At 36.3% G+C, this 143,658-nt stretch overlaps 10 protein-coding genes and 1 long non-coding RNA gene across 17 annotated transcripts; 6 read left to right on the top strand and 5 right to left on the bottom strand.

Annotated features, from left to right (window-relative positions):
* The first annotated feature begins 4,667 nt into the window (after positions 1 to 4,667).
* On the top strand, positions 4,668 to 7,411 carry LOC135674260 (myb family transcription factor MOF1-like). Its single transcript, XM_065183942.1, has 6 exons — positions 4,668 to 5,058; positions 5,139 to 5,215; positions 5,290 to 5,326; positions 5,464 to 5,605; positions 5,731 to 6,112; positions 7,039 to 7,411. The coding sequence occupies exons 1-6, from the start codon at positions 4,929 to 4,931 to the stop codon at positions 7,318 to 7,320; spliced, it is 1,050 nt and encodes a 349-aa protein (XP_065040014.1). The 5' UTR covers positions 4,668 to 4,928; the 3' UTR covers positions 7,321 to 7,411.
* An 846-nt stretch (positions 7,412 to 8,257) lies between these two features.
* On the bottom strand, positions 8,258 to 10,624 carry LOC103985769 (uncharacterized). Its single transcript, XR_671757.3, has 3 exons — positions 10,416 to 10,624; positions 10,262 to 10,322; positions 8,258 to 8,663 (listed from the first exon to the last, which is right to left on the bottom strand). It is a non-coding gene; the product is annotated as an uncharacterized LOC103985769 (long non-coding RNA).
* A 5,597-nt stretch (positions 10,625 to 16,221) lies between these two features.
* Positions 16,222 to 24,009, top strand: LOC135584295 (glutamate receptor 3.1-like). 3 transcript variants are annotated; one of them, XM_065183934.1, is made up of 8 exons: positions 16,222 to 16,361; positions 16,464 to 16,631; positions 17,332 to 17,739; positions 17,829 to 19,177; positions 19,275 to 19,552; positions 20,597 to 20,628; positions 20,720 to 21,126; positions 22,429 to 24,009. In XM_065183934.1, the coding sequence occupies exons 3-8, from the start codon at positions 17,475 to 17,477 to the stop codon at positions 22,861 to 22,863; spliced, it is 2,766 nt and encodes a 921-aa protein (XP_065040006.1). In that variant the 5' UTR covers positions 16,222 to 16,361; positions 16,464 to 16,631; positions 17,332 to 17,474; the 3' UTR covers positions 22,864 to 24,009. The 3 variants fall into 3 exon arrangements, with proteins under 3 accessions (XP_065040006.1, XP_065040005.1, XP_065040007.1); XM_065183933.1 differs by having other exon boundaries at positions 16,464 to 17,169; XM_065183935.1 differs by lacking the exons at positions 16,222 to 16,361; positions 16,464 to 16,631 and having other exon boundaries at positions 17,506 to 17,739; positions 17,837 to 19,177.
* A 12,489-nt stretch (positions 24,010 to 36,498) lies between these two features.
* LOC135674261 (uncharacterized) lies at positions 36,499 to 38,026 on the top strand. Its single transcript, XM_065183943.1, has 2 exons — positions 36,499 to 37,276; positions 37,695 to 38,026. The coding sequence occupies exons 1-2, from the start codon at positions 36,902 to 36,904 to the stop codon at positions 37,782 to 37,784; spliced, it is 465 nt and encodes a 154-aa protein (XP_065040015.1). The 5' UTR covers positions 36,499 to 36,901; the 3' UTR covers positions 37,785 to 38,026.
* Positions 38,027 to 39,665: 1,639 nt separating this feature from the next.
* On the bottom strand, positions 39,666 to 41,372 carry LOC103985967 (F-box protein SKIP23-like). Its single transcript, XM_065183356.1, has 2 exons — positions 41,250 to 41,372; positions 39,666 to 41,141 (listed from the first exon to the last, which is right to left on the bottom strand). Exon 2 carries the CDS (start codon positions 40,818 to 40,820, stop codon positions 39,666 to 39,668), a length of 1,155 nt encoding a protein of 384 aa, XP_065039428.1. The 5' UTR covers positions 40,821 to 41,141; positions 41,250 to 41,372.
* A 22-nt stretch (positions 41,373 to 41,394) lies between these two features.
* On the bottom strand, positions 41,395 to 58,755 carry LOC135584285 (uncharacterized). Of its 2 annotated transcripts, none has more exons than XM_065183932.1 (13): positions 58,373 to 58,755; positions 52,671 to 53,853; positions 51,724 to 51,936; positions 51,413 to 51,636; positions 48,201 to 48,275; positions 47,470 to 47,541; positions 44,985 to 45,083; positions 44,791 to 44,862; positions 44,603 to 44,717; positions 43,639 to 43,707; positions 43,161 to 43,479; positions 42,293 to 42,380; positions 41,395 to 42,189 (listed from the first exon to the last, which is right to left on the bottom strand). In XM_065183932.1, exons 1-13 carry the CDS (start codon positions 58,490 to 58,492, stop codon positions 41,725 to 41,727), a joined length of 3,114 nt encoding a protein of 1,037 aa, XP_065040004.1. In that variant the 5' UTR covers positions 58,493 to 58,755; the 3' UTR covers positions 41,395 to 41,724. The 2 variants fall into 2 exon arrangements, with proteins under 2 accessions (XP_065040004.1, XP_009401872.2); XM_009403597.3 differs by having other exon boundaries at positions 51,485 to 51,636.
* A 2,850-nt stretch (positions 58,756 to 61,605) lies between these two features.
* On the bottom strand, positions 61,606 to 67,514 carry LOC103985774 (protein NLP1). Of its 2 annotated transcripts, XM_009403599.3 has the most exons (6): positions 67,367 to 67,514; positions 66,219 to 67,073; positions 65,716 to 65,763; positions 64,709 to 65,645; positions 63,129 to 63,631; positions 61,606 to 63,038 (listed from the first exon to the last, which is right to left on the bottom strand). In XM_009403599.3, the coding sequence occupies exons 2-6, from the start codon at positions 67,032 to 67,034 to the stop codon at positions 62,748 to 62,750; spliced, it is 2,595 nt and encodes an 864-aa protein (XP_009401874.2). In that variant the 5' UTR covers positions 67,035 to 67,073; positions 67,367 to 67,514; the 3' UTR covers positions 61,606 to 62,747. The 2 variants fall into 2 exon arrangements, with proteins under 2 accessions (XP_009401874.2, XP_009401873.2); XM_009403598.3 differs by having other exon boundaries at positions 61,606 to 63,631.
* A 5,939-nt stretch (positions 67,515 to 73,453) lies between these two features.
* LOC135674258 (phosphoinositide phosphatase SAC6-like) lies at positions 73,454 to 106,590 on the bottom strand. 3 transcript variants are annotated; one of them, XM_065183929.1, is made up of 23 exons: positions 106,480 to 106,590; positions 106,047 to 106,180; positions 105,887 to 105,976; positions 102,493 to 102,657; positions 100,594 to 100,677; positions 97,010 to 97,137; positions 96,842 to 96,933; positions 93,504 to 93,561; positions 91,445 to 91,501; positions 91,323 to 91,356; positions 91,143 to 91,223; positions 90,846 to 90,952; positions 88,971 to 89,057; positions 88,771 to 88,848; positions 86,180 to 86,250; positions 86,010 to 86,108; positions 82,640 to 82,739; positions 80,542 to 80,650; positions 80,288 to 80,360; positions 77,993 to 78,086; positions 76,953 to 77,045; positions 75,731 to 75,797; positions 73,454 to 73,784 (listed from the first exon to the last, which is right to left on the bottom strand). In XM_065183929.1, exons 4-23 carry the CDS (start codon positions 102,644 to 102,646, stop codon positions 73,654 to 73,656), a joined length of 1,797 nt encoding a protein of 598 aa, XP_065040001.1. In that variant the 5' UTR covers positions 102,647 to 102,657; positions 105,887 to 105,976; positions 106,047 to 106,180; positions 106,480 to 106,590; the 3' UTR covers positions 73,454 to 73,653. The 3 variants fall into 3 exon arrangements, with proteins under 3 accessions (XP_065040001.1, XP_065040000.1, XP_065040003.1); XM_065183928.1 differs by lacking the exons at positions 105,887 to 105,976; positions 106,047 to 106,180; positions 106,480 to 106,590 and adding an exon at positions 105,124 to 105,385; XM_065183931.1 differs by lacking the exons at positions 102,493 to 102,657; positions 105,887 to 105,976; positions 106,047 to 106,180; positions 106,480 to 106,590 and adding an exon at positions 105,124 to 105,384.
* A 3,029-nt stretch (positions 106,591 to 109,619) lies between these two features.
* LOC135675086 (G2/mitotic-specific cyclin-2-like) lies at positions 109,620 to 112,528 on the top strand. Its single transcript, XM_065185357.1, has 12 exons — positions 109,620 to 109,866; positions 109,978 to 110,041; positions 110,136 to 110,226; positions 110,312 to 110,368; positions 110,456 to 110,501; positions 110,580 to 110,732; positions 110,842 to 110,982; positions 111,173 to 111,262; positions 111,366 to 111,587; positions 111,691 to 111,789; positions 111,870 to 112,048; positions 112,157 to 112,528. Exons 2-12 carry the CDS (start codon positions 109,987 to 109,989, stop codon positions 112,305 to 112,307), a joined length of 1,284 nt encoding a protein of 427 aa, XP_065041429.1. The 5' UTR covers positions 109,620 to 109,866; positions 109,978 to 109,986; the 3' UTR covers positions 112,308 to 112,528.
* A 1,171-nt stretch (positions 112,529 to 113,699) lies between these two features.
* Positions 113,700 to 126,163, top strand: LOC135674257 (uncharacterized). Its single transcript, XM_065183927.1, has 10 exons — positions 113,700 to 113,854; positions 113,959 to 114,017; positions 114,087 to 114,127; positions 115,136 to 115,167; positions 116,299 to 116,327; positions 121,846 to 121,882; positions 123,101 to 123,157; positions 123,489 to 123,565; positions 125,549 to 125,622; positions 125,866 to 126,163. Exons 1-10 carry the CDS (start codon positions 113,771 to 113,773, stop codon positions 125,883 to 125,885), a joined length of 510 nt encoding a protein of 169 aa, XP_065039999.1. The 5' UTR covers positions 113,700 to 113,770; the 3' UTR covers positions 125,886 to 126,163.
* Positions 126,164 to 126,891: 728 nt separating this feature from the next.
* LOC135674255 (probable serine acetyltransferase 2) lies at positions 126,892 to 138,875 on the top strand. The gene is made up of 10 exons (XM_065183926.1): positions 126,892 to 127,366; positions 127,968 to 128,165; positions 128,274 to 128,333; positions 128,588 to 128,683; positions 128,796 to 128,820; positions 133,205 to 133,299; positions 135,083 to 135,249; positions 136,933 to 137,006; positions 137,096 to 137,155; positions 138,533 to 138,875. Exons 1-10 carry the CDS (start codon positions 127,157 to 127,159, stop codon positions 138,559 to 138,561), a joined length of 1,014 nt encoding a protein of 337 aa, XP_065039998.1. The 5' UTR covers positions 126,892 to 127,156; the 3' UTR covers positions 138,562 to 138,875.
* The last annotated feature ends 4,783 nt before the right edge of the window (positions 138,876 to 143,658 follow it).

Raw genomic sequence — 143,658 nt, 5'->3', positions numbered from 1 at the left:
CCTAGGAGAAAAAGAAAAGATAATATTAATTATACCTATTATACATATCTGGTTGTTTGTTGCCCAGTATAAGCCGACAATAACTCAGATCATCGATTGCCAAGTCAAATCACCATTATTGATATGAGATCAGTCAAATTGGTAAGTAAGCACCATAAAGGAAGTCATGTGATGATGAATTTTTTCTCATACACCTGTTGTGAAATAAATTGACAGACATTTCTGAAAGTATAACTCAATTAAAGAAATTTGTGCCATATTAGGTGTAGGTTTACTCCTGTCAATGGTTTTCTCCTTTATTATAGACACCATGATCACTCTATTGTTCTCATGTAAAACTGGAAAACTATAGTTTCTTATTCTATTTTCTCCATTGTTAAACTGTCACCTTCTCTTTTACCAACTCTGGCTTTATATATGATGACAGCTATTTTAACTGCTTTGCTGATATTGAAAGCTAATGATGTTTGTGTTCAATAATGAAAGTCAGCAGAGCTCATGGAATAATCATGATTTGCAACACCAAATAAATGTCTGCTATTTTAAGAAACATTTATATTTCATTGACCATCTTTTTTCTGAGATAGTTGTGTATAACTACTGTGGTTTAGATTACTAATTATTAGTTGTTGTCTCATACAAGTTAAAATGAAACGACCACCCCTCATTTGTTTTGCAAGATCTTTTCTTATCCTTTTTTTTTTTTTGTGAACTTAGGAGTCTGGATTTCAAATTTCAAGGACACCATCTACAAGGACCAAAGAAGGGTTTGTCTCACCAGATAACCTTGACTCAGATAAAGCTGACTTAATGTTGTTATTTGGAGCATTGAGCAATCCAGTTTCACTTCAGACACATATGAGTAACTTATGACTTGAAGAAAATCAATCAAAAAATTAATGTAGTTAAGGAACAAGATGCAAAAGATTAATGTGGTTGAGATGGGAATGTTGAGGTAGATATATGTGATTAATAGAAAATATATTAATAAAAACTATTGTCATCAGTGAATAATTAGGTGCGATGATGAGATGAAATGATTCAAATTAATGGTGTCATAGGAGGTAGAGGAAGACCTAAGAAAACTTAGTTAGAAATGATAAAGAGATATTACCTCAAATGGAGCCAACACCAGAAGAAGATTCATGCACTCAACACTAAATAGTTGCGGATTACTGCTTATTGTTGTTGTTTGTAATACAAAGAAAGAAATGTTTCAATTGCATTAAGCCAAATTTTATGGTTTACATGACAGTTGCTATTGAGCTTTGTACGAATTTCTCTTGGCAGTTTTGAGAGATACAATCTGAAAATATGAATGACTCCAAAAAAGTCTCGGCAGCATTGCAAATGTCTATCTGCACCTACTGAATTTCTGATTAGTGTGGTTTACTGCCTGCAGAAATCCATTGGCCCCATTTCCAGCAGCATCTAAAAGATGGTCAGAATCATTAACAATATGCGTCGTCATGTGTACATCTGACGATGCCCATGGAAGGTGATGGGTGGTCCTGAGAACTTGTGGCTCTGATCCTGCTTTGTGGTCCACATGTTGTTGCTTGTGTTGTTTATGAAACAACAAATCAGTACATCAGTTGCTCAGAAGGACATGTAATTTTATGTAGTCGTTCTTGCCTTTCAGAACTGTCCTATGGCAATTTTTGATCTCAACAAAGAGTCTATACCCTTCTCATCTTCCTCGTTATCCAACTAATTCCTCCAAACAGAGAAAAGTCATTGATCCTCTTTGAACGTTAGATGGTAGTTCCTTGGTTTAATCACTTGAACACAATCTTTTGTAACCTTGAACATTGTCTGAACATGTTATTTCTTTTGAAGTTATAGTGGTTGGATATTCTGTGAACTGCCAAATAGTGTCTTACTAATTGATGAATTAGCATGCAATATAGGGAATTTACCATGATTGAAGTCAACTCAATAGAATTTGCCATGGTCAGACATCATGTAGCCATTCTGAAGTAACAATAGAATGTTATCAGACTACTTACTTGTCTTTAAGTCGATTCGATAAAGAAGTGGTGCTTCTATCTGTTGCTCTGCGATTGAATAGCTTTTCTCTTAGATGTGTCTTTGCCTGGATGTTAAGCATACCATTGATGGTTGTTGATGGCTGGGAACAGCAACCTGTATACTGTTTCATGTCTCACTGATGTTTTCTGTGGTTGTTTAGATTCAAACAAGAACAGCCAAAGACAAAGCAGATAAAGGTTGATATCAAGTGTCGTGATTTCACCAAATGGGTTATGCCAGAGGACAAAGCAGAAAGGCCAACAAGTAATTACTGTTAAACCAGTTTTATTAGGTTATATTTGATTTAGGAAGCTTCCCTTTAGAACCACAGTTTGCTCATTTCCTTGTATGCTTTTTGACTGATTCCATGAAGATTGGCTACAGGGGGAAGAGGACAGCAGCATGAATGCACAATGGAGGACAGTCTTCTGAGCTGAGCTGAGCTGAGGCGAAGTCATGATGGCATTGTGGCGGTGGGGAGGAGCGGATTGCAGTGGCGTTCCTTTCGTTCCCACTCCGGGCAAAAAGCTTTGAGCCTTTGCTGTCGGTCTGTGAAAGCAGAATCGCAGAGAAGACACGAAGATGAAGGCAAACTGGTTTCCCGCTGCATGCACTCGACGATTTGTCGTCGTGGGGTCTCCTCGAGCCTCAGTGCCATGCAACGTGCTCTTCCATGTCTCTCGCCGGCCAACCTCTGAGAACTCTCTCTCTCTCTCTCTCTCTCTCTCTCTCTCTCTCTCTCTCTCCCACATTGCCATCTAATTGCTATCATAGCACCAAATCAGAATGATAAGTAGCCTTGTAGAATATTTCCCCAAACTGCATATGATTAAGGTCTTCCTACTATAAACAATTGTCGCTTCAAATACTATCTTGATTTTGGATATTTGTCGTTTTACTTTTTCTCTTTATACATTTATTTACTTGAGCATGAAAAGGAACATTGGCTGATGATCAATTTGACGTTAACAACATCATCGGATGGATTGGCAGCAGCTGCGACAATTCTCCTTTTGATTTGTTTTCCCAGCAATAGCCTGCATCCGTCCTGCCCACCATCACTCCCGTCTGCAGCAACTCCCATCATTCCTTCTGCTGCTGACCCCTCTTTAATGCCGACAAAAAGAACTATGCTCTGCACAGATTTAGGTTCATGGAAAGAACACCCAGCTTTCCTTTTTTCCCTCTCTTTTCTCTTTTCTCTTTCTCTCCTTCGTTTTAATTAATATGTCGAGATTCCCAGCTCAGTTTACTTGTTTCTCATGGCTCCCTTTAATGTCATTTAACACCTCTTTGATACATTTATGTATGTATATACACGCATATATCTATCTATCTATCAGTAATTTGAGCCTCTTGGCAGAAACTATTTGTCCAGGGCAGTTCAAGGGCTAATGTCAGGGTTGGGTTGCGAAACCAGAGAAGGCATCTTCTTCTTCCCTTGTTTCAGAAAAGGAGGTTGGAGTACAGTCCTATCAACCTATCTGTAATGGATTCAACATGGTTGGCAATCAACAGTGATGCAGTTGCTGCTCTAATCCACCATGTGAGACTGCCCATTCAACGGATAAGATAATGAGTTGATGAGCTAGATTTTGCTGTGGTTCACCCTTGGTTTCGGTCTCCTGCATGCATGCATGCATGCAGTTCATGTTGCCCGGTGCTCCTCCCATACCTATCATGAACTTACAAGATGATGGATAGAGAGACATCCAAACTAAAGCTGTTCCATCTCATTATTATTATTATTCCAGTTTGCTTTCTTTTACCTCTCTCCTAACATTTTGCTTTCTCAGTGAACAAGCTATAGGCCATAAAGAGAAGACCTCACAGCTCCGAAGTCCACAAAGTCCAAAGACCTTGGCACCAACCCTACCATCCCTTTCTTTATTAGGTCTGCCCAATTCTGCAAGGAGGCAGGAAGAATTTTCAGAAGTAGCCAGCGACTGACTAGGCTTTGAAGTACTCAACTGAAAAGAAACCAATGAATACTTTTTGCCTCTTTGTTCGGTTCTATTCTTTCACACAATGTCTCATGTGACTGTGCTACAGCAGCATCCACCCACCAATCCATCCCTATGTTACAACACAACACCTGTGTGAACTCAGCTTGGTTTCCAAAAAGTTATTGCTGGTTGTGATTGATTTCAAAAGGCCAAGACACCAATTTAACTGTGTAACAATGTTGTGCTCCCAGGCCTGCCTTGTAGGGTTTCAGGACTTGGTGGTGAAGTCAGTTCATAGTTTATCCCAACAATGGATAGGCACCCACACAGTTGACTTTGTGACAAGAAAGATATGAGGTTTGACACATTCAAAGCATTAGTAGTATAATGAATCTGATAGAAAAATCCTCTCACTCAAAACCAGAAAGGGATAGAAAAGGGCAGTTCACAACACAAAAAGAGGCTTGAAACCAGAGTGGTAAAGAAATCCTGTGTTCAGAGATTCTATAGCTGTTCTCTTGGCTGCACAAATCTCTCTCTCTCTCTCTCTCTCTCTCTCTGTCCTGCCATTGCCCTATCCCTGTCCCTTGTGTGGTGAGTCAAAAGTTCTGCCCGGGTGCAATAATCATGTTTATTTGGAGGAAAGTGTAGTGAAACCCTCTCTTTTCAGGTGGAGGAATAGAAAGCATATCATAGACAGCCCAGCAGAAATTTTTTTGTCTTCTCTCTCTCTCTTTACTCATTAAATCTTCCTAATAATGTCTGCTCGTGATCTTAGTAATCCTCGACAGTCCCAACGATGTTTAGATGCCCGATGTTGTCAATGCTTATGTTTTATGCACATGGTTTCGTCATGATCTTGAATTGTGCATGCTTTTTCCCTGTTAATTCTTCTATTACAAGCTATAAATATGTTCCAAACCTGCGAGGAAGAGAAGACAAGTGAGCGAGATGGGAGACTTTGGGAGAAATAGTGGTGCGGTGAGACAGTACACAAGATCTAAGGTTCCTCGGTTGAGATGGACTCCTGACCTGCACCACTGCTTCGTTAACGCCATTGAAAGGCTTGGAGGCCAAGAGAGTATGGCTTCCGCTTCAATCATCGATGAGTTCTTCCTGTGGTCTGCCTGCCTTCCTCATTGCTTTCCTCCTTGTCTGCAGAGGCCACACCGAAGCTCGTGCTTCAGATGATGGATGTCAGAGGTTTGACTATATCACATGTGAAGAGTCATCTCCAGGTAGGATTCGATCTTCCAATGCATCTTTTGATCTCTTCATGGTTTCTGATATAGAAGGGTATGGTTCTGTTCAGATGTATAGAAGCTTGAGGAATGACATGGGCAGGCAAGGTAAGATGATGTGCCTTCTTCTATCTTCTTCTTGCCATAAACATTTGTGTCCCACTGTAATTTCTTCTTCCTTCCCTTCACTGCTGGTATGAGGTGGGAAGAAGCCTAACACACTATCTCAACTTGCTTGCCATTAGAATTGCAAGCGAGAAAGCACCTGTGCTTTGACAATGATGGCAACGGTGATGAGCCAAGTGATGATGCTTCATGCACCGACTCAAAGCCCACTACGGAGTTCCAGTCTCGGTTCCTGTACGCTACTCTCCCTCCTGTGAAAAGGTTGGCAAGCTATCGTCGAGCTTTTTGATCTCCACTTCCAACAGTGACCGTCACATTGTGAACAGATTACCGAGTCATCTTCTCAGCACACTTTGCCCTAATCTTTGCTCATCCCTTACTAATAGACAATGTAGCCAAGGCGTGGTGGAGAGAGTCACCTCCTGGTCCTGCTATGACACTTGCATGCAAGCCTTGGGTGTCGAGGGTGGAGCACAGGAGCAAGGCCTCTGGTGGCAGAAAGATGCTGCTCCCACCAAGGCCTTTCATCATCCAGCTCCCAAGCTCAAAGTTCCAGGATCTAACAGACAATGCAACCAAGGCGTGGTGGAGAGAGTGTCCTCCTGGTCCTGCTATGACACTTGCATGCAAGCCTTGGGTATCGAGGGCGGAGCACAGGAGGAAGGCCTCTGGTGGCATAAAGATGCTGTTCCCGCCATGGCCTTTCATCATCCAGCTCCCAAGCTCAAAGTTCCAGGATCTAGGGCAGAAGAACCCATCCCTTTTCAGGTAAATCAAAAGGCGAGGAACAACCCTGCAATCCCAGTGTTCTTCACACTGTAAAGCTTTTCTTCCTGATCCTCGTAGTGTTCTTTAGCTTTATCATCTCCTGCAGTGACTCTTTCTTGACCATCTTGCTTAAGTTTCCTTTGTTGATCTCTTGACATGACCATGACCTGCAGTGGAACTTGGCTTTTCACTGTTCTTTTAGAGGGAGACTGTTGCCCCTACATGTACTATATACCCTTTATGACCACAATATTCTTCCTGATTTCATTCTTGGTTTCTAAATCTAAATGCTAATACCAACTTCCTGCATTGCATTTCTGTTAGTATGTTGGATCATTATTATACTTATGCAAAGGCATCCACATATCTGTAATCCAAAAGGATAAAGACACACAAACACAACAAGCTATGTAAGTGAACTACAGTGAATGTGCTGCTTAAAAGATGTACATTGGAGTCCCACCTATGGTAGATTTGTCATGTATAATTATGATAGACAAGTCAGTCTATGGTTATACTATAATGATTGAGTAATAGAAAGAAATCTTATTGGTAGTCACAGCATGATAATTTAATTCTGTCATAATTTCACTTAATTCAACTTTTAACCTATCTAAATCTTTAGTAGTAGTAGTCATACCTATGAATATGATGGATGACCACAAAGGAAGTGATATGACTATGTTCTGCTCCTCGTGACTTCCCAGCTCTGAGTAAAGCAAAGAGGACTAACTGTAATCAGTAAAATCTAAGCAAATCGATTACCTCCAATCTCCCATTTCCTTTTTCTTCTTCTTCTTCTTCTTCTTCTTCTTCTTCTCTTTGTAAGAGTTCATTGAAGCATGATTGAACATTGAGTGAAAGGCTTATCATTCTTGGAAGTGTTATTCAACCAGTTTATTTGACTTTTGAAAAGCTGATGACAGGCCAACATTCTAAATCACAAGCAGCATTGCCAAAAGAGCTTCAAAGATGGATTCTACAAGTGCCCAGCAATCAACGAGGAGACATTGGAAGGTGAAGAACCCCACGACTGTTCGTTGTCGCTGTCCTTATCGTTGTGTTCCACTCCAAGGAGCGCCGTGGCGAGCAAAGCAAGTCTTGGCTTCTTTTCTTCCTCAGGTAGAAGCATTACTGAATGCTCAGGTTGCTGTGATGGTGGCCAGAGAGTTAATTTGGAGCTCTCCATGTCTATCTGCGGCTCTTAAAGAGAGCTACTTGTAGATCTGTATCTTCACCTCAGGCTCACCCTGTTGTTTGTGAAATTGCGAGACAATGGTTGTATTGGAACACATAGATGGATCAATTGGAGCTACTGAGCTATTAGAACAGCATACTTGCCAAAAAGCTACTGCTGTGAATGGTGGCTGCATTTTTACTGTGTAGTGTTTTGCTACATTTTGGTTGTATTATCTCTTTCTCTAAGAAATAAAACATTATATTTCTGTATAACAACACAACCTCACCATCATGCCAGTCTTTTCTCACTAATTATAGTTTCTACACTGTTTTGTTAGTCCCTACCAAAAGTGTTTTGAGTAGGTTCAGATCCTTTCTTTACTACATAGTAGCACTCATTTCAATGTGTGATCCACATCTATCCCACTTTGAGAAACTTTGAGATGAGTGCACGCAATTGATCACTCATAAATTCACTATGTGAGGTAGGATGTATGCCTAGTATTCACATGTATTACAAGGCAATTAAGACAAGCAGGAAACAAAAAAAATGAAGAGTTGAAATACTTCAAAAGCACTTCAGAAAACATGGATAAAGGTGTCAACACAGTTTAGGTTTTAGGGTTTCTTGGCACTGTGCCAAGAGCTCTGATCATGTCATTAATCATTGGAAACCATAAAGAGGGTTTTCAATCATTCTACATTGCCCTACTCAGAAGTAGTGTTATGTTCTGAACCAGAATAGAATCATTGGTCAATTGCTGATACTGTTCTACCACGGAAGGTACACGAAGGTGCTCAAGAAAAGCACTCCCATCTTCCACATCAACCTTGCTGTCTTCCAAGTATTCAAATTCTATAGTCAGTGCGAGCTATAATGGCACATCCTAAATGCCAAGAGAAAATTTACATTTATAGTGTGATAATCACATAAAACCCACTTTATGGTTTAGAGGAGATGATGAGTGTCATCATTGCTGTTCTTTATTTGATCCCATCCATGATCATTGCTAACAAATAAAGATTGACATAGGACTAACAAATACAAGATTTAGTATCCTCCATCTCTTCTTGATACAGAATATTAATGGAATAAGAAGGAAACAGTGAACTCTATAAACATGTCATCAAATGGCAAAAAATGAAGCCCTGGAGGAAAAAACAGTGACCTTGCGTCATCTTAATTATTCACCTCAGCTAATCTAAGATGTCAAGAATTTAAATGCCTCCTTGTGACCTTTATATCAGCAACAAGGATCATGCGCAGAGCTGAGGCTTGGTAGTGATAAGTTCAACTGGAAGAACAGATACTGCAGACACTAATGATCCATGTGATACACCTGAAACCGGTTGCCGTTCTACCAGCAGACACCTGAAGATCATAAATGGCAACATAAATATATAAACTGCACAACTACGAAATATGATGGTACAATGACAAATCATGCATAACAAACTTATGTACTCCTGCTGATATAAAGGTAGTAGCTTCTATTTTGTAAAAACAGAGGCCGAGAAGTACCCATTAGGCTGGTGATAATGACCTTTGAATTTCTAAGATTCTAGGAAGGTAGGTCTTAAAAGCTTGTAGGCTTCCCATTAATGACCAGCCATCAGATTATTCCTAGACACATGGACTCCTGCTGGCTCATAAGGCTTACTTTTGAGAGATGTAACATCACTAGGAAAGGGAAGGAGTTGAATCAGCATAACAAGCTAATATAGCTCATATTTATTTTTCAGGTCAACAGTACAAATAGACAGAAGGATCAATTACACAAGGGACTCTTATCCTTAGTAAATCTCATACACTCCTTTGTGACATGACTTCTTTGCATGAAAAAGATTGTCAACCAATAAGTATCGGTACAAATTCAAGGTAAAGAGAGTAGAAGAGAAACTAAACATAGGATTTGAATTAGTACTTGAAATATATATTTAAGACATGGGCAAACATCAAAGGCATATCTCACTGAATCAAATGCAAAAGCGAATCATTTTCAATCAAACATCACATTGTATTCACCACTATGATGGATGAGCATAAGAATATAGAGTAGAGACTATGATAAACAGATAATGCAAAGCGGGGCAAAGAATTCTCACTGGCCATGACAAGAGAAAGACGTGATTGGAGAGTAGAGATGATAACAAAGTATAAGACAACATAGGGTACAAGCAAAATTTTGTGGTTTCTGCCAATACATACATGATATGCCGCTCTTTTGGCCATGGCTCGTCTTACCGATCTATACCGATATACCGATTAGTCATCAGTGTGGTATGTACCGATATACTAACACACGGTATGGTAAGGTATCGATAGAATGATATGTACTGCTTATACTGGTCCCCTATTGGATCGGTATGTACTGCTCGTACCGAGCGGTCCACCGTGGTATGGTGGACCTTGCTTTTCGCAAACAATCTATCTACTCGAATATTTGCAATATGTCAATCTCAATAAGGTACCATGTACAATTACAATCTCTGTAGTTATATGTGTAGGTAAACCATTTTTAGATAACAAAACACAAACAAAAAACCACAAAAAGGCTTCACTGAAGCAGGAGAGAACTACTTATGATACAAGGGAACTCCAAATATAGACTAAGTAGCCTTAATTACTTTGTTGGAAGATATTAATACAAAGACCAAAATTTTATCTCTAGCTCCTTTCTTCGCATATTGTCTCCGTTTTTCCTTCAACAAGTAGTTGCCAGTAGTGTATATTGTTGCTCTGTATACTCCTTTTAATTCCTCAAAGTTCAATTTACTTTACTAATCTATTAGGAAGCAGAGAACAGCCAGCAGAGTGGGATAAAAGTCTTATTGGACAGTGATCTATAGTTCATCAACAACTTGTCAAAGAACAACTATATTCAAAGATACTCATATGATGTTAAGAGACAATTCCGCACTTATCTACCGATCCAAATCAAAACTGGAATTTGAGGTGAAAGAAGTTACCTTTCTTTTATACCAACTCTATAAGAATGGATATTTTGCGGCTAGCATCCAGTGGCAATGTCTGACAATCATGCAACAAATTGAGCGACTTAGATTCAACTTCCTGCCACCAATAATCTTAAACTAGAAGATACCAGCATAAGGGATTCGATACCAGAACACGAATCTGAGTTGAACAACGGGAAGCAGAAGGTGATGAGGCACGAGATTAGGGTTCCAAAGAATAGGGCTTATGATGGAATTAGGGTCATTCAGGGACGCCAGAGACTAGTTGGAAAGAGACGTCGTTCCGGAAGCGAGCTATGGATCCGCGGGGGAGGAAGGCGGGGCGAGGATGCCGCGACCGCCTTCCCGTCGGCCAGAGCCATGAGTCGAGTTCGACTTCGACCGTTGGTTTCCTTATGACAAGTTGAGCTGCCCGGAACCACACAGCAAACACCGAAACATGGGAAACATCGACGTGGCCTCCACATATATTGACGTGTATTCGACGATGACGTCACGTCGATATAATCCCGCTCTTTCGTATCATCTCTAGTCGGCATCAAAGTCGTGACCAAGAAAGATTACATTTTAATGCTCCGAAGGTTAAAAATAAATAAAAATAATAAGTAATTTCCGAGATGTCACTCAAAAATTACGTGGATAAGATATAATTTGTAATTTTCTCATTTTTCTTAATTTTTTTATCACTATCATTACATCTAAAAAATTTAAACTCATAAATAGGATATAAATTGATTTGGATAAATTCTCAAAAGAAATTTAATTTAATTATTATTTTTAGAGAGCTCCTAACTTATTTCATTCATTATTTTTCTAAAAGATCAAATAATTTCTGTCATTCGCCCCATCAATCGCGGCCCCAATATGGTCGTCTCCACGCTTCGCCTCCGGCGTTGCTTCGGCCTCGGGCCATGTCGTCTCCGCCCCTCGCCTTCGACGTCGTCTCAGTAACCATCTAAAAGTTTGTGTTGGCACCATCTTCCTCTCACCTCGAATGCTAACATGACATATGCGTCGATCAAATGACAAATATCCAATAGCACTTTTTGGCCTTTTCTTCTCTCCATGATTTCCTAATCATACCATTTGATATCATATTGTTTTTTTTTTTTAATAATATAAAATGATTTATTTTACGCGATATTTTTGTTCCATACTGATTCCACAGATTATTCAAAGATTCCACCTTTTAAGCTCTAATCTGCAAGTAAAAGAGGTTGGAATTAAACTTGTTCAAGTATCATAAAGAGGTTCATTTCAAAGGTTCATTGCATCAAGTGCGAGAATCATTACATCAAGAAGAAAAAATAGATTAAAAGTCTATAGAAGGATAAGTCAAATTAGTTATTGGTTCTTGAAAGGATTTCTTGAAAGAGAATGATTCATCTTGAATATAATTAATATAATATATTTTTGGGAACTATATAAACCCCATATGTTGGGTCATGAGTGTAAGACAGTTTCTGAAATTGTAAAAGTATCTTTCTTGAGAGAAATATAGAAGATTGAAGCTTGTCATACTCTTCCTCTATTTGATAACTCCATCCCCTCTTTCTATCAAGTTCAACATTTGGTATCAGAGCATAGGTTAAGCTATGTCTTCTTCCTCAAGTGTCATCCAACTCCAGATCCCCAGATTGACAAAAGAAAATTATGACATATGGTGCATCCAAATGAAGGTTCTTCTAGGCCCCTAAGATGTATAAGAGTTTGTAGAAGATGGATTTGCTGAACCAAGTCCAGCAGAAGGAGCAATGAATGCAAAAGGAAGAAAACAACTCAAAAAAAGAAGGAAGAAGGAGAAAAAATCTTTGTTCACGATCTACCAAGGGCTTGATGATACAATGTTCGAGATTATCGCTCTAGCAAATACTTCAAAGGAGGCTTGGGAAATGCTTCAAAAAGCATTCGGTGGTGTTGATAAGGTAAAAAAACTTCGTCTACAAGTTTTACGAGCTGAGTTTGAGAAATTACAATAATGTACTTCTGAAACTATTTCTGATTACTTCTAAAAAATCATTTCTATTGTTCATCAAATGAGACGAAATGGTGAACAAGTAAATGATCAGAGAGTAATAGAAAAAATATTGAGATCTCTAGATCCGAAATTTGATTTTATTGCTATTGCGATCGAAGAATCTAAAGATTTGGAAAAAATGTCTTTAGAAGAACTTATGGGTTCCCTTCAAGTTCATGAACAAAGGATTACAAAAAGAGAAGAAGACAAAACTATGGAGCAAGCATTACAAACGAAGCTTACTCTTGAAAATAAACGATAATCAAATTCTCAAAGAGGAAGAGGACGAGGACAAAGAGGAAGAGGAGGCAGAAATCAGACCAATCAAGAATCTCCAAACAATGAAGGTGGTGGAGAAAATTATAGCCAAAGAGGCCGAGGTTATGGTCGAGGACGTGGCCGAGGCCATGGACGTGGCAGAAACTCTAAAAGGTCTGAAATACAATGTTATATTTGCAAAAGGTATGGACATTATTCTTATGAATGTTATTATAATCCTAACAATCAAGGTGATAAGACAAATTTTGTTGAGAAAGAAAAGAACGTAAATCAAGTTTTATTAATGAGTTATGATAATTTGAAAGAGGATCAATCTATGACATGGTATCTAGATACAGGAGCTTCAAATCACATATGTGGCATCAAAAAGTTATTTTCAGAAATGGATACAAGTTATTCCGGGAACATTACATTTGGTGATTTGTCTCAAAGACCAGTAAGAGGCAAAGATAAAATTCTCCTTGAACTTAATAATGGCAAGGAAGTATGCATATGTTTATTATGTTCCTGATATGAAAAATAATATTTTAAGCTTGGTACAATTACTTGAAAAAGGTTATGAAATTGAGATGAAAGATATGGCTCTCTCAATTCGTGATAAGAATAAAACACTGATATCACATGTGAAAATGACAAAGAATAGAATGTTTCCTATACATTTAACTATTTTTGATCAATCAAATTGTTTTAAAGCTGATATTGAGGATATTTCTATACTTTGGCATCTTAGATATGCTCACTTAAATTTTGAGGCTTTGAAACTTCTAGAGAAGTATAATATGGTATCAGGAATGCCAAAAATTGATCGCCCAGCAAAATTGTGTGAAGTATGTGTCATGGGTAAGTAAGAAAAAAAGCCTTTCAAAGTGAGAAGGACAAAAAGAGCATGGAATCGACTTGATCTGGTACACTCAGATGTTTGTGGCCCTATCAATCCAGTATCACTTGGAGGAAGCATGTATTTTCTTACCTTCACTGATGATCATAGTGGAAAAACTTGGGTTTATATGTTAAAAGAAAAGAAAAAAGTTTTAAGAAAATTCAAAGAACTTAAGGATTTGGTTGAAAGACAAAGTTGTTGTAAGATTAAATGTTTAAGAATAGATAAGGGTGGTGAATATATATCAAATGAATTTGAAAGTTTTCGTAGAAATAATGGAATTCTACATCAATTCACCATGTCATACACACCTCAACAGAATAGTGTCTCAGAAAGAAAAAATAGGACTATCCTTAATATGGTCCGATGTATGTTAAAGGAAAGAAAAATTCCGAAAGAATTTTGGGGTGATGCTATTGCTTGTGCAGTTTATTTGCTTAACAGGTTTTCGACAAAGCGAATTGGTAATGTTACACCAGAAGAAGCATGGAACTTACAAAAACCAAGAGTTGATCATTTGAGGATTTTTGGAAGTATTGCATTTGCCAAGATACCAGAAGAGAAGAGAATAAAATTGGAGGATAAAAGTCAAAAATGTATTTTTCTAGGTTCTCCAGAGAATTCCAGTGGTTACAAACTCTACAATCCTATTACAAATAAAGTTGTGATGTCAAGAGATGTTGAGTTTGATGAACAACAGATTTGGAATTGGAAAAGTGATGAGCAACATAAGAAAGCTATAGCTTCAGAAGAAGATGATATAATACAAGCAAGCACCGAAGTGGCTTTGCCAGAATCATCACCTAGATCAGCTAGGTCACATGATTCAAGAAGTCCAATTATAAGAAGGACAAGACCGATTCAGGACCTATATGATGTGACTCGAAGGATTGATACTAACAATGATGAACTTTCTTTATTTTGTCTTTTTGCAAGATATGATCCATTAACCTTTGAAGAAGCTTATAGGGATGAAAAATGACGACAAGCTATGAATGAAGAGATTCATGCCATTAACAAAAATAATACATGGGAGCTTACTACACTTCTAGAAGACCACCAAGCTATCGGTGTTAAGTGGATCTTCAAAACAAAAAGAAATGCAAAAGGAGAGGTGGAGAAATACAAGGCCAGATTGGTTGCAAAGGGATATAAACAACAATATGGGATTGACTATAAAGAAGTTTTTGCGCCAGTTGCTCGATTGGAGACAGTAAGATTACTTATCTCTTTAGCAGCTCAAATGAAATGAAAGATTTTACAAATGAATGTCAAATCAGTATTTCTTAATGGAGTTCTTGAAGAAGAGGTATATATTCAACAACCCCCTGGTTTTATTATTCAAGAATAAGAAGACAAAGTATACAAGTTAAAGAGAGCTATTTATGGGCTTAAACAAGCCCCACGAGCATGGAATTCTCGAATAGATACTTATTTTATTCAAAATGGTTTTTCTAAATGTCCACGTGAACATGCTCTCTATATGAAATCTAATTCTAATGGAGATATCTTGTTTATATGCTTGTACGTAGATGATTTAATATTTACAGGCAATAGTAGCTCCATGATTAAATATTTTAAGCACTCTATGAAAAAGGAGTTTGAGATGATCGATTTGGGCTTAATGACTTATTTCCTTGGTATCGAAATTATACAAGATAATGGAGGAATATTTATCTCACAAGAAAATTATGCAAATGAGGTTTTAAAGAAGTTTTCTATGGAAGATTGTCATCCTACAGATACACCTGTTGAATATGGCACCAAGTTGACCAAGGAAAGTGAAGGTAAATACATTAATCCAACTTATTATAAAAGTCTAGTTGGATGTTTAAGATATTTGACATGCACTCGACGTGATATACTATTTGGAGTTGGTTTAATAAGTAGATTTATAGAAGTTCCAAAGACATCTCATTTAAATGTCACTAAAAGAATTTTACGATATATCAAAGGAACAATTGAGTATGGAATGTTCTATTCATCATCTAAAAAGTTGGAGCTCATTGGATATAGTGACAATGATTGGGCCAGAAGCTACGATGATGATCGGAAGAGTACAACTGGATTTGTATTTTATTTTGGTGAAGCTACATTCACTTGGTCTTAAAAAAAGCAACGGATCATTGCTCTATCAAGTTGTGAAGCAGAATATATAGCAGCTTCTTCTAGTGTTTGTCATACAATATGGCTAAGAAGATTACTCCAAGAACTTCATATGCCACAGGAGAAGTCAACCAAGATTTATGTTGATAACAAATCAGCTATTGCCTTAGCCAAGAATCCAGTCTATCATGAAAGATCGAAGCATATCGATACAATATTTCATTTCATAAGAGATCATATCAAAAATAAAGAAGTGGAGATACATCATGTCAAGACAAGTGAACAAGTGGCTGATATACTTACAAAACCTCTTAAATTTGAAATATTTCAACAACTTCGGAAGAAACTTGGCATGCTGGATGGAACAAGTTTAAGAGGGGAGAATGTTGGAATTAAACTTGTTCAAATATCATAAAGAGGTTCATTTCATCAAAAGAAAAGTTCATTGCATCAAGTGGGAGAATCATTACATCAAGAAGAAAAAATAGATTAAAGGTCTATAGAAGGATAAGTCAAATTGGTTATTGGTTCTTGAAAGGGTTTCTTGAAAGAGAATGATTCATCTTGAATATAATTAATATAATGTATCTTTGGGGATTATATAAACCCCATATGTTGGGTCATGAGTGTAAGACAGTTTCTGAAATTGTAAAAGTATCTTTCTTGAGAGAAATATAGAAGATTGAAGCTTGTCATACTCTTCCTCTATTTGATAACTTCATCTCCTCTTCCTATCAAGTTCAACAAAAGGATCCATTAGCATCGAAGACAATAATGTCGAGGTGGAGGATGTCACGCAGGAGAAGAAGAAGGTGAGTCATAGGATATGTAGGACAACTTGGGACAGTAGGCTATCAACTTCATGCAGTGATTTGCCTGCTGAGAGAAGATGACCTTGAATGCATATGATGCAGGTTGTGCGGGCCTTCTCTCCCACACAACACAGGAATTCTGCGACATCTTATCAAATGTCAGTTCAGCTGCCACTGGATCCTCATCCATCAACAATCAAAGAACACAAGGCAGCTCTTCCAACCTTGAAATTGAGTTACTCATGGTGACCAACAGCAAATACGGTGAAAGTAGGTGTCTGTCGGTCCGAGAACTGTTCTCCTCTTACTGTGCATTCAGTTTCAGCTTCAGCAGGACAATCTGCAAGTGGAACAGCCCATACTCTACTTGGTGCCCTTTATGTGTTTGTTGATATTCTTCTTACATTTTGTGATAGTTGTTGCCAGTCCCTGTCACCATTAATTCCCTCCTGTGCAGAGTTCAGTACGACATATGAGCTCCTGGTTCCATCTTCACCTGTTCATTTGTGCTTCGTAATTTTGTGCTGACCCCCTTTTTCCCCTTTTCTTTGTTCAGCTATTGTTCCCTCACTTCCTCTTCTTGGCTAACAGCATAGATTTCACAGCTCAAGGCATCTGAATTGTCTAATTCCTTTTCATTTTCCTGTTTCAGGGAACTCCTACAGATAATTTCTTCTGTTTTCCTCCAGCGCACCACTCCTATTGTACTCCTTCTATTTCAAGTACCTTTTCTCTAGTTAGGTCTAGGGTTTAGCTAGCATAATATTCTGTGCTTCTCACTTCTCTTGCTAGAGAGAGATAGCTCTTGGTAGTTTCCGTTTCTTGGTCTTTCGTTTGCTTTTCTTTTCTAATATTTCTTTTTTGACCTTTCTTTATGATCATAATTGGCTCTTACTCTTTCTTGTTTTTTCATTTTCTTACTTTCTAGTGACGCATTGCATATTTGTTAATCATGGTTTATGTTCTTCAGCCTCCTGGTTACGCTGATACGTGAGAAGGTTATTATTGGTTTGGTCCTGGTAATGATGCTAGCGGTTTTGGTTTTGTTTCGGAGACTATGATGCAATTCTGAAATCAACGAACAATCTAGGATCCTTAATTATAGATCCTACCATGAAGCATGTTTTGCTTCTATTTTTGGCACTCTGTTTTAGTCTCCTTCGGAGTGACCTCGGTAGGAATGTCTCTGCTATAAGACCTCCTACAGTGCACATTGGAGCTCTTTTTTCCCACAATTCCACCATTGGAAGAGTTGCCAAGGTTGCCATTGATGCTGCAGTGAGCGATGTCAATGCAGACCCGAGTGTTCTCCAAGGCACGAAGCTGGTTGCTGAAATGCAAGACTCCAATTGCAACAGTTTCATTGGTATTGTTCAAGGTACCACCACAATAAGTTTCTATTTTGTGAAAAGCCTTCATCTATTATAACAAAATGAACTTATTATTTGTTACTAATTCCTCACACAGCATTGCAGTTCATGGAGACAGACATTGTCGCAATCATTGGTCCGCAATCTTCCGTAATTGCACATGTCATTTCACATGTTGCAAACGATCTGCAAGTCCCTCTTCTTTCCTTTGCGGCGACAGATCCTACACTTTCTTCATTGCAATATCCCTTTTTTGTCCGAACAACCCATAGCGATCTCTTTCAAATGGCTGCTGTAGCTGAACTAGTTGACTATTACCAGTGGAGCCAGGTGATAGCCATATTCGTCGATGATGATTATGGTAGAAATGGAATAAATTCTCTAGGTGATAAGCTTTCAGAGAAGCGCTACCAGATATCCTACAAGGCTGCATTGCAACCCGGGGCTACAAGGGGTGACATCATGGATTTGTTGGTTAAAGTTGCGCTGATGGCTTCACGGATTATTGTCGTACATGTGAATCCAAGCATCGGTATTGAAGTTTTCGCCACAGCAAGATATCTAGGTATGGTGTCAAATGGGTATGTTTGGATAGCAACAGATTGGCTTTCTTCAATTTTAGATTCTTCAACTCCACTGGATACAGCAATTTTGGACACAATGCAAGGAGTTCTTGTATTGCGACAGCACACTGTAGATTCAAAACTCAAGAACACTCTAACTTCAAGATGGAGCCAGTTGACCAAGAACGGCACAACTGAGAACTTCCATCTTAACTCTTATGGTCTATATGCTTATGACACAGTGTGGCTGGTTTCTCATGCATTGGATGCCTTTTTCAATGATGGTGGATCGATTTCATTTTCAAATTTCTCAAATCTGCATGATGCTGAGGGAAGGAATTTACACCTCGAAGCAATGAGTGTGTTTGATGGGGGCCAGATATTGCTGAACAAGATTCATAATGTGAATTTTGATGGTGTTACTGGGAAAGTCCAGTTCGACTCTGAAGCGAACCTCATTCACCCTGCTTATGATATCCTCAATATGCTAGGAACTGGATGGCGAACAATCGGTTACTGGACAAACTACTCTGGATTGTCAATTATGTCACCTGAAGAACTGTATATGAATCCAGCAAATAGTTCCAGTGCAAATCAACAACTGTATAGTGTCATTTGGCCTGGGGAGGTGATAACAAAGCCTCGTGGTTGGGTTTTCCCTAATAATGGGAAAGAGTTAAGAATTGTTGTTCCTAACAGAGTAAGTTACCGGGAATTTGTTTCAGTAGAGCCAGATAACGATGGCGTGAAGGGATACTGCATAGATGTCTTTACTGCTGCCATAAACTTGCTTCCATACCCTGTCCCATACAAATTCATACCTTTTGGAAATGGCCATGAGAATCCCAATTATGCTATGCTTGCTGAGATGGTTGCGTCAGGTGTAAGTATTAAGCAGAAAATAATTTGGTAACTTAATGTGAATTTCCTGCAGAGTTTGAATTTTGTGATTACTGATCCTGTAACTTCGCCTGTTGTAGGACTTTGATGCTGCTATAGGCGATATAGCCATAGTTACAAATCGAACAAAGATTGTTGATTTTACCCAGCCATATATCGAATCGGGGCTTGTCATATTGGCTCCTATAGAAAAGCTCAACTCAGATGCTTGGGCTTTCTTGCAGCCATTCACAGTGGCGATGTGGTGTGTCACTGGGTTATCCTTACTCATAATAGGAATAGCCGTTTGGATCCTTGAGCACAGGATCAACGATGAATTCCGTGGGCCTCCAAAAAAACAGCTAGTTACAGTCTTTTGGTGAGTTTAGACAAGAAACTGCAATCACAGCTATCTTAACTTTTTCTTTACACATCCTGCTGCATTGATCATCAAGTGAAACTATCTGGCCATTTGGTTGTTTATTTTGTGGAAGATTTTTGTATTCATATCACCACTGGATTTTTAATCTTTGTCACCCAAAGGCTTATGCAGTAATCATCTCATCAGATTAGTCAATGGTCTTTTAGGAATATACTAGTACATGTATTATGAGTTATCAAATATTTAGCATATTGAACTTGGAAGTATATTTCTTAGCATAATATTCATATGGTGCTGCCCTATATGTCATACAGAGTACTATCAAAGGCTGAGCAAACTTGGTAATATATCAGTTATCATGTTGCATGATTACAAAAGAATTGTCTGAAATACATGTACCAGCAAATATGTACATTGCTATCATTGGTAGCATAACAATGATTGGTCGTTAGACTATCTTTATTTTCTTTATGCCAAAAGGTTTGTTGTTATGTAAAGAATACTAGCTAATTAACTCAGTGTACAAACTTAATCTTCTAAGATCATTTGTAATGAATTCTGCAGAATAGTCAAAGAAATTGCCCTAGATGATGCTTGATTAATGACATGATTCAGTAAAGTAGTTATTGGTTTGTTTGCTAGATGTAGTGCACTAACTATAGGATGTGCAAGGTAACTCCTAAGAAGTGGACATTGTGACATGTTATACATCTTATTTTGCAAATGGTGAAATTGTGGCTATCGATTTTATTGTTTGTTATATCTAACGAAGTGGGCCTTTTTTGTTTTTTAATAGCCATTTCGAACTGTATGATTAATTGGATAATTCTCTTGGTCATTCTTGTCTTTTGGTATCCATCAACCTTTGCAGTTACAATGTACAATTTGTTTCAATCAAGTCTGTTAATGTGCATATGAACTTACTGTGTTACGTGGAGCTGAAACATTATGACAAGAAATTCATTCTAAGTCCAGTTTAACAATCATTGGTTCTAGCAGGGCAATTGAAGCTAACTGATGTGATCTTCAATGTCTTTGCAGGTTCAGCTTCTCGACACTGTTTTTCGCTCATAGTGAGTGAAGTCTACTCACTTTTTAGTTACTTTTATAAGCCAAAAGATATATTTTTGACTTCATAGATTAATGTTGTCTTTCTCTTCACAGGAGAAAATACTATGAGTACTCTTGGGCGTGTAGTTCTGATAATATGGCTTTTTCTGGTTTTAATTCTTCAATCCAGTTACACAGCTAGTCTGACGTCAATTCTCACTGTGCAACAACTATCATCACCTGTAAAAAGCATTGACAGTTTAATTGCTAGTAATGAGCCTATTGGGTTTCAAGTTGGCTCATTTACTGAGAACTATCTTGTTGAGGAGCTTGGCATTTCAAGATCCAGATTGAAAGCACTTGGTACCCCAAATGATTATGTTAGAGCCCTTGAGCTAGGCCCCAAAAAAGGAGGTGTTGCCGCTGTGGTGGATGAACGCCCCTATATCGAACTATTTCTCTCAATCCAATGCGAGTTTGCCATAGTAGGCTCAGAATTTACCAAAAATGGCTGGGGGTTTGTAAGTATCTTCAGACGTCAAGTTTCATAGATATCTCTTTTTGCTGTGCTCTCTCTTGGTTTTGAAGTGCTTGTGATATTAATTTCCGCTGCTCATAGTTTATGAATGTCATGTGGTACATCGAAAGCAAAGTTTGTAGGGAACACATATGCATGATCCATTTGGGCAACATATAAGTTAGTTCCTGATACTGATTCAAAACTTTCATGAATTATCATTCACATTTGTGAAAGTTTTGCTTTAAAACCCCTGTTAAATTAGTGGTGAATCTTATATGCCTAGGCTATTAGGCTCATGCACATTTTGTCAAAGAAAGATTAGTGATCAACACTTAGATGAAGATGAAGATTTATGTGAGACACAAAGCTTTAATGCTAAAAGGGCAACAAATTACTTTTTTTTTTCTCCTGGTACTGTGTTGTGAACAATTTGTAAGTATAAACAGTTAAATCTTGACTTCTATAATATGGATATTAGAATCCCATTGAAGTGCTGACAGGAAGAAGAGGTTGCAAAAAACTTTTCTCTTGGAAACATAAGTACATCTATCTTATATAACAAACTTGCTCAATATACTTTTTGTGTACTTAGATCTTGATTCCTACTGGTTCATGATATTTTGATTGCTGGATTACTATATTCAGTTCGTAGGATCCATACTAGTTATTATCTCATAAACTAGTTGATTGGCATCTATCATCCTTTTCGATAAAAATGGTGATTTTTGTGCTAAAAAATTATTATAAATGTTATATAACTTCTGTTAGCACAACAAGGACATCACTATTCATTGGTTTTCTGCAATTTGGAATTTGTTTAAGTATTGTGGCCTTTTTGGGTTTTTTTTTTCCCTTCCTTTTAGCTAGTCGGAGAACTTTGGCTGATGCAAGAATCAAATATTGTCTTGCCTGAATTGACCTTTAGATTCAACATGTCAATTTTAGCAGTTCTAGCTGAATCAAAGAAAAAAATGGTTTTATTGTCTCCATGGCTTCCAAGAAAATTTCTGTGGCACAGCTGAAGGCTGAAGGTGAAGCACACTAGTTTCAGTTTACATGTATGCAAGACAATCTTTTGTTCAAATGCATGTCATCATAATTATACTGAATACATTATTAGATGCACAACTGCACCCTATTCTCCTAATGATACAAGAAATAAATATGCTTGCCTTAATCCTGGGTGATCATTTATCATGTTTGTCCAAGTTTTGTGCAGTATTTTCTTTCCTAATGGCTCTTAGCAACTCTCTGCCACTTCAGTTTGTATGACTCTTAGCTGATGCCTATCATCTCAACCCAGGCATTCCCCAGGGACTCCCCTTTAGCTGTGGATTTGTCCACTAATATCCTTACACTATCAGAAAATGGCGATCTCCAAAGAATTCATGACAAGTGGCTTACTGGAAGAAGTTTGTGCAGCTCCCAAACGAGCGAGCTTGAGTCTGACCGCCTCCAACTTAATAGCTTCTGGGGATTGTTTCTGATATGTGGAATGACATGTACTGTTGCAATGTTCATATACTTTGCGATCATGGTGCACCAGTACATTCGCCACTACCCCTTGGAGGAAAGTGACTCTTCCGACCATGGAAGCTCAAAATCTGGGTGCAGCCTGCAGAGATTCTTCTCCTTCATCGATGAGAAGGAAGAAGATGTGAAGAGCAGGTCAAAGAGCAGGAAGATGTTGCAGGCAGGAAACACTAGTCTTGATAGTGAAAGCCATAACATTTTTTAGCTCAAACAAGAGTTTTTTGGGTTTGAATGCTACAAGAACTCCATAACTGTGAATTGCTGTGGCAATATACGAGAGGCCAAATCAAGATTTTCTTCAGAAAGTTTGAGAATCAAGATATTATTTTCTATGACAGTTTAGACCGAAAGAGGAGTGTCAAGGTAAAGATGAGATCCATTATACTGCATGTGTGATTCAGTTCATGCCTGACTGGTTCTGGATTAGATTTCACTGGGATGTTTCCAATGCATGTGAACAAAGATGTGTGATTCAGTTCATGCCTGACTGGTTCCATTAGATTCAGTTCATGTCCTTCCTATGCTCATAGCAGGTGGAGTGAATTGTATCAGCAGCACAAACTGATACAATGGTGATTGTGGCAGGAAGCCCAGTTGAGCTGCTCCCCTCACAACAGCAATTCCAAAGAGTGGAAGGATCACATATCACACAGATGATTGATATGGTCAGTCATGGCTTCACCGCCAACTTGCGAAGCCCTGCTTGTGCTCATGAAACATGCATCAGAAACTTAGGCCATTTCACTGCTTCAGATTTGAGCTTGAATGGAGAAGTGTTTCTACCTTGTGTTAGGTTCACTCATAGAATAAGAGTAACACATTATAGTGCCATCACTGCATCCATTTCTTGTCATCAGACAAGAAAGTGCATGCTTCCTGTCTTTGGAAGATGATCACATACCCTAACAATATCATGGAATCTTGGATGAGATTTTAACTGAGCAGTACCACCCGCAACTAAGCCAACAGTCTGTAATCCTCCATGAACTATAAACCATTCAACGTCCATGTTAAAGAAATATACTGAAGCAGTGGTTGGTGGTGTGAGCAATTCCTCTGCAATTGGGTGAAGGATCTGAGTTGTTGTCAGCCACCGTTGCTGAAACATTGTCATCAAGGATTTTTCCGTTCACTACTGAAGACACCTTCATAAGACTGCAGGCCAGTATCCATATGAAGACACCTCCAAGCTTCATGGAGACAGAGAAGAATGTCAAGAGCACAGATTTTGATCTGTGTGAGAGAGATGTGTTTACATAAAAAGCTCCATCCTTAACTTTCAGTTGATGTTATTATTATTATTATTATCTAAGAACTCAAAAGAGCAAAACTACTTAAAGATCTCTTTACAGCCATCGAGAAAGATGCATAGGAGAGTCCATCTTGATTGCCATCCTGATTACAGATTGCCCAAGTTCCCTGCATTTTGATGTCTTAGGAAAATATCATGTCAGGGTAGAAGAGAGTACCACTGAAATGATCATCATCATCATCATGTCTCTTCACAGCTATCCACCCAGGGATTCCTTCCACCAATTAAGAACGTCATCGCAATTTTGAGTGGGCATAAATCACCTTGGAAGTTTGTAGAGATATCATGTTATTCGGAGAACAATGATCAGTTTCAGAAGTGGAGAATTGGAGACTTATCATGATAGTTTTTTCTGGGAGCCATTTATAGATACAGGACATACTACAGTTCGTCAAAAAGAGTCGTATGTCAGAAATGATGGCTTGCAGCTGCCATGGTCAATGGTTGTTGCTGGGAGCCATTGACCATCTGAACAATGGCCTGTGCATTAGTTTGGAGCCGAAAGCTCCTTCATTTATGTGCTTCAGCAGTCTTGAGTGCTTCCACCATGGATAGGTTGTGAGTTTGGCAGACACAATAGCCAGCTGCCATCAAAGTATTGCTAGGAGAAAAGAAGGCGAAGCCGATACCTGCAGGAGAGTCGGGTGAAAGAAAGGATTCATCACATTTTAATGTAAAAGACAGAACACCCATCCCGAGAAGAGGAATTATGAGGATTCATGATCCTTATCCCCTCAGGCAGTAAATATGGTTCCATGGTTTTATTCATGAGAGCTAAAGCTCTAACTATTTAAATCACAAGGACTAGTAGTACAACGGTTGCAAAACTTGGCCTCGTTCCTATTGAGCCGAAAGAGCCCAAAGAGAATAGAAAAGAAGACTGAGAATACAACTAGAAATAGATTTTGAATACCCTTCACCTTTAGCCAGGGAAGGCCAAGAATCAAAGTGCTTGAATCTGATTCTGATCCCAGTTTTATTCTGATGTCCAAAATGAAAAGAGGAAGGGCAGCTAAGGAAGATGTAGGCATAAGAGGTTTTCAAATAGATGTCAGATGTTGCAGCTTTCGCTTTCAATTGGATGTTTGTGGATGTGTGCAGAGAGATAAAGAGGTTGGGAGATCATTCCAACAAGATTTCTCTAACAAGTTTTACCTTGCGCGAAATCGAAAGGTACGAAATCTCATCTTTGTCAATCCTTATCCTTAAATTTAGCTTTGATCAATTGATAGGCATCACTTGAAGAGAGAGTCAAAAGGGTTGGACTCTTATATTCATAAATCATCGCAAGGAAGCCTAGAAACATAAAACCTCGTAATTCTATCAACTAGAAAATAATAAAACAATATTAGAGTTCAAAAGATCTAAAATACAAGAACAACATGTCATATCTCCTGTATTTACCATGGCAGGCTAGAAAGTGATAGAAAGGTTATTAATCAAAGGACTAGTAGTTGTCAATTTTTTTTTAAATCTAGATTTAATATCTTTTATGAGAGAGTTAATGTTCCTCTCGGACCTAGAAAGATTGGTGAATTGATAATCAATCCAAGGATGAAAATCTTCTTTGGCTTTTAAGATACATACCCGGTGTCAATTTTGTTAAGGATTAGAAAGATACGTTTAACACAAATAAATCTTTTAATTATAAAGAGGTCCCTCAACCCAAGACCCCTCAATCCTTGGGTTTGATGAAAGTATCTTGATTAATGAGTTCATCCTAGAGGAAGAGTCAATATTCTAAAAGAAGTTATAAGCAACTCATATGAGAAAGAATTGAATCCAAAATATTACAATTAAAGAGGAGATATGTTGGAATAGAGTTAGTTAATCACCCAATTGATAAGAATTATTATTTTTTTACCTAAGAAATAAGACATTGGATGGGGCATTATCAATTAAGATATTACGATGACTTTAGGAAAAACAACTAAGGGACAAGAAGACATCCAAATATTTGAAGGACTAGACACCTTCCTTAATTCCCATCCATCATATGGTAGAGTGTCTTGTAGAGGAAAAACAATACTCTAAAAAATAGATGTTGGATTTGTGATGATTGACCGTAAGATTGGTAAGTTGTTAAAAGATTTTGAGAGTTTTCAGGATATTATAACAATATTTATTATTAGCACAAAATACTAATAGTAAGTTATCCATGAATATTAGATAGGTTAGGTTGACACCTTTGAGGTTAAGGGGGTGATTTGGTTCCTATTAACAAACATCGAAATAAGAAAAGAAAGAATTGATTGAGCTAAGATAAATAAGGAGAAAGTGGATCTCCTTGCCTAATACTCTTCTTGGCTGAAAACCAATGAGAAGTTAAACCATTTATAAAACAAGTGAAGGATGAAAAAGTAAGTCTATATCTATTTGATGAAAGTAGAGAAAAAATTCATAAAGAAAAAAACATTAAGAATAACTTTTATGATATCCAAATTAAGAATGACTAGGGGGTAACCTACTCCAAGATTTAGACAAAGTGTAAACCAGTTCGTTAGCTATCCGAATATTATTATAAATATTTTTGCCATGTATAAAAGATGTTTATTCTGATAAGTCATAAAGGAAAGGCTTAATATGGTTGGTTAGAATTTTAGATTAAAGTTTATAGATTGCATTACATAAAGCAATAAGCCAAAAGTCCTTTATCACAGAGGAATTATCCTTTTTTTAAATGAAAACTAGCTTAGTTCTTCCCCCACTATTGGGAATAAAATAAGTGAATTGAAAAATAGAGAAGGAACGAAGGATGAAATTCTTAAGTAAGTCCTAATTAGCCTTATAAAATTTAATATTTAGTAGAGAGTTATCTTAATTTTAGAAATGATGAAGCCTTTGAAGAGAGTATAGTGACTTGTATTAGGAATTTTGGGTATGGTAGAGCATAAGATCGAGTCGGTAGAAAGTCCCAAGGTGTGAAAGGTTCAAAGTTTAGCATTCTAACAGGAGAAAAGGTTAAGGATATGAGAAGTATTAGAGATAACAAGCCCACTTTCATCCTTAATGTGGATGATGATATTCCTTTTATATCTAAAAGAAGTCATCCTATATAAAAAAAACTTAATATTTTTATAACTATACTCAAGCCTAAGGATTTTAACACGGGACCACTATTTAAAATCAAATAAGTGATTGAGAGCCAATCAAAATCAAATAAACAATCAAAATTCTCTTTCCTCCCTGGATCAAGTAGCTCAACTTGGATAAATTTGATTGAAGCTTTCAGATTGGGAGCATGTCCCCTCCTCCACTAAGAAAGGGAGACATTAAGAGAAAAGAGATAATGGTACAGAGAAAGCACAGTGTTGAATGACCTATAATCAAGTTGCCAAAGACATGGGCCACAATAATATAGACCTTATCCTTAGACCAGTAGTTTTCAAAATAAAAACGCCAAGAAGTTGTGGGATAAAGAGAGGTATACCTAATGACAATAAAAATAGGAAAATAGTCAGAGTGAAAAGACATTGAGACATTATTGATAAGAATTTAATTAAAGGGAGTAGCAATTCTAGCTTAACCAAAATGATTGTTACTTTAAGTAAATGATTACTAGAGAAATTCAGATCGATCAAACCACTATGGAAAAAAAAAATTAAACTTCAAAAGAAATCGTTTAAGAAGAAAAGGATAATCACCTAATTTCTCTTCACGAGAGAAAATAAAATTCAGATCTTCTCACAAAAACCATGGCACATACGAGAGAAAATCAATAGTACGAAATAAATCTCCTAATAAGTTAGGGTAAGTTACTTGCATAAACTATGGATATAAGTCAAAGAGATGTATTTTCATATTGCATAATCATATTTAGAGCTTGGCGTTTCTTACGAGTGTCGCTTTATACATGGTATGCTTCCATAAGACCAAGATATTTACGGACCTTCTAAAGGTAGTAGTAAATTCACTTTGCTAGTGTCTTCTCATTTATCAATAACAGACTTTGAGGAGTCCCCTTGCAAGTGAGTTTCTATCTATACTACCAAATATAAGTTATAGGAGCAAATCAAATTAAATAAGATTTTCTAATAGTCCTTTTTGTGGGCTTGGATATAGTTCTAAGATAAAAGTATTATGAAGATATCTTATAAGAGTAGAGAGATGCAAAGAGGTCCATCACATATGGGAATACTTGAGATTTAAAAATCTATTTTTTTTTCTTCTTGTTATGATGTTTTAAAGAGAGGAGAAAGTAATTGAGACTTTCCTGAATATGCCATGCCTACTTCAGATCTTAGAGTTCTCCATAATTGATTGAGTAGTCCACTTGTCCTCTATCTTATCATCAAATAGGTCAACAACTTTAGCAAGAGCATCAACCTCTACGGCTTGCCAAAAGGTTATAGTCAACTGTTGAGGGCCAAGGAGAGGGATGCTTGTTCTCGATAGAGGCTTTGTCAGAAGCTTATGCCAACAAGTGAAAAGAATCCTCATTGAAAGCAAGAATATGTGAGGAGGGGGTGAGGATGTTAAGGGAGGCGAAGAAGGATTGGTTAGGGAGAGGGAGAGATTAGAGTTTGCAAGGGATCTTCCAAAGGATGATGATACCAGATTACTTTGACACGATCATTCCCAAGAGCAAGTGGCATGCCTTAGGCCTAACAATGACGACAACTTCAAAAAAAACTAGCTTGATCTTTGTCGAAGAACAAACTTATTAACATTGTAAAAGGAGGCTACGGAAGAAGGCAGCTAGTTGGCAGGTCAAAATGGATAGATACATTGGAGATATGCATTGGAGTAAGAGAGGCACTAATTGAGGGATTACGACTCTGACTCATCTCAGGATGATCTAATGGTACCATCATAGGGCTTGAGAGCCTTAATTGAACCAGGCACATAAAGTCTGGTATAGACATAGGGTTCAAATGAGATGAATCAAAGATAGACCTCTTACCTTTATCGAAATGGATTGGATTAAACTTAGGTTTCATATGAGAGATGATGAAAGACGACTTCTTCTTCGGCTCAAAACGAGGTGATTCCCTAAGGTCGAAGGAAATTATCAAAAACAATATAAACTCACATCTCTTTTTTTTTATTCTTAATTTTTTAGAAAATATTAAACTAGCTTACAAACCTAAATAATTATTTTTTCTATTTTTAAACCTTAAAAATATTTTTTAATTTATTTTAACGCTTTAAAATGATAAAATTAATTTATTTTTTAATTTATTCAATTTAAGATGAATTATCTTCATTATAGGATAAAAACTATCTAAGTTTTCTAAGATATGGATATAATTTTGTTTTTACGAGTTGGATTATATTATTTTTTAATGAGCCTATCTTTAAATAGGACCCCAAAAATAATATAACTTATATCTCATATTTTTAATAATAATTAAATTATGAAGAAACCTTATAAATAACTTACAAATGTTTTAATGATCATTTTTTCTATTTTTAAACCTTTAAAATATTTTTTATATTTATCTCAATCCTTTAAAAGTATAAAATTATATTATGTTAAAATTTTATCTAATTTAATATGAAATTATCCCTTTGGGACAAAAGTCACTTGAATAATACTATAAAATTATTTTTAAGTTTTTAATAATATAACAATAACAACAAAGTCATAAATTTTAATTATTTGGGATTGACTACATTGATTTTTTATTATCGTGGAGATATATAAAAAGGTCATATGTTTAGTTAAGCTTAAAGTACCTAAATTTTTATTTATAATTTCTATTAAAATCTTTTTAGGTCTTAACACTAATATTAATTATTTTATCTCTTTTAACTATTTAGAGATCTCCTAAACAAATGTTCATACTATCTTAAATAATTTATTCTCATCTTATTCTATATCAAAATGATATATGTTCACAAATAAAAATATTTATTTTCTTATCTTTACTAGTAACTTCAAATATCCATATCAAAATTTCAATCTTAGTAATACAAGCTTTTTGTATATATTATTTATTCATTTCCCAACACTCAAAATCCATAAAAGTGTTATTGGACTCACAACTATCTTATAAATTTTTTTCTTTTAATATCAAATGTTTCTAATGATCACACAACTCCTAATGCCCCTCTTCATTTTAATCATCTTATTTTTAATTTATAAATAATCTCTTCATTTTATTGAATAATTGATCTAAGATATCTAAGAGTTTTACTTAAAAGACTTCTCGTCTATCTAATTTAATTATATTCTTATATCTATTTCTGGAATCACTAAAATTATATTTTATATAATTAGTTTTAGTCTTACTCAATCTAAAATATTTAGTTTCTAAGGCTTCTCCATAAGTCAAGTTTATCATTAATTCTACTTAGATTCTTATCAATTAAAATTATATCATCAATGAATAATAATTACATAGGTTTATAATATATGTGACTAGTAAATTTATCCATTATCAACGTAAAAAGGTCGGGACTTAATACAGATCCTTAATGTAATCTTATATTAATAAAAAAATTATTAAGCATATTCCCTATAGTTATAAGACTAGTAACTATATTATCATACATATCTTTAATAACATCAATATAATTAGTAGATACGTCTTTTTTTTCTAAAACCCACCATAATAAGTTTATAGGAATCCTATAATAAACTTTCTCTAAGTAAATAAAAATCATATATAAATCTTTCTTTATCTTTCTATACTTTTTCATTAGTTGTCTTGATGAATACAAAGCTTATGTGATTGATCTTCCTAGCATAAAATCAAATTAATTATTAAAAATATTTGCTTTAAACCTTTGGCTACTTTCAATAACTTTTATCCAAACTTTCATAGTATGACTCATGATTTTAATTTTTTTATAATTTAAATAATTTTATATGTCATTCTTATTTTTCTAAATTAATACTAAAAAACTCTTTCTTCGTTCATTAGTTTTTTTTTTTTTTTTTGAGTTTCATAATTTTGTTAAATAAGTTAGTTAACCAAACTACTCTCTTGTGCCTAAACTTTTTTAGATCTCACTAGGATACCATCAAGCCTCAGACACTTTAGCTATTTTCATATTCTTTAAAATATTTACTCAGCCTTTAGCTATTTTCATTAGCTCTAATTTTATAAATAAATATATAATTATTAAATCTATCATAATTATTTATCATTAAATCTAAGTCTTGTATGAAATATTTATTAAATAATTTATAAGAAATATTTTATCTTTCCTTAATCTTATTATCATTAATAAGTATTCTTTCATCTTCGTCTTTGATATATGTAATACTACCTAAGTTCTTACATTTTCTTTTTCGCTTTAACAATTTGACATATATCTTTTTCATTATTTTTAGTATTCAATTTATTATAAAAAATATAATAAGCTTTATACCTTATCATATTACCTATTTTTATCTTTTTAATTATTTATATATTTTAATTTTTTTCTCTTTTTTATAATTTTGTTGATCTTTAAAACATTATCTTTTAGTAAATTTTTTTTGAACTTCCTTGCACCAACACCGACACTCTTTTAAGTTTACACTTCTATCTTTAATTTTGTCAAGAATCTCTTTTATTAAGTTCCTAAACTTATTAGCCATCGTAGTCTAAATAATATCAATATTATCCTAATCTAAGTTCCAAGTCATTTTCATTTCTATCTTATTTCTAAAAGTGTTTACATTATTATCTTTAAAAATTTACTATTGGACTATAAAAAAAATTATAGTATTTACATTATCATCTTCAAGATTTTAAGAATATAAACAAATTTTTAATGTTTAAGTTATATTATTTTTGAGTTCTATACAAACAATAGTATGTCTTCATTCAACAAAAGTGTAACACAAATATATTTTTATTTAAAAATATTAAAATTTTTATGAAGCTTTGAAAATATATAATTAACAAACTTTTCAATTTTTAGTAATTAAGAAACCTATTTTCGACTAATTCAAGGTTAAAATTTTTATTTTGTTTTGTCTTTGATCAATTTATTCTGAAATTACAATATTATAATTGTGTTATTATTTTTATAATATATATTTATAATTTTAAGATTAATTTATCTTCTCGTGCTTTCCATATTATTTATAATAGTAATAGTAATATTAAACGACACTATATTAATAACAGTAATAAATTTATATTCTTTACTTTATTTCGTATTAATTTACTTTATCGTGGTGTCACTCCTCGCTCCTCCCGTCTCCTACTCGTATCACTCCCCCGACTCCGTCCCTCCATGGCTATCACCGTCGTCTCTTCCATCGCTTTTGCCCTCCCAATCAGATGCCATGTTCGCCAGACCAAAATCTTCGGCGCGTCGCTTTCCCGTCCCGTTCCTCGCGCCGCCGCCCGCCCCGCTCGCCTCGGTTTCAGGTAGATCCTCATCTCGTTTCTACGCTCCGCGTGCGTAGATCCCCGAGACGGGGTTCTTGATTCGATTGCTTCTCGTCCTGGGACTGATTGGTCACTACATTCTCCTATTTCTTGTTCTATTTAACCCTACTTTTTCCTTTTCTCTTGTCTCTTGTGATTCGTATGGCGTGGGCACTTGATTCGCATGGAGATGCCGCAAAGAAAGCCCCTTTTATGAGGGTTTTTACTGATACAGAGCTTGTTTAGGCCCTTTTTAGTGTTCCGATGATTGTGAACTTCTAACTTCGCAAGAACATGACCCTTTCGAGGTGTTTGTTATATTCTTTTTTGCCTTGGGAGATTTTTCTCATGGCAACTAAATTCCTTAACCATACCGTGAAAATCCCATTTGCCCCTCCCTCCCCTATTCATTTCAGCACTTCCACCGTTGACTTCCTTCCTAGAAAGAAAAAAAAATCTTTTATATATTTTTTTTCTAGAAAGTCAATGGATTTGCATACTTCAAGCTTTAGGTTTAAGGTTAAAGGTAGCAAGGACCCTGTCTCGTGCCAACCTGTGGTGCTGGTCCTCGTGGAGATTGGTATGTCAGATATATCAATATGGACCGATTTTAAAAAAAAATAGCTAGAAAATAATTTTAAAAATAAGATTTTTTATCCTAATTTAATGATATTTTTATTTCAATAAGAATAATGACTAGAAAGACACTAATCACTATTAATTTGTTGTATTAGTTAAAATTAATCCTGACTTTGGCTTGAAAGTATGATAATGGACGTATTTGAGCCTAATATTAAGAAAAATACACTAATCAATCTTAATTATTCATAATTTTAAGTTATAACTATCTAATTGTGTCAAATGATAATTAAAATGTGGAAAGAACATAAACACCTTTAATTGAAGAGAATGTCTATCAAATCTCATATTTGAATCCCTCCAATTGAATCTTTCCAAGTTTTGATGAGCTCTAATCACCTATTAGGATGCTTAATGGAGAAAGACAGTGAGAAAGAGTGAATGAGTGAGTGAGACAGACAAGGAGGAAGAGTGTGAGTGAGGGGGAGTGAGAGCGGAGGGAGGGGGTCTTAAAAGAGGGAAACCAGGGGTCCACCCTTGATTTGACCCGATTGAACCGGTTCAATGAAAATCAGACCATTACCGATTGATACCGGTTGGTAATGGCTGAGTTTCGACCATATCAGGCGATATAGGGGACGTACCAGGCGAGACAGCCCCTGCTTTTTGTGTACAACCTGAAACCGGCTGGTCGGCGTACTGATCATCGACCAGACCGGTATGTACCCACCCATTTCATGCCATTTCGGGTAGTACCACAGTCATTAACAGATACTGTGGAAATTCCGATAGTTTCACATTAAAAGAATAACTGGTATGAATGGCATGAATAGTCTATTAATAAACTGTATCTAAAGACTTTGCTCCATGTTACATATGTTCTTTTAGCTAGTAGGTTTTTTGACCCTTGTAATTGACCCAATAGCACCTTCACTTGCCTTTCTCTGTGCCCTATGATACATCATACATGTCAAATGTTTCTTCTGTCATTATTCAACATTTTTTAAATGTACTTAGTTTTTTCTTTCTGTTGTTGTGTATTTTTTAATACTTCATCTGACATTTACCATTATGAGGTATTATGTCTCGACATCTATGCATTTATTTGCATGGAGAAATCATGTGTACACAAAAATTATTCATAACACTCCTAAGGCATTCTGTTAGTAATCCTAGTATAAGTAAGATTAATCGAGTAAACAAACAGCTTCTGAGTGATCCAATTTCTGTCCTAAGAGCATCTCATTCTATTCCTTCTAGAAGTAAGTCTTGAGGCCTCCAAATCACTAGAGAAGCCGATGGCTCCGGTTCGAGGCTAATTTGATTTGATGAAGAGATAAGCCAGTGGCTCTTATGAAAGTCCGCAACAAGCTTTGAATAGAAAAGGAATATTTAGAAGTGCACATATTATATAAGAAAAAGTAAAGTAAACAAACTCCTTTATCTAAACTTTAAGAAACATATGATTTAAACTCCTATATCTAAACTTTAAGATTTAAAGTAAACAAACTCCTGTTTGTTTAGTTTAACATTCTTGGATAACACTGGTGTTGTTAGGGTCGTATAATCCACAATTTCGATTTTATGATCTGGATAAAAATTAATCTTTTTCGAACTTGACCATATGGCCCATATCAAAATTAATCTTTCTAACCCGGATATTATGAGAAAATCTAGATCTTGAAGGATCAGATGATCCTTTGGTGGATTGTGCTACTCGAATCATAGATTGCCCAGTCCAAACCCTCTCGTGTTGTAGAGGTAGGAGAGGGGGAAGAGATGGAGGGGAGCATAGTGCCACTAGATTTTGCTGCTTGTTGCTTGCTGCTGTGTCCAATCTCGAGAGAGAAAGGGAAACAGGAAAGCTGCTGGATTTTGTAAGATCGACATCCCTTTATATTTCATCCCATCTAATAGGTAATTTAAACAGAGCCTCGGAATACTTGCATGAGAACCATCACCTGCATTGGATCCTACCCAGTAGGTGCTTTCAATAGGATCTTAGATTAGCTGCATGAGCAATGTTCAATTGAAGAAGAGAAGAATAGAAGCGAGGAGAAGAGGAGATGAGAATCCAGCACTTATGGCATCTATAGGCAGATTTGTTTACACCTTTTTAGAGGTGAAACCATCAAGTTTGATCAACCATTCACATTGTAATTTTATGAAAACTGCCATCAAATTTCAAAATAGCTCAATCTGCCTCAAAACTTTTACCTAATTGAGCACATCTAGCATATTCTTTCAACACCGAGAGGCAAAGGGAATATATTTGCATAGGGATCAAAGTATACAGGATGTTCATGCATCTTTTCCTTGCTCATATTCATACATATCTGGATAAATATGTATTTTTCATTCTTGTAAATATCTTTTTAAAATATCTTACAGTTGACAATCCAAATCTACTTGTATCCTACAACAATTTTCGATCCAATCCCAATCTTTTCAACATTGGTTGGTACAGGTCAGCATATATTTTTTATACATGTCAGGATGTGACGATGATTAGAGGATTCCATAACATCTCTTTGTTTGAGCATTGATCCTTAGATGAACTTTAGCCTAATGGAAACATGCATTTAGTTGTATTTTCTGTCGGTAATACAGGCAGATGGTTGTTTATTAGCTTGCTACACACTTTGCTAGCAGAACTTTTAGATTCAATAAAGAGAACATTTTTCTAGACCAAATGATACTCATTTTCATGTACATATCAGTAGTACTTTCTATAGAAACATTACCTCTTCATCAACTATGATAGATAATAACAAGGCTTTTCACTCTCCAGACCGGGAAATGCTCCAAACTTTGATATGAACCGCTGGGTGGCAATAGTGTTTGCTTCAGATAGTTCTAATACAGAACCTACTGCCAATGAGAAAGTTGATAGCAGCTCAAATGTTGGAGATGGCCCTCCACTGCCTACCATCTTGGCTGGTGTGGTTGTCTTCCTGCTCTTCTGTTGGGCTGTTGGTTCCATTGTCCTGTGGCTCGTTGGTCTAATTGTGAATCCGCCTTCCTCCTAAGATAAGTTCTCATTTCTCTCTCTCCAACTTTATGTAACATGTATTACTTATGGATCTTGTATTATTACTTCACTAGGTGAGACACCATATCCTGAGCCAGGAGCACCGTTTTTAAATAAGAGGGCATTTCTAGTAAATGAGAAGGATATAATTGTGATGATAATACATATTTGGGTTGGTTGAATCTAATCTTATTAAGATATTCTAAGATTTTAGGATCAAAATCTGTCATGATGTCATAACTTAGATCCCAAATTAACTAGTGACAGGCAGATGAGTGCCACACCACATCCCTCTACATGGTTTGGTTCAAATCAAAACCGAATAATTAGAGTCAAATCAGGTTTGCAGTTCAATGGCTATGAATCGAATCAGAATTGGTGCCATATGATTCGATTTCGGCTCCAAAAAAATTAGAATCAGGAATTGACGATTTCAAATCGGTTAAATAAGAACAAATAAAAAAATATAAGTTTATAAGTTAAAATCAATTATTCAAATCCAAATTAATGATTCAAATTGGAATCGAAATTAAATCGATGATTTTTTTTTGTTCAGAATCAAAATAGTCTTAAATGGGTTCGATTTCGGATCTAAATTCGTAGAATCATCTGAACCAACTCGTTTCCTTCGGTTCGGGTTCTAAATCTGACCAAACCGAAATAAGTCGTCACCCCGAACCCTCCACTGGCCCCTCGCTGGTCGCTACGTAAGTCTGTCCACGAAACAGCCTTTCGAGCCAAGGGAAATTACGCTACGATTCAACACACGAGTGGAGCCCCGCCGCGCCCAACGGCTATATTCCTCCAGTCTAATAACTACAATCAACACCACTGTCTCCGCCACAGGAGCACACGCTCCTGTAACGGTCACCTCGCGCTGCCTCCTCCCCCCTTCCCCGCCGCATTAAACACCGTGTACACACTCTCTTGCCCTCTCCTGCTCGCTGATCTCTCTCGCTCCTTTTGTCCCTCTTTGCTTGATTCGCGAAACCTGAAAGAGAAATCAGAGATGGAAGCGGCGAAGGTGCAGCACGTGAGCAAGGCGTCGTCCGACGAGCTCCTCCGCAAGTTCGCCGAGATCGACGCCGATCCCCCGGCGCGCGCCCCCGCCCACCTCCTCCGCGGGCCGATCGTCGTCCGGAAGAAGTCCCGGCGCGCCGTCTCGGCCCTCTCCGCTCGGGAACTCTCCTCCCCCAGCGACGAGGCGATCAGGGCGACGAGGAGGAGGAGGAGGAGGAGCAGCGGCGGGTTGGGGGAGTGGAAGTCCCTCCTTCCCATCTCCAACCGCAGGCCCGCGTCCCTGCTCCGTAGGATGGGGATCCGACGGTCGGAGGATGGCGGCGCCTCCGGTATCGCGCTCTTTCTCGCCGCCGCCCTCGAAAAGGTGAAGTGCCGGCCGTTTGCATCTCCATACATTTTGTATTTGCCCTAAATATATATATGTATATGTATATATATATATATATATATGTATATGTATATATATATATATATATGTATATGTATATATATATATATATATGTATATGTATATATAAATGTACATGTATATATATATATGTATGTATATATAAATGTACATGTATATATATATATGTATGTATATATATATATATATGTATATATATATATATATATGTGTGTGTATGTATATATATGAAAAATTACATTATAACCCCTGCAAATTAAGGACGTAAATGTAATTTACCAGCTTTCTGCTGAATATTCTCTTTAATTTCTTATAAATAATCTGCTAAAAAGTTCCTCCGCTAATCAATCCTTGTGTCCTTTTGCTCTCGTAGACTTGGCGAAAGACTGTGGAAGGTGCATCGAAGATGTTCGTAGAAAAGCAGCGCCAGAATCACGTTCGTCTTATCAGCGACATGGTCTAGATCGGATCACAGTATAAACCCTCTAAATCCCTATTCTTTTCCTCTCAATTCCATATCTTGATCCAAGTAAAGGCCTTGTTTCTGCAATGTTGCCCTAGAAGGAGTCATTTCATTTACTGCAGATGAAATTTGTGTTCCTAGCTTCTATTCTCGTACATCATGATGTAGGATAATGTAGAAATTATGAAACTTGTGCACTAGATTTGACTAATGCATATATATTTGGAACAATTTTTATTGAACTGACTACTAGTTTCATAATCTCCTACCATCTCTAACTGTTCCAAGGAACACAGAAATGGAGTTGGGATGGATCATACATCTTATGATCCCTCTTAGAAAGCTTGTAGGAAAGGGGAATCCATAATATGTCACTATACTTGAAACATTCCATCATTCCCCTCTTTCTATAATCCCCTTTAGAAAGACAACCGAGTCCAAAAAATGCCTTAAGGTTGAGAGATGTTTTAGTGACTTTCACTTCTTGAACTCAGCATAATGTGTCTATAAGCTGCACTTAAATGTTACCATCATGATGTCATCAATACCCTTCTCCATTCCTTTTGATCCACAGTTGTATGCATACAGAGGTATTCTCCTCCTTCAGCAACTCCCTAACTTCATCAATACCATCAAGATGTACATCTTTCTCCCTCCTCATTTTGTTTGCTGCTTTTCCCATTTTCCCAAAATTCTTTAAATCTTACAGACAGATAACTTAAAGATTGAAATGGTGGATGCATTGGCATCAATATAAAATATTTGTGTTTTCTTTCAGGAAATAGAGTTACTATGAACTCAAGACAGTAAAACACCATCCAGTATGCTCTGAAATCTTCAGCAAGCATCAAACATAGTTCTTGAGAGGTTAGAACTAAGTTTCTCAAAGAACATCTTCCACAAAAAAGAGCCAATAGGATCAACACAGTTCCAGTTGGAAGCTGGAATTAGGCAGACCCATATCATCAAAAACACCATCTAGGAACACAAAACTATGTAGTTACAAAAACATAGAATTGAAGAACACCAAAATGTATAATGTTACCATGTTTATGATGTCTGCATTGAATCTTTTGCCTTTGGCAATTAGGATTTATTACATAGGAAACCTGAGAGGTCGGAATTGTTACATAGGAAAACTTGAGCAGAACACTGAGAGAAGCCAATAGAAGCATATAGCAATTCACTGGTTGTAATATGAGAATGGAATACTAATAGCAGAGATAAGTTGATTCATTCATTCAATCAAATAAATCAAAAGCTAAAAGAACAGAAGAAAACCAAGAGCACTGCTGTCTGTCTATAAACTACAATCTCAGCTTCTGTAGATTGGCATCTTAGTCAACCCCATCATGGATTATTACACTTATAGGAGTCCCTCCTGTACATATGCATCTAAAAGAACACAAGATTCTTGCAATATATAACTAAACCAGATTATTAAATACATATCAAGCAATACACAAAGGTCATCTTAAAATCCTCTGTGATCTCTCAATTCATGAGGTTGGTGATTGGTATTAGTAGTGTTTTTTAAGCTTCTCTTGCACTCGATTCATCTTCTTTGTCGAAATATCACTTCTAGGCATACTGATATTAATGGAGTTCTAACATAAGATTTCGAGCTCTGAAAGATGGTATTCTATTTCTAGATTTCGAGTTCTAACACATCAACAAGTTCATTTTTTTCTAAAGATAAAAGAGCACAACTAAACAAGATGAGAATTTTCCATTCATGTATATCCACTACTAATAGCTCTTAATAATTGCTTCTACAAGTATCATATATATGCATATACATATATATAATAATAATAATATTAATAATAATAATAATAATATTATTATTATTATTATTATTATTATTATTATTATTAATCTCTAACTTAGAGTTGGCGTAAACCAAGCCGGTCCCAACGCGTCCGTAGTCGTCACCCAGTGGCAAGGCAACAACCTGCATCTCCCTTCCTCCATCTGCACCACCTCCGTCCTGTGATGCAGCGCGTCCACCTCGCCGCGAACTGCACGAAAGCAAGCGTACCTTCCCTCGCACTCGATCGCGGCCGACGCAACCTGGTTTTCCGTCAGCAACAGCGGGCACTCGCCGTCGTCCTCCAGCTTCGCCCACCTCATCCTCCGCCCATCCGAGTCCAGCTTGAAGAAATCCATGCTCGCCTTCTCCCCAATCCCACCGCCCTCCTCCACCCGCCGCATGCAGTTCGTCACCAGCAGCAGCTCCCCTCCCACCACTCCGAAGGAGCAGTAATGGAAGTCCCCGGGCACCCGTAGCGAGGGGACGAGCTCAGCCCGCAGCCGAGGGTGGTCCATGGCGCAGACCACCACGCTCCCATCGATCCCGACGAGGTACAGCTTGTCACGGTACATGGTGAGGGAGTCGATGCCGCAGGTCAACGTGGAGTCGACCAACGTCCACGCCTCGTCCGCCCACCTGCAGCACAGGAACCGCGGCGACAAGTAGCTGGTGACGGTCACGATGCAGTCGCCGGCGCCTTCGCCCGGCGCAGCGAAGGCGGAGCAGAGCAGTATGTGCTGTATCATGTCGTAGTTGACCTTCCCGCTGACGCCGACGTGCCTGCGGTAGATGTACTCGCCGTCCTCGTGGCGTTCGAAGTGGAAGGTGGTGAAGTCGGGGAGGCGAGTTATAGCGGGGAGGCGGACGAAGGCGTTGGTGACCGGGTTGAGGAGGGAGACGGAGAAGGATCGGTCCATCGTGAGGAGCCAACCATGGGAAGACCCGTAGGTGACTCGTCCTCGGAGTTGCGGCGAGCTGAGGCTGTAGATTTGGTGGGTGGAGAGGCTGAAGAACGAGCGAGCGCCACTGTCGGGGTTGTAAGGAAGCAGCAGCCACGGTATGCGTTGAGTGAAGCTCGATGGCGGCGCCGCAGACCGCCACGACTTGCAGACGGCACGAAGGCGGACGTAATCGGAGATGTCGATCATCTTGTCGGAGACCATCTTGATGAGCTCCTGTGGCAGCTCGGTCCAGGCCGGCCTCGTTGCTTGGGAAGAAGCCATTCCCGAAGTTGTTCCGTTCCAAGTGTTGGTAGTGATGGTTCTGTTTTAATGATGTATGCTCTCTCTCTCTCTCTCTCTCTCTCTCTCTCACTCTCACTATAAACCAAGAAACATTGTTGAGCAGAAGGAGCTAATTAGACAAGCGAGAAGCCATACATGTAGAAGAAGGCAGGTTGCAGAGGGAGGAGGGATGGTTTGCCGAGTACGGGGAGGATAACTTCCAGCTTCGTAATGCCACCAAATGGTGTAGTATCAGTTAGCGTGGAGGCATCTGTCTCCGCGCTCCGCTCCACGTCTCGGCCGACCATAAAAGCCGCCATCCTCCATCAGGAGAGACGCATGCAATGAACGTGAACCGAGTTAATCCACACCACGATCATGGCAGACATAGATAGATAGATAGCTCCATGAAATCAATAAATACATTACTTGAAGCTAGAAGAGTCGACCTCGATCATGCATCTGAAGAGCACGAGTGGGTGGGAATGGGCTTCTAATAATCTCGTCATCTTTATCCTGATGAGATCAACAAGTTTGTGCTCGAAACATGACAACCATAAAGGCGGCAGGCACATCGATAAACCCCTCTCTGGGACTCGAATTACAAAGGAGAGACCACATAATATATAAAGAATGTCGAGTAGGTAAAGTTTGGAAAGAAGAAGACTTGTCCGACAAGGGTGGGGGGAAAGGAATTATAATCTTCCAACCTTCAGTCCAAAGAAAATTGGCAAAAAAAGGACAACAAATTATACTCGTATACTGCACACAAATAGAATTAAGAACCTGACCTGAACGATCTACCCAATCTATGCCTTGAATCTACAGCACATACAACCAACACTTTTTTATGAAAATTTCCAAATGTTTGCACTTCGAAAGAAAGCCTGCTTTGGGATACCATCTAGAAGGCCCTCCAGTTATCAGAACCTTGCTTTGGGGAATGGCCTCCAGAGGGCTTGAAAGGGCCGGTTGTGCCGAAGGGATCGGCATCATCAAAAGATTCAAAACCCCTTCCGCGGCCGAATTCCCGGCTGCTGCTAACTGAGTCAAACCTCGCAAGTGTTTCAGGGCGAGAGCTGCTGATGGAGTCAAACCTAGAGAAGGTCTCATGCGCAGGGAAAGGACCACTGTTGTTTGTAGCAAAGGAGTCGAATCTGCCAAAGCTGCTGAAACCATAGTCGTCTCGTCCATCATTAAACCTTGATGGTGAAGCAGAGTTGAACAACGGAGAACTTGGAACGGAATCCTCAAAAAACAAGTTCTTCTTCCCCTTTTCAAAAACACTACTAGCACTTGGAGAGTCTGCTTTCATTGAATCAAAGTGGGACATGAAGGCATTCCGAGTGCTGCTCTCATAATCAGTCTCCTGCATGGTTAACAACTTAATGAAACACATAAAACGACAAAACTGTTTTCTGTTTTGCAAGGGGCGACTCACATAAGACAAAGATAAAAAAATCATTGTTTACCTTCCATACTGAATCAGTATCATCGAAAGTCCATGGCTCATCATTATACTTGTCTCCGGAAATAGTGGATTCGGAACCGACTTGATCGCTGCACAAGTAATTATTTTAAGATTCTCTTGATCAAGAATAACAACAGATGAATTTGTCAACGAAATTTGAAGAAATTTTATTTGTTGAAGCTATGAAGCTACATTTTGCCCGGACCAATATGTACCGCACGATGCAGTATGTACTGGTCCAATTGCCTGTCTGGTTGGTGGCACGGACCATAGCACGCACCTCCCAACTTATGCAGAAAGATGCTAAAAAAGATCATATGTGGAAACAAGAGTCTGTCCTTTAGCATGTATATTTCAGTTTAGCTTAGATTATGCACTCCAAATGTATCATACACAGACAATGAAGTTAGAACATCAACAAGCAACAAAGCATAAGATCACACAATTTCATTGTTAGAGCATGGGGGACACTTCAAATTTTCTGAAATCAAAGGTGAATATATGTCAAGGGGAATGCAGATAAATATACAGCACTAGTTGACAGGATTCGATACTGCTAAATATAAAGCTACAAAATCAGAACTAGCAGTTCTCTGATAACCAATAACTGATGAACAAAATGATAACCCTAGACATTTACAACTTGTGTATTACATGTCAACCATAAAGAGAAACATTGAATAATGAACTAGAAAATACACAGAGATCGATGTGTGCGCTTAACAATGAAATTTATACAGAGAGATAAACCATGCTGAAGCAACTAAATATTGAATATCTTACCAACTGCTGAAAATCTGTAGTTCCTTCACAACAGATTCAATATCAAATAAAGAATAAAAATTGAAGAGAAAAGAGGATACAAGTACCTATGACTTTCTTTTGTGCGTGGTGAAACATCATGTATTCCAAAATGGGTCGAGTTAAATGGACTTTCTATGGTACTTCTTCCAGGACTACTAGTGGGGCTTCTTGTTGATCCTTCTTCACCGTTATCATAGGCCAACCCATTCATATGTTCATTAATACCATCAAGCTTTTCATTCCTGCCACCAACATTCTGAGAAGATGCAATGGGGGAATTATCATCTATAGAGGATTTATCATCCCAGATTGATGGGGATTTAGGTTCTCCAGTTGAAACAGTATTGACAACTCCAGAAGTAAGATCCTTTATAATTGAAAATCCTGGACAATCAAATAATTACAACATTATATTAGTCAAAGAAGTTCCTCAAATATCAAACAAAAGTGACAAAATCCATAAGCCAATAAACCATGCATCCCAGTCATATTCCAGAAAATTGCAAATCAATGGGCTTTTACTTAAAAGGCAAGCAAAGATACCTTCATCATCAAATTTATCCCAATCTTCATCCCATTCAGCCACCATATCTAGTGGTCCAGATTCCCAGCCTTTAAATAATTAAAAAAGAAACAAAATTAGCATTGATCAGAACATAATGGAGAAAAAAAGCTTTACTAGGGAAAAGAAAGTTTCTCCAAGTGCACAAGTTGGAAACAAATAATACTTCAAACAGAAAAAAACTATGAGTTGCTTTGCATGTTCAGATTCAATACTGAGAACTACTAGAACTGATTTTTCTCCTTTTATCACTTTATTGATTGTGTGCTATGGATAACAAACCAATCTGATCTATCATTGCAACAGTATCATTATGAGCAAAGTAAACCATCTGTCAGGATGCCTCTTAACATTGCTGGGATTCTCAACTATGTATGTAAGAAATTTTTTACTTATTTTTTAATTAGGAGAATATCACTAGTCAAATTAAAAACAGTCAATTTTTTTAAAACTCCAAATAAAATCGTTTTAGGTCTCCCACTACCTGCCCTCATGCTAATCCTTAATCGCTTCACCTCATTTGAACAGGCCAGCATCTATATGCCTCCTGATTCTTAGGCTCCCTGTATTCTCCTCACAGCAGTGTTTTCAATCAATTTACCTTGTCTACGTAGGGTATCTTTTAGTCTTTGGATACATAATAGCATCTTACATGTTTTCCCACATCTTCTATTCATTTGAAGTTACACAGTTAATCATGACTATTAATTTTTTATTCTATATTTTCTAGCAACACCTGACATTCATTTCAACATCCACATTTTAACAACATCATAGAAGAATTTTGAAGAGGAGAAGACTTGTGAATTCATAAATACATATGGAGACCAGGTAGACAACACTCTGAACAACAAGGACTCGCAGTATGCAGTTCAGATTTCCCAAATGTCCACATCAAGATTAAACAACACCACAAGCAACATGTGCAAAGAGAATGATAGGTACCAAAGGGGAGCTCAATTGATGTAGTTGATTTAACATGAACACCATATTGCTTGCAACGTTCGTTAAGTCCTTTCTCTAACTCCTCAAGATCCGATTGTATTCTATCAACACGAACCTGTAAATGAATGTTTAAATTTAATAATCATGGTCAGGTGTGTGTAAAATAATTAAGCAAACACAAAGCCTGCCTGAAGCAATCCATCAGCACTGCCACCTTGTTCCATCTTAATTGTGGCATTATGCAGCTCCATCTTTCTTTCCTATAAAATAAATTGCAAAAGCTCAAGGACATAGATAAATAAAAATCCAGAATAGAATACCACAGAGATAGGCAAAAAGCTTTGCTTTCTATGTCTTTTCTAACATATCTTGAGGTGTATACCTGAATGTCACGATACTTGGCCTCTTCAATTGCCAGCTTTGAAGCTATCTCTCCAACTTGTTTGTACTTCTCTTCATACTTCTTTGCTAATAACTCAACCTGGATAAAGTACATCCAATACAAAACAATTCAAAGAAAGGGGAATGCCATCTAAAGGACATACTGAGGTCGTAGATGATGGATAAAGTGTTTTCTGAATGAAAGAAATTGACTAAAAAAATGTAATAGTGAAGAAAATGAAAACCTGCTAGATGACCAACATATCAAATGTAAATGAAAGTTTACCATTATATTACAATAAATTACAAAATGTTGTCCAAATATCACTACCTGTATCACAATCACAATCATTTACCCTATTGTAACATCTATCAATTTTATCTGCCTAAGCCAAGTATGCTCACCAGCATATCATAAGCCAGACATAACTTCTATGATGATATCTTGATTTACGAGTAAATTTGTTTCAAGAATGCAAGGCATGCCAAGAGGCTATGAAACAGAATACTTCGAATTGCTTGTCATATCCATATTGGTACGTACCAAATAAGTTATTTCTAGGTTATTTCTCGGACATGCATATGATATCTTGGGGAAGTAGAATATTTTAATGATACTTAGGAGATACTTCATGGATACTTTCTGCAAAAACTTGATTTTTATATTATAGAGTTCAATGTACGATTAAATACATTAGTTGTTTATACCAAACATCTGTGATTAAATACATTAGTTACTTGTTTATACTAAACATCAATGATTAATAAAAAGAGAGAATGATCTTAATTTATTATATATTCTTACTATCTTTTACATGTTTTTTTAATCCTATATGACAAAAATATATATCCTTCAAGATGAACAAATAAGAGAGCCAGTTAATTGCTTATTATCTACTCTTATTGATGATATATGACTGTCTATTCTAATGATATAAACATAAGCCAAATTTTGTCATATATAATATTTATGATAAAATATTTTTTGTTGATGTACTTGCTGTGTTTTATCATAGTTCTTAAAGTTTGATTTATAAGCATCTGCATATCATGATGTGTTAGTACCCTATATCCATACTGATCCTCCATAGCCACGCCAAAAAATAACTATGTTCAAAATATAAGTATGATGGCATACTGAATGCTTTGTTCATAAAACACCATTGTGGAGAATCTTACTCTGACTTCTTGTGACAACCAGAAAATTAATCCATGATCATGTGAACTATTCTTTGCCTCCTTCAATGGAAGAGGCATTAGTCATAGTTTGTGAGCGAGCCTCAGTGCTACGATAAGGATGCACTTTAAGAACTTGGGTGACGATGGTTTGAATCATAAAAACAACCTCCTTACTTTCAAGGAAAAAGACTGCATATATCAAACCTTCCCAAACCCTACATTGGCAAGAACCTCATGCATTGGATTATCTGTTTGCCAATGGTCACAGTTCGCATGGTCAAATATATCCTTCTAGTAGAGTCTAATTGTTTAGAGATAAATATACTAGTAATACGGACAATAGAATTGGCAACTGATTTTGAAGTCACTTTATGATTGAACAAAATTTGAGATCAGAAAAGGGTAGAAGCTTCCTTTTGCCTCTTATTTATCCTTTTCTCTGACAGTTTTGAATTAACATGTTTGGCACAATTCAAATACTAAACAACACAAACACTCTGAATCTTCATTATGGTCTATTAGAAAATTGCAATTTCAAGATAAGAAAATTGCAATTACATAGAACATGGTACAGTTGCGCACAGCATATGCTGAAAATCCTAATTCACATGCATAGGGGACAACGTTAGTTGGTTCATTATTTTAGGACTTGGTACATGTACACTTGGTTGTAAAATTAGATAAGACATCTTGGATAGACTTACTAATTAACCACGCACCTAAAAGGGTCAATAAAAATTAATAATTTATTTTCCTAAAACAACTGTAGTATAGGGCTTCAAAGCCACAAACTTATTGTTTTTTTTCTTTATTATTCTGAGATATCCTTGAAGGGTTAAAAATGCAAGAATGTGTAAGAATTTCATTTATCTATAATTGGTTTATATCTACAGGAACAAATAACATCAATGAGATTTAATTCCAATTTCAGTGTTTTGGATTGCATATGACTCAGTAAGCAAAAAAATCATGACTTGAGACAAGGAACCTGAACCGGGTTCCAAGGTGACAGGGATACCAGTAAGTATGATTTCCAGCAATCAACTATGCCATAGAAGCATTATAAAAGAACCAGACTGGACTCCACAGGCAACAGTGGGAAAACAACATTAAGCTAAAACCAACATATAGGGCTACTAAGAACATTTTTGTGACAATGCTTCTCCTAAAACAATTTTCAGAGGAAAAACGGAATATTGTGAAAAAATATAAAACACAGAAGATAAGACAAAAAGGCATGGTAAGACATTTTTTCTCCTTCAATTACAAGCACCAAAAATTAACCATGTTGGTGAAAATTGTAATACCTCACGCCTATCAGCAGATGCCCTTTCTGTGATCTCATTTAATCGATTATCACATCTACTCTTGTAAAGAACCTAAAACACAAATAACAAAACACTAACAGATGAATATTAAATGGAGAGGAAGATCTCTATCAGGTAGCTAGACAATAGAGCAAAAGGTAATGTTAGAGACCATAACATTCAATTAGCAAAAAACTACTGAAAATGTAAGAAGGTAAAAACAGTATACTGAGGTAAGGTCATCGAGTATTGAGCTATACAAAGATCATAATGTAGCTCTACTTTTTACATTTTTTGTTTAATCTCATACATTTAGGGAAACCACATAATCGTGACTTTTTCGAGCACAATTCACATGTCACTGTTCACTTCCTTCAAAGGCTTGGTTAAACTTTCCATGCTATATAAGCTCTATCATGAACCAGTTTCTTTCTGGTTCCCCATCTATAAGTAACCATAGATATTAAACTGTACTCGAAACTCATCATTGATAAAAAGATATCTTTTATTCTCATATAGTAACTTTTTACATCCATCACAATGTCATTAACCAAACAAGTTTATTCAATTAGTAAAAAAGTGAAATAACACTTACATATTACCAGTTACCAAATCTAAATATAAATTGTCACTATTACTAAATGAACTTTTTTTCCATACCTTAGACTAGTCAATGCAAAATGTAACTTATTGTTAAAAAAGCACATGCAGACAATGATCAGAAGACTCACAAGTTCTTGCATCTTGGTGCGATAAAATTCAATCTTCTCCTTTGAATCCAGGATCTGTTTTTCCACTTCTTGAACCTGAAACAAAGAAATTTCTGAAAATCAATTCCATGTCTCAGACAGAACTTGGAAATTTATAAATATTCGAAAATACAATACAGGAACATGTTACATGAGTACATTGAATTAATAATGAAAAATACTTCCATGAACAAGAAGTTTAACAGACATTACCAAGCATATCATGTGAGGTATCAAACAGAATATGACATCTGATTTCTAAACAGCATTAAGTTATTAATTGTGAGCACTGTATTTGAAGCCCATGCCTGCAAAGTACTGCACCATTTTGTATGGTGGTTTATGTATAATGATGGGTACAAATTTGTCAAATGGACCTACCAGAAATGGCCACCACTCGAATCTAATACAAACACCAGCTAACCCTAAAAGAGTGAGAGTTGTGCATGATGATGTTGCTCTGTTGCACCCAAATGTCAGAGCATCAATCATTTTGAAACAGCACTTTACTTGCAGAGGTGGGAACAAGGACCATCGTACCATGCAGACCAGTGGTCTTGGTACATGGATGGACCAGTATGAACCAGTCAGTTTCAACATACTGTATGTTGGTATGCTGGTACATACAGGCTTTCGGAAAAAGGCTTAAAAATGGCAAAAAATTCACAAAAAATCCTTTTAAGGTTTCTTACCCATATTTAATGATAATTTTACTGTATTTAATTAAGAATAGACTGCATATGAGGCATAAATAAATGCATAAAGTTATGACTAACCCTAAATACCCCAATTTGGGCCTAAATGTAAGTCAATAGACTAATTGGGACTAATGCAAGAAAATAATCTTAATCATGTTTAATCTTTGTAAATATGCATTAATACACCTTTCATTATTTTAAATGATAAATAAAATATATAAATAAGCTAAATACCTTCAAATTGCAGAGAAATTCCACTAATCCCAAGTTCTAATCCCTTTTTCATCCAAATCAATAGCTTGATTACCACTGATCACCAATTAGGAACTTTAATCAAAAGCAAGAGTGAGAGAAAGAGTAAGAAAGAGAGTGAAGAAAAGAAAAAGGGGATTTAAACCTCAAAAGAGAGTCCAATGGTCAAACTTGACCTGATTTGGATCGGTATCGGTCAATTTTTGATTGGTATGGCCCCTATCAACCAATACAGCATGAGTTTCGACCATATCTGTTGTTACATCACCCGTACTGATCGATATCTAACCCTTTTCTGAGCCCGAAATGGGATGGTCCACGTCCTAATCAACTGGCAGACCAATACATATTCCTCGTTTCATAACATTTCAAGCAGTACATCAAACATTATGTGAGAATACCCGTATTGACCCTCCCAAACTCGTGTATAGTTTTGCGGCTTTTGCCTTTTATAGGGTGTGAAGTTAGCATATCATGGTGATTGCTTTATGACATGGGCGACCAAGTTCGACTCATGGAAGTCGTTTCTACTTGCATAGGCAATACAACATACATTTATCACCCAATGCACTAAGTGACGCCTTCTTTAACAACAATATGATTCTATATTGTACATGTAAAGATTATTTGAAAGAAAAGATCACTTCTAAGGATTTTATCATATGATTCTATATTGTACATGTAGATTATTTCCTCTCTACATGAATGTCTTGCAAGGGTACTTGAGAACAAGAAGAATGCAACTTTAACATCTCAAGCAAGAAAGAAAAAGTCACATAAAAAAAGATAGAGAACATGTCGTAACATATGAATCTGATAATTCCACTCAATGAAGCAAGCAAAACATAAACAACAGATCCAAATAATAGATATGGAAAACAAAATAAGGAGAACAAGGGGTATCCACTAAAACATGATCGATAGAAATAAAAGTGATAAGGATGAGTTAATGCTATCCGAATGGAGATTCGATTTATAATCCAGGATAACTTTAAAACAATAATCAATACACTAAAAAGAGAATGGAGAAAAGAAAGCTAGCAAAATTATGAATATATATATAAATATTATAACTGATTGTAACTTTTATGTTATTGCTTGTGGAAAAGCTAAGTGTTCTCTCCATGGCTCGAATTCAACTTTGTTCCATGTTGAAGCTTAAGAATCGGCACGAGATCACTACATAAGTAATAATATAATGGAAGACACTACGAACAGTGAAACATCAAGCGTTGGAGTTGGCTTGGGAAATGAATCTCGAGTATGCCTCACTTAAATTAAAAATCAGACTGTTGTGTGAGCAAAGGTTGTACTTACTGTCAGTGATTTAAAAAGCGCTAGGCGCCAAAAGCCGCTAAGGTCCAAAAACGTCCGAGGCGCTAGGTGCTCGCCCGAACGAAGCGAGGCATTAAAATATAAAAATATATAATATAATTATTTAAAATTTAAAATTAAAATATTCTATTAAATTAAGAAAATCTATTAACGGTATTGAAAATTAATAATTTCAAATAAACCTAACAATATTAACAGTATACTGTATACTGTTAACAGAAGGAGAAGAAGGAAGTGTAAGGGGGTGCTGAGCCTGCTAATTGAGAAAAGAGGAAGCGGCAGCGACAGCAGAGTGTAAGGAGGCAGCAGCAACGGCGAGCGGCGACAGCGGCAGCGGTAAGCGACGACAGCGGGAGCGGGAACAGGAGTAGGAGCGACGAGCAGCGGGAGGCGCGAGCGACGACAGCGATAGCGTTTGCGAGCAGCGGCAGCAGGAGAGACGAGCAGCGGGAGGCGCGAGCGGCAACAGCGGCAGCGTTTGCGAGCAGTGACAGTGGCGAGTAGTGGGATCGGGATCAGGATCGAGAGCGGCAGCGGCAACGAGGGTTAGGGTTGGGTTGTCACTGATATCAGTTTTAGTTGGTTCGATTGAACCAACTAACCACCAGAGACCGAACCAGGACCGAACCAGACCTAAAATCCTGGTTCGATCGCCTTGGTTAACCCAAGCGCTGGCCCGAAGCACCCAACGCCTGGTCTCAAGCGAGCGCCCAGGCGGCGCCTCTTTGAAGCGCGCCGCCTAGAAGATTGGCGAGGCGCTCGGGCCTCGCCTCGCCTCGCTCGAGCGCCTAGGCGAGCGCCCGAGCGCCTTTTTAAAACGCTGCTTACTGCTTTAAATACGATGCTAAACATAAACATAATAATGTGAAATTCCTAATCAGTATCTTCAATTAAAAAGAGGGAAATTACTTTATTGTCAGCATTTGACCATTCCTGGTACTTTGGAGTTGTAAGTTGTTCATCCTTGCCAAAGTTGTTTACCATGTGATTATCTAGCCCAGGTTTTCCCAAGTTTTGCTGCGCTGAATGCATGGCACCAGGAATCTGTGATGGGACAGGAGTTTGCATTGGAGGCCTTGGTCCAGCTGCTGGCATTACAGGACGATATCCAGGGAGACCTTGGTGTGGTAATCCTAACCAGAATTATCATTAGCTTAGCACAAGAATGATGGAAATGAATCTGAAAAACCAAAGAAAATATTGCCAAAATATGTCAGTACCTGGTTGCCAAGTTGGAACACCATAAGCAGCTGAAGGCATACCCGCAGCTCGTAGTAACGTTTCATCATACATAATGGCACTTGGAAGCACTGATGGCAAGGGACGCCCTTCTCGGTATCTTTCCATTAGATAGAGAGCAATACAGAACTCTCTCAAAGAAAGCATGCTGTCATTATCTTGGTCAGATAAGTCCCACACCTGCTTTAAGACCTCTGACAAACCAAAAGAACAAATGGTATAACCAATAAGGCAAGGGTAAAAGATGTAACTTATAATGCAGTCTTTATCCTTGGCCCAACAGCCTGACATCACCTAAGTGGCCTAACCATAAGTTAGCATGCCTACATCCTGCGTGAGACTATACATGTAAATGCAACTTCTGACATTTTCCTACCAATCAAGGTCTGGTGTGGGCTAATCATCATGAGCCGGCTTGTAAAGAACTCAATAAAGGGCCCATTCTGTGATGTTCTTATTCACACAGGCACAAGACCAATTTGCAATGTTATCATTTCTAAAGGTCATGATCAATCTAGGAATGGATACAATCTTTCCTCTGTTGGCACGCTCGACATTGAGTATTGACTTGCATAACTTAAGGAATTAGTAACCCTTGTAGATCTTGGGTGTTGTAAGAAACCTTTCTGTCCCTTAAGGAAATTATTAAGTTGCCTGGATAAATGCAGAAAAACGATAAAAACACAAAAAGCAAGAGACAAGCAGTAGTTGAGTACTGTTAAAATTAAATCAAATAACATGATATGATCGATTCAGTAAAATTAAAATGCAAAGCATAGCCACCATGAGTTTAGAAATGAGGACTGCAACAAGTCACTTTTACGCTTTGCTTTAAGGAAAACATATTGACAACTTCTATAAGTAACTTCATTCACTCTTTGTAATAGAAATCTTATAAAGAAACATTTAACTGCAATTTGATGGCTACCTCTAGGGAGCTTCCAACTCAAGAACAAGGTCCGTGTCTGTTCACCCGAAATTTTTCCATCTCTGTCCTTGTCTACTGTGACAAATACATTAGTGTACTTCTTAATGTCAGCTTGAGTTATCTTTGGCCATTGAGTCTGCGACTGATTTGAAGCTGGATTCACAGATCCAGCTGTAACATTAGGTGCAGCCATTGCTGAGTTCATCTTTAAATTATCAAGTTGATTTTGCTTAACATTAGACTGAGTCTGTTGAAGCTGACTACCAGCAGAAGGAAGTGACCGAGTAATCTGAGTAGGATCAAGCTGTCCAGGCCTAATCGAACTTTGAGTTCCAACAATCACTGAGGCAGTACTGGATGAATTAGAGATGCTGTTTACCGAGAAGCCAAGTGTATTAGAACTTAACTTTGGCTGAGAAGTAACAGAAAAAACATCACCTCCAAAGAAAGGTTCAGAAGAATGATCATTTCCAGATGCCAGAGCCTTTGACTCATTGGGTTTAGATGATGGTAAGATCTGATCAGGAGGCTTTGCCACAAATTGTGTTTGTGGTCTAGAAGGTGCCCCACTCATGCCTAAGAGTCCTAAACTAACGCCTCCCTGGTTTTGAGAAGGGATAGTGCCCCTGATAGGAGTCTGAGATGCCCCCCCAACTGATACTACATTCAAATTACCACCACGCCAATTGTTTGACAGGTTTGAGTTATTTGAGTTTGGCAAAGGTGGCCCTGCAACACTACCTCCTCCAACCAATCCTGAATTACCACCCTGCACTGGAGTTGAAGCAGCAGGATGTGTCGCTTGAGGTGGCCTCATGACATTGCTATTTGCAGTTGGGAAGAACTGTTGATTCATAAATGAATTTTGAGGTGCTTGTGTTGGCCTGAAACCAAGATTTTGAGGTGAATTTGCTGCTATCGAACCAAACTGATTAGTAGGTGGTCGCAAAGAATTAGTTGGAACTGTAGGAGTAGTTGTATAATTTGACTGAGGTGCAGGGGAAGATGCAAGATTTATCTTTGGAGCAGGAATCTTAGCTGCAGCTGGGCCAAATAATGCTGACTTTACAATTTCTGGTGTTAGCTGACGACCACTTTGAGCCACAGTGACCAGTTTCAGGGCATTAAAGAAATCTGAACGTCCAAGGAAACCAGTTCGGTTCTGATCAGCATACATCCAAACCTACATAAACACAGGAAGATACTCCATCCATGAGTAAACTATGTCAAAATATAATTGCCAGAAGATTTTGAAGCAAACATGGTGAATTCACATTCAACTCTGTTATTATACACCAAAAGTTCTCATACCCACATGCAAAACCAGAGAATAATAATAAGAGAGACTTGGTATACTCAAACTAAAGAAACAGAGCATATTTTGCCCAAGATTTTAGCTAAATGGACATTGTCACTTATCAAGTATAATCAACCTATGTTTGAAACTTTGAATGAGGAATGAAGCCATTCCTAGACAATAAGTGAAGTGAAACTTCTTGAGGTGAGTAGTCCAAGGTAATGCTCCATACCCCTAACCCCTAGCATAAAGTGAAACTAGCCTATCCAGATCTGTCTCAAGACCTAGAATCAGGTGCCAGTACAGTTGGATTGAGCCAATATATGAGCATCATACAAGCCCATTTTACCTCAAACAGAACCAATCCAATCCAAGGCCATTTTATATAAGGGTTTTTGCTTTTTGAGAATCCGTCTCAAAGACTCGCCAATTGCCAACACCTTACCTTTTTGCCAGAGAAAAGGAAGATAGGTCAAAGATAATGAGAAGACATGAGAGCATCAGGAGGATCATCTAAAGTAAGCATTTCATTTTTTTGTGGAAGGCTTTCATCACTTGGTGTTTCTCTTTCTTTATTTACTTTATTTTATTTTTCATTTTTTTGGTTTCTTCCCTGCCTTGGCTAGCCGGGACAACATGGCATCCAACATTTATGGTGGCCGGATGGTACCCCTGATTGCTAGAACTAGAATAGTTGGCATAAAATGCCTCATTGGCTGTTTTTCTAAAAGCAGTGTCTATTGACTGGTGAAAGATTCAGCATAGATAAAGGCATAAGAACTGGATTTAAGATTATCATTATTGACCAATAAATATTTTGAACATCTACGATCAAGTCTACTACAATGGAAAAACAATTAAATTGACAGAACGTTATGAACAAATCCTGAAGGCATCTCAAGTGTGAATTTATCATCTTAGCACGGTATCATCAGTTATTCCATGATTAGCTCTAAAAGCAACTAAAATAGTCACTAATTAATAGTTTAGGCTTCGATGACAATTAACAACTCAAAAAGGTGATCAATTATTGTCAAATAAAGTACCACAAGCAACATCCACACCACTTAGCTGATTTGTTACAAATCATAGCCAATTGAGCCAAGTCAGCATGTGCCAGATCACATGCATGCAAGCTAGAAATAGGCTGTAGGAATGTTCTCTACTTCACTGTCATGGTACATCCTACACCATAGAACACAGTGGCACAGGATTGAAACATTATTTCAAATCCTACTACATTATAATCATTCACATGTCCATATGAACAAAATTCCAATTCGAAGAGCACAACTGCTTGCCAAGCCACACCATTCAAGAATGTTATCCATTCAATAAAAAACGTCACCTAGCAAATAAGAGACAATTCGTAGAAGTCTTTTCTTGATATTCTCTCTCTCCAATGCTTTTGATGGAGAAAGACAAAACACTAAAGAATCTTCATCTTTTAACATGTAAAACTCAATCAAATTAAAAAGTATAGAAATATGATTGCCCATATTGCCCATTCTCATAAGTTGGAACTTTGAAACATTATCATATTGTTTCTCTTTTATTTGTTCTTCTCTATATGTTGTTGTACCTTCATATTTTTATCCTTGCCAAAATGAATACTTGGACAGGTGTTTATATCAGAGTTTCTATGGCAATGGCCATACAGTGCTATCAACGGATGCACCTTTCCCCCAAGGTATGAGGGACATGTTTTCAAGAAAAAAAAATAAACAAATCTAAAGAAGATTCTATCTTTTCTCTTGTACTATAGTGGAGAAAAGAGATAAAAGACCTCACTCTATTTCTTTTTTCAACACTATGACAGAAGCTTTCCTTACCCTTTTTACCTCTGTGAACATCTACATCTGGTTCTTCTCTTCCTCTATTCTTTCTTCCCTTTGTTACATTCTTCTGATCTTATTTCAGTTAGGGTTGCTAGCAGGGTTTTGAATACCGGTCCGTATCGACATACCGAGCTCTACTCGGTATGGTGCGTACCGATATATATCATTGGTCCGCTAGGACGTACCGATGGTACACCCTAAAACCTTAAAAATACCTTCACCTACTACGCCAGGGCATATCGATCGGTATGCCTCGATAACGATCAAAATACAAAGTAGTAATGGTCGAAATCCGGGGCGGTACCGGTCAGTACACCTCGGTACCGATCAAAACACTAGTACTACCCTGTAGAGGACGGTTTGCGTACCGGTATCCTCTCGGACCAATACATACCACCTGTACCGAGTAGTACACATAGAAATTGAGAACCCTGGTTGCTAGTAATAACCTAAACCATAATTTTTTCTAGTTTCTACCATTATACTTAAGGTGACATTGGTTTATAATGATTTTCCCATTATACCTAAACCACATAGTCACATTCAGAACATTGTGCAACCCTTTCTTTTTGAAAACCTTAGAGCTTGGAGGTGCTAGCTTGCCTACACAACCAAAGGCTATCACCATTTCCCTCAGGTTTTGGGTGAGACCAAATTGTAAAAACACATTGCGACTACTGCAGCAAACCAACAAAATGCATGATAAATTCATTAACTTGGAAGTAATCCTTGGATCTTAGACCTCTGGGTAATACACTTGTGGTTGTTCAAACTTCAAAGTGTTTATATAGAATGATTTCTAACGAAACATCCCTAGATCCCTCATAGGCAAAGCCTTGTGCACATCTTTTTTTTCAACTAAACAGAACATAGTATATGCATCACCAGTAACTATAATATTTGAATAAATAAGTTTGACTCAGATGTTCATTTACTGTTTCAACTTGTCCCCGTTTGTTCCACACCATATTTGTTCCAGATTGTCTCAAAAAGTGTCCAACATTAGCTAAATGGTAGGACTCGATTTATGGACTTCAGGAGAGGTTTTATCACATTTTCTTATGTTTATTAGTCAAGTAAAATGTTGAGCTTTTTTTTTGGTTAATTGGTTTGTCTGAATGGTTAGAAAGAACATTGTTTAAATCAGAAAGCATGTCACCACCTTCAGCTAGAATCTTCTAAGATCATATAAACCTTGAAGTGCTAACCAAATTGAACCATTTTCTTGCATGTTGTCCTCGATCAGTCATATCCACAACTTATCATAACTACAAATACTTTATGTTGTATCCTTCCTATGACACTCTAAGCTCATACTAAACCACTACCTACCAATTGATAATACCCTTACCACAGTGAGCAAAAACCCAAAGAAAGAAGGCAATTTGTATGGATACCTGACAGCCAATGTAAAGCTTCCATCAGACAATTTGTCTATAGGGTTTTACCAAAAAAGAAACAATTAGGGCAGATGGGAATTATCGAAACAAAAGAAAAGGCATATCAGAAGAGGAGAAAACAACAATGACAACACAAGAAAAAGTAGCAAACCAAGAAGAATATAACCAATTGAAGATTATAGCATTCATCCACAGGATGATCAAATGTGTAAGTTAAGAAACTAGGAGATCCTGGAAAAACTTGATTTCAAATAATATGCAACATAAGTTAACAGAACCTTCCATGAGCATAGAAAATAAAACACAAAATGAATAAAATCGAAAAGAAATATCAACAACGTAGGCAACTCTTAGCTACATGCCATATAAATTCCAAAGGAAAGCCAACAACACAAATAGAATCAAACATAAAAACAAACAAAGACATATGCACATCTTAGATACATGGATAAAAACAGGACAAAAATTTAACTTTCCAACAATGCAACAAAAAGCACTAATATGATGTCTACCTCATGAAAATCTGATAACAATTTTACTGGTAATACTTCTTTAAGGAACTGACTGAAAACCTTAGTATAAACATAGATAGTTTAGGCATTCAAAATTTTGAACTTATAACTAGACACTAGAAAACTTAGATACAACCATACAGCATAATGGTTAAGGAGCAATTATTCTTAAATCATTTTAAACTGCATAAAAAATAAAAGCTTTCAACTAGTGATACAGTGGAAAAGCTCATGTACTTGAAGGAATTCTGAATTTGAATACCGAACCAAACAAATTGAAGACCGAACTCAAAGAAACTCCTGCTGGACAAAGAAATGTTTTCGAAAATATTGGGTAGGGCAAGCGAGCAGTTCGATCGTCCAAGCCATATATTCTCACAGGCCCTCCGTGTAGGTGGTTCAACGGTTTTCCACCCAGAAAAACGATTTTCGTGAAAAACTTGGAACACATTTGCAATATTTTTGACAAAAAAAGTAAGTTCAAATTCTATAGAAGTAAAAGATGAATTCCATTCAAATAGAGACCCTGAACCAAGACCGCGATCACAGAGCCCATCCAAAAAGAAGCCTCGTGCGAATCCCACCAGAACCAACAGAACCCTAGCAAGATCTTCCAAGAAACAACAAATATTCAAATAAAGAGACAGAATCCAACCTGAGCTAAGACGTTCCTGGGAAGATTGGAACCCTGAAGGAATGCAACCGCCTCGTCGCCGCTAACCTTTCCATCCCGATCCAAATCTGCACGCTTGAAGTACTCTTCAAACACGTCCATCGCCGCCGCCGCCGCCAAGGACACTTCCCGACCGAGAATTCCCGGATCAGAGATCCGTCCCGAAGCAACCCAGGAAAATGGATTTAAGCGAGGGACCAATCGCCGGACCGGCGGAAGGGGTCGATCGAGAGCAGGGCTTGGAAGGAGACCAGAAAGGACGCCCAGGCGATGGATCGGAGATTAGGGCTCTTGGATTGGAGGGGGTTTAATCCTCGGGATGGGTGGAGGATCGCTTTGGCTCTCGATCTGGATGTGTTCTTTTTTATTTCGGGGCCGCCTTATAAAGACGAACATGATAATTATTAGCAGTAATAATTATATGGCAAAATTGCATATCGATCCCTCTGAATCGTACAATAAAAAGTGGATTTTTCTATATCCATCCTCAAAGATTCTAAAAATAATGTATATAATCCCTATAAATTTTGATATAGCATATTTTATATATATATATATATATATATATATATATATATATATATATATATATATCCTCCACTTATGTCCCATAATTTAACAAATTACTAAACAAGGGAAAGGTGTTCAAAGGATTCATGTGGATTTTGCAAAGAAAAATTTTTACGTGAAACATATATATTTTTAGAGGTAGTTTGTCAAGGAAAAATAATTATTTTAAAAAATTCTCAATTAATATTTATAAATAAATTTTCATAAAAGTTTCCTTCACTTACTGTTGTTCTCATTACTCACATCCGCTTCTTTTGCATCGCACCAATGCCCTCCCTCTCCTCCTCTTTCTCTCTCTACTATTGTCGTCGTCCTCACTTGTAATTTTTATTGTCAAGGTTTACGATCGAAAGTGAAAGTAAATATAGGAACAATAGGGTAGAAGCATAGACGACCAAGGATAGAATAAATGATTAAGACAAAGGATAAGGGTAAAATCATGAAAAAAGAAATTAATTATTTTTAAAAACAATAGAAATTTTTTTAAAAAAATATCCTATTCTTAGTTTGATGCCTCTTCTTTGTTAATGTTCTTATCTCACATGTATATAGTGAGAGGAATGAGCTATGAGAGATGAATTTTGTATCCAATTTAGGGTGCACCACATGTTCTTTTATAAATAAAACTACTAACCAAAATTACAAGTAACTAAGTGAAAGTTAATATTAGTATTACAAATGATCATTAATATACATCATGATATTTTTATTGAGATATCTAAATTAATTAGTATAATGTTGTATGAGTAATAAATATCATGTTCGAATTCATGTATGACATTTGATGTAATAATTTTTTTTAATTTAAAAAATATATATTATGCTGAAACCAATCTGATTCATATTTGGAGAGTTGTTACAATTTATAATATGAGTTTATATTTGAGAATTGGAATAAAAGTTTCTAAACATATTTCAAAAGAATATTCATCCTTATATATTTTAATATAGCTCAAAAATAATAAATTTCATCCCCATAATTTTTCTGCTCATTAATATTATTATTATTATTATTATTATTATTATTATTATTATTATTATTATTATTATTATTATATACCATCCTTCCCATATTTCCTTTCATTTAACAAAATACTAAGGCTTTAAGAGGATTAATGTGGAAGCTAATTCAAAGGTCTTAGTCTGTGAATATTCTCCTCCATGGAACATGAACATGAACGTGATTCGATATATTTTTAGTTCGATAAATATATTTGTCAATGTTTATACCATACATGTATATAGAACTAGAAGAATAGGGTTATTAACTTGCTTGTAAACTATGTCAGAATTTGTAAAGATGTTATTGAAGAGGAGACTTACTCTGAATAAATTCTGATGTAAGTGATGAACTTTGTACCAGATTTAGGAAACAATATATTTCTTTTAAGTAAAAGAATTAAACTGCTAGCCAGATGACAAACCTAATAATTATCTACAATGGCCATGTAATTTGTTGTGCACTGCTATTCACTAGCACATTTAGATGTAATCTAAATCATTCAATAAGGATGTTGAAGTTAGTCATGAGAAAAATTCTTAGGCTTCAATGCTTTTAATTTTTTTTTTCTTTATTATTTTGGTTTTCTAGACAGTTGGGGATGGAGGATCTCAAACCATGGTTGCTTCTGTGTGGGTAGGCTCATTTGCCTTCTTGTCTCCTTTATTGTATGGTAGTTGTCATCCATGGGTAGGAAATAGTGACGCAAGTGTTGTGTCATTCCATTCCTTGACTGAAGCTAATTGAGCACTAAAACAAGAATTCAAATCATTCCTTGCATGCCATTGATTGTGGAGTTGTCAGCTGACTTTGATTAAAGACCATTTATTATTTTTATCTTACACTAGCAAGTTCTTACTGAAGATCTGATAACATATGTTATCTATTCCAGAGGAATTACACTCACAAAGCTATTGGAGTTATTGTCTTACAATTCTCAAGATCAGAAAATTTTGTGGTCTCTGATAAAATCATGGTCATATGTCTGGTAATAATATCTTAGGGGTTTAATGGTTTCATATGTCTTGGGCATTGACCTTTATTGGATTCTTGCATGCATTGGTGTGTTTCTGCCCCTGAGACTGAAATGTGCCCCCATTAATCTTTTGATAACTTCATTGAAGATTTTGGTGGCAGCTTCTTCTAATTGAAAGGTGATCTTATGTGTTCTTGTTCTTCCTCCAAGATCAATATCAGCCTGCATGTCAGTTATGACACTTCCTGATCTTAATCCTGTATCCTATTAGAATTAGAATTGGACAAAATTTTGAATTGACTTATAAGGATTTAATGTGCATATTATTATTAATATGCTAATGAGTCAGTTATCTCATCCAACCAAATTAGTCTCAAAATTAATGGAGTCTTGATTTGCTAGATGAGAAATTCTTTCTACTTTTTGCCTTTAATTACCACCTCATACTGTATAATTATGATTCTAGTCTTTGTTTGTTCCTGTTTATCTGAAGAAGCTTGTCACCATGTATATTTGAAACACAAAAAAAAATCATAAAGTAAAAACAAAAGGATTCAGCTGCATGTTAGGCTTCAAAATTTTGTTTGTAAAAAAGCTGCATGACTAAACTGTGGTATTCTTTTAATGTGATAGTATCTCTTCATGAGATCAAATAGAGGCAAACAAGTCTCCAATCCAAGAAAACAGCAGCAATCAAGTTCTTTTGTTTGGACAACTAAACACAAGAGGGTTTGCAATGGAAGCTTCTTAACTTGGTCTTAATGAATGTAAGCTTAAGTTTTATACACACATATGATGGTATTTTTTGCTCAAAACACAGACCCATCCATAAAGAACAAAAGATAAAAATGACATGTATCTATTGTATATTCTACATATTGCACAGGGACTAACTGGATAAGCATATATATTTTTTGAAGCATCAAATGACTTCTGATTTGTCTGGTTCACCCGAAATCTTCAGACTAACCCTTTTTTTCCATTGCTTAAATCTTCTGTAGAAACATAAGCATCACTATAAATATTTGCACGCAAGCCCACTGTGGTAAATTTTCAATGAAATCCATATCACAAACCAATAAGAAAGTCATTGGATCTGCCCAAAGGTCGACAAATGACAGCTTCTCGTATCTCAAAAGTACTACACATGATCACAAACTTCAAACACAATGCAAAGGTGGTTGTCCAAAACACACAGATCATACCTCCTTATGCAAAGCCTTTGTGCTCAACCAGTGAAAACAACCAAGTGCTGTTTCTTTGCAGCATGTCGTCATGGGTCAGTTGAAGTGCTAAGTTGTGTGCTGACAGAAAAAGGTTTTAGCATCACCGATTTGATAGGCATCACAGCAGTATGACACCTAGATTCTACTTTATAGAAAGATTTAATTGGTAGAGGACCATCATGGAAGCGCTAGCCATCACTGCTGCACAAACAAACACCCTTCTTCCTTGGTCTACAGACAAAGAACTCACTGCTGACCAGTTTTGCACCTTTGGATTGGTGCAGCTACGGAAATCATTAGTTCAAATACTCCTTCCATAAGCACCTTAATCGTCAGATCTTCATTTCCTCGGATAAAATGATAAAACACACAGATGTAACAAATTCAGGTCATTCTTTTCAAGATGATGTGAGGCTGCTTACGATGCTTTGCAGATTTGCTTCTTGTTTTTTTGGTCCTCACTGTAAGCATTTCCACATGCTCTGGAGATCAGTCCCTACTATGAGTTTGCAATGCATGAACAAACTTCGGATCAATAAGCACAGCAATATCATGTTGTTGTTTCAAAAGAATTTCCTGAAATGGTCAAGATAGTGCGGTGCTGCTCCATGAGGACTTGGTGTTTGGTTGAGCAACAGGATGAACAGAAAGTCTGATTGTATGAGCATCTGTTGATTTGTGCACATCAATGCATTCCTTCAGGTCTTCCTCACATGTTAACAGGACCCACTCCGAGTCATCATCCAGATACTTGATGCCTACTAAAGCAGTATCACCTATGTTAAACCGCCTCTGGATCTCTTGCTTTAACTCTTGGAAGCCCCAAGTTGGCTGTACTCTGAATATAACTTTTTCTTCCCCAAAAATTGCTTTGACCTTAAGAAAATCACATCTATTCATCAGCGGAAAAGACATAGTTCCTGAAGAATGATGATCAATATGAAACTTCTGATTCAGGGTTCTAACCACAGATTTTGGTGCCACCTCAGGTTGGGAATGGAATTCAATGTGGCTTTGAACTTTCTCAAGCATGTTACTCTGATTCTCTTCCACTGAAGTATTTTGTCTGAATGAAAATTCATGAGCATCAATGCACTTCCTTTGCTCACTGGAATAGCCCTGACTTGAATTAGAGTTTTGACTACATGAGGAAGAGGAAAGGGAATTTGATCCAGATGTCCGTGAGATTAATCTACTTTCTAGCTGTTGGTTTGCATTCGAGAAGTCTGGAAGATCATTTTGCTTTGACAATGAAAATGTGGTACCAGTTGCTAAGTTGTTTTCTGACCAAGTGGCTTTTATGAAGTTTTCATAGAGGGAACTGAACTGGACGGCTCCTCCAGGACCATGGACGGAGTCTATAACCACTTGCAGTTTCCTTAAGGAGTGACCAACCTTCTTGATCTTCCGTGAAGGCCAACGAGTAATTCCATGTTGCCTACATATTCTTTTAAGTGTAGTAGGGCACACTGAAAAGAAGCAAAAAATATTGATCTTAACAACAATAGATGTGTCAACATTCAAGGCAGGTCATCCTATTAGGTGGCAAAGCAGTAATGATGTCGAACTATTTTTATTAACTTATGCAGGCACGTAAGCTAACCAATCCACGTTATGACGGATGAACCTGACAGCAGTAGTAACATTTTTCATATAAATGCAAAAAATGTTTCGTCATTTACCTCTATATTTAACCACAAGTGGAAGTAGAATGAAATCTGAAATGATGAACTCAATGCAGTTATTTTAATCAGAGATGCAAGGTTCATTATGGAACATTACATGAAGTATACTAAAAAAGTATGTAACGTTAGAGCTAAAACAATAGCAAACCTATCAGGTTAAGCAACTAAAACATACAATAGCATTATTAATTCACTGACTGATAGTAAAATGCAAACTTTCTAAGAATATATTGTAGGATTGGAAATCTGTTTTTTGTGCTTTCAGTGATAAAGAGAAGATGGGTTTAAAACATGATCAAACAAGTACTACACAATTTCATGTGAACAAACACACACATGGTATTCATAAATGGCAAATTCATCTTGTTTCAACTTTCTGTGTATGCTTATTTAACCAAAATTCAGAGTAAAGAATATATTTCACTTCTTGTGATTACTTGTCTCTAGATATTATTCACTCATCTGGGAATATGGAACAAGCACAAATTCGTTATTCTAATAATATTAGTACCTACATGTCCAGGCTCTTTTGGAGCTTAGCTTGGTCTCCATCTAATGATACCATGGGCAGTTTAGCTAATTATCTAATTTTGCTATCTAAAACTTCTGTCTCATTTACTTAAATCTTAGTTTGGTCTTAGAATGGAATCAATCAAGATCGTTTTGCTAGTCATGGTTGCAGCTTCTTGTTAAGATATAGTTCTACAAGTGTCTTTGGTGTTAATTTTGGATTTTCCTTTTGAACAAAATCAAGGTTCATATGGTTTAGTTTTCCAAAACCCACCATCTTGTCATGTGGAACATAGTGACTTACTCGCTATAGAAGGATAAAACAGGAATTTTTAGTAATACGATGCTTACCTCCTAGGCTTTTCGCAGCATCTTTCAGGCTACCAGCAAAATACTTCTGAAGCTCTTGCAGACTGACAATCTTTTCAGTTTTTGTATGCCTCTTTTCAGTTTCACTATCCATATTTGAAACATTAATTTCAGCAGAAAATGAAACTTGATTATCATAATTGGACTCGCCATAGTGCTGCTTGAACTCGGAAAACATATCTCCAGTAGGTAGTATTATATCCGAGGGATCCCAATGTGCTAAAATGCTGAATCCCTCCTCAGTAATATCTACATCAGGTGTTCCTACTGGGAGAATTTCATTGACAGTTGATCTTTGACCAATCTCAGAAACAGATTTATCAGAGAATGTACCTGAAGGGATTTGATCATCATTTTCTAACACTGTCTCATGTTCTAGCTCCTTGGTCGTCACAACTCGTAGGGTCTGACATACTTCTTGTATCGTAGTAGACAAAGAATTCAGCATCAGTTTCTGTTTTTCACTTTCTATGCAATTGATAGGTAAGAAGAACTCCAAAACAAAGTCTACTTTTCTGGTATGAATACATCGCAGTCGAATAGCCACAGCAGCTCTCAAGCGGAACAACTTAGCATGGTGCGAGAGGGGATATTCTATCTTGCTGAAGTCCGTTATATCTGATGAGAAGCATGGTTGATTTGTCATAAATGCTTTACCGGCAACACCCTGGCCTCTCAACAAATGATGCTCAGAGCACGCTTGGTGAAAACCTGACATGCTAGGATCTCGCACATAACAGGCAGCATCGACAGTTGAAACACAGTCCTTGAAGTTTTCATCAGAATGTCGGGTGCCCTTCTTGCCTTGTCGAATGCATGAAATCCATGTTTGAGCTAATGGCAATCTATGGCTCTCACAGGCAGCTTTCAACACCATTTGGATCTCTGGCAAGGCATCATGGTAAGAGTCACCAGACATCTGACAAAGGAGAAAAATGTGTCAGTATGATGTCACATTGAATTTGTTTTCAGGAATCTCTACAGCTCACCTTTATGCGGGGAACACTTGAAACTTCAGAACTCCTTAGATCGACTGCCTGCAACAAGAAGTCAGGTATCATAAGCAAAGATCTCTAGAGAAAAAGAAAGAATATTTTTTCCATTTCGATGATGAGAATCATATTTTTGTGTGACTTTAATGGCTTTATCAATATTTATTTCAAATACGAAAAACAAAATTGTGCAGCAATGTAGTCAACCGAATGATTGCAAACAAACAGAAATCTTGAAGCGACTTAAAATCCAAACTTCAGTAGATTAGCATCACAGTGAAGAATTGGACTTTGTCATGCAACTTTATAGAAAATTAACTCAATTCACTAGTACAAGGAATCTTGGATCTTAAAAGGATACAAGGAACTTATAAGCATGTCAGGACAATCATGAAAATTCAATAAACCTCTATGAGATCAAGAAAAATAAAGCTATCAAGAAGAGATAAAAAAGGTTTGAGGTTTCAGAGCATGCTGCAAAGATGGTGATCAGGACTCACCTGAAGAGCATTGCAGATGATCTCAAAATCAGAACTGTAATTAACCTTTTGTGTCATCATCACGACCTCGACAACCCCTAAACAAGATCGACTATCCATCTCAAAAATCGGTAGGGCGATCGTTCCACAAACTTCATACCGCTGAGCATCACTCACACGAGGGAATTCACAGCTGCTGAAGTAGCGCACATCCGGTGTCCACTCCGGCAACTTCCCTAGAAACACCCGGCCAGGCAAGCCCACTGCCTCACGAGAGTTCTCATCAGCCAAGAACTGGTACCTCGTGGAGACCGACCGATACTTCACAAGCCCCTGACAGTTCGACCCTAGCAAGAAAGGTTGACCACAAGTAGTAACAACTTGTTGGTTTCCTCTCATGACAGGCACCCAAATCTGAACAAGGACATCACCATCTCCATTTGATTCCTTGATATACCTCAAGGCATAACTCAGTCTTTGTTTCATGGTAGGCTGAATCTGCCGACTCATGGCTGATCCATAATTAGAATCATCTGCTTCCCATTCACCTGCAGGACTCGGATAGATGGATTGTCCGCCCTCGAGCATTTGAATCCGGGTTTCTTCTGAAGCCGACTCCACGGAGAAAATTGATCTCTCTGCATCAACCTGGTAATCAATCCCTGGCAGGGTCGGGTTGGGACTGCTGTAGCTAACTCCGAGAACAGGCAATAAGAGAGCAGAGGTGCCTGTTTGCAGGAGATCACAACAATCAAAGACTGATCCTGATAACAACTCATCCATGAAGTCCAAATCACCGGCAGCATCTGATAGGGTTTGGCGAGTGGAATCCTCCATCAGTCACGATCTTTTCAGAACTCCATCACAAGATCCTTTCTGCAATATGATCCGTATCTCAGCTCAAAAACCAACACCTTTAAGAAGAACAAACAAAAGGCCGAATCCAAGAAACCAACAAGAACATATTTTTTTGTGGCATTCAAAGGAAAGCCAGTAGGTGCCTAAAGGAATCTTCAAAATGGAAATTGGTGGCAACAACAAGAGCAGAAGTAATAATTCACAGGCCCACAAAGAGAACTCATGAATCATTAAACAGTTTTGGACCCACTGCTGCAAGAAAAAAAGGATTCCAACTTGCTTGCAGGAGAAAAGGAACAAAGAAAGGTCACCTTCAGAGGACTACTACTCCGAGATGAAGAACCGCACCACTAGCTTCTCGAGAGAAGTGCAAGAGAATATAATAGAGAGGAAGGGAGGGAGATCAGGATCTTCAGATCTCCAACTGTCCGGTCTGCTGCCCAAAACACACCCCCAACCTTCTTTACCAGCAGCATGTCAGCTGAATCCTGGCATTGGATGGTCTTCGAAGTGGTGATGGAATCTCAGTATCTTTCCCTTTGTATCCCCAACTGATGACCAACGTCTGACTGCACGCAGGAGGGGACAGGCTCATGCAAGGGGTAGAAAGGGAAAGCTGAGGAGTACTGCGATGTCTTAGCAGGACAATGTTGACTGTCCAAAAGAGGATGGAGGAGGATCTATACCTCGAGATTCTGGTTTGGGGATCTCGGAAGGCCTGCATGCCTCACGCTCACTCGGACCCGTGAGATGGCAATGGTGGCTGGTGGTCCCATCTCTCTCTCTCTCTCTCTCTCTCTACTTTTTTGGGAGAAGGGCCATGGATTTGGTCTGTGGAAACCACAAGGCACCACATGGGTGGTCCAGGGTTCACAGGAATCTTGGCACCCACTGCACCAGAGGGAAACCAGAGTCTGGTTTGCATCACAGAGAAGAAGATCGAAAGGTTCTGTCCACAGTAAGATTCTATCATATTATATTCATCTTCCTAATGAATTCAATTAATATTCTGTTTACAGTGACAGCTTTCCACTTGTCTTTTGTCATATTGCCTTCCCTGTAATGAGGAAGAAGCAGGTAAGCTCTAGCTAAATGATTGGATTAGATGAGGTGCACTGAAGAGGAGGGTACAAGTACTGATAGTTCTTGAAGGAAAAAAAATGATGATGATGATACCCTAGAAAAACACAATATATAAGTACTGATAGATGGGATGCACTTGATGGTACATGAGGCATGATCAATCCCTCTTGGACAACTTTCCACTGCCATCACCATCAGCACATCTTTGGCATTGAAAATGTTGGAGGACCAATGGGTTGAAAACTTGATCCAGTTGGATACCAAAAGATGATGACAAAAGCCTCTAGAATTGACTTGGGAACTTTCTGATGGTGAGTTGCTTCTGACCTCAAGAGACAAACCAAAAAAGAAATTGTGGTCTGCGGCTTAGTGTGCTGTGATAGGGAGGTCATCTCCATGCCAGCATTAGCTTAGTAGACAAGCATCTAATTCCAGAGTTTGCACTATACTAATGCTGTCCTGTTTGTTGAGCAGAACACATTGATTGGGTTTCAGTGCAAGAAATTGCCCATTTAAAGCTCAGCTTTGTTCTATAAATGAGGTGTTGGAAGCTTATCATTATTAAACATCCTTTGCATCATGCATTCACTGAACTTGTCATTCATCAAGAAAGCCAAGAAATAAGGTTAACTTGCAACAGCAAAAGGCCTGTTTGACAGTGAGGCAGAACATAACATAATATGATTCATCCACCCTCATCTCCAAAAGTCCAAATCCCTGGGCTACTAATTTGTCTGCTTTGATGCTCATATCATTGTTGCATGCACATAGTGTTGGCTCAGAAACTTTCTGCTTGCATTTGGGAGACTGATCTTTGAACATCTTCTGAAACTTTTTATTTGTGTTTGTTCAGTTCACTATGCCTTCTGTGGTGAGAAACACAAGTTGACTATTCAAGCTTCAACTTTTCTTTTCATTGAGTTATGTGCAAAGTAATATTCTTTTATAGGTTCAATTTTTCTTATCACATGCAATAACAACAACAAGAGGTAAAGTCTCAACTATTTGAAATTAACTACATAAATCTTTTCTCATCATTGAGCTATGTACAAAGCAATATTCTTTTATAGTTTCCAGTAAGAACTTTTCAGATGATATTGTGTTTACCAAAGCCTGGAAATGAGAAGATCAGTTTGACAGAAATATACAATTATGAATATGAAATTGATGGCAAGTCACTTGCTACATCTTTGCTGCTTATAAAAAGAGAACAGAAAACACTGACATCTGATACCAAAACATATTGGATTTAAGATAGACTTTCTGATTATGAAACTCAGTGGCATGCCTACTATCAATGTAAGAGATATTTTCTTCAACTTTTAATTTTAATTAGTAGATGGAGTTGCCACAGATTAGGGCAGCATGTTAAGCTGCTGTTATTGGTAGAAGCTAAATAAGTAGGGTTTGAATTCGGATTCAGATAATAATATAATTAAAATAGTGATTTTGGAAAATGAAAAAAGAATAAAAGATATATGTAGATCATACAGCTCAACCTGTAAGATATGCAGCTGCCCAATTGCTTAGATGTTTGATGGCCACACTTCACACACTCTCCAAAATAATTCTTCCTCGACATCTATGCTTAAAATAGTCAGGTAAACCAAATCTTATGATCATCTGACTTCTTTTTGCACCAAGTAAATTTACTAATAGAATAATTCTTCCAGTAGCAGTTTTCTGCTTAGCTTCTTCATACAAATGTTATAAAAAAGAGGTCATCTTAATCAAGGATTAAAATATCATATCGAATCGGAGTTTCGATCTTCTCTCGATATGGTACGGTATGGTACTATATACCGAGCGATATATCATTCGGTATATATATATAAATATATATATGTATATATATATATACATATATATATATATACATATATATATATATATATGTATATATATATATATATGTATATATATATATATATATAAGTTAAAAAAAAAAATCCACGACGTCGCCTCTCTTCTCTCCAGGTGATGACATCATAGAAAAATGAGTCAACGTCACCGATCTCTTTATACGGTATGGTACGGTACGATATTCTCTCGATATGGTATAGTACTACATACCGAGCAGCATATCGTTCGAGATATATATATATATATATATATATAAAATAAAAAAATACAACGTTCTCCCCTCGACGATGTCACAAAAAAATGATGCAACATCGCCTATATATATATATATATATATATATATATAATTTATAAATAAAAAAATATCATCCGATAGTAAGTAGTCCGCATATTGATTTACTGTCGGACCGATATGTACCGCCCATATCGAGTGGTATCATTCGAAACTGTATACCTTGATTTTAACAAAAACTTAACGTGAATCTCTCATATCTATATTACTTCCGGAATATATTTTTTTCCACGAAAAGAAAAAAAGCCTATATTACTTGCTATGAAGATACACCAAAGTCAGCGACATCAAAATCCCATTACATCCAAAAACTGTTTCTAATTAGCTTCCAAAATGTTCCAAAGATGATAATACCAACTATGTTCACCGGAAGCCAAGTGTTCTTGCTGAGGTTGTGCGGTAGCCAAGGACTTCAACTTGTACTGGAAACTAAATCCTTTAGGAGGAGGCTACACGGGGGAATTAATTGCCGATGATTGAGAGCCACTGAATCAAAGCCCATCGGCTCAGTTCTTATAAGAATCCTTAAACATTGCTAATGGAGAATGGTTGGTGTGCTCCCCAATCAGAAGCCAAACTGCTCCATAACCGGAAGTCAGTAGGAGCACATCGATGCAAGCAACAACGTAAACATATGCTTAATGTTAAGTTCACTCAACCAATCTACGCATTGTTTATTGACAACACTATTGAATAGCATCCCATCATTCCACTTGTGTATATGTATAGTTTGACTAAATGCATGCCAGCGCTTGGGTGGTTCACATGTATTTAATATATTACAACCATACCTTTTGAAGCATGAAAAGAAGATCAGCTTCATTCTTCAAGTCAAAGCAAGATTGGTGTTTCACTTTGTTTTGATTAAGGGTTTCAGATGTGGATTTCTTGTTCAAGGATATGTTTTTTTTTTTTTTTACTAAATCAAGCATCTATTTCATAGTATTGGAAATTTTGATATTTTTCTCATAATTTATAGAAAAAACGAGGAATGATTTCTATCTACAATGCTTTGAATTCATCCGAGAACATCTACTTATATTAGTTAAAATATAGAGTATACATTTTTTAAACAATAAAGAAATACACGTAGTCCAACAAATCTCCTCTCCCTCATCTATTTATCTTAATCTAAATCTTTATTTTTTGTTTTTAATCTTAACTATTTGAATTAATCTTATAATACCTCCTTATTCAAAATAGTTATAACTTTAATTTGTTTTCAGAAAAATAAAATTTTTCTTTCGGCAAAGTTTTTGTAAAGATACCAACAAGTTGATCGTTGTTGTCCATTTGAATTTCTTTTTTATTAATCAATTTACGAATGAAATGATATCGAATTTTGATATATTTGGATTCTTTACCATTGCAATAGTAAACTTGTTGTTACAGTATATTTTAGTTAGTTCATCTTATTTTTTTTTAAGATCTATTAGAATTCTTCAAAACTAAATTATTTGACATATCATACTTGTAGTCGTAAATATTCGCCTTAGAGCCTGAGAGAACAACATATTCTTGCTTTTTTGTTGTTCATGAAATTACTCCTGAACCAAGGCTAAATATATAATTCTGAAATATTTTTTCTATCATCTACACAACTAACCCAATCACTCTGAGTATAAGAATGCAACATAAAATCTTTTATATGCTCATAACAAATATTATAGTTAAGAGTTTCCTTATATATCTAAGAATTCTTTTAACTACTTCAAAGTAATATTTGCTAAGACTATACATCAATCTAGATAATAAACTAATTACAAACATAATATTTGGCTTGAATGTTTGAGATAAAATAACCCTCCGATTAAACTTCTATAATGTTTCTCTTTTTTTTTCAACTCCATTATCTAACATAAGTTTATCATTTATATTTATTGGAGCATTCATTAGCTTATAAGTTTATCATAGAATTCCTTGAACTTTGAGTTGTTAAACTATGTTCCATTATTTCTAATGAATACTTTGGAGTTCTAGGTAGTCAGAGAAATATCAATGTCCCTTAGCACATTGATGCAGCTTAGCAGAACAGTAAAATTCTTCCAACCCGATCCAACTTGATGGATTTTTAGTTCATTTAACTCTCGATGAGCAAAAACTACTGATCTAACCCAAACTGATGAGAGTATGCCTTTCAGGATTAATAAATCAAATTCAAATCTTCACTCACTTTTGATATGGAACCAAAGGGTGTTATGGTCAATCCAAGAAAAGATGCATGAGAACACAGAAAAGGATGTCTCTTGAACACAGCTCATGACACGTTTATATCGATTTTATTTGACTCTGAACGAGTTTAAACACAGATAAAAAAAGGAGCTCTCATGAACACTGCTTCTCCTGTCCTTTTACTTGGAAGATTGCTCTTAGTCAGTGGGCATTGCACCAAGCAAACACGACACACCAAACTCTGGTAACCATGGAAGTCCTTTTCCATACCTCATCCTGTTGACGTCAACGTACCTTCAACACACAAGAAAGCCATGTAGCAGACGGAATAATACAAGAAACTGCCGAAGAGATGAAAGGATCAAATCTGCCTGGCTATCATCTAAATCATGAATCATCGAACATAAAGGCTGAGAACATGTGCCACACATGTAAAAGAACAAAAAAATAGTATTATCATAAATCATTAATCGAATGCATAAAGAGAATAGTCGGTGCCAAATCTCATTAGATCACCATCCTCAAAACTGCTAAAGCATCTTCAAAAGTTTCTGAATCCAACTCCATCTGCATCACTAAGAATCTAAGACCTCGGACTACATTTGTGTTCACCGAACCTGAGCATTTATCCCTTGAGTAATTGCTTCTTCTTCTTCTTCTTCTTCTTCTTCTTCTTCTTTTCCTTTCTCTTCCATCTCCATATTTTCGTGTGAATGATGGCATATTGTATTATTCCTTAAGAAATACAATGTGGCATTCCAATAATGTTCTGACTGTAGATCATTTAGCAGTCACGATATTTGATGCAACCAAAGTAAATTGCAGCCACATGCACAATCTTTTTCTTTTAAGACTGGTCAGATCAAATTTATTTTCTACATCTTAAATTAAAAAAAAAAACATTCCACACACAGTTATTCAGACCTTGCAGAAACTGCAAATACAACACTGAAGGATGAACCAGATATGGACAATTCCAATAAGATCCTTGAACAAAATTTCATTTTTTGATTTATTTCATCTTGTTTCAAGGATATAATTATTGTCAAATAAATAAGTTTAGAAAATTCACTTGACAAACAAGGCTTGGTCTGTCCAATTCCATGAAGAAAAATTCTTCACTATCCAATCAATAAGGAAGAATCATTGACAGTGCTGAAAGAATCTTTGATAGGGCCTAGATCCCTATCAATGCTTTGATCTTAAAAGACGAGGCCTATTGGTAAACAACCGACCATTGGCTCGCACAAATGCTGCTATACCCAGACTCAGACTTGCCCAAACAAGTGAGAGCAATATGTGGCGAACATTGATTTGAGCTGCAGAAAAAAAAGGAAGAATGTCAGATAGTAGTACACTCTTGCCAGGGTTTCCAGATTGGAAGCAACCCAGAAGAAACTGCAGAAAGATTTTTCAGTTGAATTTCGAAGATATCTTAAATGAAGGCAACCTTCTCCAACCATAAAAGCTAACATGACATGCAAGAGTACAACCAACTGCTTCAAGCACTTTTTGAACATAGGCAATCAAAAGGCAGGGTAAGCATAATTTCAATTCACTTAGTGCATTATAATGTAAACAAATCAAGCTCTTCTAAAAATGTGAGACATTTAATTATGGACACATATAAATGTTATTCATTAAGAGTTTACTGCAATAATGTACAATTACTTAAAAAACTATATCACAAAGAATCTCGTAAAGAGTCCTGTCATTAGGAGGCCAAGTTTTTTTTTCACTTTCAACAGAATCATCCTCTTGTTTTTGTTTTTATTTCCTTTTTGTTTCTTTCCTACATAGCAACACATTGGACCAGTCAAAAAGTGCCATTTTGAACCATTCCAGATGGTATCCCCTGTGGTGCCAGAAATCAAATCCTTAATGAAGTACAAATTGCTCAAGTGTACCCAAGATCAAAACTTTTTGAAGTGATTTATTATGGAAGGATGGAACTATATATAGGATAATGAACTCATAAATAATCTGTACACTATTTCAAAAAGGTGCCCCTCAAATTATTTGTGTGCCAATGATTACTTCATTCAATGAGATATCATATTTGTTTTTTCAATACTTGATTTGGTTGACCCCTGTCAATGCATCATATGAAGTTTTTATATATAAAATCTCTCCTTTGTTCTTAGCACAGTAACCTCAGTTTCATCACTATCATCTATGATCATTTGCATTTTTAAGAAGAAATAATTTCATGACAATTTGCATTGGGCTGTGAACAGTGTCGAGCAATCGGTAAGTAGTTAAAATTTCAGGTAGGCATAAACCCATTGGCAAAAAAATTGCCAAGTCTGGAAATCAAAGGAAAGTTCTGATTTTGTTGCATGAGGGCATTCCTCAAAGAGTGACTGCACGATCAAATATGGGTCGAAACAAGATCCATGATGGACAGAATTCGTCTAATGCCAATATAGAGCAATATCAGCGTTTCATCAGCAAATTGAGAACCCCAGACAGATAATTTCCCAAGACAGAACAGCATAGATCATTAGAAACGATGTTGATTCAAGAAATAGCATCAGCAAAAGGTTCAAACCTATTACCATTTTTGGCTGGTGAATACTCATCCAAATAGAAATGAACTTCAAATGAAAACACCCTTTTGGTTTCATTTAGGATGAATACTCATCCTAAGATCCTTAGGATGAATCTTAGATAAGCCTACTGGAAATGCATGAAGGATAATTCTTCAGAAAATTCTTCTACAGTGGTTATGTTCTAGCCTTTCCTGAACAAAGTCCTTTTCTTCCCCCTCCTTTTCTTCAAAAAGAAAAAGAAAGAAAGAAATTCTCCCTAAAAAATGTAGTTTGATCCTTGTTCCAGACTTCCAGCAAAGATGCTCATGGCTTAAGGCCTATAAACCTAGATTATTAATGACCTTTCCTAGGTCACCTGTCATACAATATACTGATTGAATGAAAAATACTAACAAAATATTATGAACCCTTATCCACTAAACCAATTGTGTTAACTGCTTAAAGATCCTAAAAGGAAAGGTAGTGGAACATCAAATAAAAAAAAGGATAATATTCATATGATGAATCATTTACTAAACTGTCATGATCTTAGTCAGACAACGTTAACAGAAAATAGTATAAAAGCTTAAAATAGACACCATGAGTATGTACATTTCACATTTTACTCTAGAAGCAATTTTCAAGATAACAATTTTCATCATTGTTGTATGCATTGATCAACTAAAAACAATAACTCTACCAGAAATGTCAATTAACAGAAATTGCAGTCTTACCTTGTCGTAGAGACATCAGTGCGAACATAAGCCCAGTCAAGACCAATGCTAGTGCCAGTCGAAAGGACTAAAAATGACACAGAAAAAAAATAATAAGTCTATGCATCTTGAGTAAACATGATATATCAGTTACATTTATATAGACTCCTCTCAAGACCACCACTAGGGGAAGCCTCATGCAACAGTAAATAGTTTTTTTCTTCAAAAAGACAAAAAAATAGACAGTTCGATTCATGACACAATCATTAAAATGGTTCTACACATTCAAAGTAAATCCATATAAAGATTAAGTTCACAATATTTGTCAATCCATCAAGTGTTGCACAAGAGATCAAATCAATTGCGCTTTCCAAGGTTAATGTTTGGACAAGTAGATGGACATGAGTTTCAAATCTATTATAATGATTTTCCATGTGGGATATTTTAGAGGATGTGGAACAACTTCCATCATCAGTTTGAATCTTTGAGGCTTCTGCCAGTGTGTGTGCGCAGACTGAGAAGGGTCAAATCCTAATGACCAAGGTCACAAAGGACTTTGGAACCAAGTCTCACACTGTTGCCTTACTAAAAAATGTACAAACAGTTTCCAACAATTTTTGCCTAATATGTTACAATCGTCAAGTAACCATGGACAAAAATCATGTAGCATTAAAAGGTCCAAAGAGCATTAACCAACTTAATCCAAGGTTGAAAAATGGATAGATGCACATCCAATAATCTCTTGAACTATTACTTCAATATATAGTATTTTCTAGTGCTGCATGTATTTCAGAATTTATTAAAATTTCTAGTTTACTTTGAAGGAAAAGATAATTTAGCAATCAGCAAAAAGGGTGCATACACCATATGTAAGATCAAATTATTTTTTCTTTTAAAGAAAATGCACATAAACAACTTCAACAACTAGCGCATTCTCAATCTTGTTCCTGTTCTAGAACATTATCCTCCATGTAGAAATAATAGTCATTTATGAGATGCCTATTGCCAAATATAGCTCTTTTTTTGTCATGCACTGTCACCATAAAAATTCACAATATCTTTGAACACATGGATTTTTGTAATATCTTCAACAGTACAACTTCAATTATGAAGATAAGGCATAATGAATTCTTCGAGAAATAAATACATCAAGGCACTGACATGTAATTTAACAGATAAAAAAATTTGGAAATTATTTGTAAAGCCCCAGTCAACTCTAGATAAAGTACTGGTCCAAACCTACCGCATATGTCTCCAAGGCTCCTGCTTTTGTTGGAGAACTCATATCTCGACTTAGAGACACAATGTAATGCCCTTGTAGCAGATCAATTGCATCCTTGTAAGCCATAAAACAAGTGAAAGAAAAGTAAGAATCTCATCTTAGAAAATGTTTTAGAAGAACTAATATGCAGACCTCCATCAATCATTCCACAAATAATTGAAATATTTTTTTGATATGTAAACGATTCCGATGTCATAAAAGGACAGGTAAACTATTCCAATGTCATAAAAAGATTGGTAAATGATCCCAGAAGGACAACCTCTTTCTGGATGAGGAAGCAGAATCCAGTGGTCTTAATAGCAGCAGAAGATATCTAATTGGGATCTCATATAAAGAACATCCAGTGCGATGTCAAATGTGCATAACACACCATCATGGAAAACATGCTATGTCAAACGTGCATAACCTAATCTTCTTCCTAAAACTACTCTTCCTTTCACCCAGTTCTCTCTATTACCAGGTATTGATAACTTTAACCTAGGACAACTGACATGTCAAAGATCTTAGCTGATGTAGACACTTAAGAAAGATTAATTGGTTCAAGCATAATCACTTCAATTTTTTGTAAACCATGTAGAGGATCGTCTTGGTATCCTGTGTATGATACATCCTGTTCTTGTAGTTTATTTTGAACTATGTTACTTATACTGAATTACAAGTTCAGCATGATTGAAGCATATTCTCTAGATTCTGGAAGTTATTTTCCAGAATAAATCATTTATGGATAAATATGCCTTCTATAGATCTATAATATTCACTAGAATCTCCACCTCAAGACTGGCTGTGCACGTGTATATTTCTTAGTCACAATATTTCCTTTCCAGAGATCAATTGCCCATGAACTTGTGTTCTTTCTATGATGTTTTTGGTCTAGATAGTAAAGAAGACTCATAGAAATGCCAACTATACTACAATAAGTAATATCTTTAATTCATAGCGTCATAGAAATTTTGAATATGGAAGAAGACTGCAAAAAGAATAAATCACAATTGCGTAACAACCTGTTTTGTCCCATCAACAAAGTTATTCAAGTAATAACGAGCTAGAGCATTCCATCCATCTTTTAGAATTCCCTGTACTGTTCGATTTCCATACCTAGGAAACCAAATAACATCAAACAGTTAAAGAAAAAGAAAATACAAATAAGTATACGAGATATGATTGAGCAGCATGCATATTTTTATGATACATAAAGCTATATCATACCTATATTTTTCAGCAAAAAAATGTATAAAAAATGGATATACATATAAAACAGGTCATTAAATACAAAAGAAAGATGAAAAGAGAAGAATACTTCTTCAAATACCAAAATCATCAAGAAGAAGCTGAATAATTGGTATCCAACTCTAAAGAATTACTTCAACAATTAGACCAAAGTTAATCTACTTCACACAGAGTTCTCCAACCAAGGAACATAGTAAAAACAAATTTTCCTATACAGCTTATGATTCAACTTACAACTAAGAAGGTCCAAATTAGGTTCAAATAGAAATAAAGGGTCAAAGCTACATAAAATATTTGGAACCTACTGTAATGGTCTATAATCTACACACGTCTTAGTGCACTAATTCTATAAACATCTTCATTTATTTCCCCTTGATGCATAGGAAAAGTTTTGAACATACTACTTGACAAGGCATATAAATAGGTGTAGATCATGTCTAAACCTATAAAATACAGTTAGATGTTCCAGAAATCAATGCAAATTTTAATAAAAAACATTGTGTTTAAGAAAATATTTTCCCAAAACTGGTAATTGAATGCCAAATTTTATGGTCTGAGGTAGGCTGGAGCAAGTGTCAATTAAAGAATGACTTCCTAATAGCAAGACGAGCACTATTGGCCAACAGTGACCAAGAATTTAAGTATGGACATATTAGGGGTTGGAGCTGTTTACACACTCAATGCAGCTTCTTGTCAGCTAAAATCAATGATTGTATGAATGGCATGTGACAAGTTACATCATGATTCATGACAACATATGCTGGCCAAATCCCAGGTTCAAATCTTGCTTTCACCACTTATCCCTTGCAAAAAGGAAAAAAAAAACCAACATTCTAAAACTGGATGTATCAAGCGGTAGCCTACTGCCCAGTTCATTTATTTTTTTATTTTCAACAGCAACAGCTGTCTTTAAAATTTTCATTTCTTTCTCTCCTTATGCATTCTCTCCCTTTAGCTATCATGTGCTTTCTCTCCCCTCTCCACCTTTTCTTCCTCCTCCCCATTGTGTCGCTACACTGCCTCCTCCACCCTGTTGAACGGTCACCGCCTCCCCCTCCATGTTCTCCTCCTCCTACGTCAGTCCTCATCATCCTTCCTCCTCTTCTCCTTTAGATCCTCTTCCCTCTTCTCTCCCTCCCCTCTCTAGTTCAGGTGGCACCAGCTTGTAGCAAATGCACCTCTAACCATTGACCGGCACTAGACCAAGATTTAAACATTGTGCTTGGGTCATATTAGGCAATAGCAGCTGACAAAAGAGAGGTCAACCTAATGGCAAGGAATGAAATGTACCAGAGCTACAGAGCAGTCTCAGAACTCCCTCCTTGCTAAAATTTGGTAATCATTGACAAAAATAACAGTAATGATTATTCCATCAGTCAGAGACTACATTCACCATGATTTCAGATAAGATGGACAGAACCAACAACATATCATGCCCATGTAGTGCCCATACATAGAACCGTCTCATGTCAAGAATGTACAAGCATACCCTTCTCGTTGTGCTTAGCTTGCAATAACCAACAGGGATGTGCCAACAAAATCCTTGAATTCACATATTTTGTATCTCTATCATTTGATCATTCAAACATTTCTCTACTCGTCTTTTGAGGTTTAATTACCTTTTTTAACTTTGTACTTTCTGCTGTCTCTGACAACACCAAATCATGCTGAGTTTTGGTGCAACTTTAAGAAACTAACTACAAGATGGAAAGTAGATATGTTGAGACACTATAGACACTTCCTTTCTTCTAAAATTCACTAAATAATTTATTGAGCCATTTCACGTATATGCCTGCAAGTAATTAAGTGTATCATGTATTGAACCAATTCAAAAATCTTGTCATGACTTTGAATATGCATCCTTAGTGGACAGTTATGCAGCAATCAATATTCCAAAGTGGGTTAGCACATGGGTCATGGAGTTACATTCTTGTAACACTGACAATGATTAAGAATGATGCACCAGATGGAATTATTCAGAACAACTACTTTCAAAATTTTCCAAACAACATCTTCAAGTACCTGTATGTTCATAGAAAGGTTGAAAAAATCAACTTTGCAGGAGTTACCTCACAAAATCTCCTTTCAGGGCAGGAGTTCCAGAATATTGAATGCTAATATGATCTCCATGATTAGCCCATACTGAAACAAGGAATTTGACATGATTATCACTGATAATAAGGATGTCATGTAACTGAATGGGTTGATGTTAAAAAGTTGTTCATGATTCAGTTGTAAATGAAGGAGTCTACTCTCCCCCCCCCCCCCAACTCGCCACCATCATCCAACAAAAGAGAACAAAACACCTCACAGATATACTCACAAATTTTGTAGCTTGCATCAAAATATGGGTATGCACTAATTGAGTCATCAGAACCAAAAATTCCAATTTGCTTGAGTTGGCTTTCCAACGCTTTTCTTGCAATCATGCTCTGTGGTCACAAGTTAGGATATCTATTGAACAATTGGTCTTATAGTGATGAAACAAGAAACAAGAGCTTTATAGGCAAAAGAAATTTGAAAAATTCTTCTAGTGATGAAACAAGAAACAAGAACTTTATAGATAAAAATAATAAAAAAAATACTTGCCAAAGATTACAAACTGCAGAACTAGTAAAATTGGGAATTTTGATTTTGCATCATGATTAAGTCAAAAGGCATTAAAATATTAGATAATGACCATATTTGCAGATAAACATGACCTTGTGCACAAAAGTGGGAGACCAAATAGTAAAGATTACCATATGCATGAAACAAGAAATAAAACTCAACTGTCTCAAAAAAAAAAAAAACCCTTAATTTTTTAATAATTAAATATTTAAAACAACACAAACCCAACTATTGTAGACACTACACAAGTTAGAAAGTTGTTCTAGGAAGTGACTTCTAGAGTATCTCATCGTGAATCAATCCTGGATAAAAATCCCTTGTTTGCATCTAAATCTTAAGTGCCTTCATATGAATGTAATTCAGTTAAAAGAAGTATACCATAAAACTAGCACACTTTTGTTAAATTTGGATTGGCCTAATAACAGATAAAAACCTGTAATGGCCATCTTAGGAACCAAAAAGAGCAGAAGGACCAAGTCCAAGACCAACATCTAAAGCTCATATTTGTAGAAATACATGAACTATGCATATAAGAAAAACAGAAATAGTCAAGATGTATCTCACATAGAGATATAGGGCCAGAGAAAGAACATAACGAAATGGCAAGAGGACATAGAAGAGTCAATGAACAACAAAAATCAATTTTGGTTAGGAACATGATTAAATGTGGAAGCCAATGCAAACATAAGTCTCATGCAGAACATTGAGATTTGAAGGCATTAAATGATTCCAAATTGATTTGTAGAAGTTGAATTAGAATAGAAAAAATAAGCCATAATGTCTAATTTTATACAGTTTGAAATGTAAATATCCTTCATATTTTCACCCATCTTGGTTGCATACTGGCTTCGGCAACTGATTGGAACAATACAGTATTGATACATAAACAGGGCATTGTTATAATTTTTAGTCAGTTATCTCTGAAATAATAATAATAATAACAACGACAATTTAATACCAACCAGAAATCACCTATATGGTCTGATACCAGCCTTTGATCAGACCAGTACATTCCAGTATGGCCCACACATGCAAACTGATATTTGAAACCTTGACCTGGATAGTATTTGAGCAAGTGAAATGGACTTGATTTAGCCAGGAATGTTTTTCACATTTCTCCATATAGATGTTATTAGGAATTTCATTACCAACTAAATTTTCTAATACTTAAAAAAGTCAGAGTGAAAAACATGGGAATCAGATGAACATTATTACAAAGCTAAAAGCCAAAAGATATTATCAGGCATCGTCATTCCAAAATTGACTACAAGCTCTATCAGAAAATTTCCAAAAACAAAATTCAAAAGCAACACACAAGTAGGATGAAAGGACATTATTTCTTTTTAGATTCTTTGCATTGGGTCAGATTCTACAGGATTAACAAACCTATGGAAACTTACGGAATGATGGAAGGGAATAAAAAGAAAAGAGAGGGAAAGAAAATTGAAATGAAATAAAGAATAAACAAATAAATGAAAAAAAAATAGATATTCAAAATAAATAGAAGATAGAAGAGCCCAGATTCCAAATGAACAAATTCAAACTTGAAAATGATCTTTCTGATTCGGGAAAGATTTCTTGTTCTTATTATAAGATTGTGATTTGATCCGGATATGTTTGGTAAAAAGAATAATCTTCCAATCCTTTGTAGAAAAATATTCTGAGGAATTGACCATGATATATCTGATCCATACATAATATCATGAAAAATGGATACAAATTTGTGATCTTACATGAGACCATATAATGACAGAAACAAAAAACTGCCAGAAAATCAAATGAAACAATCCAACTAGAATATTAACATTCACCTGTGTAACATTCGTTCGATCTAAGCAGTCAATACAATTTGTTCTCACAACTCCTGTCTGACCTGAAACTTTCTCACCTTTCTCATTCAAAAGAAAGTATCTGCATAATCAATAAATAATAAATTTTAAAAATTCATATATTATCAAATGTACATTTGAAAAGGTGAGCAACCAATCCCTCAAGCAGTTCCCAGCAAAGTAAAAGTTCATACTTATATAAGAGTAAAAAAGGTGCTACACAGTACCACAATTACCAGTATAGATACAAGAAAATGTTTAGCATGCTTCATAAAGTGAAGAACTTTGAAGTCAAAGAAGAGGAAAAAGAATATAGCATCTAGAAAGACAATCTATACCAGCAAAATTCTCAAAGTAATTTGATGACTACTCAAACAATGCCAGAGAAGTCAGGAAGGCTAGTGAATTTGAAATTAAAGAAGAAGCATATTTTAGAGGCTTTTTGTACCCATTAAGCATCTGCCCAGATTCATGGTTTTAATGGATGGCTCAAGCTATAATTTATAAGATCAATAAATGGATCGGGATCAGCTAGAAACAATATGACAAGATAGGAATTGAACAAGGAAATAATATAAAATAAAAGTAAATTAAATAAAAAAATATAAAATTAAGAAATAAAAGTATCTTATGTTAATCAATTCTTTTATCATCATAATTGACACTTCTTTTCAAAAAAATGAAACTATAATATAAAAGATAAAATTGAAGAAAAACAACAATGAGAACAATAAAGAAAATCTTATTAAAAAAATTATGTCTATCCAAAAATAAACAGTAATCATATAGTACAACAAATATTATTATATTAAGTAATGATTATATATCACACAATTACACAAATGATCTCAAACTCATCAGAGTTTATTTTTAAATATAATAATAAACCCAATATAGCCATAATGCTTCTCTAATCACCATGCAAGTGAAGTGTAGGATAAAAGTAAAAAACAGAAAGAAACAAATTGATTCCACATCTTGGTAGAATCCTCATTTCCTTAAGAAACTAAGAACCAGTCTCTATCCTTTTCTTTCTCTCCCTATACCTTTTATATTATATACTATATGATGATAAGTGCCACAGTAGTATTTTTATGTATAGGTTCTTCAAATTAATAATTTTGATGAGAATATGAATCCAATTAAGAATCTAGTACCACATACTAATGAATCACGACCATCATTTTGGTGATAGTAGGCCTCAAGGATCACTGTTTCGGGTACCGGACCCATTTTGGTGATTGTCGGACCGGTAGGTACTAGGTAGTGATCAATACTAGTGTACCGACACATAGAACACCAGTATGTGTCGGTGTTTTGAATTAGAAGAAAAAAGGAAGGGGCAGTGGAGGAATAGAGGAAGGAGGAGGCAAGAAGAAGTGGCGCCAACGGAGGAAGAGAAGAAAGGGATGCAATAGAAGACGAAGAAGAAGGAAGAAGACAAAGCAATGGAGGAGGAAGAAGAAGGAAGAAAATAGAGTGATTAAGAAGGAAGAAAAAGAAAAAGAAGTTGTGAAAGAGGAGAAAGAAGAATGAAGAAGAGGAGAAGAGGAGGGCATGTACCAGAGTCCCACGACATCAGCAAACGGACGAGCAACATCCCTTGGCGACAGCGAATGGGAATGAGACATCCCACGGCAACAACAATGAATGGGCGAGCGATGTCCCGTGACAGCAGCAAAGGCATCGGCGACAGTAGTGTCATGCAGAATGAGTAGACAGCCCTAATCGACGCAATGTGATACTTATTTAAGGATTTGGACTGAACCTCCCAAGACGAGAATGGTCCACATATCGGGTCTACACTCGGACTAGTATGTACTATCTGTTTTGTACCATTTCATGCGACACAAAAATATTTGGTAGGCCTATTATAGGATAAGCATTAAATTTTCATTCATATGCTATTGATAACGTATCATGTTGCATTTAGGATTTTATATATTTTTGCACATGTTTTCTTCATACGTGGTAAAACACACTTTCATTCATTATTTAGCCTAAACCTATCAAAATTTTTATTTTTCATTGACTACTTATTCAAAATTTAGGCTTTGTATTTATTTATAATAGATCCGATAGGTCTCATACCAGTCATTACCCATCCATACCGACACATGGTACGAGTGATTTTAATCCATGCTTACAAGTGTAATATTGGCTTTTACATTGCAAGATATCTCTGTGTGTTCAATAATTTCATGAGATTTCTTCTTAACTATTTTACCAATGCACTAAAAATAATGAGACAATTAGATATACTTAACATGGATTAAAATCTCGATCAGATACTGATACCAATTGGTCATTGGATGGACCAGTAATGTACAGTGTATTGAGCGTCCATATCCACCAAAAGAGAGAAACAGAGAGGAGGTGGCAGAAATAAGTGATAGCAAAGAAGAGAAGGAGAAGAGGAGGCAGTGACAATGGAGGAGGAGGTTGCAAAGGAGAAAGAAAGAGAAATGAGGAAAAGGAGATGATTGGAGGAGGAAGAGAGAGAAAAAGAAGAAAGATAAGATACAACAGTTATCTTATAAAAAAAGGAAAAAGAACAAAAGGTAGATCTGCTGCAGGATGGTATCAGTCAAATTACCACCCAGTAACCCAGTATTGTTAGTTTACAAACGGTTAGCTTAACAAAAAGAAGAAAACCAACTTCCAAGGCTCGCCTACAAATTGACCAGTGGACCCATATTTTAACCGAGCTAGAAGAAAAGGTTAGAACAACTAACAGTGAACTGCGGAAGTATGCTTAACAATTTATAGGATAACATGATTATGAATCCTATCAACCTATCTGAACTTGGAATGTCCAGAATTGCACCAAGAAATTGCAATAAACGAACTGAGATTGACTGATCTTGACAATAGTAAACTTTGATAGGCCAATTTAGCTGAATGAAAAACCTAAAAACGGACAAGAAAAAATATTCAAACATATAAGCAAAATATTGGCTGATTAGACAGATCCAGGTGGAATAAAAATTTAGTTCTGTTCTCCCAAAGCCCAGATGGTCAATTTAAACATCCAGTTTCTTGTGCTTTTTCCTTTTGGCCATAACCCTTCTTGCAAGGAACCTACTTTCTTGGTGTATGCTTGTAGTAACAAAGTGGTCCCTAGATGCAAACAATTTAACTCCTAAATTAGCTATATGATTTTCAGGCATGGATAAATTCTGGTGATGAATCCATATTGTTAGTGCTCAAACTATCGTAAATTTATAAAGCAAGTCTATTTTCCATACAAAATGTTACAACAATTGACTAAAAACAAGTTAAATGTTAAAAAAAATGAAACATAATTATTTTAAGTAATGCATAAAAATATACAACAAAGTAAATGGCATACCCATGCTTATTCAGGTAGTCCTCAATTTGATTATAAAGGAGTGAGAGACGCTCAAAATGTATATGGCCACAGATCTGGTGAAAGTCAAAATGTACATACCTGGAAATGGTATTGGATTTTAGCTACAAGAATTATACAGCACAATTGTATTATCATAAATGTCATATTACCTAATGTCATCATTTCGAATGGTCTGCATTGCATTTGCAAATCTTTCACTCAGACGTCCCTCACTTCCATGCTGGTGATTGTGCAAAAATTAAGATAGCATGCACAAAATTTATATAATATTCAGAAAATACATTTAGAGGAGATGTACACTATAAGGAATTCAGTATTCGATCACATCCACACAAACAAGTTTCAAGAAAACCCTGCCCCATAACTTTTGTATCTTTGCATGCATAGACTATAATTAAACCAGCAGTGTCCATTACAAGTTTTAAAGTATTCAGTCTAAATTAAACTCCCACATTAAACCTAAAACTGAACATTCCAATTTCCACATTGTTTGCCATCTAAACACTCAGAAAAGAACATCCACTAGTCCTCCACAGACCAAATAAATACACAACCAAAAATCAAACCTGAAGCTTCACAAAACAAAATCCTCATATCAGTTGGAATCCAAAGAAAAAACTTAATATTCAGTCTATATTAGCAACTCTCAGTTTTTAGTGTCAATTTGAATTCATGTTCTCTAATTTGCTATAATTTCATAATTTTTCATCAGTAGCATTCTTGAAACCTGACCTGATAACAATTGTTTTGTCAATCAAAGCACTTCAGGTTAGTTGGTTCAGTAATTAATCTAATTCTGGCTGACCCATAGATCGTCGTTTCCCTAGACCAGTACAAAACGGGTGGAATGTACCAGTCCGGGCATGAACCGGTACATGGATTGCCACCATTTCAGAAGGTCTGGTCCAATCCATTTAAAATAAAAAATAAAAAGTTACTGCTTCAGTTAAGGCTTGCAAATGTGAACCCTCTTCTCCGTGCACAGGGAGCATGGAATCACGAGCAGTCGCGGTCATCCACCGCCACCTACCTCCCTGCTGTTGTCCTTTGCTGCTGCATAATGCCTCACTGCCCACGGCATCCTGTTGACCATGGGTACACTTTCTCCTCCTCTTCTCCTCCTCATCCACCACTTCCTCTTCTTCCTCCTCCTTTCTCCTCATCTTCCTCCACTGCTTCCTCTTTCTCCTTCTCTCTTCTCCTCCACCTCAACTTCTTCCCTCCTTTTCCTTCCTCCTCTTCGTCCACCGCAATATGTTCCTTCCTCTTCTCCTTCTTCTTCATATTCAAAACTCTGGTATGTACAAGTTTACATACCGATAAGGAACATATTGCCAAAAACTTACCTGATAGTCCTTGGTCTGACAAGTAAACAAGTTTTAGTACCAATTGCCAAAAACTTACCTGATGGAAATTTAGACCCATCTGACCCAATGTTAAACCCAAGTTATTAGTAATAGAGACATCCAGCCTTATGAGCCATCACAATTCTTCTCTCACTTCCAAGTTATTAGTAATAGACACATCCAGCCTTATGACTTCAAGTAGCCTGACAAGCTCTTAATAATGTTATGGGCATCTTATGACCTACAATTAACAAACCAAACTGTGTGAAGAGGAAAATCAGATTAGCACAAATGATAGCCACTTATCAAATAACAACTAATAGATGCACTCTACGACAGATACATAAATGGAGAATTCCTGTAGATTCTGCAAAATCCACCACATTCAAGAAAAAAAAAAGGAAAACTAGACTACATGATTGTTTTCCTCAAAGGATCGACAAGTGCTAAGGCCGATACAACAAATTATTTTCTACATTCTCACTGCAATACTTTAATGGGTTCAGCATTTTCTATTATTTGTAAACTTATAGATAGATGGTTCAACACCAAACTTCTACATGTGCTTTCACAACTGAATGGTGACCACAATAAGATCCAAAATCTGCAAAAATAATGTCATGTGTGCTATTGTAAACCACATTGTCAATGGGTGCAAGCGCAACTAATCCACCCCTGTACTAGTCCATATGAAAGTTTAAAAATACTACTATAAACTAATGGAGAAGTTGGGCACTATGATATGCATTTCCATCTACTGCATCACAAAATTTGAAGGCACAAGAGTGTGATCCATCAGATGTTGTGTTAGCCCACAACAGCAGGATCCCACTATGTGACTGGTTACCAGTAGGAAATTTTTTTTTGGAGTATTTGTAGCTCAATGGGGCCAGCAATAGACCAAGTATATAAATTCATCACCAATGAGACTGAGTTTATTTATATGGACACCTAGGCTTTAGGACACGGTCATCTAAAGTTTTAGACCCAACCCCATCAGATGCTGACCAACTCTTAATGAACTGATGAGTACCCCATCCTCATTATGGCATCTCCGTTCCCACTGACATTATCCATTCTGGGTTCATGCTGACATCCGTATTCTGGATTCACGCAACAGTCCCATGCCAACACAGTTCAATGGTATTAATGTATGCCATGATGCAAAATCCATTATGCTAACCTAAAACAGAAAAGAACTACTACTCTAACAAAGGCAAAAGGCCTACTACTTTTAACAGAAAGATTAAGAATGCGATATTTAACTACAAAACCAAACAGTGTGAGTTCATGTTGCACAGATTATCTTATTCTTTGACTGCATTTACAGATTTTTGACAAAAGAAAATTATTAAATATAAAATTATAAGATAACTATGTTACAGTAAGATTACCTTGTTGACAAGATCAACAGCTAAGACTGAACCATATTTATTACTCAAATCCAAGAAGTGACGTTCAGCCACACGACACTGTCAAAGAGAAAGGATAGGATAATCAATGCAGATTGCATTTCATAGGCAACATAATATGATTCCTTCTTCCTAGAGAGCTAAATGTAAAACAAACAGAAACATGGATATATAGCTCTTACCGCTTCCTCAGGCCTAACAATCTCAAACTTAGGTTTATATGTCAAATCAACAATCTGCTCCCATAGAAATGGCATGGACCCTCGAACCTACAAGCATGAGTTACAGTACAAATCTCAGAAAGTATGTAAAAAATTCAAATGGTATAAAATAAAAAATAAAGGACAGACAAATAAAACTAGGCATATGAAGTAACTAGATAGCTGAAATCAAGTTCTTTTCCACGAAGAATTCTGCATAAGATACTAATTGATTATCCACAAAGAAGAAAGCCTAACACCTAAGGCTAATCTCAAAAACTTTATCTTTCGACATGGAAATATCCTGGAGTTTTATGGCATTCTTGAGTTGAAAAAGAAAAAAAAAAATTGTATCACCCTAGAACCTCATCAATTGTTTTTCATGCTTTTAGGTAGGGTTCACCATACCAGCCCATACCACTCGATATGAGCAGTTCATACTGGTCTGACAGGGGACCAGTACACAGATTGCCCTTTAATGGTCGGCATCATAACCTGACCCCCTATCAAGTAATACAGGGTTTGTATCGGGCAGTAACAGTCAAAATCTTACCATTACTGACTTGTACCAGTCGATAATGATCGGATTTCGATCGTTACCGATCAAGGGCTGGGATCGCCCTATTTCAAACATTCAAACTGACTATTTGAACCACAAGAAAGGGTTTTTAATCCCTTTCCTCCCCCCTCTTTCAACTCATATCACTCTTTCAATCTCTTCGACTCTCTCAAATTCATTCTCACTCACATCTCTCTCTCTCATTCTCACATTTTCACTCTTCTAAACTCAACAAAGCAACGATTTTTAGATTTGATTAAATTTGAGAAGATTAAGAGGAAGATCCCCCTCGATCAGAACATGGCAGAAGGAGCCGAACAACATGGAGTCAGACCGCTCGAGGAACTAAAGACACCTAACCATCACAGTCGTCTGCCTAGCATGCAAAGGCAAACGGGAAGGAGAAGGTAGTAGCATCAGCCGCACCGTTGGAAAGATCGAGTCAGGCAACGAAACACCTTCTCAATCGCATTCAACAACCTGCTCAATCCAGAGACATGACAACGACGTGCACAACAATGCCTCAACCCGCTCAATCACTATTCTTTCCTAATTTAGATTATTTTCGCTAAAATTATACTAAGTTTATATTTATTTCCAACTTAAAAACCCTAATCTAACTTTTTTTTCTATTTTTCAGGTATTCCGGAAGCTATTTTCAATGTTTTTTGGGTGTACCATCAGTACCCCTCAGTACATACCATTGGTCGGTACATCGGTATGAACCGAAATTACGAACCTTGCTTTTAGGATTGCATGTAAGCACTGTTTTAATGTAATGCTTTTAAGATTGAGTGCAAGTGCTAAATGCAGTGAAAAGTACAACAGCACCACTTGAAAGTACCGCAACTTTCATACTCAACCAAGCTGCCTGAAAACAAACCTGAGCAAACATGTTCTCTTTGACCCAATTTAGTTTCATTTTAGAGTGGTTGGTTCACAGTGGAATCCGATTCTGATAGCACCATTTGTATTTTGGAATAACAGACTGAGCCGCCATGGCATGCTGCAAATCTGGTTAATGACACCATTCATATCTTGGCTAATTTTTCTTATGTAATACTCTCCTGTACATTTAGGGAGAGTAATCAATGTACAAACTGACTAGCAATATTTGCTAGGACTACTGAGTCTTCTTTTGTTTAGGGACGGCAAGGAATTCCCTCTTTTCAAAGGTTTTTTATGTTCTGACCTCTAAAGCACAGGATGTACCCACTTTTTGAATTAATATAGCCTCTTTCTTTTTTGGAAAAAAAAATCACTTTAGAGCAACTAAGACAAAAGAAACTTGAACTCACTTGGACAAAGGATGCTGTAAATCCATTTGATTGCAATATCTGTTCAGATTCAACAAAATTTGCAACATAGCCCTCCATGTCGGCTCCTCTTCTCCACATCCGAGTACCTTCAAACAAAATATAGCTTTAACAATATATCATTTTATTGCAAGAGAACAAACTAAAAATTGAGAAAAGGTTGAGCCCATTAGATAATGTGATAAGATTACTGCAATTTGATCTTTTCCTCTTGGTCAATTTGTTACAGTTCAAATAAAAATTCCAATTACAGTCTCACTTATTATAAACAGCAAAAACCTGTTCTCCTTGTGCATCTACGTGCAATTAAGGTAACATCAACTACTTTTCGACCAATAGCTGCTTGGAAATTTTGGTAACCTGATACACAGTTAAGGCTACTGAAAGAAAATATAATAAGCTGCTTTAACCTTACAGTGTAAAATTAAAAAAACGATGATCAAGAAAATATCAGGATACTTCCTTGAATGATAGGTAGCACATATGAATCCAGCTGCAGGAATATTGTCAAAGTATTACCATTTGTTTGTTGAAAGGAACATGCTAAATCATTGAAGAATTAGTTAAGAAATACATATTACCTTGTTATCAATGAGTGCTTCCAACATGTAGCTATTCCAAAGAAATCTAGGTTCTGCCTGCAAAATAGATTTATTAAAGTGACAAAAACAGCAAGTAAAATCTATTGTTGCTGACTGATATACCTAGAACAAAGCAATCAAATAGCATAGACTATAGAGAGTGTATATAGAGCATTCATATATACAAAAAAAATTAATAATATGTCACCATAAGGATTTATACACAACAAATATCTACCATTGCTGCTCACGAAAGACCAAAATAAAGATTATGATGAAGCCCAAGCATAAGTTATAGATTTAAAGATCATTTAAATTAAACAGATTAATTGTTCGACTGTTTGGCCCAAACATGTTTTTTTTTCACACCAAAGAACCAATTTTTGAATAGGCTTCTGTTGTCTGTTGTATACTGGTACATACTGCTCATACCAGGCAGTACACACATGACACAACAAATTTTAGTTCACGATCTCAGTTTTGATACACCAAATGGGATCATTCCAGGCTTAATCATTTAGTAGCAATGACAACGACAACAAACCATAATTTTATTATCTGAAGTCAGCTACATATACCTTTTTTTTTTCTCATTGAGCTCTGTATATAGCAATATCCTTGGTTGAATCAAGGGCATTTAAATCTTTATTTGTAGCTTCTATTTTCTAGTAGCTTAATCAGCTAGTAACACTTACTGAAGAATTCACAAGGACACCCAATCAAGGAAGATGTTGAAATCCAATTGACCTTGAAACTCAAGGACATCCTAGGCTCCTAGCTTCATTTCTAAGCACTTCTGAACTTTGATGATTCTAACCTCTTTGGCACATCTGAAGTTTGTCAATTTTTTCCCTTTGTTGTTGAGACAATTGTTGTGTCCATGGATTCAGATAACGGTCAGCATCGGATGTAACAAATATATTTAGTAGTTACTAGTTACTCGATCGATCAGATTGATATTGGATCATATGATTGAATACTGGTCAGTCAGTAATTTTTTTAGTATTTTTCAGGTGATACAGGCAATATATTGGCCAGCTAGATTATGAGAACTGGTAGTTGACTGAGATTTACATTCCTGGTTACTAACTGTTAAGAAATTGCATTGAATTGAATCTCATGTTATTAAGTGCATTGGTTAACTAATTGTTAAGAAAGTGCATTGAATTGCAACTAATTGTTAAGTTTTTTTTTTTGTATTATTAGTATTCGATACTAGTTTAATGGGGATCAAGGTGCTACTCACACCCTGTACTTGTCATCATCTACCATGTTTCTAAATTCTAACTTTCTACTATGATATTTATTGATGATAGCATGAGATCATAGGAGAAGAAAACAATGCATCTTAATTCAGCATATTTCTTCACTTCAGGATTAAGCAAGATTGTTGAAAAATTGCAATATGATGTTCTTCACAATTCTGCAGGTCTAGGTGACAAAGAATGTTTAGAATACTATGTAGATCAGTTCAGACCTGGCCTAAATACGACCCATGGACCTTCAGGCTGGTTGCTAATTTGCACGTGATCTTCAAGATCTCTAATTCTGACTACATGGAATGAAAAAGCAGGCTGTACATAGCCTGTGTAGCTAATAGGGTAGGAAAAGGCGTGTGATTAGTAGAGAAGGATTAGAAGAAGAGGGAAATAGACCAGGTTGGCCAAGGTAAAAACAGCTACTAATTCTTTCCCCTTTAATTCCCCAAATATAAAAGAAGTATTTACAGAACATCCATAGACTAAGCAACCATCCAAAGACCATTCTCAATCACGACCCTTAGGATAGAAAATATTTCTAACTTATTACTTGAGCTAGCTAAGCTAAACAAAAATGTCCTAATGGCTAATTCAACTCAACTCCTAATAGAAAAAGCTAATAAATGCTCTTTACAGTGACAAAAATCAATTTGCTACAATATATAACACTTGTCGCCATAAAACCAAATTGAGAGAGATCCAAATCATAATAAAGATTGTTAAAGGAACTACAGTAAAACTAGATGAGCTGAAAACCATTGAAATTTGTAGGTTATATTTCAGGGTTCAAACATCCAAACCTGTCTCCAAAGAGGAAGCAGCTTAGACTCATTGCCTAACTCATGTAACCTCTGTAAGCTGTAAGTAAATTACAAAACACAAGCATTACAAAACATCAAAACAAGATCTAGTGTGGCTTTGGTTGGTTAAAGTCTAAACTAAAAAAAGTTTGAAAAATTAATATTACTATAATTAATATACTTAATATTTAATAAGACTAGTAAAAAAAATGCAGGACAAAGCACTATTGTTGTATACATTGCATGAATGAGTTTTTTGGGGGGAAGCATAACCAGCATGGTGATCACTATAGTCAAAAGCACATTTGTGGTTTAGCCCTTCAAAATATGAACACCAAATCAATTTAGGATTTAGGACACCATATTTTCAAAACATAAAATTTATGTGATTCAGTTAATTGTAGTGTCAGTAGGAAATAACCATAATTCAACTAGTTGACCGCTTAAAAATATTCAAATTATAATTTTCCTAGAAAGGCTCAAAAACCTCAAATGAAAACATACTTATTCATCTGAATCTGTATCAATATTCAATACATTAAGAAATCCATTTTACTTGTTAGCCTAGCCTCAAATTATCTAGATCTCATTCATGGTTGCATAATGCACGAACACAAACATCCCCCTTAACCTTTTTCAAATAGATGTCTCCTGGTATAAAAGTTGATTAGTATATACTAATGAAGCAAAAATACTTTGTGTCGAAGAGTTAACCTGATAGCAATCATCAAAATGCTGACACTAAAGAAACACCAAAGTAGACAATGAGAACACAAATAAGCTAAGTAAGAAGTATAAAACCATAGTTGAAAAGAAAGAAGATTTACAGTATAATGCAAAAGATTAGGCTTATCCAAGACTTTGACATGGTCTAGACAAAAATAACAAAAAATGATTGCAACATTCTTGGTGATAAAGCATAAATTAGGATAAGATGAGAGAAAATCATTCAAGGTGGTTCAACTCATCTATATTTGAAAATAAAAGAATCTCAAAATGTATCAAGGATCAGCAAGGAACTTAAAAAATTTTGAAAGGTCCATTGCTTTGTTAGATGAAATATTCTTACTAGGAGATAATTTTACTAAGGGCGAGCCTTGGTACAACGGTAAGGTTGCTACTTTGCGACCTGAGAGACCAAGGTTCGAGTAACAAAAATAGTCTCTTTAAATATTTAAAGGTAAGACTATGTACATTGATTGACTTAGTGCATGAGGCTCCATCACTATAAAGAACATAGATGAACTAAAACTAAATATAAATTAATCAACTCTAGACTTAACTTAGATACCTGGGCTACATCACTATAAAGACTAACACCTCATTAAGACCTTAATGCCTACACAAGAGATGACATTCAAAAACTTATTAGGCAAAATAATCTCATTTTAGGGGTGTTCTAGATGGTGTATATCAGTACCATTAGTTGTTATAGTTCATAGGATCTATCAGATTAATCAGAAAACCATCAAAGGTTGGCTTAGTGTCAAAGATTACTGTTAGAAATGTAAAATAGAATCCCCCACCTTTCTAAGGGTATATAGCACAAGAGGGATTGAACAAAGAAGAAACTGAAGAAATTAGTTTCAAATGTCCAATAAATTGACCACCTCAATCTGAGATATCTGATATACACCAAAAAATATTGTATCTCTGGTTTCTTTAACTTTGTTGATTGAGGATTGGTGAGGTTCTTTGGATCATGACCAATCTGAGAAAAAGAGAAGAAAAATGAAGAGAAGACAAAAGAATGTAGAAACAGAGACATAAATTCATATGTAATATATTAGTTGGTAAATAGCATATGATAAAACAATCAAAAGGCACATAACATTGTGCAGAATAATCTTCATATTAAATAATAGCATACATAATGACACATAACAAATAGAAAGCAACAAGTTAATAAGACTCTAAAAGTCAAACACAATAAATATATAATAAATAGAATAAATTAGAGCATAAAATAAAATCATGAAAGCACATACAAAAAGTTAAATTTTTATGTAGTAACGAGTGATCACATCATCAAATTTTCTAAATACTAATACAAATAAAAACAAACAACTTTAAACTCAAAAATATTTTTATACAAATTAATCAATAGTTTAAAACATTGAACAAAATAACCAAACATTTCCCCAGAAACCCAACTCTCCATATCACTCACATCCAACCTATCAGATCTGAATTTAATGTGCTATTATGAATTATCATGTTGTCAGTCCCAATTATCAAAATCTTGCATCCAAAAGAAATGGTCAGCTTACGATTGGCTCAGAACCCACAAGAGTTCCTTAATACAGACAAGTTTCTTTTTTGCCAATCAGTATCAACTATCAAGTATATACTCTTGGAATTAATAGGTTTCAACTTTCAATAGAACCATCCCTAATAGACAAGGAATTGAAGGAGCATACTATAAGCAAAGAAAAAAAAAGGACTGTGTTCATTCTTCCCTTACTTTTATGGTTGGTCTTGTCTTAGTCCTATAAATTCAGATAAGTGGTCATGTCAATGTATCTTTTTCTTCCGAGTTCTGTTCACTCTTAACAGTTTTCCTAGCTCTTTAGTCTAACGACTTCTGATAACTTGCTCAAGGAACGCCTTATCAGTATCGTGCAGGCCAGGCATACCAGTAACTGTGCAGACAGGCACACATACCTATTGGTACCAGCATGCTGTACTACAGTATGGTATGCTGGTGCATTCCAGTTTTCCCATGAAAAAAGCCAGAAATTCAAAAAAAAACCTTTTTAGTATTTTTATCCTAATTTGTTGGTATATAAATTATATTTAGATAAGAATTAAGTATATTTAAACAATAAATGAATAGAAAATCCAGGTTATAAGGGGGCCAAATTAAATTTATATTTTTTATTAGGAACTTTAATCACTAATCTAGAGCTTGATTACCACTAATTGATGATTAGGTACTTTATTGATTGGTAATGATTTTCGATCGTATTGGCTGATACCAATTATTCCAACTGATAACAGGCCAATTTTCTGCATATCGTACAAAACAGGATGGTCCAACCCAGTAAGGTCAACCGATGGATGGTATGTACCACCTGCTTCATACTGTTGCAATTTTTTATCATAAAGTGAGATAATTTTGCACATTCTGTTTGTCACCAAAATTCCAATAGAATATACATTAATCAGGAATTGGTTTCTCAAGTGATTCATAGGTGTGTCTTAAACTAGCTCTTTATGTAGAAACAATATAAAAGAGATTAACATGTCAACAATATTACAAAGGAATTATTTTATCCAGCTCAAATAAAAATAAATTAACAGCCACATAAATAGAATTAGTTAAAAAGAATACTCACCAGAGTGTTAAATTGACATCATAGGAGAAGTACAGACCTGAAGTCCCCTCTGCAGCATTTAGAAGAACAGAGAACTCAGCTTCCATCTTTTTCTGTCAACATATATACTGACTAAGTTGAAGATATATAATGTAAATAAATCAAAGAAACTATATAAATGTTTTCAACCTGCTCAGCAGAGGAATTATTCAGAGAATGATTGCATGGAAGAATTTGCATGCCTGAGACCCTGTAAATAGCATGCCCTAGGTAAGATCCAACACTTTCACGCTCCGTTATAACCAATAAGTATGTTCCTGCAGGATGCAAATTGACTAAGTTAAAAGGAATTTCTTAATGTGACAATTGCAAGTTAGAAAATAATTTAATAAAAAGAAAATTGCAGTTAATACAGAAAACAAGGGTGCAAGACATTATGAAAATATATCCGTACGACTATCTCCCAACAAAATAAGGAAGAAAACAATTTTGCAAAAAAAAACATTCAATAAATCATAGACTGATGTTACCAATGAACTGGTACATAAGATTGGTACTACCAGTTGTTACACCAGGGTTTACCACATAGTTCAGGCCCTAAACCAGGCCTGAACTGGGCACCAAGTTCACCCGGGGTGTCCAAATTCAAAAGAGGACTGTATAGCCCTCTTAATCTAGTCGAACACAAATTAAGTCATCAAGGATAGAAATAACTTTTGGATTTACCTAATTTTGAAGAAATATCCCATCTTCAATTCCAACTCTCTCCCTTAGAATTTGAGCTTCTCTTTCAACAAATTCTTCAACTTGCAAAATATTTGAGTGGGATTTGGAAGGGTTTGGGGTAGATTAGATGAGGGAAGAGGAGAGCGGGGAGGGCTTGCTGGTTCAGGGAAAAAGGAGTAAAAGAGGACAGAGGACTGTTAAGCCACTTTTTACGGCTCAAAAGATATCCATTCAGTTAGACCTAGTTCTATCCTTAACGATTATGGGTTCAATTAGACGAAGAGATTAAAGGGATTTCTACAGATCGTATATGATCACCACCCAAGTAGGGCTTCGTTCACAAAGATCAAGCCCCAAATCATGCGGATCTAGGCTTAAGTAACATGTAGGAAACAACCATAATATAGGCCTTGTTTAGGATTCCGAATGGACAAAACCATGAAACAGACCCATGCCAGTGTACCATGTATCTGTATGACCAGCACTTGTTGGTCCAGCCAAGGACTGGCACAGGTCCAGTACCTGATATGTCAAACCATGTGAAAAAAATGAAGCCATCTCTAGACAAAATGAAGAGAACATTATCAGCAAGCAACATATGATCAAAACCAGAACAGTTTACCAATAAAAAGAAGAGGATCTCCAGTGATGGATTTGATCAGCACCTTCCATTACATGGTCATCAGAGACCTTTGAAGATTTGCAAGCAGCTAATGTCAAAAACAGTTTAGAAACAAACAAACTAAGCAACTTATTCTCATAAGTCATAACATATATGAGTTGGATTAATTACAACCACGGTTTTTTTCAATTTCGATGTGTACCGCCCGGTATGGGCGATATGTCCCAGTTCAAGAGGATATTGTTACATGGATCATCCTTTACTGGGCAATACCAATGTTTTGACTGGTACCGAGGCATACCGACCAGTACCGCCAAAATTTCAACCAGTACAGAGGCATATCGATCGGTACGCTCTGGCGTGATAGATGGAAGTATTTTTAAGGTTTTATAGTGTACCGTCGGTACGCTCTAGTATACCAACGGTACATACTAGTATGTATCATACCGAGCAGAGCTCGATATATCGGTACAGACTAGTATTCAAAACCCTGATTACAACCAAGGTTTTAATTTTTAAATACCTATCGGTGTTCCAGGTCAATAACCATCATATCAATTGAATGCGGTAAATCAAAAAAATATTGAATAAAATCAGGTTCCACATCACACATCTATCATTGATCAAGGGTCACAATTACAACCACCAGTGACATTGCTCATGTTCAGCAATATACTACTATGCTCCAACATTCTTACCAGCTTTAGTCAACATGTGATCTGATCTAGAACTACGGCCAAGGTAACCATAATTGCTAAGGATGATTCATACCCTAAACAAAAGTGAAAACAGTGAACATGATGGTGTTACATGGCCAAGAATTTAAATTCAATTTATTGCTGATTTCAAGAACCTACCTGACTGGAACAGTAACATTATACATACTGATACTGCCCGGTATCCTTAAATGAACTAAGAAAAATAAAAATTAATGGTGTTGTACTAGTATCTAGCTCAAGAAATTCAATACCCATACTTGGTTGGACCAGTAAATATTGGTCCATTCTTGTCGATATTGTTGATCATTGAAATCTTGAGCATGACTACCACATTTGAAAGTAAAGATCAAGATAGCTAAAAAGGAATTTATCCTTTACATTGACGTTAGTAGCAACAACAACAAAGCCGTAAGTCTCAACTATTTGGGGACTTAGTAGCCATAAGATTAAATAATCCACATCTAAAGAAAAAGACAGTAATGCAAGTTAGATGACTGATCCATTATATAGCATGCATCAGGATATATTCAAATGTGCAGCATGATAAGGTATGCAAATATTGTAGTAAAAAGGATGTCCACTCAGTCATACGGGAATTGAAGTGCAAATTTGAGCAGCAGTTATAATGCTCTGTGTAAAGGGAAACTGCAAACACCCGTTCAAATGCTTAGTTTTTCAGGGGAAGCCCACCAAAGCAGGATTTCGGACAGTAGCAGGGGTGTCGAATCAAAGAATTTAGTTCAAGCCGATGATAGCATGTCCCATGCCAGTCATGTACTGACATAATACAGCATGGCATCCTTACCAGCAGCACAAACCAATATTGTATCCGAGATCATACCAAACAGACCCCTTGATGTAACTGTGCTAGCAGAAAAACGAATCAAAAATCTCTGTAACTCAAATCGACAAAATGTATAGTGCTGTAAACAGTTCACATGACTGCATCCTACAATATCACAAAAAAAGTTTTAGCAGATTATTTGTTGATGTTGATATTGTCTGAAGCGGGTACTGAACTAGCTAAAAGTTGCTTTTAGACCAATGTTGGTCCTTTACAACTGGATGTATGATAGCCTAGTGAAGTTGTTTTTCAATAAATTAATAAGATATGTATGTTTTTTGGTACTTTCTACTGCTCATTCTCCTGTTGGAAAAAAGAATGCACAATATATATTTTAAACTTCCATGAATTGCACTGATCTTGGCCCAAATTATTTTGCTAAATGAAATTCTTTGTTTTTGTTTATTCACTACATCTAATATTTCCCTTCTTCATATTGTCTTTTTTTTTTTGGCTAAAACACTAAATCAACAATCCCATCCAACTGGTCCCTCTAGGTCTCAGTCCTTTATGTGATTTTTGATCCAACACTGATCCTATCCCTGGAACATTCATTAAAACATGCAATGCTTTTAGCCGACAAGATTTGACCATGTGCTTTGCCATAAGCACATTTTCAAACCTTTGTGGCACTTGAGCTTCTATTAACTTCCTGGTTAAAAACAATGTCCACTACCATGCAAGAAGAACAATTGACACTAATTGGATGTCCACACCAAGTATTCCTCAGACAGACATAGAATATAAGTTGTACAATTCTTTTATATTATGCCATCCTACAATGAAGAAAATATTATGAAATAATCAAATGCGCATGACAAGAATAGCAAATAGTCAATGCTAGTGATGGTAATGCACATACCTACTAAAAGCTTAAGCATGCCAATCACACCAAAGATAGTACGAACATTTGGAGATTCCGTCGCACTGCATTTTGAAAGCTCACCTGTTCATAGCATGACATAAATGAAACCAGATGAACCTTTTCCTTATTAGTTTAAACTTTAAAATTTGTAACTTCCTTAGTATAACCCAAGAGCCATTAAAAAATTTGACTAATTAGTGATACATAATAAGATCAAAATAATTCCAGTACTAATTAGTGATAAACAACTTGGTAAAAGAATCCTTGGATGGAAGAAAATTTATGACCATTTTTGCTATCAGAGATGATATAGGCAGACGAAGATAGAGAATTGGAGAAGCTACTGGATATCAAATAGAACTGATAAAACTCAAATGCAGGGCCACCGCAATGGATGACACTTTTACTCAATCATGTAATTTGACCCTACATAAAATGACAATGCACAATTTAACAATTTTACATGATATATATGTGCGCATATGGACATGGTTCACAATTTCATATAGTTACAAAATTACAATTGTAGCATAAATGTCATAGAGAATTGTACAGCATATATAGAAAGAAAGTTTTGATGAATACATTGGAGCAAAATGATAAACACATCATGTTGAATGCGTTTTCAAGAGTTGGAATCAAAAAATAAAAAGAAAAAATAGTTGAACATTAAGTGAAGTATTTCATTCAGTGAATGATCTTCACCATTTCAAGTCGAGGTCTAGACCAAGAGCCTGGCAAATCATCTACTTCAAGAGAACTTTATCTCAAGCTGAGCTTCCTCAGGAAGTTGGCTTGGATTTCCACCATCCGAGATCTCATCAGGTTTCCACATTGGGATTTGACCAGATATATTCATATCTTAAAAGCAATAGGAATCAAAGATGAAAGCCAGGTCAGATCAATTTCTATGTATCAGATTGTCGATCAAATTTGATACTAACAGTCAGATTTATAAATCTACTTGAATCTTAATTGAATCTTTATACTAATCATGTCTAGATTTAAATAATGTATCAATTTCTTGAGCAAGCATTAGTCACATTTTATGGTGGTGTATTCAATTATTTAAGGACTTCTAATTTACTTTGATTCTTCCTCGACCATTGAAAGCACCAAAAGATGATTTGATAGGATGAATATCCATCTCAAGTACAAAGTCAGTAGGCTGGTTATTTTCCACCCAAAGTAGAAATAACTACAGCTATTATAACTATCTATGTTGGTTGCTTTTTCTAAATTTTATCCTTATCTACTATTCTAAACAGGTTAGCATGCATGAGATCAAGTCTGTAACAGCCATTACGACTCGGGTAAATCACTTGGATGCTTGTTAATGAAAATAAAAGTGCTTTATATAAGTTGTATAACAAGACTACAGACTGTAATTTTAAGTTCTGAATTCCTCTATATTATTGCTCCGCAAGAGCATGATTGTTGTAGTAAAGAAGAAATATATCAGAATATACCATGTCTCACTTGGTTTACTTCCAGTAGTTTCCATCATTTAAGCTCTTGTTACCACCAATCAAAGACACACAGCAGCAGTTTTCTCACAACATATATAACTTCATCAATGATTGAAGGTCAAGAGTTTGCTATCTGTAAAATTTTCCTCACATCACATGGATAGTGAGGTAAAATGGTCAAGCTAAAGAACAGTTATACTATAACTGATCACTGTCTTCCCATATTACAAAGACTCATATGGTTTGTGTATTCATCAAAAGTGAAAAAGAATATTTCAACCATCTCTGATGTGGGCATATATGCACACATAAGATGATAAGGGATTAAAAAAGGAAGTCCTGTTACCATGCTTATGCTATTTCAAACAATATTAGGGAGTGAAAATAAAGGAGTCAGCAGAACAACAGCAGGGCATCAAGAACAAACCTATTAAGTTAATTGATCCATCAAAACGACTGATTGACAAAAATGACTCAGCAGTGCCATCGATTGGTTCAAGTATATACTTGTCTGGGAATTGCCATAACCTCAATCGTGTGTAAAGCTTTTTCTCAGGAGTGCCCCTATTTGTATCATTCATGACTGGATATGCTGGAAAGTAAAAGACAAGGCATAGACATCTCAAGTCATTTGGTTACACGAGGTCCAAAGACTCCAAACTAATTCAATAATAGCATAATCCATTGAAGAGGAAAATTAGTACATGAAGAAAGTAACACTAGAATAGCAATTCAACTCTGCATATATCAAACTGCAACTGCAACGACCTAGTCAGGGCAAACTATGAATCTGAAATTCCAACGCGAAATGCCTATCAATAAATACTGTTTGATGAATTAGCACATATAAATGAGAAAAATATACGATCAAGACTCCAATTTGCACTTCCATTGCTTCATGACTAAAGAAAAAATAAAACCACAACAAATATATGTTTACTTGATTGTTAATGTAACGCATAAGTAATTGGAAATATTGGAGAATAAAATGGTGGCATTCAATAATAAAATAATAATGATCTTAAGTTTTAAGACACTTGAATCTAATATAAGTTACCAATCTCCAACTCAATGCTATCATATTCCAAGGCAAGACATCAAATTTCAAAACCAAATTCTCAAATTCCCAAACAAGTTCTAAGGCACCATAAATAATAGCATTCTGTAAATTGTGTCCTTGTAAATTGAGGTCATTCATTAATTAGGGTTGTTGAGAGCCAAACTAATTAATAAGATAGGAGATAGTTGAGATATTATATGTATAAATCACCCATAAGATGAGAGAGGGAGAAAGTTTGGGAGGTAAATCATTGTAATTGAGCTTTTAGCTCTTTGCTATCCTAAAAAACGAAAAAGGAAGTTCTCTGTTCTTATAGCTTAGATTTCCTCTCACCCTCTTCCCCTTCTTGTTCCACATCATTTGCTATCAGAACCTTGCTATTCTCTTGGTCTACTTCCCACTTCTTATCGGAAATAGAGAGGACAAAGGGCAATGTGGCAAAGGAATGATGGGACACATGATAAAGATGAAAGGGATGAATAAATTGAAGCTCTACAAAGACAAGTTGAAGACCTTAGAATGCATCTTGAATGTCAAGAAGACCATGGCTCTAGAAGCTCAACACATGACCATGCAAGTGACGGGTCCAGGATCGTGAAACCCTTTGCAACCAAACAAGCTACAAGAGTGTCATTTATGGCGGGATTTCTACATACAAACATCAATATCAAGATTGATTTGCTGGAGTTCCTTGGATGATTTCAACCTGAATAGTTCTCAATTGGCTCAGTGACTATGAGAAATTCTTTAAGTACAGGAAGTTGTCAAATTCCAAAGCAAAACACCAAATTTCAAAATCAAGCTATCACGTTTCCAAAGAATCAAGTTGCATGACAGTTTTGGTTATAGACACGCTCCATTGTTCATTATCTGACAGGGGCAGAAAAAAAGTTCAATGTGATGATATCTGATGTTGCACAATTTTGACATCGTTCAGTCTGATGTTGCATAATTTAAAAATGTTTTATAACTTGTCCTTGTAAATTGAGGTTATTAACTGAGATTGTTGAGAACTGAAGTATTATATTCTATAAAATGTAGTTGAGAAAATTGAGATCCTAAATGTACAATAGAGGAGAGGAAGGGAACCTGGGAGGCAACCTTGAATTAGCATATAAATCATTGTAAATGAGTTTTAAGCTCTTAGTTATCTGTTATCCTAGGAAAAGGAAAAAAGAAAGTTCTCTTTTCCCTTATCCCATGGCAGATAAATGCAAATTCACACTTCGAGAATTCAGACAGCAAACCCAAGAAAGTAAGAGAAGATAAATCCCTAGAGACTAAAATTTAAGAGAGGAAGCAAGAAATTCTAGCAAACATATGATTTTTTGATCACAAACATAAAGGTTCAGAGAGCAAACCCACAGAGAAGAACAGAAATCTCGACAAATCAGAGAGAGATCCCAACATAGACAGCATAAACCCAAGAGATGGAAAATTTTATATAAGAACGAATCTCCGGCAAACATACTAGTTCTTGATCGCAAACAGAGAGACAAATCCCTAAGAATTCAGAGGTCCGACAAGAACCAGAATCAGACAAATCCCAATAAAATAAACAGTTAAAGATGGAAGATCAAAGGTCCGACAAGAGCAAGACTCAGAGACACACATAAAGGTTCAGAAACCGAACCCATAGGGAAGAATAGAAATATCGAAAAATCAGAAAGATGTCAGAAAAGAGAGAAGGAAAATTTTGAATAAGAACAAATCTCCGGCAAACATACTATTTCTTGATCTTAAACAGAGAGACAAATCCCCGAGAATTCAGAGGTCCGACAAGAACGAGAATCAGACAAATCCCAATAAAATAATCAGTAAAAGATTGACGATCAAAGGTCCGATAAGAGCAAGACTCAGACACGCACACACGATTTCCCGATCTTAAACAAGAAGGCAAATCCCCACTTCAAGAATTCAGATAGATCACAAACCCCAAAAGAATTTGAACCTAAGAGAGGAGGAGATCAAGATCGAGGATTCTTGATCGTTGGTTACCTCGACGGCGAGAGAAGACGGCTTAACGAGGCGACAGTGAGGGCGCGGGGGGCTGGAGAGGAGGAGACGAGGGAAGGGGAAGAAGTATAAATAGGGGCGGGAGAGGCGGAGTTGGAGGGATCTGAACGTGCGGGTTTCGCGGTGGGGAGGGCCAGCGATCCGCGAATGGGAGCGTCCGCTGCGCAACGCCGCAGTCCGCTTCAACGGAACATGGGAACGACGAGGGGACTGAACGAAGGTGAACAGGTCACCAAGTGCCGGTCGTGTCGTGTGGGTAGTCGGATGCCACGTAAGAGCTCCGAACTAATTAATTATGTGATTGAAATTGGGTCAGACGGCAAACCGATGAAAGCCTTAATGGATCAATTAATTAGGTGATTGAAGGTTCTGAGTTTGTTGTAAACGCTTAGTGCACAAATTATGTAATATTTGAATCTTCTAAAATGAAATTGATTGAAACGTATGTTGAATTATTTATCTAAAAAGAAACAAATATACGAATATAACATTAGGAGTTATGACTTCAACGAACACCTTGATTTCGAGTCTCTAACACCATTTGAGTTTCTTTATTTTTGTTAACATTCTTAATGACAAAATCACCTTCAATCAATTACTGCCGCAAATAAAATGAAGAAATTTTTTGGGAATATTTGAAGCTATTACATTTGAAAAGAGAAATATGGGGAAATACTTTAGAAATCAGAGCAACACTAATCGTAGAGAAACAGGGAAGTCGCAAATGTACTTAAAAAGGACTCACTTTCGCCCGCCTTGCATTAACAACAGAGGTGGGAACTGGGTACCTCTCTGCATGTCGAACAGGATCATACCTGGAAGGGAAGTAGTTCACCTGAAAGCAACAATCACATGAAACAGTTGGACAGAATACCTTTCGAGGAAGTAGAAGAAACTTAGACTACCTCCTCATCCCTGTGCATGAAGTTCCTGAATCCATCATGGTGGACAGAAGGCATGAGGCCAAAACTCCAGTCTGAAGAAGCTTTTCATCTGAATCATGGACTTCAGGCACTGTAATTGCTGGACAGAAGGCAAGCTGCTCATTTACAGAACCCCAAAAAGAATCATCAGCAACAACTCGAACGATCCAAACCTTCCGCGATACCCAATAAAGAAGGAAGATCAATGAGAACAGGTGCACGGATTAAACAAATCGGTAAAAGATCAGAACCAAAACAATGAACTCGAACCATTCGATTTACAGCGAAAGATCGAGAGGAAAAAACCAGGGAGACCAAAGATTCGACGATCATTCGACTTCCTTAGTTTGGGGAAGAAAAGAAGAATAGAATATTAGCTTTGATCCCTCATGGGTGGACGGAGTTGATACCCTACCGTGTAAGGATCCATCGCAATGCCTAGTGGTTGCTTCCCTCGGACAAGAACGAGGAGGAGAGACGAACCCCGGTGTTGTCGATCGCCAGCTTCCCAAACGGGGCAGGCGAGTTCGTTAAATATGTTATCTCAAGTCACTCTGGGTCGAATCGAGCATGGGTTGGCGATTTGCGTGTCCTCGGATCGGATTCAGGTTTCAGGACAAATCTGGCGGGGCCCACGCTTAAAATATTGTCGATGAGCAGTAAGACCACTGGCACGTGTCAGTTTATAGTGGGATATGGCAGCCGTCTTCTGTTCATGAATGCCGGTATCGGATTTGCCCTGGTTTAATATACTTTGTTCGAGTCCCGTGCGTTGGGTCGGACCGCGTGTCATTTGGACGCGTTTCGCTTGTTAGTGGGCTCTTGCTGCCGTATTTTGTGTTGGCTCGCGCGTACTGGATCAGCTGTATTCGCTTTGCGTTGAATTGGATGTGGGATTGGTGAGTTGTGTCGGGTAGGGTTCAGGATTTAACTTAAACAAGTGGGAGCATGAAATGAAAGGAGTCGATGAGGTAATCCATGGCATCACTCGACGTGAATGGAACCAAATATGGCAAAGTAATTACGTCCGTTGGATGTGCCATCTGTTGGTGATGCGATGATGATCATGGTGGTTTTAGCTCTTGGTTTCAAGTGCGTTTGAGAGAGGTTGTTTGATTAGGTAATATGCTGTTTTTAAGTGTACTTAAAGTCGAGATAAATATATTGGGCTAATTATAGATTAATTTATGTAATTAATTATTTTTAGCATCGATCTATGTACTTTTAAAAATTACATTACAATTCCGAAACATTTAATTTTATTTTTTTATTCTGTTGGCAAAAATATCATAGAGTTTATTATTGAGCACATGCTGATTTTGTCTCACTTTGATTTTTCATTGAGCATATATGGTATTTTCATCAATAGAATCGACAATATGAGAAAAAATAAGATTAAATATTTTTATTTTTTAAGTATAAAAATCCTAATGTAATTTTTGAAAGTATAAATATTAAGATGTTAATGATAGCTAATTACAGGAGTAGTTTATAATTAACTTAAATATATTATAATAGATATATTAAATTATTAATATATGAATATATAAATAGATAAAAAAAATAAAGTGAGATAGAATCATATAAAAATAGCATGAATATATTTTTCATGTATTTATGTATATATATTATGATGAGATCATGTATTTATGTATATACATTATGATGAGATGATGTGACCTGATAACACAACCAATACTTTTTGAATATGTAAGAGAATTTTATTGAATAATACAAAATAAATTATTAGTGTCGCGATTCACGATATCTAAAATACTTATGTTTGAATTAACTATAATACTTAAGTGTTTGAAATGGAATCATTACTCTAGAATAATCAAAATATCTAAAATACTTATTCTCTTCCCCTCTCACCATGGGATCAAGTTTAAGATAATAACATTTCAATCAAACTGAATTAACAACAAAACAGGAAGACGAAATTTAGAATTTTTCTCATACTCATTTCAAAAATGCATCAACTCTAGCAAAATTTGCAAGAGAATGGGCGTCTCCTGAACACATTCTAATTGCAATGCAGTGGGCGTAACATGACATTGTCAGATCTGAAAGAAGCATCACATTCTAATTGCACTCCACCGTTTTGAGTGTTTGGCTGCCGCCATTGGGAGGGAAAGTTGTCCACTGTGCAGGGAACACAGGCTCCTCCTAACACTTCCGAGTCCCAAAGTTTTTACTTTCCCTGGTCAGCTTTATATTCTGGTAATAAGATCTTTTATTGGTGCCTCTTCATTTAGTATGAAGAGGTCTTCCCGTTCTCTTCCGCTTTATATATATATATATATATATATATATATTATTTGAGTGAAATTCTAAGAAAAAGCCTTTTCATTTTAAGATTTTGCATTGGATTGGTCGGTCTGCAAAATGAATCGATCCATAGTTTTAGTTTTACAGTATGTTTTTATAGATTTATGATAATTTTTAGAGAGGTCATAAAGGGTAGGTAATATAGATTTCAAGTTTTTACATATATTATTAATCATAAACTAATAATATATATAAAATAAACTAATTATATATCTTATAATTAGCTATCGTCTCGATTCCTTTTCAAAAGATATTTTGAAATTATTATATTTACGAAAGTAAAACATTTAATTCGTTACTCCAACAAAACTTATTTTTACCTTTATGATATTATCTTTTTAACTTTGTACGAAGATATCAATATTTTACTTTCGTAAATATAAAGATCTCAATATAATTTTTAAAAATAAAAAAATTAATACATAAATTGAGTTTGTAATATATTTTGAGATTTTGTTTTCTGATGAAAATATTTTTGTAAAGGCTTTAAAAACACTATAGTTATACTTAAAAATATTATAATATTATTTAAAACTAATATAGTAGTGAAAAAAATTATAGATGTTTAATTATCACTATTATTCATGCTTAGTGTAAAATTAACCTAAATATTCTAAACATTTCAAGGATAGATAGGTAAAAACAACTTTGAAGTTATGATTACCAGTTTGACATGAACAGTGCTATGCCCAATGAATTCAAATCACCATATTGGCCCCACAACTTTGTGGAACTTTTCTCATAAAAAAAATTTGTTTCATTTATTTGATGAATTTAAGTCAACAATAACAGTTTCATCTGATTCTGAAATGAATATTTTTTGGATTTGTGATAATTAAAAATATTATTTTTGTTCTTTTTGGGATGCGTGAAACAATTTGATATGCACAGTTGAACTGCAGCTTTCCGACACGCTCCTTGGACGACCGGGACAGGGCATCGGACGGCTGTCAGTGAACGGTAAACATCGATTACCCTATGGGACCACCGAGCCACGGCCGTCTGATGGACCCCCGAATTCCCCTCACGGAAAACCATTAAAGAAGGAAACGCCGAACCGTTGCGTGCGAACCCATGAGAATTCGAAACGCAACTAACCGTTGGAAGGTCGAGTGCGTTTATCCGTCCAGATGTGATCCGACGGCTTTGATCTACCGGCCGTTGGCTTTGATCGCCACTGGGGGAAGCATATCCGGACATCGCCCCCTTCTTCACGTCCAAAGGTTCCTTCTTTTCCCCCTCGACCCTCTCCTTTTTGTTCTCTTCCAAACCCCATCGAGGAGAGAGAGAGAGAGAGAGCGAGTTGTCGAGAGCGGGATCGTTAGGTCGGCATCGATCTGCCCGATCCACGGGGGACGCAGCTTGGTTCAAGCCCTCGCCCCCCAATTGGAACTCACGGCGAGCTGAGGGCTGGGACCTCGGAGTCGCGGATTCTACTCTGTCGATCGCAGCGAGGAGGGGAATTTGGAAGGTTCCCATTCGTTTCTTGGTGATGGTTTTGTTGGTTCTTGGCGGATCGATCCGTGAATCTTCGAGCTGTCTTGGTTTCTTGGTTTATCTTGTAGTTTCTTTTGGTTTCCAGGTGAGGGAAATGGACAGAGTTGACGAGAACAGCCGGGGCATGATGAAACCTGCGACTCTCCGAGGTTCTTGCTAGAATTCACTTCAAGATTCTGATGTTTGTATTCGAAATCTCAGCTGAAGATGACTCAATTCCTCCTTTTCCTTTTGCCGTCACAGATATGGGCGATCGAAGAGCGTTGAGGGATATAAGGAATTTGGTGGGAGCGCCACCGTATCCTTGTGCGATCAACAAGAGGGGATTGACAGAGTAATGCATAAAAAATCGATCTTGTCTTCGACTGATTGTTTTCTCCTTCCGATCTAATTTCTCTTGCACTCTTTCGATTCCACAGAAAGAGTAATTTGGATGATAAGAACCCATCGTTCGTGGCTCGACGGCCAGTGACAAGGTTGGTCTGAGACCGAGTTAATTTTTCTTTCCCATCCTCTTATGTTCCCTTGTCTGGCTTTAACCGGCTGATGTGTTCGTTTCCTAGAAAATTTGCGGCTACATTGGCAAGCAAACCACAAGCTTATCGCCAGGTAATTTCGCGCGATTAAATGATCAAGAAATGTACTATTGTTACTCTACAGAGATGCTTAATTTTGTTTGTGGGACAGCATGAGCAAGTGGGAAACGAGAGCCAGCACGAGATGTTGCCACCATCTGTATCAAGTTCAACTGCTTTGGATAGTTCTATTGCCATCGATGTGGATAATTGTAGCTTAAGTGACGACATAGAGTTGCCCACGGTAGAAGAGATGGAAGAAATGGTCTGTCCCAAACTGCTTAGCGTCTTTTGATGGGAAGAATTTTAAGTTCATGCAATTGCTATAAATGTACTTCATTTATGAGCCATTTTAATTGCAATTAATGTTGTAGGATAACTGCGATCTCAAGGAGGTCGAAATGGAGGATATCGTTGCTGAGACTGTTCCGGATATCGATAGTTGTGATTCAAATAACCCACTTGCAGTGGTTGAATATGTAGAAGAGATATACAACTTCTATAGACAAACCGAGGTGAACTTTGACCCCCCAGTAATATGAAAGTTACTTGCAGTGATTTATTTGAAATAATGCATTGATCGATCTGGGATTAAGACTCTAAATGCTAATCAGTCTCACTTGAAAAAAGCTAATAATCGAATCATAGTTCTTTTGCTGACATGATTGCCATTACCTGACATGCAATGAATGCATTCCTATACAGGTTACAGGTTGTGCGAGTCCCCAGTACATGTCCCACCAATTTGACATCAATGAAAAAATGAGAGCTATTCTCATCGACTGGCTTATAGAGGTGAAACATGACATTGAATATATACTATATCCTCAAGAATCATTATGTCATTGGTCACTAATTTTATATACTCCATGATTATTCCTGAAACTTTCCTCCACAGGTGCACTACAAATTTGAGCTGATGGAGGAGACTCTCTTTCTAACTGTAAATATCATAGATCGGTTTTTAGCGAGACAAACTGTGGTAAGAAAGAAGCTTCAATTGGTGGGAGTTACAGCTATGCTTCTTGCTTGCAAGTACGAGGAAGTCTCTGTCCCAGTGGTAGAGGATCTAGTGCTCATCTCTGACCGAGCTTACACGAGGGATGAAATACTTGATATGGTAATAGTCTTTTTCATGCTTGTGTAGTCATGGCAGGCTGGCTGCCATAAATAAAACTCTGGAATAGCTGAACAATTGTTTTTTATTTAACTTTTGCGAGCAGGAAAGGCTGATCCTCAACACATTGCAATTCAATATGTCTGTGCCAACTCCTTACGTTTTTATGAGAAGGTTTCTCAAGGCAGCCGACTCTGACAGAAAGGTAAAGACTTTCTTTTGTTTGGGTGTTTACACATGTATGCATGTATTGAACATATGGATGACACACTTGTGCAAATCCAGCTAGAGCTTCTGTCATTCTTCATCATAGAGCTTTGTCTGGTCGAGTACAAAATGCTCAAGTTCCGCCCTTCTCTGTTGGCTGCTGCTGCAATCTACACTGCTCAGTGTTCTCTTAGAGGGTTCAAGTATTGGACGAAAACTAGCGAGATGCACACTGCCTATTCAGAGGAGCAACTCCTGTGAGTTCCCGTCTATGTCCCTTGTTCTTCATTTGATTGATCTCTTTGTGTTCCTCCTGGATTCCAGTTCTAACATGTTTATTTCATTTATTGATGGTCGTGTCTCAGCGAGTGCACTCAGCTAATGGTGGATTTCCACCAGAAGGCTGGTCTGGGGAAGCTGACTGGGGTACACAGGAAGTACAGCACCATCAAATATGGACACACAGCAAAATCAGCACCAGCTCTCTTTTTGATGAACACTGGTCTCCAGTGCTAATTCTCCGCTGGCGAATCCTAACTTTAACATGACCGATTACATGATGAACCCAGTGCTGGGTGCAACAGAAGTTGCAGAAGCTGCAATCGAACTGTGGGAAGTCAGTTCATCCCATGAATTCTTCTCTTATTTTGACTATGGGGAAGTCAGTTCAGCTGATAACTTTAAGTGCTTGTTCTGCTTTCTACATTTGATGTTGAGACTGCTGTGCAAAGATTTCATTGCCGAATGGAAAAATAAGATAATTGCCTTTTGTAAAATGTCTTCGACTTTACAGATACAACTTTCTATTTTACTGCGAACAACAATTAGCAGGAAATATGAACAAATGACCAAGTGATTTTAGGTTGCTTCTGATGAAATTTAGTTCTTGTTGCTCGTTTGTTTGGATGATTAGTTTTTGTTTGCTTTGTTCTGAGCTAATGAATAGCCATTGATTGCATCGTCCCGCTTCTAAGAGAAATGGGTTCCCTCTCTCCTCATATCTAAACACATATTTTGATAGAGAAGTAGAGAGAACAAACTTTTCTTTCTAAATTTATTTATTCTTTCTCCAAAACCGGAGATATTCGGATAAATAAAATTAACACTATTTTTCATTTCAATCCAAATAATGAGACGGAAAGTGAGCTATTTTATTCTTTTCTCTTCCCTTTCATGTTCATGTTCCTCCTCTTCTTCGGACAAAGGAAATTGTAATCATTAAGCTTTGGAAAAATAAAGAAATTTTAATTGTTAAGCTTTGGAACTATAAATTTAAGATCGAATTTTTGAGAAAAATCTCTTTTTTGATTTTTCCTGAGAATTATCACATTTTCATATATTTCTAGCAGTATTCTTTCTTATTTAATATTTAGAAAATTCTTGATTTGATAGTCAGCACCTATCCCTTTTCTCTTAATTTTCTTTTCTTATGGACCTATCTATCTATCTTTATGGATAAGTCTAATTATAATATTTATATAATATATTATAATATTTTTAGTAATACTAATATAGTATTTTATATTATATTATTTTTAATAATACTATAATATAATATAAAAATATTATGATCGAATCGATTCACCCGATAGTTCTAAAGGTATTCCTGATATTAAACAAAAAAGATTGCATTATTAGAGAATTATGAAAATAGGATAAATTTTCTTGAGAAATCATCCTAAACTTAAAATAATTTGTGATGGTAAAGAATAAGATTGCGTATTTATTGTCTAAAAGGAAAGCTTTAATCTTTTTTTCCCAAAATTTGTCTGGGTATGTCCACCACGCTTTAACAATCGCGCAACATCACATCTTTATGATTCGCACAAGGACCAACATCAGGGACGTATAAGCGCGCGATCACATTTCTTTAGGATTCGCTCGTGGGTCGAAGGCAAGAACCCAAGGAGATTGGACCGTCCCCTATAACTATCGGCCCATCACCACTCTCTCCCGCATTCTTGTCCTCGGGGAGCGCGATGGAGAACGCTGCGGTTCTCAGGGAGTGGTTCGAGCGAGTCGATTCCAACCGCTCTGGCAACATCACCGCCCTCCAGCTCCAGGTCCGTCTTCTCCCTCTGCGCTCTCTCCCCAAACCGCAATCGCCTCCTCCTTTTTCGCTTCTTTTTCGTACCCTAATCTTGATCCTGGATGAACCGCCGATCAGGGAGCACTCTCCGTCGGAAACCTCGACTTCTCCCTCTCCATCGTTCAGCAGATGATCAGGTCCTCATCTCGTCCCCTTTGGTTCTAGTGCCTCGCTGGGACTTGGTATTGATTTTTCTTGATTTGCAGAATGTACGACTTCGATGGAAATGGGACTATGAACTTTGAAGGTGGGTTTGATCCATGCACGAGTAGAATTTCCTTTGCCTTTTTTTCTGAATTGATTAAACTGGTCATTTCCATGGGTAGAATTTTGTTTAGTTCCATGAGATGTTCTACTGCTTAGCATCTAATTCGATACTGCAGTGACCAACTCTGGGATCATGCTTAGTCATTTAATTATCAATTTATTCACAAAATCTTTAAGGACACATAAGTCAGTTGTGTTTTCAATGCTGATATGGTCTCACTTACAATTTATATGGCTTGTAAAGGGACACTTTGTAGTTACATGGATGTAGACGAGGACCCTTTGTAGTGCATGAGTGAGAAAGGATTTTTGGTGGTTGTTGGGTTCTTAGAATCAGGATCGAGTTTGATCGGTGTACAATATGAATTGTAATGAATCTAATATGATTGCATATGTCACAATCAGATTGTTATGGATCAGAATAAAATATGTCCATAGTTGATCTTAATGAGAATCAGAGTTATGTTACAATTTGTTGTTACCCCCAAATCATTACCTTGCAATTTTGCTCCATAGCTTACCACTATCAGATTAAATTCTATACTTATTTGATGTATACATTTTAAAAATATGTAAGACTATATATTTAACTTGCCTTCGAACAAATCGGATTAATGTTGATCATATCTGGCCTAATTATTGGTTGGAGAATTGGATCGATCAGTTATAGGGTCAGATCCATATTCATGTTATGCTGAGTCAGATTTTGTATTCAATCAGGTCATATCTGATCAATTGACAAGGCTACTCAGAATTTGAGGATGTTAAATTTCACAAACTACTGAATTTATTTTTTATATTCATATGTTGATAAGATGTTGCATATTTGAGTATGCTAAATTGTACAAACTACTGAATTTCTTTATTGTATTCAAATGTTGATAAGATGTTCCATAAGTTCCTTGGTCTTGCTCACTTAATGTTGATATGGCATATTGATGTTTAAAAAGTTCCTTCATTAATTGAATCCATGATGTTTGTTTCGCAGAGTTTGTTGCACTTAACAAATTTCTTCTCAAGGTTAGTTCTTCCATCAGTTGAGTTTACAAAAAGTTTATGGTAGAATTTCTATGACGTGAATTGGACAGGACATAAGGCTATATATCCGCAATCCTATGTTTTTGTTCATGCGTTTTATTTCTATGTATCGTAACATGTATCGAACCTCTTTTGCTGATTTTTAGCATCATTAGGCAAAGAGGGACAGTATCTTGTGGAAAATATAGTTAAAACAATTTTTTTTCTAATTCTAATTATTAGCTTCCCTACATTGGCATGGTTTGATCTGAACTGTAGGACATGCTTGACTCATCTAAGGAGACCATTCCTGTTTCTGATAAACCTTAGGAAAGGACTTCTAACTCAGATGGTTACCACTCGCCTAACTTGAACTAACAGGGTGTTTCAGTAGAGTTATTGGGCTAGATTACTAAATCATGACTTATATAAAATCATGTGTACTGGCTTTGTTTACTAATTAAAATTGTTTTGGAGTGGTTTACCTCTTTCTTGCTTTACTAAAGAAGAACTTGTCCAATGCACACTCTCCCCAACGTGGGGTTTGAGGATAGTTACTTGATGCAGTTAAGCTACTTTGGCACCAAGGCTTGCCCTCTGGTTTCCTGCTTTACTAACTTATCATTTTTTACATTTCATATTGTTTTCTTTTACAATTAATGTGAATATATATTTTTTTTGTAGTTTTGACTTGACAATGAATGTCATGTACTTCAATGAACATTTTGAGTGCTATGGTTTCATTAATTTTCGTGAAAATCTCCAACTTAGTTCATGACAACAGATTATCAAATCAAAGTTTTAAGCCTTTGATTATGAAATGATAAACAACAATAAAATAAATCCACTAGTTTTTCTTCAATGGATCTTCATTTATTGAATCAAAATTGGGTCTATTATTAGAAACCTTGATGTTGCTATTTATTCGATATTTTCTTTACTACTAATAAGTGAGCATAATTTATTGTTATTTTGGGTTAAATTATCTTGTCTAGGCTGCATATCTAACAGAAGATGTATTGTGTCTCAAATATGCCTCATGACCTTTTTGTGTATTATTTGGGAACATCATAAAGTATTTTTATTGGCTTTGGTGCTTCTGTGTTGATTGGCATTGTTTCAAATCTCTTGTAGGTCCAAAATTTATTCACAGTTCTTGAAAGGTATTGTACTTACCCTTCTACATGCTGTTCCCTTTTCAGTACTGTGATTGGCAAAGCCTTAACTGGCCACGCTATAATTTTTTCAGTCCCATTGTAATAATATTGCAAGCTGCTTTGATTCTCCTAGATCTCTTATTGGGTCCATTAATTTGCTGCAAAATACTGGCCTTTTTTAGAAGAAAAGTTTATAGCTTTTTTTCTGTACTTGTGAGGTTCTTTATACTGTGGTGAATAAGTAATATGGTTTTAAGTACAATAAGGTATGATGAACTGTGGTAACCTACACATATGTTCTTTGAGCTGTTTTAGGTGCAAAAATTGAAATTCAGTCCTTTAATCAAATTATCAATAATGGAAAAACTCTTAAATGGCTTGTTCCAGTAAATTTCTTTTGGGTTTTAGATGTTTCCGTGTTGGAAGGTAAAAGAGCTTCCATGTACAAGACAACAAGGTCGAAAACTTAGAGGGAAAATAAAAAAATCATTTCACACTCTATGTTTTTAGGCATTTGATGCAGTGCATAATGAGCATTGAATGCTCCCAAGTTCCAAGATAATATATTCCAAGTTCAATCCTATCAAATTTCAAGAAAATGGTTCGTATCTTGAGATAATTATGAAAATTCAAAACCATCAAAGGACAATGCATCATGAATTTAATATGTATTGTAATTTGTGCTTGATTTATAGCAAATTATGACTTATTAATTAGGTGGTTGAGGGATTCAATGTATAAGGGATCTATAAAAGGGGAAAGAAGAAAGATTGGTGGGGCATTCTAGTTTTTGAAACCTTATCAAACTTTTGTATTTTGAGTTATTAGCTCTTAGTATCTTTTGAAATGAAGAGAGTTCTCTTTATCCTTCTATATCTCACTTCATTTCTCACTCTCTCCTCTCGTTTATTTGTTTCACATCATTTGGTATTAGAGCCTTGCTACGCTCTTGGAGTACTTCATTCTTATGGTAACTAGAAAGGGCGATGCGGCGAAAGAATGATGCAACCAAATAGAGATAAAAGGGATGCAAAAATTGAAGCACTAAGTTGATAAGTTAAAGAGCTTACCATGTGCCTCAAACATTAAGAAACCCATGGCTGTAGAGGCTTAAGCTATGGTTATGCAAGTGATGGATTCGAAGATATAAATCTCCTTACATCTAAATAAGTTGTAGGAGACTTATCCATGGAGAGGTTTTTTCGTGCAAATGACAACATCAGGGTTGACTTGCTGGAGTTCCTTTGTCGACTTCAACCTAAAGAGTTTCTTGATTAGCTTAGTACCGTTGAGAAATTCTTTGACTACAAGGAGATACCTGAAGACCGAAAAGTAAAATTAATTGCTATAGGCTTTAAGGTTATGCTTCAATCTGGTGGGACAAGGTGCAAGAGATGCGCCTTCGGAAAGAGAAGATGAAGATTTCATCTTGGGAGAAGATGAAATCTTGACTTTGTGAGAATTTTCTTCCATTTAATTATGTTCAAACTCTTTTTTCACAATATAACAATCTTCAGCAAGGTAGCAAAACCGTCATCAACTACACTGAAGAATTTTACAAGTTGATGACCCGAAATAACACTTAAGAGACAAAAGAACAACTTGTTGCAAGATCTGTCGATGGCCTACGAGTTATGATTCGAGATGAAGTGGAGATGTAACGACTATGGAAGTTATCCGATCCTTATCAATTAGCGCTAAAAGTTGAAGCAAAACTTGCTAAAAGTGGAGCAAAGAGGCATTCTAATGTTCCTCTACATTCCTCTACTAAAGCTAACTCTGCTCGTGGAACAAAAGCTAGCGGAATTTACTCCTAAGCCTTTAACCCAAAGGCAAGGAAACAACTTCCTTACTTTAAATAAGTTGACAAGAAAAAGCGAAGAAAGTGGAGTTGTATTTATGTCAGGTACTAAAGAATGCATCCAGCCCATAGAATTTCTTGGTAAAGTAGAAGCAATTTTGGAGGAATTCAAAGACATCTGATCTGAAGAACTTCCTAGTGGTTTGCCTCCTCTTTAAGACATTCAACATCGAATCAATCTAACGCTAGGAGCAATCATTCCAAACAAATCTCATTACTGGATGATTCCAAAAGAATACGAAGAGTTGAATAAATAAGTTATGGATCTACTGCACAAGGGTTATATTGGGGAAAGTTTAAGCCCATGCGTCATTTTAGCTCTATTAACTCTAAAGAAATATGGAACTTGGCGGATGTGTGTTGACAGTCGAGCTATCAATCGAATTACCATCAAGTACAGATATTCTATTTCATGTGTGGGGGATATGTTTGATATGCTTGCTAGTGCTAAACCAGGATATAATTTTTTTTCTAAAATTGATCTTCGAAGTGGTTATCACAAATCCGTATTAAACCATGAAATGAATGGAAAATTGCATCCAAGACTCGAGAAGGTTTATATTAATGACTAGTTATGTCATTTGGACTTTCAAATGTTCTGAGCACCTTCATGCGGGTAATGAATCAAATTTTATGTTCTTATATTGGGAAGTTTGTTGTTGTTTACTTTGATGATATTATTATTTATAGTCTCAATAAACTTGATCATATTGAATATTTGAGAACTATCCTATCAACCTTGAAGGTAAAAAAGCTATATGTAAATCTTAAGAAGTGCTCTTTCATGACCTCTAGCCTAGCTTTTCTAGGCTTCATCTTAACCCTTATAGGTATCCAAGTGGATTATGAGAAGACTAAAACTATCCATACTTTGCCAACACCAACATCCCTACAAGATGTTTGGAGTTTTCATGGTTGGCATCCTTTTATCGTCAATTTATTCAAAATTTCAGTACTATTGCAACTCCTTTAACTGATTGCATAAATAAAGAAGTATTTCAATGGACACCGGAGGCAAACAATAGTTTTGAACTACTAAAGGTGAAATTATCCATTGCTCCTGTTCTTACATTATTGGATTTTCTAAAATATATGAAGTTGATTGTGATGCCTCTCATGTGAGTATGGGTGGAGTACTTAGCCAAGAAGGGCATCCGGTTGCATTCTTTAATGAAAAGCTTAACAATACAAGAAAGAACTATTCAACCTATGATATTGAATTTTATGCTATTGTTCAAGCACAACAATATTAGAGACCTTATTTAATTAAAAGAGAATCTATCTTAAATTTTGATCATGAGGCTCTTAAACATACAAATTCTCAAGCAAATCACAATAGGTGACATGCAAGATGGGTGACATTTTTACAAGAGTATACTTTTGTCTTAAAGCATAATAATGGAATATGTAAGAAGGTTGCATATGCACTTTATCGGCGATAGACACTTCTTAATACTATGTGTGCCCAACTAAAAGGATTTAATGCAATAAGAAATACTAATGATGAAGATTTTGAGAAACATGAGAGTTATGCACGAAGAGTCATCATGAAGATTATGTTATTGAAGATGTTTTTTCTTTCGTGGAATTCAACTTTGTATTTCTAAATGTTCTCGAAAATAGTATATTATCTAAGAACTACACTTTAGTGGATTAGAAGGTCATTTTGGCAGAGATAAAATAGTATTTCTCATCAAAGTGAAATGTTTTTGGCCTACAATCTACCGAGATGTTACACATTATGTGAAAAGATGCAAAATATGCCAAACTTCAAAAGGGCAAACTCAGAATCTTGGTGCATATACTTTTTTACCAATTCCTAATGCTCCCTGGGAAGACATTAGTATGGATTTCGTGATTGATCTATCGAAAACTCAAAGAGGTACAAATTCTATTTTTGTTGTTGTTGATCAAATTTTCAAAATGGCACATTTTATTCCTTGCAAAAAGACTATGGATGCTTCTTATATTGCTAACCTTTATTTCAATGATGTGGTCAAACTTCATGGAATTCTTAAATCTATCACATCACATAAAGATATTAAATTTCTTACTCATTTTTGGAGAAGTTTATAGAAGAAATTTGGCACCAACCTATTATATAGTAGTGCGTATCATCTTCAAACAAATGGATAAACTGAGGTTGCCAATAGAACCTTGGGCAATCTGCTACGATGCTTTGCTGCAAAAAGACCAAAACAATGGGATCTCATGCTACCTCGTGCTGAATTTGCTTCTAACTCTATGGTTAATCGTTCTACGAGCAAGAGTCCATTTTAGATTGTTTATGGTCGTATTTCACCTTATTATCTTGATCTTGTTAAGGTATCTGAATCACCTTTATCAAGTTCAAAGGGAGAGGATTTTGCTATTATCATGACACAAATTTATGAAGAAGTAAATAAGAAGCTTGAAGCTATCAACCAAGTTTACAAAAAAAAGGCCAACAAGCATCGTTGTGTGCAGATCTTTGAAGAACGAGATTTTGTTCGGGTCTTCTTGAAAAAAGAATGTTTTCCGGCAAGAACTTACAATAAACTCAAAGAGAAGAAAATTGGTCCTGCTGAGTTCTCAAGAAAATTAATGACAATGCTTATAAGATTGAACTTCCTCCTAACGTTCGCACTCACTCCACATTAAACATTTAGGATTTATCAGTTTACTATGAAAATAATGACGACAACTCACGGACTTTCTCACATGGGGAGGATGATGCAGTGCATAGTGAGTTCCTAAGTTCCAAGACAATGAATTCCAAGCTTAACCCTATCAAATTTGAGGAAAATGGTTCATATCTTGAGATAATTATGAAAATTCAAAATCGCCAAAGTACAATGCACCATGAATTTAATATGTATTGTAATTTATGCTTGACTTTTAGTAAATTATGATTCATTAATTAGGTGGTCGAGGGATTCAATGTACAAGGGATCTATAAAAGGGGAAGGAAGTAAGATTGGTGGAGCATTCTAGTTTTTGAAACCCTATCAAGCTTTTGTGTTTCGAGCTATTAGCTCTTAGTATCTCTTGAAATAGAGAGAGTGCTCTTTGTCCTCCCATATCTAACTTCTTTTCTCACCCTCTCCTTCTCTCTTCCTATTTGTTTCACATGAATATTATAATTTACTATCTCATTTATTGATAATGACACTTCATATTTCATATTTTCCAACACATAGGGATGGTTATGCAATTATAAAGACTGTTTAAATCAAGGTATGCAATTTCGAATAATACCGTCCGTACCGGTCCGTCAGGTGATCGGTACACGGACCTTCTGTTATCGGATGGTATATATATATATATATATATATATATATATATATATATATATATATTTTTTTTTTTTTTTTTTTTTTAAAGGCGACGTCGCTTCGCCTCGATGACGTCGCCTTTTATAAAAATATTATATATAAAAAAAAATCATATATATATATATTGAGCGGTATACCGCTCGGTATACTGTATCGTATCGTACCGAGCGAACGTCGAAACGTTGGTACGGTACGATATTTCAAACCTTGGTTTAAATGTTATTATTTGTATTAAAGATTGAATTATGATTAATGAAACAAAGAATATAACTATTTTATTTTATTTTTTGTATCCGTACTTCATGGTCAACTACTCGTCTTATTTTTCTTTTCTTGCTTGGACTTATAGGGGCCGTGGATATCTCAATCCTGATGATGTTTACGAGGTTTGTTCTTGTGAATCTCCTATTCAGAGTGTCATTCTTTTTATATGCATCTAATGTTGTCTTAAAACTTTCTATGAATCTATGGCATGTATGCTTCTTTTCTTTTTGCTCAGGAAATAGTAATCAGTTTTTGAAAATCTTCTTTTTTTCCTTCTTGAGTTATGTTGATTTATCGTGGAGTTGTAACTTAGCTTCTTTCCTAATGTCTTGACTATCAGGCAACTTACTTCTGTGTTCATGTATACAAACTTTTCTTAATAATTTCATAGTTTATGTTTGAAATTGTTACAGGCATCCTCTGCTATTTGACTTGATAGTTTTCAGAACTCAAGGTTAAATAAGTTTCAGGATACAAAATTTGGATTGTGTTTGTTGTCACTTATGAGTTCTGTTGTTTCACTTTTACTCATCAATTAAATAACAGACATTTATATCCCATATCCTTAGTGACATGTTTGAAGGCCATTGTTTCGACCTCATCACTAAGTTGCTACTTCGTTTCAACCTCATTACCAAGTTGTACTATTGTGGTTATTTAATTACTACCTGAATTCAGTTTCAATTAGCAGTTACCTTAGTAAATGCTGGGGTTAACTTGCAAGTCGTAGATTTTATTTTTTTGTATTACCATGACAGTTCGCAATGGCAGGAAAATTTTTTATTCAAATAGTTGGGATTTACGGTATTGTTAGTTTTTATTCCTAGATATTATTTTGAGAAAGATCCTCTAGGCTACATCATGCTTTCGGTTAAATAACAACCAGACATGTTTCTCTTGCTTAAGTTTAACAAAATAGAGTGGACACCAGGATCAAAATAAAAATAAAGCATACAATGATGAGTCCCTGCTACATTCACAAGATAGTCTTGATCATGTTATTCTCCATATGGCCAAAGGTATACCTACTTTTGGAATTTACGTGGAGGAAACAGATTGGAAAATAGTTTTAGTGTGATTGATCAATAAAGATGTTATATGCGACCAATAAACTTTATGTTTTAATATTAAATTTTCAAATCTCAAAACCTCTTACATAATATCAGTAATGCAATGAGTGAAGATTAACACTGTTCATGACCATTCTCTGCAGTTATTTACACTTTCATCATCATGCTATTTAAGCATTATATTTCATTTATTTCTCGAGTTGTTTTCACCTTGAAACAATGTATATTTTGTTGTTCGTTTGTTATCATTTGTTTGAAACATTCTTGTAGGGACTTGTCAGACTTGGCTTCTCCCTTGATTCACCTTCTTTTTTAACAGTCTGTGAGGTACAAAACATGCTTTATTTAACATCTTTGAATGGTTGAGAATATTTTCAGTTAACATTTTTTTGACACCAAATACTTTTTCACTTCTTTTTTAACAGTCTGTGGTGTACAAAACATGCTTTATTTAACATCTCTGCTTGGTTGAGGAGATTTTCAGTTAATATTTTTTGACACCAAATATTTGTAGACAGTCTTAGGTGTGTAGGTTCTTAAGGAGCATAATGTCTAGTTTGAGCCACTGATGTGAAATTTTGTTGTTGATATTTTGTCGCTGATATTTTGTTGCTATATATATTTTTTATATTACTTTCTGCTTGATCATTTGTTTCAGAGCTTTGATAAGAACAAGAAGGGAATGGTTAGGTTGGATGAGTTCATCTCGCTTTGTATATTTGTACAGTCAGCTCGGTATGCATACTCTTGTAACTGTTATGAATTTAAGCAGTTTGATAATCTTTTTAGCATTAGTAAAGTTGTTTTTTCTTGAGCAAAAAAAAGTTTGTCCTGCTTATTTGGTATACCAAATTATGAATCAATTCTGGAATATTAATGATAGCATGACTTATTTAATTTGACAAATATATATATATATATATATATATATATATATATATATATATATATAACTGTTTTGGTGCATGTAAAGTTCCAATATGCTCACTGCCTGTCTTTGCTAAATGTCATAATGGAGATAACCAGTTGACTACCATGTATGTTGAACTTGCATAATGGAAAACTCATGAACTAGTTATGTACAGTACATTTGTACCTAGATATGATGTCCAAAATTTGAAATGTGTTAAATCCTGGCAACTACAAACAAAAAATTATGTATGATAACATATACATGTATATATATGACAATTTTTAAGACCTAGAGATGTTATTTAAATCTGAGTTCCAAGCATAAATGGTTAATGTTGTTGTTTCACATTAGCCATTTGGAGTATAAGAATCTTGCTGAAGGAATGTTATTGCATTATATTTAACGTGTTTTTTTGTATGCATGTGTTGTCTATGAATCAAATTGCAAGTTCTGTGCCTGTTTTCTTCCATTTGAAACAAATTTGAAAGATAAATTGGAGCTACAATGAACTTATGCTATAAAGTAACATAAAAATAATATTGAAATTTTAATGGCACTGAAGTTGTTGAATCAATAAAGCTAAATGGTGGGAGACATTTATGTTGTTAACTTGAAATGGTTTGGCTTATGGATTGTTTTTCTGGGTTGAACTTGTATACCTGGTATCATAGTATTCTTTTATTGATGAATTAACATAATTAACACTAAGGAATATTACTGTGCCAAGGACTAACATGCACAATGAAGGATGTGAGGAACTATAAGATTCAACAAGAAAATTTACAATATTAGAGGGGGCAAATATATTGAGGAACATAGACGCTAACATGGATAATGATGGCAAGAAAAACAAAAGATACTATAGTGTCATGTATACAGTAAGTATGAAATAACTTATATAAATAATGTATATATTAAGCAACTAATTTCCCAGAAATTTTTTTGAGTGATTTCTACACAGACAATAAATATTTGAGAAACTAGTTAATAAGTAAAAAATTATTAAAAGCTGAATTTGAGAGACCAATGTGCAGAAAACTCAAATTGGCTTTTTGGGGCAGGGGGTGAGGTTATTACTTGAATCACGTACTTTTGGAACAACTAATGCAAAGAAAAAAGAAAAAAGAAAAACTGAGAGTGGTTGGTTGAATTCGAAGTCATTAGTAGGTTGAGGTACTAATGTGCAAAACAATCAAAAAAATGAAATGGAGAGGTATTACTATACAAAACAAATTTCTGAAGAACAGACTACCATTGGTGAATCTGAAGTTAAAAGCCATTTGAAGCCTGAACCTTCACAACTATATATATATATTTGATGATTCATTTTTTGATACTGTTCCACCTCAAGAACCAAGTGGAAGTAAACAATATCCTCAATTCTATGTTGCTATGCTGCCTTACGAAACAAGCGAAAAATATATACCATATAAAAATATTGCATCTGGCAGACTGCAAAGAGACTATAGAGTTTCATTCTGCTTTTAATAGAAATGATCATTTGTTAGAGAGAGCAGGTTAACCTAGATATGTGCATGATTGATTATTATTCGTTAGTCTGGTTCATTTGAAAGAACTGTTTCTCAATTTTAATGTTGATGTCTTCTTTTCTAAAATAACTCTCATCATCTAATGTCAGCTGTTAAAGCTTCCAGGGTCTAGTGGTACTCTCTGTCCTTCTTTCTAATTAGATGGGACTCTTTTGTGTGTGCTCCATCAGTACAAGGTTTTGCTACAAGTTTATAGCATGTGGAGTGGCATTTTATATCATGCAGGTCAGCTAATTCATTTGTTTTCTGTTGCAGTAATTTGTTTAACTCCTTTGATACAACCAAGCAAGGCAGAGTAACATTGGATTTCAACCAGTTTGTGTACTGTAGTGAGTAATTCTTTTCTTGTTATTTAGCATGCAGGTCAGCTAATTCATCTGTTTTCTTGTTATTTCAACCAAGATTAGAAATTCATAATTTTATGGGCTTGAAAGAATGTTATTTAGGTATGTGTATTAAACTTACAAATGAAATTTACTGTGAGCTAAATAAAACAGAAATCGTGCACCAAGTTTCTTCCTTTAGATTGTATAGCACCGTCCTCATTGGTTTCATTGTGCCTTTGTGCTCAGCGGCCAATTGCCGGATATAAAACTTGCTGATGTGGCGAAGGTCAGTTGCTGGTTGTGGTTCAATCTACTGCATCTCCTTGTAAACTTCTTGTGTATCATTTATCCAACAGTGTAATATAAATGCACAGCTTAGATTCTTGTTCGTCAACATGATGACAGTAATGTGGGCGGTCGAAACCTTTATTTATCTCGTAGTAAACTAAACTATAAACTAGGGCCTTGTATTTATTTCATTGCGGCATCAACAATCTACTCCATGTGGCGCCACTTGGATAAAGGACGAATTATATTTCTGCTATTTGGAATTGGCCCAAAGGACTATTATTCTTGTTGGACATTGTGAATTGTTGTTAGCAGGGTGTGTTCTATTCTTCATCGGAGGTCAGAGTGGTCATCCATCTACCATCCATCGTAAACGATGATGGTGATGCTGAACTTTCTTCGCTACATCAATAGCCAAAGTACTTGTGCATAGAGTGGCGCGACGCCGTGGCTCGCATTAATTTCTTCCTGGCATGATCATGCACCTTGGAATCCCCCGATAGGGGCCGGTACCATGGACTAATCAGAAAAAGGAACATATATGAGACAACTCGTCCCCTCCTCCACCATCAGCCCTTGTCTTATTGTTCCTCCCTCCCCGCTTACCTTTCATTCTGATGAAGCGACAAGCTCGCGGGCTTTATGTCGATTAAACGAATCTTTCTCGATAAAGGTTGAGAGATTCCCGCAAGTAGGCTCTCCTTTCCTATTGATCCCTCAGACGAATGATTGCGGTGCGCATGAGGACGTGAGGCTGCGGTTTAGTGTATTTGTTCCGTTCTACACCGCTACTTTTGTCTTTTTGGCTTCTTCCCTCCTGTCCACAGATCGGGTGGGGTTGCGCAACAGAGATTCGGGGGAATCAGACGGCCCTCGTCACTCCTCCATCACAAGAGCCGCGATGGACACAACTGATGCAACCGCTTCGCTTCTTATCGCCAAGACATGCTCGTGGTCAATGATCGACCGCGCCGGGGCCCGGCCCGTGCGCGGGGTATTCACGTCACTTAACCACGAAGGTCGGGGAGTTGAAGTCGGTCGGGTGCGGTTTCATTACCCGCAGCTTCATTTTCCTCCTCGGCTTTCGCGGAAGCGCGCGGCCGTGCGGTGCGACGCGACTGGATCTCCATCCGCTTCCTCCCTAGTGGGGAAACCCTAGAGATTTGGGGGAGTAAGCCCGAGCTCTTCCTTGTTCTTCGCTTCTTCGTTCTTGGGGCTTGAGGCCTCCGTCGCTGATTGGTCTCCGAGGATGGCTTGCCGATGCGTTGTTATCCAAGAAGTGGAGGAAGGGGAGGAACTGAAGTCCAAGGGTAGGGTTTCATCAAGAAGATGCCGCACGGAGATGATGTTTCCGATGTATGCGATGGGGTCTTTCAAGCCGAATTCCATTGCTCGCACGATTCTTGATACCGCCGGCGACCCCATCTGGGACTCCGTGAGGGCCGACGCCAGATTCGAGGTCATAATTATTGGCCCTTTTTTATTTTTTTTCCTTTCTTTTTTGGGGGTTTGGTACGGTGTTTTAGACTTGAAAGTGGGTATAGAGAATAGAGTTTTGAATTCGAAATTAAACTTTCTGATTTACGCGATTTCAGTTCATTTGGACCAGTGAACTCACTATCTTATCTTTGTCCTAAGGGTTGATTTTGTTAAAGGAATTGTTTTTTAAATGGAAAAATGATCCCAAGTCCACCTATTGCATTGTGTGTTGAGTCCTTTCTGGGTTCAGCAAGTAATCATGATTGTATATTGTCATGACCAGTGAATTAGTTGGTGAGCGGCTCCCTAAGTTCCAATTGTCGTTCCATTTCAGTCTGTTGAATCCCATGACATTAAAGGTGAACGGAATCCATCTACTGCTGTCATAACTCTAAACGTATGTGTTTAACTGTGAGCACACTAGTTTGTTTCTTGGGCAAGAATCTTCTTATGCTTCTAGCTTCTGTTTCATCTGTACTCACTGAATATTCTTCTTATGGTTCTTATATATGTTCCTGTGGTGCATTGATAATATCAAACTGTCCTTGTCACAATTATGAGTTTGTTTTGAAAATTTTCAGGCCGACAAGGAGCAAATTTTGAGCAGTTTCTTGTATGCTAGTGTCTTGTCCCATGATTGTTTGGAGCGTTCTTTGGGTTTTGTGCTTGCCAATAGACTTCAGAATGCGACACTTTTGGCTACTCAACTAATGGATATTTTTGATGATGTCATGATGAATGATCGAGGTATTCAACGTTCAATTCGCCTAGATGCTCAGGTGATCCCTTTATGGTGTGATGGAAGCATCTAAGTTCGTCTTTTTGTTTATGTGACCATGTGAGAAATGTTTTGCTGACAATAAATAGCTGTGATTTTTTCCTTGTAGGCATTCAAGGACAGGGATCCTGCTTGTGCATCATACAGCTGGGCATTATTGTACCTTAAGGTAGAATGTTCTTCTATTGTATAAGTGAAGAATTTTCAGGAAGTAAAGAAGAGTAAACCACATATATTGGTTTAATGATTAATGGGTTGTTCTTCGTCATTTTGTTTTTGTGCCTTTTGTTCTGTTTTGCTTTATCTGGTTTTGAACACAGGCTGATATACAGCCATCTAATTTTGTTTGTTCTACTGTACTAAGTACTTTTCTTTATCAATATATTGCATTAATGACTTTGATGCTTGCTAATTCACTTTCAGGGCTACCATTCTTTGCAATCATATCGGATAGCACATGCTTTATGGAACCAAGGGCGCAAAATTCTAGCCTTGGCATTGCAAAGTCGAATTAGTGAGGTGATTCATACAACCTATTACTATATTCTTTTAGATGCATTATTGATACCCAAGATGTTATTATGGTTTGCCCTCCTAATAAATTTCTGTTGGATGTGTGGTCCTCCTCTAGGTTTTTGCTGTGGATATACACCCAGGTACTGATCAATTTTTAAGATTATTTTGTGGAAGCCATTTCATTTATTTCTTTTAATTATTTGCAATTATTAGGGTTTTATGAAGATTAGATTTCTTACCTAGATCTATGTTGGTTCTTTTATTTTCTTTTCAATTTATAATTGTTATGCTTAACATTATCCTGTGTTTTTTCTTGTATTCTCTACCTTTTGTTCCCCTCTTTTTTGTTTATTTTTTATTTCATTTTTTTTTTCCATTAAGGTGATTTACATGTCCTTTCTTCTTCTCCTTTTTGTTTTATTTGGCAATCTTTGCCACCCTGTTAAGGTGATTCATATCAGGCTTCGTAATTTCGTACCATACCAGAGTATCGAGATCAGCTCAATATAGTACGGTATGAGCGTACCAAGCAGTATGCATACACTCGGCACACACACACACACACACACACACACACACACACATATATATATATATATATATATATAGTAAGTTAAAAAATAAGAAAAAGGGTGACGTCGTCGAGGCAACATCGCCTCGTTTCTTCTCCCCGCGAAGCCTCGGCGACGTGCTTCTTCTCCCCTCACAGATGAGAAGTCGCTGACGACGCTGAGGCCTCGTCGCCTCAAATGAGGAGGAGGCGTCATCTCATCTGGGGCGTCTATTGAGGGAGAGCAGCGTTGGATCTCTAGGTTCTCCCTTTTCTTCTCTCTCTTCTTCTCTCTCTTCTTCCTTCTCCCTCGGCTAATACCGCCTGGTAGCGGGCGGCGACGGTCGAAATCGATCGTTACCAATCGATTTCAAGCGGTAACGTGGCAGAAACAGTCCCAATCAATAGTACCATCCCCAATCGACAATACTGCCAATAGCGGGCGGTCCGTGTACCGGTCTACTGGAGGACTGGTATGTACCGCTTGGTATGGGCAGTATCTTTCAAAATTAAAATCCTTGATTCAGATAACCTTTGTTACTTCATTTTCTTGGTGAAACCATGTTCATCCACACCAGTGTTACTATCACTAGTGATTCTATGTTATGTGAAGCTTTACTAGGTGATATTGGATGGGAAATGCTTAAATTGATAGACATTCTTATTTGCTATGCTATTTATCCTATGGTATAGTTTCTATTTAATGCCAAACATGAGTTAGCAATTAGATATGAGTGGCTTAAGTTGAACAATGCCACCTGATTATGTTTTTTTATTAATCTGTTATTGTCTGAAAACATTGGATATCAGTTAGCTGCTAAGAATACAAGTGTGATAAAGGAGATTCTTGGAGAATCTAAAGGTAGACGTGTACCTTTAAGAGATGGTGGTGGTGTAAGGAAATTTAGAAACACAACAACTATTAAAAGATCTTGTTTATAGAACTATATAACCTAGGAAAAGTTTTTAAAATATATAACAACTAAAAAAGGAGTACAAGAAACTTTTAGTATGATAGAATATAAGTCACATGTTAATTTTTATAATAAGCTAGATATTAAGGGTGGGGAAAATGATATTTCTGAATCTCTGAAAATAGAGAAAAGGCAAAGATTTAAGTAATATTAGGTGTATAAAAGATGAAAATTAAAAATACTTGTTAATGATATAGAAACTAAGGATTGATGGAGAAATTATTTAAAATATTTAATCTGCATTCTACAAACAACTTAGCTTTAGAGATAGAAATAGTAGTCGGTTTAGTAATCATATAATTGTTCACAAAATTAGAGCAAATGAGATTAAGGGAACTTTGAGAAGGATTAAAATACATAAGAGTGTACCTGATGACATTCCTATTAGAGTGCTAGTTTAGAGATAAAGTGATAGTTTCGTTGACTAATTTATTTAACAAAATTTTAAGTATTAGAAAGATGCATGATAAATAGAGGAAAAACTTTCTAGTACTAATTTGTAAAAATAAGGATGACATGCAAGGTGTCTCTAATTGTAGAAGAGTTAGGATATGAAACTAATATTTCCAAGAATCAATCTAGTTTTATATTTGAAATGAGAACTATTTATTTAATAAGATAATCAATGAGAAAGTATAGAAAGAAGAAGAAAGATTCATAGGCTGCTTTTATTGGCTTAAGAAAAGCCTACAATAAAGTTTATGGGTTTTAGAAAAGAAAAATGTATCTAACTAATTTCGTATTGCTATAGAATTATATCAAGGATTAACTTTTAGTCCTTATCATTCTGGCAATAGATAAATTTGTTATTTATAGGATGGACCTTTGTGGTGTATATTATTTGCCAGTGATTTAGATGGGTGCTTGGGCACTTGGGCGAGGCAAGGCCAAGCCCGAGCACATCGTGTGTAGACTTAGGCGAGGTGAGGCTCGAGCGTCTCGTGTGTGGACCAGGTGGCACGCTTCAATGAGGCGCTGCCTGGGCGCTCGTTGGAACCTAGGCATCGAGCACTTCGGGCGAGCGTCTGGTTCAAATAAGCAAACCGAACCAGACATTATGCAGTTTCTTACCCCACCCTTCATGCTTGCACGACCCCAAGCCAACCCTAGCACTGCTTTTGCCTCTGCCGTAGACGCAACGGACCGAGCCTTCCTCTGTCGTCGACGGATGAGTCTGACAACCTAGCAAGAGCCCATAGCTTCCGTTTGCTGTCGCTCCGTGAGCAGTTCCTTCCATTGTCAAGGAAGAGGACTGCAGGTTCCTTTACCACCGACGAATGCCCTTTGGAGCTTCCGCTCCTGCCGCTATTATTGTCCGCAGCTTCCGTCATTGCCACTGTTGTTGTCCGTAGCTTCTGTTGTTACCGTTGTTGCTGTTTGCGGCTTCTGTCACTATTAACAACTCTTTTCTCCCCTTTAACTACTATTAACAATAAGTAATATACTGTTAACAGTATATTTTTAATTAATATCATATTTTTATTTAAATAATTATATTTTTTTATATATTTTATATATTTATATTTTAGAGTGTCTCTCTTTACTTGGGCGAGCGCCTAGCGCCTCGTGCATTTTGGAACATTGGCACCTAGTGCTTTTTAAATCACTGTTATTTGTCGGTGATATTGTTTCATTTGATGAGATTTTAAATGAAACTGATTTAATACTTGAGTTATGAGACAAACTTTATAAATTAAATGTTTTAAATAAAGTATAATTAAGACTTAAACATATAGGATGTAATTTCGGTAACTAAAAGGAGAGCAAGAATGTAGTTGGATGAATGGACAAGACGTTCCTATCCTAAATCAATCATTCAATATATTTGGAGTTGGATGACATTGGGACATTCTGTGAACACTGGTTTGGACTTTAGATTATAAGAAACTTTTTATAAGACAACATTAGACCAATAATGTTTTGTGGATTTGAATGTTGGGTGGTTAAGAAATAACATATACAAAAAAATTTGTAATGCTTAAGATGATAATACCAAAGTAGATGTGCAAGTTACTAGATTAGTAGGAAGAATCGATTAGACGATGTGACTAGTGTAGTGGTGTTAAAAGAGGTAGTTGGAGACCTAACAAGACATTATTAGAAACTATAAGTAAAAATGTGAATCAGGGAAGTCACTGTGTGCTTGGGCGCTCTCCTAGATGCTCGAGTCTTTCCTTGCTTGGGCCCCTCGATGGTGCACTAGGTAGGTGCCTTCAACTGGGCACAGCCCAGATGCGTGCCAAACCCTAGACATTGGGTGGCTCAGGCATGTGCTTAAACATTGGATTGATAGAACCAGATGATACTGGTTTGATTGAACCAGATGATTGATAGCTTACCCCCACCCCCCTATGGGAAACCTATTGCTAGCTAGCGATGGTGAATGACTTGCCCTCTTGACACGTCAAACAACTTCTGTTTGCAGCGAACAACATAAAGCCGTTATGCTGTGGAAGATATAAATCTCAACAATTTCACCATTTTATATTTGCTGTACAACAACAACCAAGCCGTGATGCTCCGACTATTTGGGGTTATGTTTGTTTTCATAACAGAAAAAATATTTGATGATATGTATTCTGATAATGCTTTGTGTAAATTCATTTACTTTGGATCAAATGATGGAAATACACTTGTTATGACACAACAAAAGATAGAGGATATCAAATGTATCTCTATTGTTGAGTTAAATTTGTTGACTTTATTCGTTACAGAGTTCTCTTATAGATGAGTTGCCTAATATTCAACTAGAAAACTGAGCTTAGGTAGCATGTGTGTAATGGAAGTGGAATTTGTAAATTATTCCTTTTAAACATATTGTAGCTTTTCTGGTATTATGGCTTTTTATGTTTACATCAAGGAACTCCAGACAACTTTGCTTTATGCTATATGTGATGGATGTTTCTTGTATTTCTATTTCCTTTGATTTCTCAGAACTTTGCTTAAAAAACACAGTTCTTTTAGCTGCACGTGACCCAGTTTCCATACTTTTTTTTTCAGCTGCAAGAATTGGTGAGGGAATATTATTGGATCATGGAACAGGTTTAGTCATTGGGGAAACTGCTGTTGTAGGAAACTGGGTTTCTTTAATGCAGGCAAGTGTGCAATTCCGCCCATTCACTAGCTTGTGTTGATTGATGTATTAGGCAAAACAATTTTGCTTATCTTCTGAGTGATGCCTCTCTACTTCTGCATGTGGTTGTCAAGCTGCTCATTCTAAATAGACTGATATGTAACTTGGAGAACTTTAGGATCTAAGTCTCAGGCAAAAAGTATTATAATTCTGTTATGGTAATGCAAAGTTTGTTCCAGGATCAAAACTAGATGACAATGTTGTAGCTTGATTTAGCAGCAATTTAAAGAAGCTTGTTCTTTTGGTGACTCAAGTGCAAACCTTTTCCTCACGTTGTTCATTTACATCGAATGCAATTTTTCTTCATTTTTTTATAGTAATTTTCTCAATACGTTTATCGACTTTATACCATGTAAAAATTAATCTTCTCACATCAAGTTGACACATTTAGGTGCTTAGGCTTGCTCAAATATCCTATGGCTTTATTCCAGTATGATTACCAAGAATTTTATCATTATATGGTAGAATCTTTGATCAAATGTAATGAGAAGCAAGAACCTAGAATATTACACCTGAAAATTATAGGTACTGAATGATGCCTATTATTTAACTTTGTACTTGGATCTTTTCTTTGAGCGGACTAATTCCTTCAACTTTGAAATATAAGATGTTAAACCATAAAATGTGATGAAGAGAGAAATAAGATGTGCCTAATAAAATGTAATCAATAGAACTCGGTGTTTTTGTGTAACATGCATTGATAATATTATTTGAGAAAAAAAAAGGATATGGTCCATCAAACCACCATATGATTGCAGTCGGGCATGTCTGTTAAAAACTTGGAGACTGTGTTAAATTATAATTTGACTTTGAACTTGGAAATGGAAAATAGCTTTCTGGGCAGGATAACTGGGTTAACTGTAGGCCCTTTGCTATGCAGAACAAACAAGGAAAGGGGTAAGAGTTAGGATGTTCCCGAGCATGGATAGATTAAGGATGTGATTATTGGTTCTTCCTGGAGTGAGCCAAAATATTGAGGCCATTTGGAAGGTGATTAGAGTTTATTGATATAAACAAACTGATGATGAAACCCTTTCGATGACCAAAAAATATAATTTTAGTACTAAGAATTCTGGGAGCTTGTAAGTGGCATAAGATGGTTCTGTTTAGTATGAAGGCTCCAAGGCATGCATTCATCCTTTTGTTGGCAATTAGAGGAAGAAATTTGTGTACTTAGGTTGAGGAAAATGTTTATGCAGATTCAGTCAGCTAGTTTTTCCTGCGAGGAATGTACTGAAGGCATATGTCATCTATTTTTTTGTCGTAAAATCTGGGAGCTTGTAAGTGGCATAAGATGGTTCTGTTTAGTAAGAAGGCTCCAAGGCATGCATTCATTCTTTGGTTGGCAATTAGAAGAAGGAATTTGCTTTCTTAGGTTGAGGAAAATGTTTATGCAGATTCATTCAGCGTGTTTTTCCTGCAAGGAATGTACTGAAGGCATTTGTCATCTATTTTTTGGTCATGAAATCACAGGAAGAATTTGAAAAACTTGCTTCTGGCTGCCAATATGAAGAGGAAATATATGTGATTAGTTGATCAGATGTAATGGTTTGAGGCTAAATGAAAGTTGCCACTCACATACCAAAAGACTACAGTTTTGAGTGTTTGTTATTACTGGTTCGTTTTTAATTATTATGTTCTCTCTCTTTATAGTTGTTACTAATCTGCTTATGCTTAAAATAGTTTAGTTCTGTTGAAGGCTATCTGTAAATTAATTTATTAATCTACTGCTTATCTGGTTTCAGGGTGTTACATTAGGGGGAACTGGTAAAGAAGTTGGTGATCGTCATCCCAAAATAGGTCAAGGTGCTCTAATTGGAGCTAGTGCAACGGTTCTAGGGAATATTGTGATTGGTGAAGGTGCTATGATTGCTGCTGGTTCTCTTGTGTTGAAGGATGTACCTGCGCACAGGTTTCCTGCTTCATTCAATGTGGATGTTTTTAATTACCTTCTTTAAGCAATTAATAATATTGTAATTGTTTAGAAGGGAATTTTTGTTCTAATTTAGTTTTATTTTTTTCTTCAGTCTACTCCAGGCAACAAATTGACTTAAGTGTTGTTAGTAATGAACCTTTTGCTCATTTGTCTTGTTCAATTTTGTTTCATTACATGGTATGTCATATTTACATTGGTATATTTGTTGATTGATGTGTATTTCATTTGAGAGCTTAAAGTTCCAAAGGCAGAGGGAATGATACTTCAGGAATTGACAGAATAAATGCCAAAGCATTGTTCAAATTTTTTTGATGGATTCATACATTGCTGTTGGTGAGCAATAAAATTTATGAGTTATATTAACAACATATTAAATCATTCATTTGTTAGGTAGAACTTCAATTGTGTCTGTAAATGCTCAGATTCAAATTTACCCATAAAAAATAGGAATACTTTTAGTTAGCCCTTCATGGTCAGATACTAATACTATTAAAAAAAAACCTTTAGGGAGGTATCTGTGAAAAATGTCCTATTAATAGCACATAAAGTTTTCCCTTTTAGTTGCTTGCTTTATTTTGGTTTTGAATTCTTTTGTGGATCGTATTAGTATTGTATACATGATTTGCATGTCTCTTTTCATATTTAGTGTTTTTTTTTTACTTTCTGAAGAAACATTTATATCAGTAATATCCTCTAAGGTTGTCATGCTTTTAATGCATTTAATGTTTGGAAAATTTTTTGAGGCAAACAGAATATTTTATTTGATGAAATTTTCAGCATTTAAATAAGTAAAATATTTGGAATTATTATGAAAGTCATGGGCCTTGTGCAAACTTTGATCTAGCCAAAAAAATCAAGAATTCACATTCTTAATTTTCAATCAGGACAAATGATGTCATTGGACAGTAGTGAGGATAAGCAGGTGGGACATGTATCCATATAAATGTTGTTCCCTTCTGGAATTTCAGTTATGGTGTTTCTTCTATTGCTAATTTGTTTCCAACATAGCCATCCAACCTACACATGAATTTTGAGGTTTGACCATGCATCGGATTCTGAATTGGAACTTGTCAATCTGATATGCATCATTGTCAAATGTTCCTTCAAGTTCTAGGTGATTGTTGGATAAGAAATATACTTTCATAAAGTTTTCTAGTCGGATCCAAATTTATAATAAATAACATTTATGCAGTAGATGGACATATAAAGCAAAATTATGATAGTTGAAACTTTTGATTTCGAGATGGCAATTAGCTGGTAGATTGACTTGATTTGAATGCTCACTGGTTGTGTACTTGACCTACAGAAAAAACTAGTTGTACTTTACTACTTTTTCTCATTCACTTATGACTAACTGCTATTACAGATATTGGAATTCAGTTGGTTATTCATTTGCATGACAATGATTTGCATTTCTTGGCTACAACTTGTATATTATGTATATTTTTGGCCTTACAAGTAGCAATTGCCAGAAATATAAGGTTGATATGTTCAAAGTGTGTTTAACAAATGCTGTATGTCAATGTTACCGTGTCAACAATCTTATTTTGAGAATATGCAACATAAAATTAGTTTGGTTGCACTGTTTTTTTTTTTTTTAATGTATCTAGCTTAATGTTACTTGAAAACTTGATACCTTCTGGTTCTCATGATCTTAAGCATGGCTGTGGGGAATCCAGCAAAAATTGTTGGGTATATAGAGGATGAAGAACCATCTCTAACGATGAAGCATGGTAATAAATAAAAAATGCATTCTTTGGTTTTCGAAGAAGCTGAACCCAATTCTGTGTTATAATGGTGATGTTACTTTCTCGAACTGCAGATGCTGGCAAAGATTATTTTGAACATGTAGCTGCCAGTTCCAGTGATGGACTGAATAATGGTATATATTTTTTTCCTTCAGATTGTATTGTGCATTATTATTAATATTATACTTGCATCTTTCTGCTTGTCTTGGGTAAACACTGAAGTTTTTATATTACAGAACTTGTTCAAAACTGAAGTGATATGATCATCATGACATGTTGATGTCTGTTACATGAAACGTTGTTCCTCATGAAGTAAGAGGTATCTTTGTAGATTGAGTTTTTATGACAGAGAAATGACTGCTTCGGAGAACCTGACATTTTTACTAATAACATTACATCTGCATTGGTGCATTTTTTTTTTTGCGTAGACATTTTGATCAAATTTTCTGGTCCTGTCCATTTAGTGTGATGCAGCAAACTTACCTTACTCGGGTCTTGTTTATAGCATGAATATGTAAAATTTTTATTACATAACAATTGCACAATCAGACTCCAATTTTTACCCAAAGTTTTCCTAATGATTTATGGATTGTAATCAGATACAACTTGCAGATGAATCTCTCCTTTTGAAAATTGTGTTGACATCCTAACTTAAGTTGTTCCAATGACATCCTAAGTTACTTTTCATACTTCATTTGGATGTAACATGTCTGAACTTTTCTTTTTTTTTTTTTGCTTGATAATAGTGTGCTTGGCATCAAATGTTTGTTTACATCTATATTACCATATATTATAAGAAGTGAAGCATACATCCCCCAGGTGTATCTGGCCTTATATCTCATGCCGAGGCAGTAGAAACACTTCCATCATGTGATCTCATTTTAATGTATTGTAATGAATAGAATTGAAACACAGAACAAAACCAGTAATCTAAACAACCATGAATGCTTATTCAGAATTTATAATGTACGGAGAATATAAGCTTTCATAGTATTAATCATTTTTAATTATAGGAAACATGTGAATAACCTTGTGATGCTACAGCTGGTTATAGCTTAATAAGTAGTGCATCTTATCATGCTTTCCAGAATAAGTATCAATCATAACACGATCAAATTTAGCATCACATAAGATTCTAGACCATATAGGAAACAATCATAATTTGGAAATCATAGAAAAATAAACAGGATAAACCAAAAACTAGATCGGGATGGCACATAAACATGACAAGTTCTAACCTCATTGGACTGCCTGGATTGTTCAGGATAGGCCATAAATCAGCCAAGACGTTCAGGGTCAATCCTTACAGCCGATTACCATCCGCAATCAGGATCTGTCAATAGGGTTTTGTAACAGCTAGTTGCACGATCCATGATTTAAGCTTCGTTGAAGATATGGAAGTTATAATATTTGTTTGACCTAGTTAACATATTTGAACTATTGTCACAAGAAAAAGCTATATGTTAATTTTGCATAACTATTATTGTTTGCTTGCTTTCACTTATTGGCAGGGATCCATTGCTCCGGAAGAAAAAGCTAAGTGGAAATGCCTTTGTGACCGACCAATATTTCCAGCCAGAGATCAAGGGAGGAGTACAGCCCCTTGTATAAATCTTACAGGGGATATGTTGCTCTCTCCCAGAATTGCAAGCTTGGCTTGGCGTAGTTACTTCTCATTGGCTGTTGTGCTGAGGAAGCAGCAGAGTGGTTGCTTGCTTGTCTTCCATGAGCTCTGACGCTGAAAACAATGTAATTGATAGTTCACAATGTTCAGGCAGCAATGTTATTGCTATTAGTTAAAATAGATCTTACGTTGTTCAAGGTAATATATGATCGTGCCATGCATGTTTCTCCCGTGAAAACGGTAATAACCTGTCTCAGAGTGCAGACTAGTTCAATATGAGGATGAAAACAAGTTATATAAGCTGACTATGGCATGGTACGATCAAGCCATTCATTTCTTGATTTATTTATTTGTTTGTATAAATCTTATGGTGAAGAGAAGAATGGTCTCTATAAGAACTGTGTTAGCGTGGGCATATATATATATATATTTATATGTGTATGTGTGTGAATATATATATATATGTGTGTGTGTGTGTGTGTGTGTGTGTGTGTGCGCGTGTGTGAATATATATATATATTATGGTGCAGGAAATGGCTTCAGCGTTGCAGTCTGTGATGCAAATGCTTGTCACGAAGGCACATATCAAGTCGCTTTATAATGTTAGCAACAAAAGAAAAAGACAATCGTGCAGAAAAGGATACTGATTAGTGTTGGAATGGATATTCCACCAAACCAAAGAAGCTATGGATGAAGAGAGATGATATTTGGGCTGTTCTGTAGCATCGTACAAGGCTTCCTTGGCCCATCTGTGCTTTCTTGGAATCTCATGAGTTGCATTTAGCTAGCTAGCTAGCACAATAAGCATCAGCATCTCTAGGCGTTCCAGAACAGATATTAGCAACTCAGCATGTAGGAGGAATTCGAATTGAATTAATGACAAGAATCATCTTTATTGGGCAGTGACCATGAAAGATTAGAATGATCACTGCTTTAGCATCTCTAGGTGCCTCAAAGCAAACAGTGTGAACCCAAAAGTAACCAGTATTATCAATCTAGCAAGCAGGCTTTGGAACAAATGAGATGGATACTCTTTATTGAGGTGATTGGGATACGTATACCACAAAGAGATACAATGATCATTGCTTGGATTGGGATTTGATGAAAAAGAGAAGATTAAATTCAGTAGTTGAATCTTTCAGGGATGATGAGGCCACTGTAATTTCTTGGAATTACTTCATGCTTTTGTTGCATAAGACATTAGGTGTCAAGATGGTGCCAAATGCCTTTAGTGAGTTACTGAAACAGCTTTATCCTTCAGTTTCTGCAAACTGCTGCCCAGCATTCCCCTTCATCCACTTGTCTGAAAGTTTGATGACTGATGTTTCAAGAGATACTTATGTCTTTTTTTTACTGCAAACTGATCTCTCTCTGTGAGATGGTCATTTTGGTGTGGGGCTTGGCATTGGGTTTGAGATGTGAGATGGTGGCCACAGATTGCTGTAGAAGGGGACCAATCGTTGACAAAAATGAAAGGGGGAAAAATAGCTCAGCAGAAAAAAAAAAAAAAAAAAGGAGGTTTGGAAGAAGCTTTCGAGTAAAGAAAGCTTCTCCTACGATGTGGTTGCTGAGTGCACTGCATGTGTCTCACAGTACAGTTTTCTTGGTTCGCTCTGCTACATCGCCACCCCCATCATTGATTCTTGGTGAAGAGTTCCTTTGGCAGTCACATGCTCGTGAATATATTTGATCAATACATAAAGATAGTATTTATCGGTCAGACAGAATATCGACAATATAGATGTCACTAGATACTTTGTATCATCCGATACGCCTAATATAGTATTGACACTAGTCGATATATGATTGCAAATATCGAGTTTTTCGAAAACTCGATATTTATTGACGTGCCAACACTCGACATATCGGTATGAATTGACATCCGAGCTTTATACGGTATGGTATCGGTACAATGATAGCCAACCTAATTTATCTTATATTAAAGAAAAGAAACAAAATAAGTTGATCGTTCATAAAGAATACGTGGACCACAATGCAGAATTGATGATTATGACATGAAAGTTGCTGGAGAAACAAATGGAGGTAGAAAAGAGAAGAAAAAGGAATAGAATCAATGGGTGTGTTTTGGATGTTCATCCACCAGCCATTGTTCTGAGCAAGACTTTGATGGCAAGAGCAGGTAACACAAGTTGGCATGCTCCTTTGGATTCTTACGACAAGCAAAGGTTACAAACTATACTTGGAATGTCGAACACGCCACCATCCGTTTCTAATGGTTGTTAGTACTACTCTTTCTTCCTGTTGGTGTGATCACGACTCACCACCACCTCATTCTTGCTCTCTCTGTCTGTGGTCTTCATTCCTCCAAACTCCAAACTCCAAACTCCAAACTCCAAACTCAAGCAAAAACAAAAAAAGTTCCTCCATTTTTTTTATTGAGATCACAAACTTCTTCTTTAGGTTTTTAGGTGTCTTCACAATTTGTTAAGTAGTAGTATCCAACCCCAAAGGTTTCTGCTAAGTTTTTTTTCTATTCCATAATTTTTTAAGGTGTCTTTACGAGTGTTTTTTTTTAATAAAGATAAGTGATGTTAACGAGATTTGAATGATACTTTTTTCTTTTTTTGCTAATACATGTTGAATTCATACCTAAGTTTTTTTTTTCCCGTAAGTTTTGTTTTTCCTCGAACCTTCTAACATATGATAAGTGAGTCAAATACATCAAACTAATATCTTAAGTATTAATTTATCATATAAAATTTTAGATCTCAATATTTGGAAAGTGAATCATATCATATCCACCACCAACAATCAATTCTTATTTTTTTTTACTTATAATAATAATAATAATTGTTATCAATTAGTTTTGTTGATAAAGATCTTAAAAATTGATCGCAATGTTAATGAGCTCAAATCTCATCTTTGTCATTTACACTTTATAAATAATAATAATAATAATAATAAATAAATTTATTTTATATATAATAAAATTATTATACATATAATATATATACATACATGAAAGAAAAAAAAAAGTCAACAAAAGGAAATATCTCAAATGTGAAAAGAAATCAGTAAATTAAGTGTTCTAATTTTGTTTTTAAGAAAATTAATTTTACCTTTTGATAAGAAAGCATGGTGTTTTTTTAATAATCCCTGACTTAAAATATTGCTATTTAAAGAATCATGGAGAAATGGAAGCACTGTGCAATATAGAGAGATTCAACTTTCAAAGTCCATGGCATGGCCACTCTTGATTTGACATCGGACTACTCTACATGTCTTCACGTTCGACAATTATTATGCTTGATTGGGATATGGAAGGGTGCACGAGCAGCAAACATAATTTGACATTTCTTCAAGCACAATCTTTTATCCTTGTGCATGAAATGAGAGTCTTTTGTCTTCCTTGTCGCTTCCCACACCACCACAACATGCATGACAAGAGAAGGAGTCATCTCTCCACTATGTGCTGCTGCTCAACAACACCTGTATGTGAATCGTACTGCAAACTATCATGAAGGGTGAGTTGGATGTTCCTTTTTGCAGTTCGTAGCCTACAAGTTTGTGCCAACTACAACAACATGTTTCTCTGAGTACAAGAAGACCTCCATTTGGCACAGCTGGGGCCCCTCCCTTCTCCCTTCGTCCTCCACCCAGTGATGATCTCTGCAGGTCTTCTTTTTCTTCCCTTAAAAGGCAAGTGTCCTGCATCACACCTCCTCTTCTTTCTTGAGGTGCATCACCTCATCTTTGAATGATGATGCACCCACTTGCTGCTGCTGCTGCTGAGTCCCCATGGAAGTTCTTTTTCCTTTTAGAGCTAGACATAGTCTGGGGATCTCTACCGGATACCAGTCTAACATCACTCTGGCTGCATCCATGGAGTCATTTTAATCCTCTGCGATGTTAGCTGGCGAGCTATGATAGCGGGAACACGATGAAAAGTTGGGGAAGTAGCCTCATGTGGGATGAACTGGAAATGGTTTTCTTCTCTTACACATAAAGCGTATTTACACACAAGTTGTGGCATTTCTCTCTGTCTCTGTCTCCTTTGTCGTTTGCACAACACAGGAGAGAGAGAGAGAGAGAGAGAGAGAGAGAGAGAGAGAGAGAGCTGACTCTGTCATCTTCTCCTCATCATGTAGTCGATTCAACTCAAGAAAACAAGTATTAGTCGAAGTCACACATGTTGATTTCATGCTCTAACCACTCGAGGAATACCTGCTCGTTTTGGATCCATTCCACATGTTGCCTTCAGCTCAGCTGGTCAATGGAGGGAGTGGTTGTGAGGCACAGCCCTCAGATGATATCTACTCCCCATCATCAATCACTACAGTCGCATCTCAAATCGAGAGGAGTATTTTACTGCATTCCGAAACCTTCTGCTCCTACCAAACCCAAATCAAATCATTAACAACCAAACATGTCGCGATCCTGCCTCTGTTTTCTCAGAAGCAGCCCTCCTCGGAAGCACTCTGCTGCCTGCATCGGTAAATGGTGAGTTACATGCTATGGTTTTCTCTCGGGGCGATCAAACTGGTATTGTAATTTGATCTGAAGATATTAAATGCATTATTAGATCTTTGTGCCTGTGATCGATTCATCATCAACCTCCAAAAGTCAAAGTCACCCTCGGACAACTCCTTGGGGTTTGGTTTGGTTTGGTGGTGTTGACAAGCCGGCATGATCATATCTATTTTTCCGATCAATATATGGAAGTATAAACATACATGCAACGCACCCATGTTGTACTCGAGAATACATACATACATATTAATGGGAGGTTGCAGGGATTGGGGATTATTTTGTCTGCGTAAAAGACAACCACCATCCTTGTCGAATGGTGAGGAGTCATAGGAAAAGGTGGCGGTGTTTCCAAGGTGGGTGGGCGGGCAGCTGAAGATGAGAGGGAGGGAGGGAGGGTTTGGGGAAGACAACAAATGGGACTTCAATTCCATTCCCCAAATATCCCCTTAGCTCACACACACACACACACTCTCATCATGCTGGATTCTTAGCTTGCCCTTTAGGTGAAGAAGCTTTGTGGGG

Source organism: Musa acuminata, chromosome BXJ1-5 (assembly GCF_036884655.1).
Source record: "Musa acuminata AAA Group cultivar baxijiao chromosome BXJ1-5, Cavendish_Baxijiao_AAA, whole genome shotgun sequence".
Classification (NCBI taxonomy): Eukaryota; Viridiplantae; Streptophyta; class Magnoliopsida; order Zingiberales; family Musaceae; genus Musa; species Musa acuminata.
The sequence above is the reverse complement of the archived record's forward strand: the minus strand, read 5'-3'. Positions and strand labels throughout refer to the sequence as shown.

Excerpts from the sequence above, each read along its gene's own strand:
- LOC135674260 (XM_065183942.1), top strand. The coding sequence starts at position 4,929 with ATGGGAGACTTTGGGAGAAATAGTGGTGCGGTGAGACAGTACACAAGA. Across the intron at positions 5,606-5,730 it reads ACTCTCCCTCCTGTGAAAAG|ACAATGTAGCCAAGGCGTGG; the intron begins GTTGGCAAGCTA and ends CCTTACTAATAG. Across the intron at positions 6,113-7,038 it reads AAGAACCCATCCCTTTTCAG|GCCAACATTCTAAATCACAA; the intron begins GTAAATCAAAAG and ends AGCTGATGACAG.
- LOC135584295 (XM_065183934.1), top strand. The coding sequence starts at position 17,475 with ATGAAGCATGTTTTGCTTCTATTTTTGGCACTCTGTTTTAGTCTCCTT. Across the intron at positions 19,553-20,596 it reads CAGCTAGTTACAGTCTTTTG|GTTCAGCTTCTCGACACTGT; the intron begins GTGAGTTTAGAC and ends ATGTCTTTGCAG. Across the intron at positions 21,127-22,428 it reads CCAAAAATGGCTGGGGGTTT|GCATTCCCCAGGGACTCCCC; the intron begins GTAAGTATCTTC and ends ATCTCAACCCAG.
- LOC135674261 (XM_065183943.1), top strand. The coding sequence starts at position 36,902 with ATGGAAGCGGCGAAGGTGCAGCACGTGAGCAAGGCGTCGTCCGACGAG. Across the intron at positions 37,277-37,694 it reads TCGCCGCCGCCCTCGAAAAG|ACTTGGCGAAAGACTGTGGA; the intron begins GTGAAGTGCCGG and ends TTGCTCTCGTAG.
- LOC103985967 (XM_065183356.1), bottom strand. The coding sequence starts at position 40,820 with ATGGCTTCTTCCCAAGCAACGAGGCCGGCCTGGACCGAGCTGCCACAG.
- LOC135584285 (XM_065183932.1), bottom strand. The coding sequence starts at position 58,492 with ATGGACGTGTTTGAAGAGTACTTCAAGCGTGCAGATTTGGATCGGGAT. Across the intron at positions 53,854-58,372 it reads CCAGGAACGTCTTAGCTCAG|GTTTGGATGTATGCTGATCA; the intron begins GTTGGATTCTGT and ends GTGTTTATGTAG. Across the intron at positions 42,190-42,292 it reads ATACTGATTCAGTATGGAAG|GAGACTGATTATGAGAGCAG; the intron begins GTAAACAATGAT and ends TTAACCATGCAG.
- LOC103985774 (XM_009403598.3), bottom strand. The coding sequence starts at position 67,034 with ATGGAGGATTCCACTCGCCAAACCCTATCAGATGCTGCCGGTGATTTG. Across the intron at positions 65,764-66,218 it reads TCATCTGCAATGCTCTTCAG|GCAGTCGATCTAAGGAGTTC; the intron begins GTGAGTCCTGAT and ends TTCTTGTTGCAG. Across the intron at positions 63,632-64,708 it reads TGCTGCGAAAAGCCTAGGAG|TGTGCCCTACTACACTTAAA; the intron begins GTAAGCATCGTA and ends GCTTCTTTTCAG.
- LOC135674258 (XM_065183929.1), bottom strand. The coding sequence starts at position 102,646 with ATGAATGATACAAATAGGGGCACTCCTGAGAAAAAGCTTTACACACGA. Across the intron at positions 96,934-97,009 it reads ATAATTCCTCTGCTGAGCAG|AAAAAGATGGAAGCTGAGTT; the intron begins GTTGAAAACATT and ends ATATGTTGACAG. Across the intron at positions 80,651-82,639 it reads ATCGAACGAATGTTACACAG|AGCATGATTGCAAGAAAAGC; the intron begins GTGAATGTTAAT and ends TTGTGACCACAG.
- LOC135675086 (XM_065185357.1), top strand. The coding sequence starts at position 109,987 with ATGGACAGAGTTGACGAGAACAGCCGGGGCATGATGAAACCTGCGACT. Across the intron at positions 110,502-110,579 it reads AACCACAAGCTTATCGCCAG|CATGAGCAAGTGGGAAACGA; the intron begins GTAATTTCGCGC and ends TTTGTGGGACAG. Across the intron at positions 110,733-110,841 it reads TAGAAGAGATGGAAGAAATG|GATAACTGCGATCTCAAGGA; the intron begins GTCTGTCCCAAA and ends TTAATGTTGTAG.
- LOC135674257 (XM_065183927.1), top strand. The coding sequence starts at position 113,771 with ATGGAGAACGCTGCGGTTCTCAGGGAGTGGTTCGAGCGAGTCGATTCC. Across the intron at positions 115,168-116,298 it reads TTAACAAATTTCTTCTCAAG|GTCCAAAATTTATTCACAGT; the intron begins GTTAGTTCTTCC and ends AATCTCTTGTAG. Across the intron at positions 125,623-125,865 it reads CAACCAGTTTGTGTACTGTA|CGGCCAATTGCCGGATATAA; the intron begins GTGAGTAATTCT and ends CTTTGTGCTCAG.
- LOC135674255 (XM_065183926.1), top strand. The coding sequence starts at position 127,157 with ATGGCTTGCCGATGCGTTGTTATCCAAGAAGTGGAGGAAGGGGAGGAA. Across the intron at positions 128,166-128,273 it reads CAATTCGCCTAGATGCTCAG|GCATTCAAGGACAGGGATCC; the intron begins GTGATCCCTTTA and ends TTTTCCTTGTAG. Across the intron at positions 128,334-128,587 it reads GGGCATTATTGTACCTTAAG|GGCTACCATTCTTTGCAATC; the intron begins GTAGAATGTTCT and ends ATTCACTTTCAG.